Here is a 144,179-nt window from a genome sequence, read left to right as displayed (position 1 = left end):
ATCAAAGGTTAGCCATTTTCATAAACATGTGGCAGCCTTTTTATTGCTAGAAACTCGAGTTTTTCATCACACATAATGCACACTTCGAAGTCTCAGTTGCCTTCGGCCGTAATTACAAAGAAATGAAATAAAATGATTCGTATGATATGGATTCCAGAAAATGATTCGTATGATATGGATTCCAGAAAATGATTCCTCGCCATTCACAGTACGTAATAGAATTTCATCAGAGACGTAAGAAGTACTCGTTCACTGATTGACCTAAACATGTTAATTACTATATGAACGTGTTCTTGCATAAATAGTTGGTAAGTCACTATTTCAACAGTACCAGTTACACATTATTGGCTTCAAACATTAAACGAAAGTGTAAGCAGTTGGAAAATACTATACGGTAGCCATGAAATATTGCGTAATGACCTATCATCTGATAAAAATTAAATTGCATATGATTTAAAAACTATAAATACCATGAAGACCGTAAAACGATTTCTGAATTCAGCGTAGAAAATACACTGATTATGGCGATATTATTCAGGAAAAAACAATGATATTCGCCAGCAAATAAAGCACTGCTTGTGTTAAAATAAAACATGGCATGCATAAAGCCAGCAGCTTCGCTTTCATGTCGCTCGGTATAATTTACTTTGCATAGAGATCGTCCCTTCGTAAGAATATAAGATCGGGGAGGGAATAGAGCACTGCACTACGTCATAATGTAGTGGTGTATCATGCCTCATAATATAAAGAATGCAAAAATGTCGTAAAATCTGCCGTATCTCACGTGGTAATGACGTGAATCATATGGCCCATTTAGAATTTTTCACGCAACATTTTGTGCACGCCGCCGTGTCTGAGATAACGGACGTAATCTGGGTTGCCTTTCTAGGGAAGGAAGAGGAAGCGATATCGATATAGGTATTGGGAGTCCTCCATCTGGAATTGCCCTCGTATTTTATAAAAGACTTTATAATTCTCGATTTATTTTCTCGTCTCTAAAGAAGGAGCCTTAAAAAAGACTTTAATCGTTAAATCTATATTAAAGAAATAATAAAATTATTCTTGTAAGCTGCCTCTCTTCACCGGATGCCGCAGATTATTCGTGATGGTCTCGGACCAGCTATTTCTCTGATTGGCTACTGGTGTAGATTGAACTCACCCCCCCCCCTCAGTCTCCAAAAGATAGATAGAGCTCAAACGGCTTCGCCTCTTCCCTATAGGCGAATATAAGACATTAGCTGATTTTGTTTAATTATTTATTCTTATGCTACATAGGCGTTAGCTGATTTTTTTTTTTTTTTTTTTGGATGCATGCATGCATTGCTGATGCTTGAAAACAAGTTTTGAAAATAAAAGAACTCAAGTAATCTTCGGAAAGTTCTCTTGGCACTGAAGTGCTTAATTGACATGATCTCCATCGAGTCGGTACCTTTGTTTTTTATTAGTTCTTCGAATTCTCTGAAGAATCACCACTCTTTCAAATTTTTTGTTCTCCCCAAACCCATGTCGAAACCCAGAATACCTGTGCAATGTTTGTGCGCTGTATCCAAAGGAGGATGGCAACGTACAAGCTATAGACATGCATATCGCCTCTTGCTCTCCAGCTTACAGGCTCTGGATTTGAATCTCACTGTGGCAGGAATTCTAGTGAAAACGGATACTCGACTTACTAAAGGCAAGCAGTGGCTTTTAGTTTCTGAAGGTGGTTTTCTGGATACTAACTCTTTGCCCATCGGCAGCGCTACTATAATCATATATTTTATAGACGAGTCTATCCACACACACACACGCGCGCGCGCGCAGGGCCGACTCTACCGACGGTGCAAGACGTGCATTTGCACAAGGCGGAAAGTTTTTTTGGGGCAGCAAAGTTAGCATAAACTATATGAAAAGCATGGGTCAACTATACGTAAAATAAGGGAGAAGGGCGGCAAAAGTAGAATGGTAGCCACTTCTGACCAGATCAAGATCAAGATAAGATAAGGAATCGTGACGTGATTGGTTGTTCATTGATGACGTCATTGTGTGTGACGTCATGAGTTTGTAATGTTTGGAATTTTCCTGGGGGCATATGTGTCAACGACGTCGTTTCTTGTGTTTTGATATGCGTATGGAATTATGGGTGGTGTTAGAGATAAGGATTCATGATGTGATTGGTGGGGCACTTCTGACCAGATCAAGATAAGATAAGGAATCATGACGTGAATGTTTGTTGTTATCAGATGAAGATAAGTGATGTCATTTGTTAGTTGTAAATAAGAGACGTTATTGTTTTGAATTTCGTGTCGTGATTGGTGAGATACTATGAACAAAATAGGGATAGGGTGAATGGGGGAAGCAATGTTGGTGTCTTGGATGTGTATTGTTATGAGTTACAGATAAATAAATGGTTTGCACATGGCATTATGGGAGATGGATAGTGATAAGATAAATTTTTAAATATTTGCAATTTTGCTGAAGGCCCTCATCTGTCAGGGACATCACGTGTGTTTGGTTCGCTTAAGCATTGTGTGTAATGTTTAGAGATAAGGAATCGTGACGTTTTGTGTTTGGAAATTTCTGTATGTAGTCTAGAAATTCTAATGATAATTTAAATTTACTTACAGTCTTTCCCGAATGATTCTTCTTAATGCAAGTAGATATTCCAAAATAGTTGAATTTTTATCCACACCACAACACACAAAAACATAAACTTGAAAGAACGAAATTTCTGTAATAACCTGAAAAACTATTTGACTTTTGTTCATTAGATTTTCTGTCCGTTTGGTACATTGTTAATTCCTTAGCATTGTGTCATACTATGTTTTTATTCCCAAGATGGTGAGTGTAATCTCAAACTGTCTTTTGCTGACTAATATATCTGCCAGCGATCGGTAAACGCTCACACAGAACAATATTTCTGTAAATAACCAGAAAATATAATTGACTACATCGTTTAGATTTCCACCGGTTTGGTTCTGTTGGAGATGACTCATTAATTTCTGTCTTAGTTTTTGACCTATATCACACTATGGAACTGTTTGTATTAATCACATCCATTGTTCAAAAGGTATCATTTCCCTACGGTTGGATGTTTCTCAAATACTTACATATCACTAAGGGATTAGCATTCACATGATTGTGATGACACATATCCTAAAATTGTTCATTCCTGATTAAGGATTTTATACACTTATTGTTTTCAAGTAGATGGCTTGTTTGTTTGTTTATATTTTGTGTAGCTAGGTAACTGGAATTTATTTCAAATGAATATTAGCTATGTAATATACATACTTTGTTAATTTCCATGTTACGTTTTATTTGACTGTAATATTATTAACAAATTGTATTTACTGAATCTAACATACAGAAATTAAATAAAGTGAAAAAGACACTATTTTTTTTCTTATTCTTCTGATTTTACATTTGCGCTGATTCATAGTGTATGATTTCCCACTATTGCTTACATATAATTCACATGCATTTTCTCAATGTGACATTTCAAAACAAGTTGAACTATGGTTTTTTAGATAGCTCAACTATGTAAAACTCATTTCCGTTAGTCCCGATTGACTGTTGTCCCTCAGCACAGCATTTATTTCACAGTAGGGATTTATATATATATTTTAACACAATTATTATATTAGATATTCTTTCCAATACAAATAAATAATTATTTATTCTTATTTCAAATGAAAATTAGCTCCGAAAGAAAGAAAGAAAAAAAAATGTTTACCCTCAAATAAATATATATGATCACAGCAAACAAGAAATTCATCAGCTTTTTCAAAGTTTTGAAATTCATGCAAATATTGTTTTCATCATTTGGTATCATTTAAATGAAGAACAGGTCTGGCTATTAAGTTCATTAATGTTTATTTTATTTTCTCTTCCAATGACGACTATTATTTGATATATGCATGTTGATTCACTTTTTATCTGCATACTATGATACCTTTTTTTTGTCATTTTCAGGTGAAATATTCTCTACTAAAATTCTGCCTATTAATTTAATATCCATTTTCTTTTGCTTCCAAGAGTTGACACAGTTTCACTGAGTGGATTTTCATTAAAAAAAGTCTCTCGTTAGTTTGTGGCATGAAATTTCAGAAGGAAAAAAAATGTTATGGTCTTACTTAAATTTGTATAACACATCAACGACACCCAATTGTTCATTTAAATTTACACATTTTATTTAAATGAAATATTATTTACAAATTGTATTTACTGAATCTAACATATAGAAAATAAAATGAAAAATACAATATATTTTTTTGTTCCTTAATCTTCTTATTGTTAAATTTGCACTGTTGTTCAGAGGTTCTTCCCATCCTTGTGGAATTGCCACCATGTAGTTTTTGACAATGTGACTCTCATCTAAAAGTTAATTTTTCATTTGGTGATCGTTGGGAATTTATTACTGTAGTAAAATTAAGGGTTGCATATTTATATTTTTGAATCCAATACATATACTTCTGAGAATTATTAAAAGCACAGAATCTTTCATTATGTTTCCAAAAGCATTTAAAAGTACAAGTTATGTTTTCACGTTTTGGGCATCCAATTTCATTTAAATTAAGAACAGGCCTCCCTATTAACCTTGTTAATGTTTTTGATTTTTCTCTTCCTTTGGCGAGTAATAGAATCAACATGATATTTGCATGTTGATTCTATCATCCAATTTCTTAGTTTGTCCAGAAATAGTGAACCAATTTCCCACTTCAGCTGATGGTTATATTTTATTAACCAAGAATTCTGTTTTTTAACTCTTTCAGGTAATTCTTTCCAACTACAAGGTGATTTTGTCAATGCATATCTTAGAATAATTCCATCAGAAATACAAATTTCTTTATGAAATAAATTTGAAGTCTTATTCAAATGAAATTGACAATCAATTATTCCAATGATAACTGAAAATCCGTATTTTTCACCCACTGTCGATTTTTCACATTCGTTTTCCTTCATTCTTCTTCTTCTTCTTAGATTACTTCATATGACACCACAAATAAATAGTTATTTATTATTATTATTATTTCACTGATTATTAGCTCTGATCTTATATTTTATGTTAACTTTCTGTTACAAAATTCGAAACAATGAGAACTTTTCACAAAGAAACTTTCCAAGAATTTTGTGGCTCACCCATTATTTTTACATTACCAAACACAAAACAGCAGCTGCAGTGGATGAACGATTACCTTAAGTCCAAAGTCACTCGACTCTATGGTTTTTTCTTATAGTACTGTTTACCCGTACTATGCACTACCCTGACTGTTCCTTCAAAAATGAACCTTTTGCACAGATGACTCAACGACATGTTTTCGCATGCTGTTGGATATACTGTTAGTGTGTTTTTATCTTACTTTGTGTGGGAAAGGTAAAATTTGTATATGTGTTATCTGGAGAGTACAAATATTTTTTCTATACCAAACTTTAAGAGTTTAAGTCACGTTTTTGGATTAATTATCTGCTGTCTCTCTGTAAAACAACCAAATTCTAACAGTTCGGATTTTCAGTTATGTGATGAATTGTTTTCGGATAACTCAAACAATGTCAATAGGTAGCATTAGACAATTTCTAAAATAATCAATTACATGGATATCAGTTTTCAACACTCTTTTTCCCATTCCTAGCATTAATTTGACAGTAGTGATTTTTTATAATAATTAAACAGAATGCATTAAGGTATAAAGTAATGGATTTAAATATCAAATTCTAATCAGAATAACTGATTAAAAATGCACTGTGGAAAAACACAACAACAAAAGCACATATCTTTGTTCATTTAAGTTTACAAATGCATATTTTATTTTGCTGAAATACTATTTACAAGTATATTCACTGAGAAAAAAATCGAAAATGTAATTACCTAAAAATATTTCACAATATTTAGTTTACACTCTTAACATTTTCCAAAGAGTTCAATGAATAAAATTTTTGTTACTCACTGTTTCTTGGTTAGATCACATCAAAATAGCTGGTCATGCAACAGAGTTTTTAAATCAGATACCATGGTAAGCACTCCTTCATACATTTGATATTGTGTCAGTCTGGAAATGACACCATGCCTCCCTAAATATTCATTTAAATCGATCAATTTAAATGATTAGCAATCATTTTCCCCATGATATGAATAGCTGGTAATTGAATTTCCAAAAATAGTAAATTATTATCAATGTCGTACATTTTTGGTGAAAATCTCCCAGCTTCTTCACAACTAATAGAAAAAACTTTACTTTCATCAGCTCCTCTATCATCAAGTATTAGTTCCCCATCTTGGCATTTCAGAATATAAAACTCATGAGGTCCATTTCATAGTCAACTCTTCTTTGCAAGTAGCCAAGGATATCAGACCACTTCCTGCATAACTTTTCCCAAGTGGTCCTGGATAAATACGTCACAATGTATGTGTCTTCTAAAATAATAATTGATTTCCAACCTTTTAGAGCTATGTGAACAGTTTTGTCTCATGCTATTTTCCTGAAGAAAGAAAATTTCAATGACTTTTGTGGCTCATCCATTATTTTACTTTACTTTCCTGGATACAAAACACCACAACACAATATAATACCTGCACTGGATGAACGAATTGCTGCAACTGCAAAGACACTTGACTCGTTTGTTTTTCCTTATAGTACTGTTTACCTGACCCTTAACCCTGACCGTTCCTTCCAAAATGAAACTTTCATGCAGATGATTCATGGAGATGTTTCTACATGCTGTTGGATATGATGTTGATGTGAGATTATCTTACTTTGAGACATCATAGGGCAGATCTTATCTCTGTGGCTTGAAAGGTATTCTATATTATTTGTCCTTATTATGTTAAGTATTTTATCCTCAAAAAGTGTTTTTGATTTTAGTGCATGTGACTAGTTCTCTCACTCATATGTCCAAAATTGTTGGGATGGGAAAAAAATAGCATTAGGTGGTGGAAGGTGAAAAGGTCATCAAGAGGGCAACAGAGCTCTTCCCCCTGCAATACTTCCTCACTCCCCCTAACCCCATCATCCCCCTATTCTCCCCCTCTCCTTTAGAAGATGTCTGCTCAGGCTAGTGGAGATGAGCGAGCTCATAATTTGTGGACCTCTTTTTGTGATGTCACCTCCAACTGATACTGATAACTTTGGAGGGGAAAAAACCTCCAACTGATATTGATAAAAGCAGAGCAAAAAAAACAAAGAAACGTTTCACTACAATGCTTCCCCACCCCATACTCTAACCCTTCATATCTCTCTCCTCCAGAAAATGTCTGCTAAGCCTAGTGGAGATGAGCAAGCTCATCACTTGCAGATATCTTTTAGTAATGTCACCTCCAACTGATACTGATAACTTTTGAGGGGAAAAAATGCGTTTTTTTTCATGGAGAAAAAATGTCACATTGAGAAAATGCACATGAATTATATGTAAGCACCAGTGGGAAATCATACACTATGAACATCAGCTCAAATGTGAAATCAGAAGAATAAGAAAAAAATAGTGTCTTTTTCACTTTATTTAATCTGTATGTTAGATTCAGTAAACACAATTTGTTAATAATATTACAGTCAAATAAAATGTAACATAGAAATTAGCAAAGAATATATATTACATAGCTAATATTCATTTGAAATAAATTCCAGTTACCTAGCTACACAAAATATAAACAAACAAGCCATCTATTTGAAAACAATAAGTGTATAAAATCCTTAATCAGGAATGAATAATTTTAGGATATGTGACATCACAATCATGTGAATGCTAATCCCTTAGTGATATGTAAGTATTTGAGAAACATCCAACCGTAGGGAAATGATACCTTTTGAACAATGGATGTGATTAATACAAACAGTTCCATAGTATGATATAGGTCGAAAACTAAGATGGAAATTAATGAGTCATCTCCAACGGAACCAAACCGGTGGAAATCTAAACGATGTAGTCAATTATATTTTCTGGTTATTTACAGAAATATTGTTCTGTGTGAGCATTTACCAATCGCTGGTGGATATATTAGTCTGCAAAAGACAGTTTTAGGTTACACTCACCACCTTGGGAATAAAAACATAGTATGACCCAATGCTAAGGAATTAACAATGTACCAAACGGACAGAAAATATAATGAACAAAAGTCAAATAGTTTTTCAGGTTATTACAGAAATTTCGTTCTTTCAAGATTGTGTTTTTGTGTGTTGTGGTGTGGATAAAAATTCAACTATTTTGGAATATCTACTTGCATTAAGAAGAATCATTCGGGAAAGACTGTAAGTAAATTTAAATTATCATTAGAATTTCTAGACTATATATAAAAAGATATTGTAAGCTTTTAAGTCTCCATTTATTTTTAATTTATTTTTTAAAATACAGTTTAGTTTTTTTCTTTTCATGTAAACTAAAAAAACACCATTACCCAAACATTTGTAAACAAGATAACGTTAATTCGAAAAAGAGGTTGTCATTTGCCAATAATCTTTTAGTGATAACCTCAGAGCAAAAAAAGTGTATGTTTGAGGGACACCAGCATATAATTAAATTATTCAGAAAAGCCTAAACACTGCCACCATCATGAATCTACTCTAAGAATTCCCACCCTTTAACAGGAAAGAAATACCCCAAAATGTATTGGAAAATTAGTACAGCCATCTATAGACAACCAAAGACAAAACATGACGAATGTGTGTCACCCTGGGAAAATTCCAAGATATCTTATCTCAAAAACAATGCCCACAATTGCTAGGCAAACCAAAACACCATGTGATATCACAGAGAGTCATATGTTCCCCAGAAATTTCCAAACACAAAACGTCACGATTCCTTATCTCTAAACATCACACACTTTGCTATAAGCGAACCAAACACAACATCTGATGTCCCTGACAGCTGATGGCGCCAGCGAAATTCCAAAATTTTGAAAGTTTATTTTTCACTTGGTTAGACTATAATAAATTTAGTTCAATCCTTTATCCAAGTGTGAGCAAACAAAGTTTGTGCCTGAAAGTATCTTCAGGACTGGGTGAAGGTAGTACAACACCGGGAAACTCGTTTCAAAGGTGGAGCAAGCTAACATCACTCCTATCTAAGTATCTCCCATAATGCAAAACACATCTCCTTGCAGATATGTATAATATTATGCATTAAGGGAAGGGCCACTACCCAGACTAGTTTCGACCTTTATTGAGATCTCTTCAGTGGGAGCCAGGCCCAAGTGGAGATACCAGGCAGAAGCATTAGCAAGGTCATCTCTACCTATAGGAGTTGACAAACGGTGTGCCACCTATTCAGAAATTAATCTGGGTAGTGAGCCATCCCTTAATGCATAACATTATACATATCCGCAAGGAGATGTGTTTTGCATTATGGGAGATACTGAGAAAGGAGTGATGTTAGCTTGCTCCACCTTTGTAACGAGTTTCCCGGTGTTGTACTACCTTACGCCAGTCTTGAAGATGCTTTCAGGTGTAAACTTTCTTTGCTCACACTTGGATAAAGGATTCAACTAAATTTATTATTCTAAAATTTATCTTATCACTATCCATCACCCATAATGCCATACGCAAACCATTTACTTATCTACAACTCATAACAATACACATCAAAGACACTGACGTCGCTTCCCTCATTCACTCTACCCCTATTTTGTTCATAGTATCGCACTAATCACGACACGAAAATAATGCCTTTTTCATTCAAAACAATAACGTCACTTATTTACAAAAAACAATAATATTTACAACTAACAAATGACGTCAATTATCTTCATCTGATAACTACAAACATTCACGTCACGATTCCTTATCTTATCTTAATCTGGTCTGAAGTACCTGCACCAATCACAACATGAATCCTTATCTCTAACATCACCCATAATTCCATACGCGAATCAAAACACAAGAAACGACGTCACTGACACATATGCCCCCAGGGAAATTCCAAACATTGCAAACTCATGACGTCACACACAATGACGTCATCAATGAACAGCCAATCATGTCACGATTCCTTATCTTATCTTGCTCTTGATCTGGTCAGAAGTGGCTACCATTCTACTGGCAAAATATGCTACTGCACGGGGCGACAAAATTCCAAGGAGCAGCCCTGCACACAGAGAGAGAGAGAGCTCTAGCCTGTAAATTACACAGCGTTCCCGTACATGAGCTATCAATCCATTGCAAATAAATCTTTTTAGCGATTCTTTCTTTAGAACTATGCGTGGAAACCTAAATTAACGAACTAATAAAAGGCAAAAAAAGGTTCTTCAGAGAACATATCTTTTTACGTAATAGTAGAATCCTAAATTAGCGAACTAATACGTTTAGGGAACGTATCTTTTAAGTAATTCAGTGGAAAACTTGTGCGATGTACCCGAGGTCCAAACGCAATCGATTAATTTTCAAAATTATTTTTTTAGGATTTACTAGTCAAACATCAGTTTCCTGTTTGTCTATAATGTTAACGTAATTTTTATCAATTATTTAATAATTTATTATTATTAAAATACACCTCTCCGACACTTTAAGTTTGAAAGACAGTTTTTGGTCTCCTAAGGCCTGGTCTCCGAAGAGAGTCAACCAGTTCGAAACAGCTGTCAGGCCAGTAAAACCTTTTCGAATGGACCAATAAAAGGCGAATTGATGCTTGGGCAAGCGCTCATGTCTTCTATATGATCCGCGCTAGAGAAACTCGTAAATGCCAGCGAGTGTATTCCCGTAAGCTCTCTGGTGAACTTTCTTACGAAACTTTCATAGTTTCTACATTCGGTTTTGAAATAATGCTGGATTTAGTATCCACTTGATTTATATAAAATTATTTAATAAATTTCTTTCTTATATTTTAAACTACTCTATAAACGTATCCGATGAACAGTGAAAGTGTATTTCGCTTACAGAAAACTAGTAACGCAGCTTCGAATTTAAAGCCCAAATCCAAAAAGAAAGGGGAAAATCCTATCCGCCATTTTTGCTTATGTTTTCCGTCCCTCCTCACTGTGGGATCCATTAAACAATAATGTAGTACTAATTACCGTATTTTTCCGGCCATAAGACGCACCTTTTTACATAGAAAAATCGACTTAAAATTGGGGTGCGTCTTATGGTCCGAAGGTAACATTAAAATACGAATATTTACACTGTACCGAAGCTGTTAGTGAAGTTCAATTACTGCGTAATATGTTAATAAAATCAGTAAGTACGCCACTGAAGGTGAAACGAGATAACATTAGTTATCTCGCTGCATGTGGGTAAATCACCGATTTAGAGCGTCAATAGTCATTAGTGTGTAAACATTATGCGCTTCATTTGAATTATTTTTTATAAGTCGTTAAAATTTTTATCTTAAAATTAGAAAAAATGAGTGTAAAACAAAAAATAATTTCATATAACGTAAGTTATAAATTAAATGTGATAAATTATGCAAAATAATATGGAAACAGCAGCAGAAAGACATTTTGGTCCACCACCAACAGAAAAAATGGTTCGCGAGTGGAGAAAACAAGAGGAACAATTAAAACTGCTATATAAGCACAAGAAAACATTCCGTTCGCATCTAGAAAAATGGCCAGAATTAGAAGTACAGATGAAAAATTGGGTAACAAATCATCGAAACATGGGAATATCTGTTTCTACGAAAATGATAATTTTTGAAGCGAAACGATGGGCAACTGCTAATGGAATTTTAGATTTTACAGGATCACCGTCTTGACGCTTAGATTTATGAAAAGACACGGTTATGCATGCGTACAAAAAACCACTCTAGCCCAAAAAATGGCGGCTGACTATGAAGCTAAAATTATAGAATTCCATAGATTTGTCATATCAGCGAGAAGGAAATTTAAATTTGAGCTTAATCAAATTGCGAACATGGATGAAGTGTCTCTAACTTTTGATGTTCCTTCAAATCGGACAGTAAATTCAAAAGGCACCAAATCAATAGTGATCAAAACAACAGGTCACGAAAAAAAAAAACTCACTACACTGTAGTTTTAGTTTATTGCGCGGACGGATGTTAATCTTCAAGAGAAAAACATTACAGAGAGATGAAATCCCTCGTGGCATTATTATCCACGTTCAAGATAAAGGCTGGATGAACGAAACAGGAATGAAATTATGGATACAAAAGATATGGGCAAAACGTCCAGGTGCGTTGTTTAAAACGCCTGCGATGTTAGTGTGGGATCCATTCAGAGCATATAAAACAGAATCAACCAAGAAGCTTCTAAAAGAAATGAATATAGAATTAGCTGTCATTCTTGAAGGCCTTAGAAGTCAATTGCAACCCTTGGATGGATCTATTAATAAACCATTCAAAAATTTTATGCGGAAGAGTGGAACAAATGGATGGCAAAGCCAAATCACGATGTTACAGCAGGACGTATGAAACGGCCAACAATTTCAGAAGTATGTACCTGGGTGAAAAATTCATAGGAAGCTGTGAAAGAGAGACGATTATAAAGTCATTAAGAAATGCGGGATAAGTAATGCGATGGATGGCACCGAAGATGACGCAGTTTTTGAAGGGAGTGACAACAATAGTTCAGACGATAATACGAACGCTGACATTAACGAGACCAGTGATAGTACCGAGAGTGAAGATGAACTGAATATTGCTAATACAAATGATTGTAACAATAAATAAAAATTAAGTAAAAAATTGTAAATATCTTTATATAATAAAATATTTTTTTCTAAAAATCGTCTCATAAATTTGGGGTGCGTCTTATCGTCCGAAAAAACGGTAATTAACAGTAGTTTAAAGAGAGGAGAGATTGAACTTAGCGAATTAACAGATTGACTTGCACAATTTAATGTGCAAAAGGAAAGTATTTTTACTTTTTTTTTTATATCAACTGAAAAATAGTGTACAATATTTAGCTGGCTTTCCTTTATATTATCAGGTCTAACACTCGGTGGTAAAGTATCCGACTTTCATAAACACGATTCCGTTATGGATATGGATGTTTGTAATTGTTTTTAGGTGGAGATGAATTTCATCACCCGGTGTGCGAACCTTACCCAGCTTCTAGGAAGCCTGAAGTGGCCTCAAAAGGTTGAAGGTATAGAGTAGGCTTTCCAGATTAAGTAAAAAATAAATAAAAATACAAAAATATGCAAAATTAATTAAAACAGAAATCTCATCCACGATACTAATGTACTATTGGTTTACAAACTTTCCTGAACCAGAGTGACATAAAAATATATATATAATTATATGATCGTAGCCTAAGTTCAACTTGGCCCTTCTTAGAAAAGGCCCATAAAATTCCTGTGAGCGATATCAATACAAAAGAAATTAAACAAATAACAAAAGTTGATTTGTCTAATTGTAAAATAATAATGGGGTTAGCGAAGAAGCCGAGATCCTGAGAATCCAATTAGTTTTACATCAGTTCAGCTCTGGAACCGAGAGGCATTGGTTCGTTTGCTTGTACCAAGTTATGTCACTGTCTGAAGCTGTTCTAAATAACACTTAAATTTACAGATAAAATTTTCCGTTATAGAAATTTAGGTCGCTTTTCTAGTTTTTCGTAATTAACGGAACAAGACAGACAGACAGATAGAAAGAGAGAGAGAATGAGATATGAAGAAATATTTTTATCTAGAGTTAGGAAGGAAAGTGATATTTCATCATAAAAACATGAGAAAACAGAGCAACTGTTCTAGATGAAGTGAAAAATATATACTAAATGATGATCGAATTGGCTGCTAAGCTAATAATTTTATTTTGTAACGTGCAATAATGTCAACTGCAAGGTTTACATGAAATAAGGAACAGCTATACTATTCTGAACATAATTTTTTAATCTAATTATGTTGATATTTATATTATTTTTTACTCAGTAAAATCAGTAAATCAAAATTCGATGCTGAAACAAGACAAGACATAACAAGTTGCAGTATTTTTTTTAAACTCTATGGACAGATTGCTACATACTGCAATAATAAAATAAGGAATCTAGAAGTTCCTTTATGAACAAAACTCGATTTCATTTTATCTGTAACAAATAAGTCTGCATGTGCTTTTTTTTTTTTTTTTTCCAGTCGTACCAGCCAAAGGTTGATAATCTCTAGTTGCTGGAGATAAGGGGGAAGGGAGGTTGAATAATCCGGAAATCCTGCTCTGGAGACCAAAGATGGTACTTTCGTACCAAACAAGCCACTTCGGTCCTCCAATAAACAGCGGGTAAAGAAATTCGTCTACACCAAAACATATTCTTAAAAATATACAACATAGTGAGAATGGAATCCGAAGCCCCTTACTTGGACAGCGGAGAAGATATCAACTCGGTCATTTAGGCGGGGCAGGCGATTATATATTACCAATATGCATGCAGTGGTGAGCTATGGAAATTTTAACAAATGGCTCGCATCGTCGAGCTTTTATTAATACAGCTTGTGTACAAATTCCAATCAAAAAGTGTAAGAGGGCAATCAACCTCTAAAGGCTATCATTTTTAAACAAATATTTCATGATCTAAACATGAAATATTTGCACACAATCAACTGTGTTCATTTATCTTACATAAGAAAAACATTTTTTAACTTTCAAATTTTTTTTTAACTATACCAGTAGCCAATCAAATGTTTTATCTTTTATAAAACATTTGATTGGCTACTGGTTTTACCATACGATTAGCTACCAAAAGGGAGAAGGGTAAAGAAAGCGCATGCGCTTATTTTATTTTCAAACTTGGGCGCATTCGTTGTAGAGGAGTTGAAACAATAATTCCAAATAATCTATACATTGCCGAATAGACTAATTTTTGTTAGGTTACCGCATGAGTTTGTCGCTTAATATGTTTCAAAAAAAAAAAATTTTTTTTTTTGAAAAAATAAAAAAGTAAACAAGAACGACAAGGGGCTCGCAAATTTGAGAAAAATTTAACAAAGGGCTCGCACGAGCCCCGCGAGCCCCTTATAGCTCTCACCACTCTTAATGCACGTGTCTAATAAATATGTAATAAAGAAAGAAAAAGTATATATCGTTTAATTATAATTACTCAATACTGTCTATTTTATAATGAATATTTTTTTTTTTTTTTATAGATTTCGGAGTTTTCAGCTATAAAATGTGTATAATATTCTGGTAGTTTGCATTTCCTTTCACAATCACTCTTTATTTAGCTTTTTTTTTCCCTTTTTTGTTCACTAAAAATAGAGTTAGCTAGCTAGTTGGATAAGAGAACCTACATAGATGAATAATTTCTTTAAAAAAAAATAATCGATAAAATATACACCGATACGGGATATGAACCAGCAGCTTTCTGCATAAAAAGCGGACAGCCTAACCACGCACCAACCAGACGCCACTCTACCGCCCTTCAACTTTTTTTTTTCAATTAAGGCCACATTAAAAAAATAATTTTGGTGCATAAATTCCCAGGTTACTTTACTTAAGTTCATAAATCTCCACCAATCCATCCATTTTGAAGCCTTTAAAAATTAACTGCAGCAACTGCTTGCCATAAATAAAATTTCTTGGTGTCTTTAACCTATATAAGGCATAGTATACGCAAGTTAAAAAGCTTTCTACATATATATATATATATATATATATATATGTGTGTAGAAAACACGCTACTGTCTTTTTATACTTGTTCTGTTATTACAATTTTAAGTCTCTGTAATTTTTTATATACTTCTTTGATTGTGATACCTGAGGATGTTGATCTATTCAACGAAATTAGTAAACTAGTAGTATCTTTTTAAATATATCTTGTCATCTTTTTATCTCTTGGTATTAGTCATTAAAGGTTTTTCATAATATTCCAACCGAGTAAAAATGAATTCTGAAAAAAAAAAAGAAAAAAAAAATATATATATATATATAAATATGAACATATCCCAATTCCGAGTTAATATTACAGATCGTCATATATATATATATAATATACACTGACTTTGATCCGAGAACTAGAAAAAACAATTAAATTTATTCAAAACGCAACATGTTTCATCGGATTGTCAGACTTCTTCAGGCGTGGGAACATAGAAAGCAAATAAAAAAACACTATAAGAAACATCGTATCACAATAAAAACGACTATTATAAAATTCAGTTAGCTTTGAACTGTAGCTACAGTCCGTGTTGAAATTCTATTATTGGGCATCTGCATGCGTTTGACTTCACGAGTGTGCCAATATCGGATAGCAGAGCTGAAAGAGTCCGGTAGATTATAACTAAGGCTATTATTTATATGATGAGGGTCCATAACAATTTCCTTAGACTCGACTATGCGGCGTTCTACCTCGTCATCGCATATATGAAGGTTTGAGGTTGTTGTCCAGTTTATCTCATGTTGACGGCCTTCATCATTTGTGTTTACTGAAAACATTACATGGCTTCACAGGGACACACACACACACACACACACACACACACACACACATATATGTATATATATATATATATATATATACCAAGAAATTTTATACTTGGTTTTAATCCTTTTCCCAAGTAAGCAAACAAAGTTTTCCGCGTGAAATACATTCACGTCTGAGCTACTTGTATATAGAGGCTAATGACTTCATATCACTTGTCTTAGTATGTATCCCATAATGCAAAACACTCACCCCCCCCCCCATTTCAGGCGTGTATAATGCAATGCATAATGGGAAGGGCCACTACCCACACCGGTTTCGATTCATTGAGGTCTCTTCAGTGGGAGCCAGACCCGGGAGAGATACCAAAGTTGTATATATATACATCTTCCTATCCCTTTATCTCATATTTTAGTAAAGCCTCCCTACATTTGGTCTCACAAATAATATGAAAAGTTGAGGAGAAAAAAGAAAACGAAAATGAGGTGTAAAAAATTTGTACATGAAAACGTTTCTGAAGATAGCAGATGGACAGAAATATTCCGAATGGATGATTTATTTATTCATATGGAGTTTCCTCCCTTTTCTCCCCGGTCCCAATTGGGGCAAGTTGAGTCCCCTCATTGGGGGTTAAGTATTTATGGCTGTAGATCCATGTGTGTTCACGGGGCCGGTTTGCCTGCTTGCGGGATGAAAAACCCCAGGTAAACTGGGGGAAAAAACCCTGCTGTCCACGTCCGGCTAACTTGGCTATGACTGAGGAAGATCCTTCAGCTCCTCGCATCACCGGCGGGAATCGAACCCAGGACACTCCTTCTTCAGGCATATGGTTGCGAAGCGTAAAGCCACTAGGCTAACCGAGCGTCCCTAACTGATGATGTGTTTCCACAACGATCACGCGTAATTTTCTGCTTTACTATGCAACTGTTATGTGGTAAATTTAATAAAGTACCGCTCATCGATTAATAAATAATCTTGAAGGACGAATAAGTTAACAAGAAACTTATCAGTTTTAGAAAACATGATCTGATAAAGCACAGTTTAATGTCATCCTCGAGCGAGGCGAAAACATCACCTTCAATGTACGCAACATGCATTCCGCTTTTGTTTCTTGTAAAAAATAAAATAAAAATAAATAAATTAAATAAAAATAAAAATAAAATTAATAATATACAGCGAATTTAAGTTGTATTATAGAGTTTTCTAGTTATTCCAATGAATACTAATTTTACGAATATGATCGTGACTAGATCGTAACGGAAATACCAAATAAAAAGTCACAGTCGTATGGAATGAAAATACTTGTGGACATTGTGGTGTTTAACAACAGCACTGCTATTAAGTATGATGCATCTTATGTCTGACGTTTAACAGAAATTCAAACCGTGATTAAGTACCAAGAAGTAAGCTCCCTGGATTCGAGAATTGTGCAGACTGAATCGTCGACGTATTTCATAATGCGCACAAGATGATATGATGGTGGTAATTAAATCATTTTGTGATGTTCAAGACTTGAGTATATGCTATTCTTCACGAGATTATCACTGTTATCATTACTCAATCCTATGCACTATTTTCTTGCCATTTCTCTTAGTATTCTTTTCTAATAAAAACTTGCATTAGATGCAGCTGCAGTAATTAATGTGGTTGTTAATTATACCAGAATTTTCTTTCTGTAGTGGTTGAACTGCTGGAGATACACGAAACCATTGCTATGAATGGAATAGTCCACCTCAGTCAACGGATAAGCAAAAAGAGGTGTGACGTCAAGAATCATTTTAAGAACTACTGACGAAAGACTAATTTCTGGTACATTTCATAATTCGAAGCAGAAACTTTTTAAATCCTCGGTAATCCACACTCAGATTATTGTATACTCGACGAAGGATATAAAGAACCTTTCCGATTCAAGCAGAATATAAATTTGATACTATGGAGAATATGTGCCAAGATTGCATCTTGTCAATATGCATCTTAGTATAGGATTCTGCAGCATTAAATACACAATGAAAAACTGCATTGGTTTTTTATCTCATTGTGTTCTTATCTCATGACAGGTCCATTTGGTTTATAGGTTAAACGACATGGAGGTATCACTAAATAATTTATAAAGGCAGAACTAAGGAACAACACCGCACAACAGCAAGAAATTACTAGACAGAATTATTCACTGTCGCTTACTTCTGATTTAAACTGCAATAGTGTGGATGAGTGAACAAGACTGTAAATATACAGTCTTGTTCACTCATCAGGATTAGTAAAATTGGACAATCAGGATTAGTAAAAACTTTGGATTTTATTAAAACATGCAATCGCATCAAATCGCTGCACTTAATTAGATCACTGCATCAAACAAGTAATAATTAATATAAGCAATAAAGCAAAAAAAGTCTTTAAACTAGTTAAGATTTATTTGACATGATTTGTAGCATAACATGTGTTGCCAATCAAATAAATTTACAAGACAATAGCAGTCTCTAGAGCACCAATTAATAATGAACTGCCATCACACATTATGCTGTGTATCTCTATAGAACGTATTCTGCATCGTCGAGATTGGATGTGGATTAGTTCGTAACTTTACTTCATAACGGTTGGTTGATTTGTAATTAGGCTGAAACCAACGACGCCTGTGAAATCGGTATATTATACTTGTCAAATGAAATTAGGCAGAAACATGTACGACTTTAAGAGGCAGTATATTATATCTCTGTTAACTGCGGTTGTTCTACGCTTAGTCTGTTTTGTAGGAGAGGAGAAAATCCAAGTTTTTAAGAGTGTAGATTGTGAATGAAACGCTGAAGTCATTTACGATACGCTATATTCATTTCTTGGTCGTTTTGGCAAACCACATTAGGATAAAGGGACAAGAATTTTGAACAGAGTGAGGAATGAAGATCCTCATTCCAAAACAGATAATTTTTATAATTCCAAGATCATAAAAAATGTCTAGATAACAAAAATAGTGGTCTGATAACGGAAAGGAAGAGTATATCTCGGAGATCATTCCAAATGGAGTTACTGTAGTGGCAAATGATACTACATTGTGAATAGCTGAGTGGAGGAGGACATTGCACTACAGATGAAACTGTGTGATATTTTGATATGAATTGCAACCAGGAACGGGACTTCAACAGTTTGCATACCTAGAAGGAGAACTAGTCAAAAAAAAGATTCGGAGTGTTGAGTGAGTAGAGAGGATTGTCAGGAATTCTGGTTGGGAAAAATGTATATACCTCTGCTTCTCTTTCAGCTTGGTCACTGAAACTGAAAATCATTCTCCCCGAGTCTGAAAATCAGAATGATTTTCAGACTCGGGGAGCGATAGAAACGGAACATGAATGATACATAATGAGACAAAAAAAATCTTCACACAAAATATCACAAAGAGGAGATTCAAGGTTTGGCAAGAAATATCGCGCACAAAAGCACAAGTACCATTCTTATGGTGGAAGGAATCATATGTGTAGTTTTGGACAGTTAAGGTAGGCTGTAGTTGTTGTTGTAGCAGATATGTGAGGTTCGATCAAATCCGATCAGCTTAGGATGTCTGCATGTTCTGATATTGGTGAAGTGAATGTGGAAGAAATTTTTGTATATATTTTTTCAGCAAAGTTATATATTAGTTTATTTCAAGAGAGAAATAAAGCAACTGCGGACGGATTCTTAGGCATGTCACCATTTCTCGCCATGCCATTACAGTTATGTCTATAGTGCAGTTAAAAATGAAAAAAGAGCAAACGCAGGAGTAATAATTCTTATTCAGAAATCAATTAAGAAAAATATGACACATTATATGCTGGATCCAGATAATTCTAGAACAATGATTACAAATTAGGCGTGGCTTCCTGGCTATATCCGTTGTCTGAGCCCTAGACACCGCTAATAGCCAGGAAGCCTCGACTTATTTGTAATCATTATTATTAACAGCATGATAGATAAAGTAAACCAGAATCAGTAACTTTTAATTATGGGAGATTTCAATGCCAGAGCATGGAAAATTCTACTTTCCACAAATATAGGAACGAATGGTGAAACAACATGCAATAGAAGTGGATACAGAGTTAGATATTTCTCAACGTATAATGACTTAAAAATTACTTATGATTGAACAAAGTATTGGAAAGGGAGAAACAAGAAATATAAAATTATAACTAGTACAAGAAAAATTGCGGACATTAGAAGTGTATTGGGGTAAGGAAAGTGTCGTAAAAATGTTTGTAAATTTCTATTCGAAGTAATATGGACAAGAAAACTTAATGTCTTTAGATACAGTACCAAGAAGAATGTATGAAATGAACACTGAGTAGATAATCCAACAGGTGGAGAAACCAGATACGATTTAGGAAAAAAAAATTGAAGTGTAATAGCTTCATGAAGAAAAATATGAAGAGCAGAAAGAGATGGAGAGTTTGATTCATCTGATCTGACAGTTTCTGTTGCAGCAGTTGCCGTTAATAGTGATGAAACCAACATGAACATCCTGTATTAAAATAAAGTCAGAGTTAAGGTGTATGCTAACCAAATAGGGTGAAAACGTTAACAAAATATTATGGTCTGCTGTTTATGTTTGTCATATGACTGTGATCATAAGTTTGTTTTCATAATTTTATATTTACGATTTTTCCTATTACATATATTTTCTGCACTTCTATTTGAGAATATAATCACGATCTATACAACAACGACTACCGGTTTACTTTTAAAATATTCCGCATCACGACGTTCCAGGAACACGCTAACTCGGAACTACTTCTACTATTGGTGTGGGATTCCCTCAAATAGGTGCAGCACAGATGATGCAATTTGATCGCATACATCATGATTACAAAGTCTTCTCTCGATGTCCCCTCCGCTCATGTTTCACAAGACCACACCTGCTCTCTCTCTCTCTCTCTCTCTTCACACTTTCGTTTCTTCTTTTCTTTCGTAAAAGGCAATTTTTACAACTTACACATGATTATTTCTAAGAATTCAGATCTTGTTTATAATCTGCAAGGCCAAATGCACTCCCTTCTCCTATGCGTCACAAACATTTCGCTACTGCCAGCAACACGCATTCAGTGGGGGAAGTTTATAAATTAAATAACTATCACATTTTTTGTAGGAATACTGAGAAATTTGTAGGAATACTGAAAGAATACTAAGAATAAAAATTGTAAAACAAACTCTAAAATATAATCAGTGCCTATAGTTGCTGAAGAAGGAAAATCTAAAACAGAAATAGAAGAATTCTATGAAATGTTACAGAAAAATGCAAACAAAAAAAATCATCAGCTGAATTAATATACTGGCAGGAGACTTAAATGCAAGGATTGGAAACAGTAAAAAGGCACAGGCACATGTCAACGATTCAATAAAACAACTCAATACTCAAATAGAATAAGATTGCTTCAGTTTTGTACAGATAACGAATTTAGAATAAATAATACTTTCTTTAATCACGAGAGTCAACACAAAATAATGTGGAGAATTAACAGAGGACAAATGTCTACCACTATATAATAAGAAATAGAATAGTAAAATCAAATGCAATATTGGATATAAGAGTTCTAACATCTGCAGACATTGTAGTAAGTGATCATAGACTATTGACAGGAAATTTTAGATTCCAACAAAACATAAACTAAAAAAAAAGACAAAATAAAAAATACAAGAAAACAAATTTAAGGTTTAAAAAAAAAAGAGTATGTACAATAATACTTTATCAAAATAGAAAAGAGCAATTTCAAAAAAAAAAAAAAATGTATCAGTAATGACGAAGATATAGGTTTTCATTGGGAAAATTAACATTAAACAAGCAGAATATAAAGCCCTGGGACAGAAACAAACCGGAAAATACAAAACAAGACGAATTCCTGAGTATACTGAAGAAATAAAAGCACCATCAGACAAAAATGCTGCATTTAGTAAACATTTATAAGACAAAACTAATGTAGTCAAATATGAAGAACATAAAATAATAAAAAATGAAAAAATAAAACTCATAAGGTAAACATACTGGGAAGGTTATTCTGAACAACTAGAATGTGACTTTTACGGAGCCCAGAAACAAGTATTGAGAATGATTCGCAATTAAAGAAAAAAAATGTGTGAATATATATAAACATGCCAAATTATAGAAATAGAACAATGGAAAACTATTTTACCAAATAACATGAAGACGACGAAGAAATAAAACTTCTGAAATACCACAGCCAGAAAACACAAACGAAACTGAAATAAATAAAAAATAATTTAATAGAATGAGTCATCTTAAAATTGGGAAATTGGAAAACATCTGGAACTGGTGGAATTTATAATTCAACTACAATATGGAGGTAAAGAAATAATTTAAAACATGAGAAATTTAATTAAACATATATTTGATAAAAGACAGATTCCCAATGAATGGAGAATGAATATTGCAATACCAATATTTATAAAGAGAACAAAATCTGCACCCGAAAACTATCGAGGAATAAATATATTCTGCACTACACTAAAATATGTACAAGAATTATCAAAGAAGAATTAGAATCAAGACTAAATTATATATGATGATGAATATTGTGGAAGATCATGTCTTCTTCTTGAGTATTCTGCAATTGAGCAGGTTCTTCTCTTTAGTAGCAAAAACTTTTCTTCCACTCTCTTCTGTTCTGAGCCTTCTCTCAAGGTTGTGTACCTGTCTCCATTCAGCATGTCATCTAGCATTGTTTTTCCTTACCCTTCCTCTGGGTCTTTTTCCGTCTATTTTTTCTTCGATGGCATCTCTGATGATTCCATTCCCTCTCAGAATATGTCCGATCCAGTTTCCCTTTCTTCTTTTTATCCTCTTTAACACTTCTTTCTTTTAAGATCTCTTCATTAGTTATTTTATCTGTCCATTTAATTTTTTCCATCCTTCTCCAAATCCACATCTCAAAGCTTTCCAAAATCTTAACTTCTTCTTTCTTCAATGTCCAAGTTTCAGCTGCATAGAGGGCAACACTCCACACATAACATTTTATTATTTTTTTTTTTTTAGGTTTCTGTCCATTTTACTTCTGAATCAATTCCATTTTCTATTAAAGGCATCTCTTCCCATCGCTATTCTTGCTTTTATGTCACTTTTCCATCTTCCATCACTGCTAATAACACTTCCTAGATATTTAAATGTCTTTACTTGATTCAATTTCCCCCCACTTATTCTGATATCCATATTTGCCTCTTTCCTTGCTATTTTCATTACCTTTGTTTTTCTGATGTTAATTTTCATTCCATAATTGATACAGGATTCCAGTCTCTTGCCAGACCGGTTTCCCTGTTTAAGTGCGGGAATACCTCTCCAAAAACTCGTGAGATCCCCCGTATCACCCAATAATGAGCGACCTGCAGGATCAAAAATTCAGAAACTCAGTGTTGTTCCCCTCAGTAACAGGCTCACCCTGCCACTGAGAGGAACTCTGAGAACCGGTTGGCTCCACACTGTGGCAGGCTCACCCCACCACCGAGCAGAGCTGCTCATTTGCTCATATTTCGAGGGGTAACAGCAACAGCCATGTCTCAATTAACTTCACAGGCTACAGCATTGATTTTCATTACCCCCCCCCATCCAGGACCTGGGTGACAGCAACAGCCAAGCCTCGGTTAAAACTTCATGGCTACAGCATTGCCATTCATCACCCAAGCTTCCAACCTGTTTCTACCTTTGTATAGGTGAAGCGGGATCTAAAAATAAGACGATCCCGAAAGATCGTCCACCTCAGCGTTCTTCGACTCAGTGACAGGCTCACCCCGTCACCGAGAAGAACTTCTCAGCATTGGCTCTACCCAGTGGCAGGCTTACCCCACCACCCTGCAGATCCATAATCTCAGCGGTGACAAGCAGAGCATCTCGGAGCCAGACCCGAACCAGTTTCAACCCTCATTGAGGTCTCATTAGTGGGAGCGAGACCAAGAATACTCAGATTGAAGTGATGCAGAAGTTATACTTTACCATACGAGTTGCTAAAAAAGGTGTCACATCACAAAAGGCACCAAGAATTACTGAAAAAGAGAGCCAAAAGGCTTCACTTCGGCGATGCAAAATTATTCAAATTAAGTGGATATTGAATCCAACATTATTTCAAAGCTGAATAGAGAAACTACAAGAGTTTCGTGCCGAATATAGAAACTATAAAGTTTCGGCGATCCAAGCATAAGCAAACCTTTCAAGGTCGAAACCGGTCTGGGTAGTGATCCCCTCCCCCATAATGTATAACATCAACATCTCCTAGGATATGTGTTTTACATTATGGGTAATGCTAAGGATAGTGATCGGAGCTTACCCACCTTTCCTATGAGTTGCCCTGTCATGAAAGGTTGCTTACACTTGGATCCGCTGAAACTTTATAGTTTCTTAGTTTCTATCAGTGGTGTCGAGTGACCATTTCGGTTGGGTGTGCTGTCATGTGGGTTATGCAAGGTGCTACAATTTTCACGTCAATTTGACTGTATGCATGGGTACGCATACACAGAAAATTTTCCGGGGGGGGGGGAGCTTGGAGACAAATAATTACATCAATAAATTTTTATAATTATTGATTTAATTAAATAATTGCATCAATAAACGCCGTTTAGCTTTTTTTATGTAATTATTTGTCGATGTAAAGTATAAATACATTATTTTCATTTTGCATCGATTTTAATGATCTTTAATTCTTGGGGGGGGGGGAAGGTATTCAGAATTAATATTTTTTAGCATAATTTCATATATTAAAAAATTGACTGGCATATTTAATTAAAATTCAACTAATTAATTAATTCCTAAATTAAATTATTTCAGTTTAAAAGCAAAAAAATCATAAAACTAACAAGTAAAATAATATTAAATTACATACACTTACCTTTAAAAATGTATTTTTTTTTGTTTAAATTTGTTTCACTATAAATTTACAATCCGCACTTCACTCTGTAACTCACTAGACACTAACCGGTCACTGTTCACAAATCAGAAAAAGATGAACCAAAAACAGGAACACGTTTTATTGCTGCAATAAAACACATGTTCTATGGCTACCCGTCTTGAGAGGAAACAAACCGATCCATAATTTTACGATTATAATTTTACGATTATAATTAAAATTTTACAATTTTACGATTATAATGTGTGGAATTTTTTAATCGATCCCGGCGGGAAGTGCCCTGTCCCCTCCTGTGGATGCCCACGACTGCGTGATTGCATTTTATCGATGCATGAAACTACGTTCTAGGACTACTTGCATTCAGCTCACGTCAGTATTCGCGGATACTTTTATAGTTTTTTTATACTACATTCGTCATGAAACTCTCTGATTCCAATCTTGAGTTTCTTATTCGGTTTTAAAACAATGTGGGATTTAATATCCCCTTAATTTAATTAATGTTTATATCGCCGAAATGAAGTCTGTTGGCTCTTTATATTTAAGTAACTTAATGGGTGCACCTTTTTGGACAACTCATATAGCAGAGTGATATAGTATATAAGTTATATACATATAAGTTATATACATTATATAAGTTATATACATAGTATATAAGTTATATACAACTCATATAGTATATAGGTTCTTTTCGCTATACCCTTTGGTATTAATAATTTGCTCTAGCTACTCATTGATGAAGCCTCAATAAAGGCTGAAACCGGTCTGGATAGTGACCTCCCTACCATAATGTAATAGCATACATTTCCTAGGAAATGTGTTTTTACATTAGGGTAAATACCAAAGAATAGTGATCAGAACTTTCCCCACCTTTGCAACGAGTTGCCCGTGTTTGTACTACGTTTTAGGACTACTCGCATTCAGCTAACGCTAGTATTCGCCGATACTTTTATAGTTTAGTATATTCGGCATGAAACTCTCTGATTCCAATCTTTGAGTTTCTTATTCGGTTTTAAAACAATGTGGGATTTAATATCCCCTTAATTTAAATGATGCATGAAAGTTTTGAGAGGGTATAGCGGATCAGCACTCATCTTACTTGGTCCAATGCAATTAATTGCAGGATAACTTTGAATACTTCTGCATAGAGTGGGGGAACAATCTGTTTTAGGATTGATTAGAAAACAACAACAATGAAGGAGAATGCTATATTTGGTATATTTGAAATACTCAAAGATGAAAATATGTGAACCATCATTCATAAGACATGTGAGAATAGGAGAGAATAAGTGTGAGTAGAAACACTTACATTCATGGTAAAAAATAATTAATAATTATCATTTGTGATATGTGTGTCCTATAAGTTGATGGGTAGAGAGAGTAGCACGAACCTATAAATTCTAAACATGAATAAGTGAATTTATGATGGCATAATTAAAAAAAAATCTTATGAGAGAGAGAGAGAGAGAGAGAGAGAGAGAGAGTATTACAGGAATAAATATGGTTTGATGGAGCAGCAAATCATCTCCTAAAATTTGTTGCACATGTTATGTGTATTTCTCTGGTTTGTGTATATTTCGCTCTGTTTTCCAAGAATTTTATTTTGTTTACTGAGACTCAGTATACATAACATCTGATCATTATCGGAATTATCCACACTTTCTGGAATCCTAAAAAGCTTTGCAACCTCAACAGATGCTATACTGCACAAGCAAAAGAAAAAAACAATTAGCATTTTTCTCCTAACATCCACTTTCAAATTTTCAGTTCCAGAAAACATGTGTAACGGCTGTTTGTAATAAAGCCATCGGATATAGTAATCTCTCAACTCATGACAACATTCAATTGGATTGGTTGACACAATAACCAATCACAGCAGCTAGGTGCTGAGTGAGCTCAAAATTTAAGCTCACCTAGTCACGCCTTCTCAGCGGTTTAAAAATAATACACCGCTAAGATTTAGACACGCTGCGCCCTCTTTACATCTTATCGAATGGCTCAAAGGTGTATGCATTTTGAAAGCACACCCGGGCTATTAACGCGAATGTGTCGCAATGTTTACTCAGCGAAAAGCGCCTTTTTCATGCTTTATTATCCTCGTGAAGAGGAATGAAGAATTAGTACAGTATATTGTGTTCAATTTTAGAAATCATGAGAAGTCTGCAAACAATCGGGGGAGTCTTTAACATAAATAAATGCAAAAATATAATATCGGCGATACCGATATATCGTGGATGAGCACACTCGGAATATTTGACCCTGGTTTCTATATTTGGCATGAAACTCTTGTAGTTTCTCTATTCGGCTTTGAAATAATGTTGGATTCGATTTCACTTAATTTGAATAATTTTGCATCGCCCAAGTGAAGCCTTTTGGCTCTCTTTTTCAGTAATTAAATGAATGTAATATTAAATGAAGAACAAGGTTTTACATCTGACTATTTGCAGCGAAACAACTAACAGAAAAATCAATAGAATATAAAAATTTAGTTTCAGGTGTTTTATAGATCTACATAAAATATTCGATAGTATAAAGTTACAAGACATTTTAAATTAATAATGAAAAGTAAAATAAAAACAATAGTAAAGAATATTTTTTCGGCAGTTACTGGTCTGGCTGGCCAAGTGGTTAGTGTATCTGCTCCAAAGCCAAAAGACTGTGTGTTAGTAGTTCGTCTTGGTCATGGATGCTTCTAGAGTCCTTCATTCACGACCAAGATGGATGAGGTCACCATAGGAGAAGGAGCCCCAGCCTTCCCCAAGTAGGGATGGAAGGCCTCAACAATGAGAGAGATAAGAGCCTGAATACAGTTGAATACAATTCCTTCTACAAGTAGGAAACAAAAGAAAGTGAAAAGAAGAAAGGAATTCGGCAGTGTGATTCGTTTAAATCCGCCAATATTGGATATTTCAATGGACGAAACAATAACATAACTAAACTATAAGTTAAATGGAATAAAAACTGATAATAATACAGTGAATATAAGCTGCTATCAGATGACGTGGTAATGGTAGCAGACACAAAAGTCATTTACAAAATAAAGTACCGTAGAATAAAAGCCAAAAGGCTATTTTTCTGGCAACCTTAATAATAATGAAGGGGATACGACCTGATGAGACCTCAAAAAAGGTTGAAACCGGTCTGGGTAGTGACCTCTCCTCATAATGTAATTACAGTATTACATCCCCTACGGGCTGTGTTTTTACATTATGAGAAATATCAAGGATACTGAGGGATCTTGCTCCACCTTTGATACGAGTTGCATTGGTGTTGTACTACCAAGTGGTTACTTACACTTGGATTTGCTGATAGTTTTTCGGTATGAAACTCATAGATCTTAGTCCTAGTTCTTAGAGTTTCGCTTACTGGCAGATAAACATCAAATGATTTGTATCCCCTTCATTATTATAAAGTACTGTATTCCATTTGCAACAGATCTTCTGATGTCCTTCATTCAATCAGATGCATACAAATATATATTCTCTCCCAAGATGAACTCGGTCAGAATAGGAGAAATAGACCCACCCTTCCCCAGTGAGGGGCTTCGTCAAACAATTCTGCTAAAAACATATTTTTTATATAATTCCCATCCATGAAAGGTTATAAACCTATAGTACATTAGAGTACATTTGTTACCGCGAATAAGCTAAGGTTATTTTTTCGAGTTTAATTTTATACTTTTTGTATTTATCATTTTTTTTCATAATCCGGAAGCTTTGCTCTAGAGAAGACCAAACATGGAATCTTTTCGAGCCACTTAAGGTGTCCAATATGCGGGCAGTGGTCTCATAACAGAAGATGAAATTCATTTTCAACCTAAAGACAATTAAAAACATCAATGTTTTTAACTGCCTGGATTCGAACCTATACTTTTTTTTTTTTCAAGAGAAAAAAACAACAACTAAAATATTCATGAGAGGGATGTCCCCTCTCAGCAACTCTTTTTAATATCTACTTAAATGAAATAATAATAAAATGGAATAAAAATTTACATCAAGGAATTAAACTTTCTTAAACACTCTCCTTTTTGCCGACGACCAAATAATAATTACAAATTCAGAAGATAACTTACAGAAAGCTATTTTAGATCTAAATGAGATATCCAAAGATTATGGTATGATAATATCAAAAGAAAAATCAAAAACGGACAAGATCCAGCAAAAACTAGATAGTAATAGATGACAAGATCTTAGAACAGGTGAATTCATTTAACTACCTAGGATGTATGATCACATATGAAAATGAAAAAGATATAAACGTAAAAATTGCAAAATATTTAAAAATAACTGGTGTAATTAACTCTATATTTAAACCAAACCTAGTTCAAAAACAAACCAGACTAAAAGTATACAATATATTAGCCCTACCAGTCTTAATGTATGGAAGCGAAATCTGGACAATAAAACAAAAAGACAAACAAAGATTAACAACAGCAGAAATGAAGTTTATGAGAAAAACTGCAAAGTATACCCTAGTTGATCACAAAAGAAACGAAGAAATTATGAAAGAATTAAACCAAGAACCAGTAAATAGAAAAATTAAAAAATATAAACATAAATGGATGGAACACGTTCAAAGGATGGAAACAGAAAGATTACCAAAAGAAGCTTAAAGTACAAGCCATTAGGAAAAAGAAAACCAGGACGTCCTCTTAAACGATTCAACGATAACTTCTAAGGCCTAAATCCTTGTTACGCATGATGATGATGATGATGAAATATTCATGCTTGGTAGGGAACCAATCAGATGTAAGTTAGAAATAAACTGGAAAAACTAATAGAATAAGCGATGAAATTTAAATTTAGGAATTCAGAATAACTCAGAAGGGGGAGGAGTATAGAAACTAAAGAAAATGAAGTAAAAAAACAGTCGCTTAAGGAAAACAAGATTTCTTGAGGTTTAAACAAAACAATATGAAAAATAAAAATTAAAAAATTTCAACTAAGACAAGTATTTAAAAATACGAGTATGATGACCAGTTTTAAATTACATCTGAAACAAGAGCTGAAACAATTAAGATCAAGTAGTTGACCACTACTACAAAAAAGAAAAGTCTAAGAAAAACTGTGGAAGGAAACAAAATTTGATAACATCAATAATAAAGAATCATACAAACGTATGCCTTACAATAACCAGTATATGAATGAATAACGAACAGGCAAAAGCAAGTTTGTTAACAGAATGCAATAATATAGACTAATCGGAAGAAGGAAACCAAATACCGTACTAGACGACCAGTCGGAAAACCACGGAATGGTAGATGACGGATAGCAGTGAACATCAGGAAATCTAAGGCAGAAGAGGAAGTAAAGCTATAACTGTGATGAATAACGCTGGATAGAGTGAAACCGAGAGATTTTCAAAAGTTTAAAAATGATACAACACATTGAGCTCAGCGGAAAATTTTAACAAAACTTTCCATAAATTTCCTATCCTATTATGTTGGGAAATGTATTGATTGTACCCGTGCTATTGATTAAAATAATCAATACTACTGGTTATAAGATGGCAGAAAACTCCCCACCCCCGACTGGAATGTTTGCATTTGTTATCATTGAGGCAATTTAATAATAATAATAATCAGCCTCGGGTTTTTCATTCCTGTATGCGGAATGAAAAACCAGAGTTTCTGGGAGAAAAACTCTGCTACCTCCGTATGAAATAGGCTAACTCACCTTCGATTGAAATCGTCCAGATAAAGATTCCTCCCGTCGCGACGAGAATCGAACTTAGACATATTCCAAACGAAGGGTGCAATGTACCGTCGTTCTTCCAATTGCGCCACGGAGGCGCTGTTTTCTTTTATTTTTATTTTCTTTTATAAATACTGAATACGATATTTTGTTTTATAAATACTGTATATGTTACCGGCAAAGTGTGAAAAGCAGGCATTCTATAGAATGCCTAGGCATTCTATACAATGCCTAGGCGTTTTTTGGCAAAGTACGAAATGTATGTTTTTTTAATATTTTACATACTTTCCCTAGGTATTGCATAGAATGACAAATATTATTTCGGATATATTTTCATTTTGAAGTTTTAAATTTTGCCGCCATGGGAGGTTAGGTTAGGTTAGGGTAGGTTAGGGTAGGGTAGGTTAGGGTAGGTGCTGGCGATTGTTATGAGTGTGACAGACGATGGTTTTTACCGACTTGGAACTGATTATGTTAGGTTTTGAAGTTTTAAATTTTGCCGCCATGGGAAGGTTAGGTGCAGGCGGTTGTTGTGAATGTGACACACAATGGGTTTTATCGACTTGGAACTGCTGAAGGAATTTTAAACCAACTTTATGCCAGATCACAATTCACTTTATGTCTCAAGGACTTAATGATAATTGGAGACGTTTTGGAATGGCATTTTTAATTGAACTTAACTGCCTTTTTCATACAAAAGCACTTCAAATTTTGGCACTTGGTCTTGCAAGTACACCTCACGAACCCTTGGCCGCTACTCGTGGACTGAGCGGAAGCGGATGACCGGAGAGCTATTTCGTGTTAAATAACGTCTCCAACTCTCAGTAAGTTATTGAGACATAAAGTGAATTGTGATCTGGCATAAAGTTGGCTTAAAATTCCTTCAGCAGTTCCAAGTCGGTAAAACCCATCGTCTGTCACATTCACAACAACCGCTTGCACATAACCTAACCTACCCTAACCTAACCTTCAAATGGCGGCAAAATTTAAAAATTCAAAACCTTACCTAATAAGTTCGAAGTCGATCAAAACCATCGTCTGTCACACTCATAACAACCGCCAGCACCTACCCTAACCTAACCTAACCATCCCATGGCAGCAAATTTTAAAACTTCAAAATGAAAACATATCCGAAATAGTATTTGTCATTCTATACAATACCTAGGGAAAGTATGTATAATATTAAAAAAACAGACATTTCATACTTTGCCAAAAAACGCCTAGGCATTGTATAGAATGCCTGCTTTTCACAATTTGCTGGTAATATATACATATCACAGAGAGACTTTTATTATCATTCCGGCTATTTACAGTTATACGGTTAACATGTTGAAGTCTATTCGAAGAGTTCAGTGTTCAGTGCTAAGTGAAAAATAGCAATATTACTAACAACTATGGTAATTGTGATTATAAGGATTACTTGATTAAGCTATGCTGAGGCAAGCTAATCTCACCGACTTCGAAGCTACGGTTAGCTTTTATGAAGAGAGTGGGGAAAATCATACTATTACTAATAATAATTTTGATAAGATATATATATCAAATAAGTTTATTATTATACAGCATATTTACATATATACAATTAAAACCTATTACATTTTTTGATCACTACAATAATTCAGTACATCAAATACTGAGAACATTTGTTTTTGATAAGATATCGACGATTATTTTTGTCACCGCTGCACAGAAGTTTTTTCCCGCGGTCTGTTCTCATGGCGTTTCTGCTGCCTTTCTAATTTTACTCTTCTGAGTAAAAGTAAACAAAAAAAAAAAAAAAAAAAACCATATGTGTTTGTGGATAGTTTTGTTCAGTAAACAATCAACAATGTACCATCGAAAACAAAAACAACTCCCTCAGTTACATCCTGTTATAATAAAACTTAATAATAGAAATTTTTCACTCAATAAACTTCATGCATGCTCTCATGTATAAAATTTACAGATAACTCACCTTAACATGCCATATGAATCAAAACTTCATATTATATCCAATCACTAAACTTCAGATGAAATTCAGATGAAACGAGCGATGGTTAAACCTGCTTTTTTAAACGCAGTAGAATGGACTAGCGTTTAATAAAAGTCATGAAATGCTTCTCTATGCAATTATAATTATATTCATATTATTACAAATACTTAACAAAATAAGACTGACTTCAACCCACCATTCAGTTTAATTCTCCTGTATTCAAGGACACAACTTTTTGGCTAAATAACTAAAAACCATCACACAAAAAAGTATGAAACCACCGAACACATATAACGCTCACAACAAACGCAAGAAAAAAGTTTCGTTTCTTTCTTTTTTCAAAGATAACAGCGACATCTCAGTTATTTCTCTTAAATATTATTTTAATGTTTCAACAATATAAATATTAATGAAATAAGCTCAAACAAAAATGACTTCTACAGATGAAACCAGACTATGAATTTTAATTTATTTTATCTTACAACTTCCAGTAAATAATATATTTTAAAATTAACATTCCACTTTGGAACGTTGTATCTAGTCATTATTAATATATTCATACATATATTAAAAGTGGAGTACGAATGTAGTCTTATGACAACATTTCTGTTATAATGCTGGACTAACAGAAGAACCATTATTATTATTATTATTATTATTATTATTATTATTATTATTATTATTATTATTATTATTATTATTATTATTATTATTATTATTATTATTATTATTATTATTATTATTATTGCTTTATTCACATAACTGATACACAGCCAAAGCAAGATATCTTTCAAATAACAATTTGAATGATGGTGATACAGAGCAATTCAGATTCTATCCAAGAATCTAAGAGTAGTTTGTCAGGTAGCGTCATAAAATATGGACTGTTCCAAGTAATGCTGTTTTTTTTTTTTTTTTTTTTGTAAATCATATGGAGTCACTTCGTTGATGTTTAATTACTGTAATTGGATAGCTTCTTTGAAATTTTACCAAGCGCACCGATAACTATTGGAATGACCAGGGGTGTAGGCCTAAAAGAATTGTGGCAGGGCTCTCTACCTTGGAAACAAAAATCCAGAGCACGAAATGTGGCATTATTATTATTATTATTATTATTATTTTTTTTTTTTTTTATTTTTTATTTTTTTTTTTTTTTTTTTAGTTTAGCAAAAAATATTTTTTAGCAATTATTATTATTATTATTATTATTGCGACGGCTATATGGCAGAGAGAGAGAGTGATTGCCTTGTTTTCTGAAACAAAAATGACAAGAGCAGCAAGCTGTATTTTTTGACCGAAAGCTGGAAATGCATTATAAGTCTCATTATTATAATTTATTATAATTTATTATAATGAATTTAAAACTTTTGATAGTTTTAAAAATGTACCAGGGCGTCGCCTGCCGCGCCCTGGTCCGACTATACCCCTGGGCATGACTTTGGTATGTTTAAGTCACAGTCGACCAAATTCGATTGTGGATATCCATTCGAGACCGGCATTCACATCTACTAAAGAAGCACCCTGGCTTTCTCTTTCCTTCCATCTACCTCAGCACTCTGAAATAATCATCCTAACACCGTTACACACAAAAACTGCAGCAACCTCCAACTGTTCCTTATTCCTTCTTAATCACTTACCACTACACGTTTTGCAACAACTGTATATAAGATGGAAGTATCAAAATAGATACGTGCAATCACTATCCTGTTGGATAGTGATTGTTCTGTGTTATTTATTATTTCCGCAGAAATAATAAATAACACAGAACTTGTTCTCACAGAAGGATTCTGGTAATAGAGGTATCAGCAGTGTAACCACTACATCTGCATGAAAATAAAGCTTGTACATAAAATGATTATCTATATATCAATTATCCGAATGATAAATGCTATTATTTCTCCAGAAATGTTAATTTAGAGTAACCTCTTAATACAATTTCCGCAGAAATACAAAACTGTAATTACATGCGTCTATTTTGGTAATTTCTCTTTATGTATAGTCCTCTGTTCATTATTTTCTATGTTTCGACTCCTCTGAGACATATTGCAATATACAAAGCACTAAGAATGGTGAAGAGTAATATCGTGAAGTCCACAACTTCATAGTATAAAACATATAACCTCTTCTACCTAAATACCAACATCGGCTTCTGGTGGTAGAACTTTTCTCACAGAAGAGATCTGGTAATAGAGGTATCAGCAATATAGTTGCTATATTTGCATGAAAACAAAACTTGTACATAAACTGAATATCTAAATGCTTTCTAAAAAAAGGAAACAGCCAGAATTGGAACTCTACAAGCTAAATCTATACGTTTCCGAATATATATTTATGCATATTTCCAGCCAAAGGGCTGCGGGTTCGAATCCTGCTGTGGGCATAGATGTTTGTGATTGTCTCTGGAGATAGTAGTGGTGATGGCGGACAGCAGATGGCGTTGGTGTAGATGAGGCGGTTTGTGGATGAGGTTGAATGGTGGAGACGGAGAGTTGTAGAATAGGTGTCCTCCTCGATGAGTCTTTGGACTCCCTGAAGGTGTCTAATAATATATATATATTTTATTGATTGCTAAAATATTCATACATACAATAAACATCTTGTGTGACATTGCACCTTATAATTTTACAGAGTTCAGCACTAAGTGCTGCAATTCCTACATTGGATTTCATTTAAAAAATTTTAATAATAGTTTTTTGCCTTTATATTATGTATTTACAACACATGTTCTTCTAATATTAACAATGGAGATTATACAGAATTTTTTGTATAATTTTTTTATTTTTTTATTTTATTTTTATTATTTTTTTAAAAGTTTGAGAAAGAGTGATTATACATACAAATTTCTGCATTTGCTTATAAGGATTACTTGTAGATGAGTGAGGCAAGTTAATCCCACCTACTTCGAAGCTTGGGTTAGCTTTTATGAAGAGAGTGGGATTTAGCCTTCACTATTTGTGTTGTTGCTACTGTTTATGTATGGGATGTAGGCATTGGATGCTAGTGATTTGTGATGTGTATATTAGTGTTAATGGTTTCTTAACTTTGTTGGTATATTTTCCAGAGTTCGTTTTTTAATGTTCTGTAGTTATCTACGTGTTTTAACTTTCTAGGTAGGTTGTTGAGTTGCGTGGTATCTGATGTGATCTCACAAAAGAACCGTATGAGTTGTTGAAGGGTGTGGGGATGTAAAGAGTTGTTGTAGGTCTTGTTATACGATATGTGTCTCTGTTGTTTCGATAGGTGATGTTGAAGTAATTCCATATGTTGTGATTTCGTTTAGGTCTAGTTTTGCTTTGCAGAGAGCTGTGTTAATATCTGTTTTTTTTATTGTTAATAATAATAATGATATTTTTTATATGATGATATTTTTATTGATCTGCTAAAATATTTACACATACAATAAACATCTTGAGGTGACATTGCAACTTATAGTTTTTCAGAATTCAACACAAAGTGCTACATTTTCTACATTGGATTTCAATTAAAATTTTTTAAAATACTTTTTTGCCTCTATTATGTATTTACAACACATGTTCTTTTAATATTTACAATAAAGATTATACAGAATTTATAATAATAAATTCTGTATAATCTGAAACAATAATAATAATAATAATTAGAAAGTTAAGAGTTGCTTAGTGTTGTACTTCAAATGAACTGCAGCATGTTTTAGAATATGGTAAAAGAAAGAAACATGCTATCAATGTAAATTGGAAATCAGTTGATGAAAAAAAAAATCAAAACAGAAATTATGTTCAAGAAATCTCTTCAAGAAGAAATCTAATATTAAATCGAAAAGTTAAAAAGATGCTAGAAAAAGCAAGCATCAGTTGTTTGAAGAAATGGTATCGATTGCAGCAGAAATACATTTTTTAATTAATTTTTTTATAATGACCTACACGTGAAAAGTGTAGGTTAAGACCTATAACACAACAGTGCTATGTGTGGGAATATAATTAATAAAAAATTTACAGGATGAAGAAGAATGTCACTAAAAGATTCAGTTGGTTTTAGTATCAACAAAAGAATACCTGAAAACTTAGGTACAATCTTAGAACAAATCTGAAACAGACATTGCACCTCCCAGGTTAGAACCACATGATGGGTGTCACGAAATTTAGACATTTCGTTCACACCACTTTCTGCGATAATTATCGATTGATTAAAAAGTCGGATTTTCTCGTTAGCTGCACTATATTTGGTGCTACGTACTTCTCCATTAGCAGCTCAAGAAATCGTCTTCGTTATGCCTGTTTGTCATTTCTTGCCTCTAATTAATGTTTCTATAATTAATGCCCGAGCGACAGTTATCCCCATTTTTTTTTTATTTTCAGCAGAAGAATAACTAGAAAGGTGGTGATAAGCAATGCTTTATAAAACAGCTTCTTAAAACAACAGTAGTGGCAGAATACATTCAGCAATTAAAAAAGTAGATGAACCGAAAATTGATAATAGTCTCCCAAATAAATCAAGGATAAGAAATTCACAATTTCCACAATCTATCCACAATCAAAAGATATTTTTTGGAAAAAGGAATATATCCTAATTACTTCAGCACAGGAACAACAGTAAAAATATATGAAAAAAAGAGATTCAGGAAATTGAAGTAGCTGGAGGGCATCAACTTACTAAGTATTATTAACAAACGTTTTTCACTATTATCTTTCAAGAATATCTAGAATTTTAATGAGACATGAGAATACAACAGTACTTTTTCGAGCAAATGGTACTTATATGACTACACTGATATCTTAAGAATAATAATTCAACATACTTATGAATTTAATTCATCTACATATTTATGCTTCGTCGATAGAGAATATATGTATTCCACATCAAATAAAGGATTGCCACAGAAAATAATAAACCTCGTAAAACTAGATTGTAATAAATTCCAATGACAGTTAGTGCGATGAACATTGACTTAGCCTTTCCAAACTACATCTGTAATATAACTGCATGTCTGTTATTCTCTCTCTCTCTCTCTCTCTCTTTCGTTATTCATACTGGTGTTAGAGATCGTGTTTTAAAACATGAAAAAATGATTGAGAACATATAATTGAAATATCATGTAAATAAATAAACCTATATGTGACCAGGATTGCACAAATGATGTATGTCTGCTTGCCACTGACCTGTATATATATTCACACACGGATTGATCCACGAATATGAAATTATCGAATGAATGATCAAATCAGTTGTTTTATATGGTAGTGAGAGGTGATTGCTTTCAAATGATGTAAAAAAGAAACCTATTTAACCAAAGTCTACGGATGGAGTATGCTTCGAATGTGGAATGAAGCCCTCTGGGAATTAACTTACACCATAATAATTCACATGAAACGTATCATAGTCATGGAATGTAATCCACAAGAGAAAAAAAAAAAAAAAAAAAGTAAAATCAGTATGTTTTTCCGGCACGATACACAAAATATTCATTGAATGATTCCACCCTGTTTTCCGACTTTACCGACATACTAACTCTAAAGTCATTCTTTTGTAAGCATTCAACTGGTCACATGGCCAAATACCAATCAGTATTTTGTTTGGCTTGTTCTTTTCTTCCACTTTCCTTTCATATTCTAATTTCTTTTTTCTTTTTTTTTCCTTATTACATCCAACACTTTCCTAACCTGAAACTATATATTCATCATACAACTGCTGATCACATATCAATTCATAGCATTCATAATGACATTTTCAGTAATTCCTGCTAAATTTTTGCTTTCCATCTAACTGTCGAAACGCAGTGTGATATTCCTCCTTTTCAAAGTTATCTATTTCTCGCTTCCCGGCATTATTAATCTCTGATAAAACAAATTTCTCGTGCTAGGTAAGGTTCCAATCTTTCATCTAAAATGGTTTGTACTTAATACCACCCACGCTGGAAACACCCAATTTTTTCGCTATCTTCAAACACTTGGGACACTTGTCATTTTTTTTAATGTTATCACTAGACCCATGTGTTATTTCCTGCGTCCTGCTAATATTTCTATAATTAAAGATGCTCTTGACAGTTACCTCCTTCTTACTTATCAGTCTTATTTACAGTAACATTTTGTAATCCTCTCTCTCTCTCTCTGTGTACATTTCCGGCTTTAAAAATAACCTACTAATATATTCTGTTCTGTTTCCTCCTAATACCAACTTACTTCATTACCACTTACTCCCTAAATCCGAACTATACGTTAGTCATCATACTATACTCATATAAAAAAGTTTTGTCAACTTATACTGAATGCAATAATTCCTTTTTTTTTTTTTTTTTAATCCTATGGTTCATAGAGGCCAAATTCATGTATTGTAGAGGTCAAATTCATGTGCTGTATAATACAGCACCTTTTCTGGGTTGTTATAAAGTTCACATTTGGAAATATTCATACAATTTAGTAAATGCATTGGCGATGCTTCCTCTATGTTACTGATTTTGCAGGTGGGGAAGACTTTTATGCCATTGCTAAACTTGGTTGGTCTTGTATGGCCGGTCTGGAGGCGAGAGATCATGGTAGTGCGCAACGATTAAACTTGGAGTTGATGGTAGCTCCTGGTTTTTCTGCTGAATAGCAGTGGTGAGTCATGTCCTGGAGGGTCGTTCTTTTTATGTGTTAAAAAGAACGAAATCTGTGGTATCACTTGATGTTGCAGCCATTTTTGCTACTTCAACTGCAATTTCATTTCCCTTTAATCCCACATGGGATGGGATCCATTAAAAATTATTTCGAAATCCTTGTGTAGTTTGTTTATGTTTTTGCTATGTCTCCAAGTATTTCTTGATGGCTAGTGTAACAGTTCTTAATAGCTTGAAGGGCTGCTAAGGAATCTGTAAAAAATATAAACTCCATTGGGTTATGTTTATTGAAATGTTGCAGCGCTGTTTTAATGGCTATTAATTCAATAATTCTCGAATGAATTAAGTTAAGTAATGCTACAGTTTTCTCTCCTTTGTTCCTGTTATTTCACAGAGCATACATAAGAATGAGGAAGATTGCGTGTCACTTGAATGTACTAATCTACGAGTGATGAAAAAAAAAAGTGAATACCCACTGCCTACTAATTTTGAAGAAATTTACTGGTAAAAGAGTGCCACGTTCTTAAATATGTTTGTGTAAAATAAGAAAATAAAACCCCTCTAACTTTTGAAGATCAATTGGCAGCCAATCTCTGCCTTTAGCAATCGCTGAAAGCTGCGTCCAAGGTTATCAATGATTCCAAGATTGCTGGAGACAAGTGCTGCATTTCGTAGTTCGGTACTACAGTATAACATGTATATCGGTATGGCTATATCTGGAATGTGGAAGCTTCGAGTGCCCTTTCCGTAGCGATTATTATATATATAAAAAAAAATCAGCTAACGCCTTTTATTCCCCTTATAGGGAGTAGGCGAGACCTTTAGACCCTATTTAGCTTTTGGAGACTGAGTGGCCAATTCAATCTCCACCGGTAGCCAATCAGAGATAGCTGGCCCATGTCTATCAATAATTACAGCAGCCACCAATGACGAGGCTGGCAGACAAGTGCTGCCATCTCTTGGTACCTAACCCTAACATGATATGTCACTGTCTGAAATAATGTGGGTACTACGGTCGATTTTCTTGAGTTTACGGGACGAAAAACCCGAGTTTCCGGGAGGAAAAACCTGCTCGCTCATGCCAGAGCTTGACTAACTCGGGAATCGGCCGAAGAAAGGCTTAGAAAAAGTTCCTCCAGTCGGCGACTAGACTTGAACTTGTCTAATTTCGAGCGACCAAGCACAGAGGACGCAAGCACCACTTCCACTGAACTACACAGGCTTTTATATGTGTGATATAATTAGTTAACTGAAAACTTATTATGCATTTCTGGCTATCCTGTAGTTGGCATTAAAGTAATATTTCAGCATAGCTGCACTGCGACATAAGTGTATTTTTTTCTGTTATTATTTTATGTAGCTTGTATAAAGACGGTATCGTCTCTTTATTTCGAAAAGATCAGCTTTATTATTTTGTACTGTAATGATATTAATCTATTTAGCCTGTAGTGTGCACAAAATGCGTACGTTGTTATAGCGTATCTTAATGTATTTTGGCATAGTGTCTTATATACTAGTGTTTCTTTGCGTGTGGGAACTATGTAGAGCTTGCTAATAATTGTCCAGGGTTTGTTTTACAGATTACTTATTTGGCTATACCAGTTTATAACTGCATCAAGGTAAATTCCAAAGTAGTGTATTGTTTCAACCTGAGGGATGATAGTGATTTTCTAGTTCTGTGTATTTTGTATATCTGGTGGTTTTATATATATATACACTGATGTCCAAAAACTAAGGACGAACTACAGTCTTACCTGCATATGAAAAATGTTTCATGAGTATAGTCCAATGTTGATAAATTTATTGCCAGCATACTAATAAATTATATTACACAAAAAATGTGTTATAAATTTCGTACATGTTAAATTTCAATACGTTTTTGCCAAAATTTACAAATTTCCTAAGGGCGTAGTTAAGGAATTTATGTCCAGTGCATACAGAAAACCACGCGGAGAGACATTTCAGTATGGAATATATCCACCCTAGTATGGAATATGCAGCTCTCACGTGGTACCATGCTTGACACCAAATGGCTCAGGAGTTCTTGAAGCCAACTGGCCCACTCCTCTTCCGTAAGAGCAAATATATGGCTTTGTTTGTTATATGGAGGGATTTCGAGCAGCAGTACGTCTCCCTATTGTTTCCCAAATGTGTTCCATGGGAAAGAGATCTTGGGGACCGTGCTGGTCACTTGATTCGATTAATATCCTCGGTCTCCAAAAGTATCTTCACTGCTCATGTACTATGTGGTATGGCAATGTCATCCATAAAACTTAATTCTTCCCCTACAGCAGCATGGAACAATCGAATGTGACGATGAAGAACTTCGTTGCAATATCGTTCACCAATCATAGTCCCTTTTTCCATCACTTGTAGCTCGGTGCGTCCATTAAGCACAATGTCCTTCCACATTATAACCCCCCATCACCACCTTATCTATCCCTTTCAAGAACATTCTCGCGATGGAAAGCAGTACTACTTTTACACCAGATCAAGTGTCGTCTAGAATCAGAGGAAAGACTAAAATGATTCTCATTTGTAAAGAGTACATTAGCCCATCGGTGTCTTGTCCAATTTTATGGATACCGCACCACTGAAAACGTGCTTTACGATGAGCTGTGGATAAAGGGAGGGCGCAGAATCAGACCTTAGGACGTATATGACTACTTATCGCAGACGTCTTGCCAGAGTTTGTCGAGATATCCGCGTAAACGTGTGTGAATGGAGTCGACTTGCATGCTGACCTGTGGTGGTGCATCGATTACGTTTTGCTCTTATAACCAAAAATCTGTCTTCATGCTCCATGGTAGAGCTAAGGCGACCTCTTAGCAAAATTTTCTGGAATACATTCCATTGGTTTGAAACGCTGCCAACAGCCTGGATACAACGCTTTGTTAGATTCCAAACTCTCTGGCAATATCAGTAATTCTGTAGTCTTCGTCAATCTTTCCAATAATTCTTTCTAGCGTGAAATCGTCTAGATGATGTCTTTGAGACATTACAAGATATCCAAGTTGCAACTTTATTCCTTGAGGAAACGAGCTTCCTTCAAACACAATTCGCTTATTCGCTTAGTGGAGCTTTTTGTCTTTTATCCACTTGAGTACTACCTCGTTACCATTTTGCGCGCTATTCGAAAATATGAATCTATACTTACTTTCTACTCGAAGTCGTTAGTTATACAAATAATCACAAGCTAATTTATCGGTGTTTGCCGTTGTAGTCTTCAGAAATAATGTTCGTCCTTAGTTTTTGGACACCAGTGTATATTATCAACTGATTGACTCAGTGGATTTCTGAATATAATTAATTGTGTTAAATTAATTCTAATGTCTAAATTAATTAAATGTCTGATTAGAGTTTGGATGTATGGAGTTTTTGGTGAGCCAGTCAGTGAGCAGATTTATGTCATGTTGCATATTTGTTTGAGCTACCTTTCCATTATTATGGAGGATACTAAAGCTTTATCTTCTGAGTACTGGAAGATCTTGCCTTTGAGAGGCAGCTGGTTAATATCCTGCATATAGTTATTGAATAGAATTGTAGAGAGAACAGCTTCTTGTGGCACTCCACAGGTTACTGGTAATTCTCTACTAAGGATTGGTCCAATGCATTTTTTTAATTTGAAGGTATGTCCTAAGGCCCGCCTAAAACATATCTTAGCTTTCCTAATAAGGTTTCGCGTGTGAGTGTGTCAAATGCTTTATCAAGTAGATAAAGACTACCATGACAATTTTGTTTTTATCTAAGGCAGAATTAATTACGTTCGTAAAATCCTCCAAGAAAGATGTTATTCTCTTATTCTTCTGAAAACCATACTGTATCTTGGGGATGATATGAAAGCTCTGTATATGTTGCGAGTTTGCTAATTTGATTGGGCGGGTCTGTAATTATTGATTAAATTTCTTTTTCCATGTTTTTTGTATATAAGTGTGATTTTGGTAGTCTTTAACATACTGGGTATTTGTCCAGTTTTAAATATTTTATTTATTAATTTTAGTAAGATAGGGCCTAGGCTAGCTCCGTGTTGCTTAATATATTTAGGTCTGATGCCGCCGATTCCTGGGCCATTGTTTGGTTTTTGATGGATTACAGAGAGTAATTTGCTTCTATTATGGATGGGAACTATAATATCTGTTTTGCTTTGTGGTCCAAGTAGAGGATCGCGTTTTGTGAGTGGAGTTTTTTTCCCCTGTATTTCTTTGATTCAGTCTGCAAAGTATTGGTTAAAGTCATCTACTCGTTGTTGGAAGGATTTGGCTTCTTTCATGAAGCTGTGTTTTATGGTTTCAGAAGAGGTGACATTAGGAGCACAATCTAGAATCTCGTTGATCATATTCCAAGTTTGTTTCACGTCATTTTGTGCAGAGGTTAATTTGCCTCTGTAGTAGTTTCTTTCTTTTTTTTTTTTTTTTTTTTGTATTTCTCATCTGAGTTGTAAGGCGGTTCCTTGTTATCTTACATTCGGTTTTTCAAGCTGCGTTATTTGGATATCGCTTTAACTGTTTCCATAGAATATCCTTTCTGTTTATATCTAGGATTATGTTTTGTGTTATCCAAGGATTTTGGCTTATATTTGAACGAATTCTGATTTTTAATACATCTTTCTTATAGTATACATGGATAGCATATGGTATTGTACAGTGTCGTTATGGTTTGAATTTGCAATATTTATGTATATGTTACCGATTATCATTAGGTATTCAGTTCAGCATAATTCTTGGCATGAAAGCAAACAATTTAATTCGCGCAAGAATTTTATCAAGTTTAAGTTTGATGGCATACTTCTTCTTCCGCAGCTTTTCCCACTTAAGTAGGGTCGCTGTTTGTGGTGGGTCCTCTCCACAACTTACTGTCTTGGGCTGTAGCCACATCCAAGTTCTTCATCCTCAAGTCCTCTTCCACCATCTCTCTCCATCTCTTCTTTGGCCGTCCACGCTTCCTCTTCCTTGCACATCCATCTGCATGACCTTTCTTCCCACATACTCTTCCTCCTTCCTCATCATATGACCAAACCGTCTCAACCTTGCATCCTGTATCTTTGCTCCCAAGTTCGTAACTTTCACCGTTCCCCTTATATAGTCATTTCTCAGATGATCCTTTCTGGTCACACCGCATATCCACCTAAGCATTCTCATCTCCGCTACCTCCATCCTGCTGATGTTTTTTTCCTCAGGACCACAGTTTCCAAAGCATACGTCATATCTGGTCTCACTACTGTCCTGTAGATTTTGCCTTTTAGATTGATCGGCACCCTCTTATCACGTAGCACTCCAGCCATCTCTCTCCAGTTCCTCCATCCTGCTTGTATCCTGCATCCCACTTCCTTCTCAGCCTCACCATCCTCTTTCATTGTCGAACATGTGTATCTAAAGTCTAAACTTTCCTGATGACATTTCCTTCCAGCTCCAGATCTGTTTTCTGGCTGCCATCCACTTTGCAACACATATACTCGGTCTTACTTCTGTTCAGTCTCATACCTTACCTCTCTCTTCCAGTGCTTTCCTTCCAACTGTCCAGTTTGGCTGCCACTTCTTCTCTTGATTCTGCACACAGCATGATATCATCTGCATACAACATAGTTCAAGGCACGTCTTCTCTCACTTCCTCTGTCACCACCTCCATCACAATATTAAACAGGTGTTAATATTGTGATTGGAAAGTTTTCCAGTGACAGTAGGCTTGCATCAAGGGTCAAGCCAATTGTCACTGGAAAACTTTCTGTCTCTCCCAGGTAGGTTTAAACTCTTGTCTTCACATTTCTGTACATCTCCTGCACTAACCTGCACTGTCCTAATGGAAAACAATTGTTTCATCCTTAGTAACGGATACTTCCATTAGGACTAATATATCAATAACAACGGTGTAATCCTTCAGATAAACCTGCAGCATTAGTCAATGTTTTCTGGTATTATTACGTCTGTTTGATGGCCCACTTTCATTTTTTATTGTTGTTGTTGTGTTGAAGTCTTCTTTTTGATGTCATTGGGAATCTTTTATTTTCACTGTAGCAGTCTATCTATGTCTTCTGAACTTTTGATTTGTGTAGACTTTGAAGTTTGTGACTTCCTAAAGAACATCCTAGCATCTTTGATACACAAGAATTGGTATTTTTTTCCTTGTTTTTTGCTTTTCTTGCTTGGTTCAACAGATTCTGGTTAAAGACTCAGATAGGAAGATTGGAATATTATTTTGCGATGCGTTCAAGACCTTGACAGTTTTTTTTTTTTTTTTTTTTCAGTCTGCTGGCTTTTATGAGATTATCTCTTGTGGACTTGCTGGTAAAAGAACTCAAACAGTACCAGGTCGCGACACACCTTGTCTTTTGATTTCCTGGAAAATCCGATTTACTGTCTGATTCGACTGTAGAGAAAGAGACGTCATGTCAATAGCATGGTCTAACTGTAAAACTATGTCTCTTAGATTTTCTGTAGGTGCAGTTTCAGGGAGATCATCTTTATATTGTTGATGATTTAAAAGTTCATATTGTTGTTTTATAGAAGTTCTTGACGGAGTTTGGATGTCTCTTTCATCAGATTATATTACTTCAGTTAGTACATTAACATTAATTTTGATATATTTTACAGTTTGAAAGATTTCTTCCACAGCTAAATTATTATATTTATCGAAATCCTCATATTCCCTATTTTTTTTTTTTGTTATTTATTCGTTTTGCTTATCGAAGAGTTCTGGGAAAAGAGCTAGGCAAGCTTTTGTAGTTTCGAAACCATTTTCTAGCAGTATATTTAAAGAATTCAAAGTATAGGATTGACCTGTATTTTTTTTTCTGTTCAGCTCCTCGTCTCATTCTGCCTATGATAAAATAAAATGGGACACGTTGTTAATTTATATCCTGTTGTGGGTGTTTGTATTTCTTTATTCTTCCTGCAATATAGGCACTTCCATTCCTCGCATTTTGCATTGGATTTCCATTTTTTTGGCAGGTTGTTTCTGAGAGGCAGGCACGTGTAAAGTGGAGATTCCTACATCATTTTCTACACGTTATATGATTTCCTTCTGACGATAGATCATTCAGGCATTTGTTACACTTCATGATGATGATGATGATGATGATAATCCTTTTAAATTCTCTGATATAAAATAAATATATAAATATTTTACTAATTATATGAAGAGCCAAAGGCTTCAATTCGGCGACGTGAAATTATTTAAGTTAAGGGATATTACATCCCATATTGTTGATCGACAATATAGTCCATCTGGTAGTGCAACACATAGTCCACTACCAGATGGACTATGTGTTGCATTATCCAGGTATTTACTTACGCTTGGACTCGCCGAACTTTATATAGTTTCTATATTTGGCATGAAACTCTTTGAGTTTCTTATTCGGCTATGAAACAATATGGGATGTAATATCGCTTAACTTATATAAATATTTGTTCTCTACGTGCCGAAATAAATATAAATATTAATTCATTTCGAAATAATATTTGTTTATTAATTTAACAAAATAAAATGAAAAAATAAAATAATAAAGTAAATAATTGGGGGAAAAAAAGAAATTTTCTATTACCTTTAGTTCTGCATAACAATTTTTGAAATGCTATTTTTAGAATAAAATTGTTATTCCAATATTTATCATAGGTGGCTCCAAATCGGTCGATCAAACATATCTATCTCAACGTACTTTTTAACCCGGAAAGAAGGAGAAAAAGTCCTTTTTAGGATTTCCAGGGTAACAAATGGCAATGCTGTAGCCAATGAAGTTTTAACTGAGGCTCGGCTATTGCCGTTACCCAGCCATGACTGCAGCTTTTTAGCTCAATAACACTCCATCCACACAGATTTACTTCATTCAGATGACGGGATAAAGAGTCAAGGACTCAGTCCATCGCCCAGTTCTTATAAGAACTATAAGAACTTTTTAACCCTCAAGAATAACGAATGTAAATTTGACTGCAGAAGATCAGTTGCGGCCTTGGACCCTGCCCTGCACACAGGGATTTGGCTTGGATTTTATTCACATATGCAGATGAATTCAGGGTATCCAACCGCATTTTAAATAATAAAACATTAAAGTAAATACGGGAATTCTCTTCAAAATCTCTAAATATTGAAGTTCTTGAATACAAGAAAAAAGATTGAAAATTTCGAATTTAATAAGGTAAGTAGAAAGAATAATATGTTAATAATCATATGACCGTGTGTGTGTGTGTGTGTGTGTTCCATATATTATTATATTATATAATGTGTAACAGAATTATCGATGCCTGTAATTATATTTTTTTCTGGTAGTCTGTTTAATTTAATTTAATTACTAGATATTACTAATGACTGAGACATGTAAAAGCTTTCTTTTTGACCTCGAAATTATGCGATTTGTGATGCAAAACGAGAGTTTTCTGGAAGAAATGCCCTGCCACCATTCCATATAATACCAGCTAACTGGCATTCAGTTGAAATCGGACTGATAAAGTTATTTGCGTCCTAGACTGGATTCAAATCCAGATTTTCCTACCTAAGAGTATCGCTACCTCACCGACCTGCAAAAGCTCTTGGTTATAAATATATAATTATAATTTCAGTTTTATCATTAAAATCAATATTTATCTTCGTCTAATGTTGACGTAGAAGTGATTCCTGAAAGTGACAGACGAGTATAAGTTCTTACATGTCCCTTTACTAACAGGCCCTACGAAAAAAAAGAAATAATACTCGGTTTTGTGTGCGGCATTATTTTCTGATGGAATTTGTCAAGCAGATTGGCTCATGATATCATTAACTTAAAAATCCGATTGGTTTACAGACCGCTGTACGTCCCAGCGGTTTAGAAGTCCAATTCGTTATTTTATTTTTTCTTGTAAGGACTACGCTCGCGGACTCACACCGTACTCATTTGAGGATGCAAAACTCTACTGATATATAAAACTGTTATCTGTGAATGTCTTTATTATAGGCATAAAGAAAAATGTCTTAATAAAAAAAAATTCTCAAAAAGTCTGAGATGGGATATTGTGTAAAAAACGTATTTCACGGAACGATCGTTTGTACTTTGGATTTCACTGTCCTGGCAACCATTTTGAATTGTTGTTTCTTATCATAATTCAAAATACATAAGTACAGAAGCTCATATCTAAAAGTTATCTTCCTTAAAGACATTGCAGTGCGCAGAGCATTATGAGGATCGACAACTGTTATCCTATTTGAACATCACTTATTTAATCAGAATGCCAGTATTGCATCAGCGACATTTGGCTGAAAATGGTGCTCTGGTCAGAATTCCGCTTTATACTCTTTCGCAAAGGACATATTATGTTTGGATGACATGAGATGACAGATCTTTCATTCTTTGTTGTGGCTCTACTGCAAGAGACTGTTCACAGTGTTCGAAATATTCACATGATATGCATTGGATTGGATGATACATCTGCAAAGCTGCCATGTATTTAAACAATATTTCAGGTCACTTCCGTCTAACAGTTGAAATTATATTCTAAAAGCGATTGAGATTTCATCCACTTCCCTAACTACCTCAAAAGCCTTTTAATAGAGGAATTAGGGAAGGGGACAGAATGTGGTATTGCATCCACTACGCGTTCACTCTCCTCACTGTCGAGGTGTGCTCATGGATATTGTTGTCGAGATGGCTTTAAATATCCCGCTGAACATTTTTATGTGACTGGAAATAAAATTGTTTTCAAGCCACCTCACGACTCCGCATAAGCAAAGCTATGGTTAAATACCTACGAATCAACACGGTCTTCCTTGGAACTTCCAAAATTATTTTAACCTTCGGGCTCAGATCACCGGAAAGCTGAACTCCAGAAATTTTAAGCCACTATTTTTCCAACTGAGTGATGCGTCATTCCGACTACATTACGAAAGTTTCTTTAAATAATGCCTTGTTCGAGGAATCTTTTTTGTCTTTCCCATATATTCAGAGACTTTTATAAAGATGCTTCTCTTTAAATAATACTCTATTTTTCGTTTAAACATCAGATTCTTGTTTCAAATGAATATAAAACTGTCCAGATATTATATATTATGGCTTTGAAAATAGAGCAAAACGTTGGCCTGCAAGTGCAAAATTATTGTATTTTGGATACAAGCTGAGACAAGACACTAAAATAACCTCCCAACACAGTGTTTATATAACCACCATAGGTAGTCAAGTCAGTTAAGATCACAGACCCGAAGCTACGTGGATGATGAAAGCACGTGTTCATCTTTTTTTTTTTTTTTTTTCCCGACTTGTTTTCACTAATGGCCCTCAGCCAGCTGGCAACTTAATAATACCGCTTTCACACCCACTATCACTGTAGAAGGTCTAGTACATACATTCAAATTTTTCACTTTAAAAAAGAAGAAAAACAACTTCTTTCTCAATGACAGTTCTTTCAAAAGGTCACAGTGTTAAGTATTTTACACCTTTTATGTGGTTTTCGTTATTTGTGTTAGCCTAGCAACAGAATACAATGACAGTCATAGGCTGTGTGAAGGGATGTCACGTACGCTGCTGTTGTATATCACCCCCACATGTCCTTGTCAGTAATTGAATTACCGTGTTTTTTTTTATTATTATTTTAAAAAATAATAATCTTATTGCATTACACTATAGTGCTTAAACAGTATGCCACTTCGTACCTGTATATCACGCTTTAAAACATCGGAATAGGAATGAATGAACAGTTTGGCCATATCATAGATTTAGGTGCTTCGTTTTCTCATTTAAAAATATAATAATTGTATGCGATTTAGACTTCAATACTTAATTAAATCTTTGTTTTATTATAATGCACTGATTTTAAATTATTCAAAATTTAAAAGTAGTTAAAATTATCATGAGTATAATAGGTTTACAATTGGTAGAATTTTCGTAAAAATGGTATATTAAATTAAAATTATTAATTTCAAAGTTATAATACTGCCAAACTTTTTCTAACTGTTATTGGACTGAGAGGGTCACGATAATACCAATACAGACGAATCTAGCATGCGAGGACAGATTATTCTTACGAAAATCCTCCCTTCTGGTTTAGCTAAACACTTTTTAGCTAAACGAGATTCCAATCGCGGAAGCCGTTTTATTAGGACTTGTCTAGAAGAACAAAAACAAAATGACAATATAACAAAATTTTCCTTCGTTTAATTGGGACATAATGCCGTTTAATTGGACCAGTCAGTAACATCTACTACATGAAGTGTTGGGAAAATTACCCAATCTTGATTCGAAAACTTAATGCCAATGACATCTGAAATAATACTGACGAAACAGGGCTATTTCATCGTGTCACATCGGATGGTTCCCTTTGTTATAAACGCTACACTGTTTGGATCAGTGAAAGCAATAAATCGTGTAACAGTGTTATGTTGTTCAAAAATGTCAGAAACTAGTAAATAATAATGTTTTCTAGTTTCTGATGTTAGTTATTGGGAAAAAAGGCCAGGCCTGGATGCTTTAAAGAGATTACAGAAGACAGAGTTTAGCAGTTCAATACCATACAAGCAAAACTGTGTGGATGATATCTGATTATTTTAAAGAATTGCCTTTTGAGTTAGGACATAACATTACAACGGAAATCAAGAAAAATTCTACTGCTTCTTAACAATTTCTAAGAAGGTCAGCGCAAAAGTTAATCTTTTACGAGCAATACGGTTTATGGCTGATAGTTGGCGAGGAATAAGAAACAAGACCTACAGCAATAAGAAGAGAACACATATATGTAGAGATAAGGAGGTTATAGTTCAGTGGCAGCCGGTGAAAATTTTAAGTGGGGATGCTGCATAAATATATATATATATATATATAAAACTTTTTTTTCCTAATCAGTAACGAATTTATTAATAAATAAATTTACATATTAACAATTGCTTTATTAAAAATATTCCATCCTTACCACGAACAAAAACCAATAATAAAAGTTTCGTATCAATAGCAATGACAAGTGCAAAGAATATTGGCGTTAGATCGCAGTGTATTTGTTTCGTGTAACGATAATTGAAAAAATAAAATTCTTTTCATATTTTTCAACAGTGACACTCGTCATAATTCAGCCTTGTATCTATAATAAATAAATAATTATATGTTATTTTAACAAAATAAAATAAGATTTACAAAAAAAAAGTTCACCACGAACACACGCCAATAATAAACGTTTCATATCTCACAGAAATAACGAGCGCAGGCATAAGATACACTGCCCAAGCGGCAGTATATCTAATGACGTAACGTGCAACGACAGCAAACGAATATCGGTGTTAGATCGCAGCAGTGGCGCACCCAGGGAGGAGGGCCAAGGAGCCCTGACACTCCCCAAAAGAAAAAGGGAAAAAACACTAGAAAATTTTCCAAAAATCTTTTCCTAATTAAAATCAATTTTTTTTTATTTATGTTGTGTCGTGTCTTCTATTTCTGTACTACTTATGAATTAGCGGTCACATAAGGTGAGAATACCCTATAGCTCTCTGGACTGCGCCGGTCAAAGGAGATCAGGAGTATCATGTATTGGCGATCACTGCAGATACTCAGTCATAAGTAGTATGCAATGCGTAGTGTGTAATCTCAAATCGTCTACTTAACATGACCCCCCCACACACACCCAAATTAAATCCTGAGTGTGCCACTGGATCGCAATGCATTTGTTTCGTGTAACGATAATTGAAAAAATATTATTCTTTTCATATTTTCAACAGTGACACTCGTCATAATTCAGCCTTGTATATATAATAAATAATTATATGTTATTTTAACAAAAACAAAATAAGATTTACAAAAAATAGTGCCAATAATAAACGTTTCATATCTCACAGAAATAAGGCGCGTAAGCATACTAAAAATACACTGCCGCGTGAGCAGTTACAGTTGGGAATGACGTAACGTGCAATGACAAGGGCAAACGAATATCAGCGTTAGATCGCAGTGCATTTGTTTCGTAATTTAAAGCGTTAATCGAACAATTCCAATTATTAACTATTCAATCAATGTCAAAACATAAGCTGTAACCTTTAACACGTTGTACTGCATTTATATAATGTAAGCATTGTTATTATTTATAAACATAAACAAAGTTTAATTTTTTTCATTTCTTCCTTGGGGGTGCTGCAGTGTCGCAGTGCTTATGTACGGGCCGCCACTGTTATAGTTCCACTGTATAAAGCATTGATTTTGCTGCCATTTGGACTGTCGTCTGCATATTTGGTTTTAAAAAGAGTCCATAGAAGAGCCAGTCTCTGGAATCTTTAGTATAAGGACGGACTAAGAGGAGATGGTACATCAGCAGAATTTGGGGAATAGGGGAGGGTATCATGATTTTAAGTTAGCTAGAAGGTTGTACTGGATTAATTGGTAGAGTAGGGCGGATGGAGAAAGGGAAAAGAAGAGGTTATCGCCATCTCCAAAAATATAACACTGAAGAGCAGAATTTTTGATGGTAGATGAATGGAATTGACTCTTTGAAAGTGTGGTAAATAGAACCTTCCTATTATGTTGGACGCTAGTGACTTCCCATAATGAGTCTTTTTACCTTTGTAGTAGTCTGATAGTAATATAAAAGTTACGAGATTTTTTTTATGGTCCCGCTCACAAAAGATCTGGAAAATTATAACACATTTAGTACTGCAATCAAGAGTTAGATAATCTAGAACTGTGTGTTCTGAGATCAAACATAGTCTTTTTCATGTCACATCAATGTACTACACAGGACGATCAAATCCCTTCCATCTTACTTTGGTTTATACAAAATGGAAATGTGAAAATCTAAAATATAAATACAGCGAATTTAATAACTCCAGACTTTTTTTTTTATCTTTATGTGAAAATGCAGAGGATATTCGGTTTAAAATAAAGAGTAGTCTTGTAGTAGCTCTAGATGGTTAGAAGAAAAACAGTTTCTTTCTTTCTTCCTTTTCTTCTTTTTTTTCAGTTATTTTTCTCGATCTTTGCCGCAAGCAAGTAGGGTTCCTCCCCACCCCTTCCCGGAAACTCGTATTTTTGAAAAATCTTCCTTAGAACTCACATTGTTTCAGACAAATTAGGGTTAGGCACGAGAGAGAGAGAGAGAGAGAGAGATGGGGCATTTGTCTGCCGTAATCTCGCCACCCGAAAGACACACAGAGTCGCTTAAATATACATCTTATATTTGATAGTTGGACTGCATAAAGTTTGCATTTCGTTATACTTACTCCAATGCACCACGATAGGAAGTTGCAAAAGTCTGAAATTTCCGATTGACTTGTACTACTTTTCAGTGTTGACTGTTTTGAAAACCAGTACGAGTCAATCGGAAATTTCAGACTTTTGCAACTTCCTATAGTGGCGCATTGGAGCAAGTATAACGAAATGCAAACTTTATGCAGTCCAACTATCAAATGTTATATAGAGCAAATCATTTACGTAAAAAACAACGGATATTTTCAGCTTTCTCAGATTACTGAGAAAGCTGAAAATATCCGTTGTTTTTTACGTAAATGATTTGCATCAAAGAATTATGCACATATAGTTTCATTGGCTTTATCTAAGCACGTGTCTCCACAAACAAATCGAACAAATTAGAAGCAAACTGGCATATTTAAATTCCGCGAAAGATGAAAAATGACTTGTACTATTAATTTATTATCGCCAGACTTTCTATTATCGTTTATAAATTTGGGACACTAACCTTTCAGCCTGGTAACCTCCCATTTCAACATGATAAAGTAAACATATAATAGTTGAACTGAAAAATAAATTCATATTAACACATAAACCCATTTGACGAACTTTGGCCCACTAGAATGGCGACCTTGGACAGTAGTATCTGAATAGTTTAACTTATGAACTTAACCTCTAGTGACATGTTTTCAAAATTTTTTTAAGACAAGTAACTTATCAGCTCAGTGGCCTAAAGATTGGAAATTTTCATGTTAATGAACTTTGGCCTTGTGCTAATAGACCTAATCACAAATCTCTGGCTGCTTGTAGTATCATTTGACAATTTGATGTCAACGAACTTTATTTTTAATTAATTTAATATTTTTAGTAATACTATGTGCTATTGTTAATACTATTGTTTACTAAGAGGTACTAGGAGCTACACATCACCAAGCTCATGGCTGTGCAACTTATGTACGCAATAATATAGAGAATGCCCACTTAATATCAGCAAATATTAATCAGAATATACACACTATCATAGCCAAAATTGAAGATCTCACAGTGATTAACATCTATAATCCTCCCCTGGTAGAATGGCCATCTGAAGTAATTTCCATATTTCCACATCCTACTATTTACATAGGAGATTTTAACAGCCATCACCATTACAATTACAATAATAAGGATGAAAATGGTGAAGCATTAATAAACTGGACTGAGCAAAACAATCTTAGCTTAATATTTGATGCAAAAGACAAAGGAACCTTTAAGGCTGCAGCATGGAAGAGGGAATACAACCCAGACCTCTGCTTTGTTACCCAGATTTTGCAAAATCAACCGATAAACAACACAACAAGACAAGTCCTTGAAGATTTTCACACAGCCAACATCGCCCAGTATTGGTAGAAGTAGGAATACAAATACCAATAATACGGTCTATTCCACGACCAAGATGGAATTTTAGAAAAGCAAACTGGCAGGATTTTTCAAAAGAACTGGATAAAATAGTAAGATGGATACCTCCTGTGAGTGAAAACTACAACAGATTTATTGGAGCAGTCATATCAACAGCGAAGAAGTATACTCCAAGGGGTTTCCGAAAGGAATATATACCTAGCTGGAATAAAGACTGCGAAGAGCTGTACCAAGTCTACTTAGAATCTTGTGACTGTGACATAGCTGACAAATTACTCCAGAAGCTTGATAATGAGCACAGAGAAAAAAATGGATAAAAACTACAGACTTTAAAAAATCAAGTAGAAAAGCATGAAGCTTATTAAAGAAGTTAGGTGGAAGTAACCCAATTACTCGTAAAGATCCTTTGGTGACTTCAGATCAAATTGTCTATCGAATAACCTCGCTGTCTAGAGTTCCTCGAGATCATCAACATACACGGGAAGTTAAACAAACACTCAAAAACCTACGACAAAGTGCAGATGGCAGTTCCCAATTTTCAAGAGAATTTAACATAGACGAAATAACTGAGGCCTTGAACGAGGTAAAAACTGGAAAATCACCAGGCTTTGATGGTATTCACCCTGAATTCTTGGTAAACTGTGGAAAAATGCTCGTCAATGGCTATGAAGATTCTTTTCTCACATTTTAAGGACCGGAAATCTTCCAACAGCCTTTAAGAGAACCAAAATAATAGTCATATTAAAATCCAACAAGCCTCAGAATCAAGTAGAGCGCTATCGCCCAATTGCGCTCTCAGTTGCTGTTAAAAGCTCCTCGAGAGACTCCTCCTTAACAGAATTGGGCCAAAAATATCTGAAGTTATCCCTGTTGAGCAAGCAGGCTTTAAGACTCAACGTAGTTGTACGGACCAAGTACTAAGCCTTACTACCCATATCCCATATCGAAGCAGGCTTCCAGAGATGTTTGAAAACCTCTGTTATGTTTGTTGACCTTCTGTATATGACACGGTATGGAAAGAGGGGATGCTATATAAGCTGATACAAGTCATACCATGCGAATCCATCATAAGACGTATTGGTAATATGCTTTCTGACAGGTTCTTCCATGTGGTACTGGGAAACAAAATGAGCAAACTGAGAAAGTTGAACAATGGGCTCCCACAGGGCTCAGTATTAGTACCAATTTTATTCAACTTATATACATCTGATCTACCGACAAGTAGGTCAAAAAAATTTGCTTATGCTGATGATATAGCCCTCGCCATCCAACACAAGAGCATTGAAGTAACAGAAGATATTCTCACAAATTACCTTAGAACCATTGGGGAATACTTTCATAAATGGAGACTAACACCAAACCTCAATAAGACCGAGGTTAGCTCTTTTCACCTAAACACCAAATTGGCAAATAGGAAACTTCAAGTCAGCTTTAACAACATAATGCTGCAGCACCAAGATTTTCCTAACTATCTGGGTTACCCTGGACAGAACACTATCTTTCAAAAGACATCTGGAGAATCTCTCTTTAAAGATCAGAACCCGTAATAACATCATACAAAAACTGTGCGGTTTTACGTGGGGTTCTTCTGTTATTACACTGCGATACTCCACGTTGGCCTTAGTCTACTCTGCGGGAATATTATTCACCAGTATGGCTAAACAGTCCTCATATCAAGAAAACTGACACACAAATAAATGCAGCGATGAGGACAATAACAGGTTGTGTCAAATCCCCCCCCCCTCTACTGGCTTGCAATATTGCACCACCGAACATACGCAGACAAAATGCTCTAGTAAAAGAATAGAAAAAAATAAACAGCAATCCTCTGTTGCCGATACATGAAGACCTCCGATATATAAACATGAATCGCCTTAAATCCCGAGGGTCTCCACTAATACTGGCTGAAGAATTAGTCAATAGCAATTTCAATGTTAATTCAAAATGGCTAGAAACTTGGAAAGAGAAATCGCCACCAGACTTAAAACAAGTATATCCTTCAAAACCAAAATCCGAAAGGGATTGAGCTTCCACGTCATCTATGGAAAAGCCTAAATAGGATACGCACAGGACATGGTATCTGTGCAGACAGCTTATACAATTGGGGAAGATCACCTACACCCCAATGTGACTGTGGGGCCATAAATCAAACAATCCGGCACATTGTGGAGAACTGCAGCATAAGAGGTGACCTGAGAGACTTTTTTGAGGCAGATCCTTCAGCTCTTCATTGGCCATCTGAACTAGACTTAAAATTTTAGACTTTTTTTTTCTACCTGATATTTGTATATGTGCATTACTTGTTTCATTTTTATTGTCTGCACAAATATGTATTTATATATTCTGATGTCATGTGTCTTTATTATGCCATACGCTAAATAAATAAAATAACTAAGAGGTACAGAATATCCAAGCATTGCTGTTTCTGATATTAGGTAATTCGATAGTCTTACTTCGATAGAATTACTGATTCGGAATCGTTTCGGAGTAAATAGTTTCATCTCCAAGATAATAAGTCACGTGCATTAAAAACATTAAATATTAATTTTTGTGATACCAGCTTCCTATGAATAAAAACAATGTATTAATTCATTCACAGAAGCAGAATTTATTTATTTTTCCATAAAATGATTATGATAGCTCCATTAAAACATGAAATAGGATTATGTAAATAACTATTCCACGTAAATTTGATGAATAGCTTGTTTAAACATTACATACCAAAAGGAGTTAAATATCTTATTATTAATATAAAAAAAGCCACGTAAACTCAAGGGCCTATACAAGCTCTTCCACAACAGGCTTTTATTAACATCCATGCTAACTGTAGGATTCAAACGCGCAATGACTGTTTGGAAATCGGTATGCTGACCACTCAGGCAACCACGCTGGCTTTGTGATTTCTTTTAAAGTGTATAATTTTACTTTGAAATCAATGTAATAAGTTCAATTTCCCCCCTTTTTTTTATTTTAAAGTATTATAATATGAAATACACGTTGCATTTCATGTATTTAATTTTTTTTTAAATTTTATTTTTATATCTCTAAAGCACTACTTTTTAATAGCCTTCGAAATTCTTTGGCATTTCTTTTAAAATCACGAACTTAAATTGATGGTTTCCAGTTTATTTGAAACGAATTTTTTCTAACATTTTCAAAACTTACCTGTTTATCTGACGTCCGATGGAGATTACAAGACAAAAGCTGTTGCAAATGCGCCTAAGAAATGTTATTAGGCATTCAAAAATTATTCATTTTTAAAATATGAGACTTTAAGACTGTTGATATTTCGAATCAACTGTCTCCTTCCCCCCCCCCGGACTTCGTTCATCCGTAATGCCTTTTGTAGTCTAGGTTTTGCATCTTTCTTGGTTGGACGTATCAAAGAAAAACAACAACAACAACTATTAACTGTCTTCCTGTCCCTTCTTTTTAATTAGCGTTAATATTTCCTTTTAATAATTCTAGTTTATTTGTTTGTTTTTATAGTCATTTACGTAATTTATTAATTCTCTCATTTATGTAATGAGAGCATCATAAAAACTGGGATAATTTGGACCGCAAATTTTTATTCTGGATATCCAATCTATTTTATACAATTTGAACATATCCGGGGAAACTGGAAGGTCTATCGACATCCAATTTCCGAAGAAATTAATCGTAGAATCAGAGAAAATAGTGGATTAAATGCTCTTGTTTTAATAACTCATTCAATATGGAAAACCACCGAAGTCTGCAAGTGATAAGCGTCTCCCAATATTATTATAAATACCACATAATATGGATTATTAATAATAACAGCTAGCTTCAACATATTTATAAATGTGGAAATTTAATTAATATAATACAAGTTGCAGGATATGGTGTTCTGGATGCGTTTTCGCAATAAGAGTGGAGTGTTCGTTTTGTCAGTCCACACTAAGCAGATCTACCCCCCCCCTCCCTTTCTCAGTGGACGGATGTTAATATAGTTGGTTATTTGGGATCTTTAACACAATTTTTAGTCATCTAATGTGAGGTTTAATTCACAACATTTTGGTGACAAAGTTAGCCAAAAAAGACATGAAATTATTTATTGCAAATTAAAATAAACTGACAATAACAGCGGTATCCAGTGCGGTTGCCGTTGGTCACATGTTACTGCCAATTACCGTTATTTTTTGGGGTCATTATTTCCTGTCGTTCTGCCGCTCTGGACATATTAACAGCCTTCGCTGTTAAAATATTAATGTATTAAAATATTAACAGCGCATTATTAAAATGTGAATATTGTATTAATGAATGTTAATATTACATATCAATTGACGAATACGGTGACTTGTTTGTCAAAATGTGGCAAATATAGAGATCCTATTGTACTACCACTACTGGTCTACAGTACATAAGCAAACACTGCCCTAATTTCAATTACTGTGCTAATGGATTTTTACCATTTGCTCGGATCGCTTTCATACTTCGTTCTTCTGGAAACTGTTTACTGAATATAAGCATTGGAAAGGACAGTTTACGTTACAGTCGGGCCTTATTTATGTAACAAGTATTTACGTTCTCATTTTAAAATGGTACGTAACAAGAAAACACGTAATGTATTATTATTATTATTAATGTTGTTATTATTATATGATTCCAATTTACATGGAGTCGGAATATTCATCATGGGAGGCCATTTCACAGTACACAATCCACCGTCTGCACTTCGCATTCCACTATCTGCCTTACATCATCGGCTATACAATAAACTCTATTTTCTGTCTATTAATTGCATGTACTTTCGAGCTAGTTTGTGTTTATGAAGAATTAATAACCCTGCTCCTTGCATATGAAACCATCTAATTCACTTTCAGTTATAATAAAAAAAAAAAATTTTTTTTCCTCATGATCTCATGGTGAGAATAGAACTGATGGCCTTTCGAGTCAAAGGTCGCATGTCCAATTCCAATTCTAATTAGACAGGCGTGGTGATTAAGTTATTAGAGAAGTTGGTTAAGGACAGAATTCGGAAATGGATGGATAAAAACAGTCTATGAAGGAATAGCATGACTGTGAAAGGGAGTTTAGAAATTTATTCACTTTTGTAAAATGACAGTAGAATTGGATAAGAGAAGTTTGCTAAAACATTTATAGAATACCGCGTAACCTTTTTATAATCTGTAACAAATAGGGATACACTTGAGCCTGTGACATGGATAAGAGGGTGGCCGAAGGCCGAAGAGAGTGGTATATGGTGGCGTTGAATCACAAAGAAGGTAGGCGATTAGTGGTGTGCTTCGAGGCTCTCTACTTGAGCTGCTGCGTTCAACTTGATGATATTGGGAATGATTTGAGAATTAATATCCATCTTCTGGCAGATGATAATCAGTTAGGGACAGCAACAGTTATTAAAGATGATTCAAAGATCCTGCTGGATGATTTAAATAATGTAGTAGCTTTTGGGGGCAGGGGATAATGGTGAGTGTCCAGTTCAATGTGTAAAGTGTAGTTTGGGTTCAAAAAAATGCATCCCGTGTAATGCATACACATGAAACTGTACTGCAAGAAATGGCGAGGCTAGGGATGAGGCTTCAACTTTGAGAGTTGAAGTTTAGAGAACACTATATAAGTGGGCAAAATATCTTAAAGGATGTTGAAGAACAACTAACAAGTGGAGATAAGAATATTATTATTCCTTTTTTTATATATAAGGCCATGTACTGTTCACAGATTTGGTCCTCGAGCCTTAAGAGATAGGGGTAGAAGATCCAGAAGTGAGTGACTAAATAGTGCCTAGTCTGCGGACTGCTGCCATTCGGGATAGCCGAAAGGTTTGTAGGCTACCGAGCATAGTTAGATAGATAAATAGGAGATACGATTAGGAACATAAAAATTACTTTTATAGAGCAGATAATGAAGATATGTCCCAGTACAAAACAGGGCAGAAGAGAAGAAAGGATCATCTTACCCTTGGAAGTTTCGTAATAGTGTAGTTAAGAGGGGTGTGTGGACTAGATTTTTTTGCGTAGAGATAGTGAATGAGTGATTGGAATGGATTTATCAAAGGCAGTCATGAGTACTTTGTCATTAAATATGTTTAAAAGAGATACGTAGGGGTGACGTGAGTAAGAGTTAGTGTGGGCCTCGTGCGAAAGATCTTCGGGCAACTTGGCGATTCCCACGTAATAATAAGGATAATAATGATCATATATTCAACATGGTCAAATGAACCGTCAAAATAACCGATCATTTGATTGTACTCAAGATATTATCAAAATGCGTAATTTAGTGCAAAATGTATTTTAGGAACACTGAAAACTTTGGTCCTCATTTTTGTTCATACAAAAGTGGCAGGATTTTTTCTCCCAGATACTTAAAAGTTTTTACTAAGCAAAATAGCCAAAGCGGCTGCAGAACACTCCTAATTAGCAGATATAATATGCCAGCTTAGAGACTTAGTTACCTGTAGTATTTCCACCTGCCTGAACCTCAGTAATTTACTGCAACTGTGTGTTACAGCAGCTGTGCTAAATATACCACAGAGTGGTGGTTTTCAAAAGGAGAGGAATGCGAAGCAAAGGAGAAGGTGAAGGATGCTTTGCTAGGAAACTGCCGGTTGTCAATGATGGGACTATTTTATGACCGTTAAAAAGAAAGAGGCCATGTGGTTATTATACCGAGAGATAACCGATGAGAAGAATACGTATTTCTGATCACACTTGCCCCACTTATGATAATTTGTAATTTATTTTTTATGAATGCAATTAAAATTGCATGCCCTGAATTAATTTAAATTTCATTTGTACTAAGAAATTTCAGAATGCTTAAAAAAACTTGCATTAATAATAATCTGTACTACAATGGGTACTGATAGCCAGAACCCAGAATGCCTATGCCAGCTGGCACTAATGTATAGTTTAATCTTTGTTGACCGGCGCTCACTGGCAACCTCTGTTTTGCATTTTTCTTTTTTAGTAGTAGTCTGTTGTTTGTTAAGCGGTAGCAGTAGCAAAAGCAGCACGAAGTATATCATTTTGCGAATTACAACACAGTTCATTGAATGGTGTTTTCGCAGTGCTTTTAAATACAAACTAACAGAAACAGATTGAGAAAGAAGCGACTAGACCAGATGCAGTTCAGCGATGCATGCCGTATGAACACAAAGCACGAAAGCACGAAAGCGCGCGCGCGCGCGCACACACACACACACAGCACACACACACACACACACACACACACACACACACACACACACACACACACACACACAATGCATTCTAAAATCTGATATTGGAACTGATTTTATATGTCAGTAGCAATATGTTATAAGGATTGCTTCTATCATCCACAATCATATGTGATTTTCATGTATCTATATCTCCATTTTCTTTTCTTTCTTTTTATTTTGTTTTATCGAGGCGAGGTATCTCTCTTTCTCTCTCTGTGTGTTATAATCCTAGCCTTTTGACGCACTACCAATGTTATAATATCAATTTTTTTGTTTTTATGATTATTATTATTAGATAAAAAAAATAACGTTTGTGAAGTAAATTGCACTCGAAGACAAAATGTATATGTTGCCATTTCTGTAAACATCACCAGTTGATTAGCTATGAACAACTTCGCTACGTATGCAGAAACATGAAAGCATTACGTCACATTCGTCTGAAACAAATATTTTTTATTATATAATAATAATAATAATAATAATAATAATAATAATAATAATAATAATAATAATAATAATAATAAACACTTTATTATCTGACAAAGAAATTACATATACAATATAATTAGGAATTAATATCACAATTTCTCACATGTGGTTCAGCTCAGATTCCAATTCATATACTTTGTACAGTGTGCAATACATGTAGTAGAACATTTCATGAAATTGTTATTATAATGATCACAGTAATAGTTTACATTATAGTTCACAGTTCCACAGATTAGATTACATGATTACCTGTTTTTGTTTATATATAAGGGAACGAGGATACATACTTTCAACTGGATTTCATGGTTCAACAGCTGGCGAATCTAGATTCGAGAACTTTGAATAATTTGTAAACTTAGTTATGTCTATAAGATATAGATATAACTTCTACATCTACACTGTTTTTAGCTAGGACAGAACGGTTAGGATAGTCCTCCATCGCAACCATGAAAAAACACTAAGTCCTTATATCATATCTCACTTTTTCTTTGTCTACTTTGTAGTATATGTTCTGTGGTGATTCCTGGCTCAACTCAGTGTACTGGAACCTAATTATCGATTTATATAGGCCATGAAATAACTCGAATAATTCGTCTCTTTACTCCTTCTGCCTAGTAACGGCTTATCATCAGAATTATCAATAATCCCGCTGACCAAAATCTTTTCATCAAAGAAATTGGAAGTCAAAAACTTTGGTTCTCCCCTGCAGTTGATTCTACACAACTGAAATTTTTCCCCAAGCGAGAGAGCTCTGAAGAAAATAAAATTAATTACAGTTGAACTGCATGTGGGCTGACCAGTCACTAAATTCAAAAGATTGCTAATAAACGTATGTTCAGATTATTTAGTGACTCCATACTGACGTTTAGTGGCATCATAGTTACGTCGTATATGACGTATGTGACAATTCTCCCACAACTTAAATCACCACACTGCACTATTTTTATATTTGTAGAACTCCTAATCAGTTTACCCCCAAACTAGGACTTCTAAGGTTGACCATATTTCCTTGAGACAAAAACGGGACATTGGGATGGCAAAACCAGGAGGGGGATTATGTAATATTCTGTATTCATGAAAAAGCAAGACGATAAAAAAGTTTTATTACATAAACACATTGAGCTTACCATTATTCTTCAGTGACAGAACCCATACAAAAATTTAGGTAGACGTAGAGGGGGGGACTGTATTTCACCACGATCGTGTCATGAATATTTCTCCGATGAAGTGATCTTACGCGGCAAATTTCGGTCTTTTAACACCTTATCATAAAACTTCTCACACTCCATGACACAATTTTGTCTTACAACTAACATAGCCCTCATTGTCTCAACACTTAATCTAGATTTCTCCTTTGACCACATACTGTTCATAACAAAAAATATTCTCTCAACGGGTACTGTATTTCCTGGAAAACAAAGAATAAACTCTACAATATTACAAAAGTCTTGAAAGTCTAGGCGTTTTTTGCTCATTTCAGAAAAAATCTGTACCCATCTATCAGATATAGGAATGTTTTATTTATTCCATGTATCCAACTGCTTCAACTATAGATTTTATGAGGGTCCACTGATGGAATACACGAGTTTCTTCTGTTTCTGTGTTTGTGATGAGTTCTTTGTTTAGGCTATCCTGTATTTCTTTCCATTCAGGTGTCATCCTTAGCAGCACCCACTTGAACTTCTCAGTGTTTCCTAAACTGCACTTCCACTTGTTGACACATTCTAGCTAGTTTCATAGAAATTCTCAACTACCTCAAAAAACTTAGCCTCATTAATTTCTTCTGAATCTGCTAACATTTTCAGTTATTTTTTTGCCATCAGTAGTTACAAATACTTCACTTTTTTCTGGACTCTAAATTGTTTACAATATTTATGTTCATGGCTACTTCTGTAGCTGAAATATTATATTTTTCAATTAATCTTACGTATGTTTGAAACGCAGACATTTGATCTCTTGCAAATGACAACCGTAATTTCAAACAGGGATCTTCAAACAATTTTTGCAATATAACAGAGCATTTTTATTGAGAAAGAAAATAAGAACGAAGCCCATCAAACATGCTTAAAATTCTGCCAATTGATGGACCCAAGGACAAAAATCTAGTATTTCCATGCTCTAACAATTTAGCGTAATTGGTTCCTGCAAAGTCACAAAAGTTTTTCAGTTCTTCAACTCTGACTGTGTATATTGAAGTATTTGTATACTTTCACTGCAAAACATTCAATATCAATTGGTAAACACTCGACATCACACTGAAGACAATTGTGTATAACGTGTGCCCCACAATCAATACCAATAATCTGCCTCTTCAGTTCATTTTCAAGTTTTTGCCACACATTATTTTTGCCAAGTCTTTTGCGACCACCAAAAATGGTGTTCATGTTATCTGTAACAAAGCAACAGTTTTGTTTTATAAGGCAAATTTGTCACTTACTTCCTTCAACATAGCATGCTGTAGATCGGATGTTTCACCAGGTAAGGTAAAATCTATAATTTCGTCTTGAACACCGCAATTTGTCAAAAAGGACCGCACAACGATTGGAAAAAGTTTGATATCTTGATTGTTTGATGCATCCAGACTGACTATAATGCTTTTTGTTTTATTCAAATCCTATATTACTTCGCCCAATATGTATGATAAAACGTTGGTAATTATTGCTTCTGATTTTGTACGTGCTGCTGAAGAAAATTTTGGTTCATTAATTTTATTTATCAGTGTCGACAAGCGGTCATTTGCACGAAAACTTTGGCCGTGACGCACAGTGTGATAAGCAACAAGAGCTTCACTTGCTGCAATTTTATCCCTTTATCTATCACCATCACGTCTCAGGCTATCCTGTATTTCAGGATAGCCTGAGACGTGATGTTTTTAACTGAAGCCAGAGTCTTTCCAGCATTCTTCTGTTTCTGGCTACGTAGATGTCGGTTGCTGTTGCTTCTGCCTCCATGAACAACAGAAAAATGGACATTACAATGTTGGCATACCAATTTTGTTCCATCACTACACAGCTTGTCCAGTTTAATAAATTTGAAGTCTTTCTGGAGATCGTCATTAAAACTGCAGTTTCGCCTCTTTGACATTGCAAGGATAGACTTAGAGCTTTAAAAAATAAGACTTAAAACTTTAAAAAATATGAAATGTAAACCACCGGCATTGAATAACAAAGCAACCGGTTAGCATACAGACAAAACAAAAACTAACGCTACAGCAGAACAGACACCACGTCTGAGAAGGGCAAGTGTTGTACACGTATTTTTTTTTTAATTTAATTTATTTTTTTTATTTTCTCTGAATCACTACATATATTAATATTTAGTATCGCACAATTCGACTCCATGATTATACAAATTACTGGTATCCCTGATATCGATATACGATTATCTTCTTCTTCTTCTTCAAGTGTCATCCCCTAGAAGGATGTTGGCAACCATGTCAGGAACCTTTTTCTTTCTTTTGCTGCTCTGGAACATTTATGGTACTTCAAGCCAGTCCAGTCCTTAATATCTTCAAACCCCATTCTCCTGGGTCTACCTCTCCCACTTTTTCCATCCAATTTCCCTTCTAATATTAATTTCTGAATGCCTTCTTGTCTAGTTAGATGTCCAAAATATTTAAGTTTCCGCTCTTTAATTAATGTTCTTTTCATTTTTGCTTTCTTTAAAACATCGTTTTTCATTTTCTCTGTCCATGGTATTTTCAACATTCTTCTGATGGTCCACATTTCGAAAGCTTCTAATTTTAGCTTATAATACGATTCTTCTAGCTTCTAATACGATTATAGGTCATGAATAATAATTAATGATTGACCAATATTAAAATATATTTATGGTTTTAATAAAAACAGGACAAATTTGACATTTTTATTAAAGCGACGGGACGGTACTGAAATATGAAAAAAAAAAAAAACGGTACGTATGGTCAGCCTATGACTTCTGTACCTTAAAAATTGCAGTATGATTTATGTTTCAGGATTAATTACAGGGCTACAACTGAAATCGTGAACGAATATATATATAATCATGCCTCTTAAACGAGTACACCTTCTAGCTGAGTTGTAAGGAAGGTGGGGGGGGGGGGGGAGGGGACACGAGTTACTCAGTGGAATCCTGCTATCCCTATATTAAACCGGCTAACTCTCCTTCAGCAGAAAACTTCAAGTCCATAAAGAATGCATGCATTGACAAATTGAGAGACACCTACATGATTCGGTGTTTTTCTTTTAGTAATTTTAATTTATGTTTTTGTGTCATTTGTGCTTAATTTTTATTAAGTTCATTTCTATTTATTGACTTCAGTTAATATTTTTCTATTAGGGAGGAGAGGAGATAATTGAACAGGCGAACCAGTAGTTAAGATTGTGAGAGAACATATGTGAAACCACAGGATTTGTAGTATAAAAAAATGTCTACTTCAGCTTTCGTGGCGACTTCATTTTGAAAAGCATCATTACGAAATATCCATTATATTGCAATACTAGTAGTAGTAGTAGTACAAAAAAAAAAAAAAAAAAAAAGATAAAAAAAAGAAACCGATTACTTTTCGGTTTTGCAAATCAGAATGTAAACAAATTCCAGAATTGATAAAGTAAATGGCAGGACCACGCATCAGTACTTGGCTCATTTCACGATACGAGAGGAGAGAGTAGATAACAGACATAAACCATTGACGTAGGATCGCGTTGTGTTGGTATACAATTGCCAGTGGTGACGAACGCTGGCATCGGTTGGGTATGTCAGTGTTTTCAGCCTTCGCCGTCGCTTTATCAGCGAAGTCATAGAAATTGGTGTCACGGTCAGTTGTATGTAGTTGCGCGTTTCCAAATACGTAATACTTTTTTTTTTTCTTATATATATATATAGTGCTACTATAACTTCTTCCTGTCACCTAAACATGTGAGGGGGGGGGGGTACTCTTACGTCTGCCTTCCTTTCTTCAACTTCTTTCATGCTTCCGTTTTGGTTCCAAAGTGGAATATAGAAGTGATAACAGAAATTTGCCATGATTCATTATCTATTCCACAAACAGTCGTACGTAATCGGGTTTTGTGAATCATTTGTCTTGGACGGAAGCCAAGTATTTATTAGAACAACGAAGTGTGGGCAGAAGTAAATTAAAACCTGAAACTGAACAAGCGCATAGAAGTGCGTTAGTGATATTTCTCAACAAACGTTCACATATAATTCATATGTAATATATTCCCTTCCCTTTTTTTTGTGTATTGTATGCGCTTTAGATCTGAACATAATATGATGTTATATTATGCAAAGTCATCATGTGAGTAAACTACTTTCTGTTATCATAAATTCTTTTTTATATTTTTTCTCCGGAGTTAACTTTATTTGAATGTCTGCTACTTTTTATCATGACACATTGTATTATGATAAAAACTAGGACGAAGTATTTGTCTGTGGAAGGCAGCCACTTCGAATTGTACTCCTAATGTACGAGTACATTATTAAGAGCCGATGTTAATCTCCGATTCAGCGTAAGGCCTTATTCGATCATATCGGCTCTTGTTTGCAAGACAATTTATATTACAAGAATGTTACGTCCGTGAATATAAATAATGCAACCGAAAACAAGGATGCGCCACGAACATATAGTTGAAAGCAATTTCGCAATACATCAAGATTTTTAAGTCGCAAGAACATTTTAAAATGCAAGAACGTTTTTATTGTTAAAAACGATAAAATATACTGCCTATTTTTTTTTTTTTCATGTCAAAATAATTTTGAAGAAATTCGAAGAGAGAGCTGCTAAAAATGAAACTATTATTGTTATGAAACCATTACATGTTATCCGTGTATGGCAGTGCCAAAAAAAAAAAAAAAAAAAAAAAAAACTGGAACCCATGGTACTAAATATTAAATAATCAGGTACAGTATAGTAAGCACGTGTTACGTAGTATGCTTATTGTATCAACCACTTAAGGGAAGATCACACTATACCTTGATCCCCATTTCCCTTAAAATAGCACGAAGTGTACCAAATTAGTTGTTTATGAACAACAGCTATAGATCTCGGTTTACCTCCGTGCGAAAACTATTTCTGAGGACTCTCTTTTAATAATTAATTTTGATTAATACTTGGTCAAACTATTTTAATTATAATTAAAATATCAATTGTTTTCTCCAAAATTATAACAACTTACAAAAATGTAATAATTTTATTTTGAATTTATCTGATTGGCAATACTGTTGCAAATCAGTTTATTTGAATAAAGATTAGTAAGTTTAAGGTAATAAAATGTAAATCTCGATCATTATTTTCAAGTTGATATTCTGAGTATGTTCAATGTTTTAATATTATTTGGTCCTTTATATTACGTATGTATTTCATTTAATCCACTTCTGTTACGAATATATGTTACGTATCTATTTTATTTAACCAACCCTTGTTTTTTTAATGTTAACTTTTGGTTTTATTTATAACTTATCGTTATGACTTTTCATGTTGCCTCCAATCTCCTAGTAAATAATAAGTTCGAATAAATCGTTTAGAATATAATAAGTTCGACAGAATCATCCCCATTGTAGGTAGATATCAAAGTACGTTTCTATTGCATTATTTTCTTTACAAATTCGTGATTAATTATATTTTTTTAAGGCTCGAGGGTAGGAGCATAGCAGTTTTCTATAATTATCATTACATGACATCTCCATGGAATCCGAGAACCGATCACGATCTACATCACACAACACTTCTCGATCAACCGTCTATATTACACCATCTTCACAACTACCATCCACCACATTTCCCGTATGCGGGATGAAAAACCCAAGTTTGCAGATAAAGAAAAAAAAAAAAAAACTACTACATATTTCAATATGATATCTACTAATTCAGGTCATTTTTAATCGAAGGGTGTCGTGTTCCGTCGTCCTTCCAACCTGCTATAGAGGAGCTTTTTGCCTGCTAATTCCTTACATTACGAAGTTTTAAAATTGTAATTTGTAGTTTGCTGTAATTTGGAAAGTCTCATCATAATATATTAAGCTCAACTAATCTATATTAATAATAAATGTATTCGTATTATTCATATTACACCATTAAAATAAAAATATACTAAAATTAAAACACTGTAAACAGAAGATTTTGAATTTCCTCGGATGTTAATTACGTATACTGTATATCATAATTGATCACAATTAATGCATTATATGATTTAACAAATTAATATATATTAATTTTCTCTCTCTCGTTAATATATTCCTAGCTCCTCTATATATACCGGGTGATTATAAAATAACTTCAAGAGCCCTCTAGCGAGTAATGTATCGGACGAAACACACCAATATTCGGTAGACGTACACAGTGGAATATGGGGATTCGGTTTAACGAAAAAAAAAGTACCAAAAGTCGCCAACAGGGGAAATTTTGGCGCTGCCAAATAATTTTAGTAGGTGTGACTAATGAATGACTAAACGGCAAAAGAGAGACAGCACACATCAATTTCATGACGTTTATTGTTAATTACAAATGAGGTTCAATATGACCACCATTCTGATGTTCCAGGAACTGCATACGGTGCACGACATTTTCCACAGTGGCTCGCAACATATCGGAATTGATTTGTCTCAGGTGTAACGTTATTCGATCTTTCAAAGTTGGAATATCGAGTACATGTCCTTGATACACAATGCTTTTAAGAAATCCCCACAGCCAAAAGTCACAAGGATTGAGATCAGGCGATCTTGGTAGCCATGGCGTGGGAAATGCACGACTAATGATTCTTCTATCAGAGAAATGTTGTCGCAAAACCGATGTGGGGTGGTGTTCCATCCTGCATGAAGATGGTCGAATCGAGACATCCTCTTTGCTGCAGTTGTGGAACCACAAAGTTCTGTAGCATATTGGCATACCTGTTAGCATTGATGGAACAGGTCACTGGTCCATTTTGGCGATTTTCCTCGTAAAAGTATGGACCGATGATAAAATATGCCGTAAATCCGCATCACACTGTGACTTTGGGCGAGTGGATTGGCATCTGCAGACACATGTGCGGATTAGTTGCAGCCCAAATGCGACAGTTGCATGTGTTAATATCGCCGTTCAAATAAGTGCGCTTCATCACTCCATAAAATCTGCCACGGCCATGCATCGTCCACTTCCATGCGCGCTAAGAATCTCAAAGATAAGTCGATTCGTGTGGTCGCATCACCAGGGCGCAATTCTTGAACATGACTGATTTTATAATGGTAAAACTTCAACATCTGATGTAGGATTTTCCACACTGTTGTGTATGCGATATCCGTTTGCCAGGATATTGCTCGTGTACTGCTGGTACTCTGCACATTCGTCATCTCCTGTTCCACAATAGCAGTTGCAACTTGTTCAACTTGTTGGTGATTGATTGGTTTGCGTCCCTTGCCTACCTGCACTGCTAGAGTTCCAGTAGTTTCAAATCGCCGAATCAGTTTTCGTAAGTTTGTTACGCTAATCGGCCCTTTTCGTAAATTTTTCATACGCCGAAAATCACGAAGACAAGCACTGGCATTATTGTTCAGCTGATAATAGTTTGACTAACAAAGCACGCTCACGTAAGTTAAGAGGCATCGAAAAGAAGTTCGTCTACAAATGATAAGAAATCTCACAGGCTTTCCTTTTATTGCATGATCGCTCACAAGAAACGCGATAATGCAAATTAATGCATTTTACTCGGTAAACAGCGCCAAAATTTCCCCTCTTGGCGACTTTTGGTACTATTTTTTTTCGTTAAATCGAATCCCTATGTTCCACTGTGTACGTCTACCGAATATTTGTGTGTTTCGTCCAATACATTACTCGCTAGAGGCTCTGAACACTTGACGTTATTTTATAATCACCCGGTATATATACACTTAATAATTTATTTTATTTTTAATTTTAAATTTAAAATTTAATTAATTTATTTATTTTATTTTATATTTTATTTATTTTTAAATTAATAAAATTATTATCTATGGAGGAGCGATATCCCAGAAGTTACTATTAGTGTATTATTGGGTCTGTTTTGCTGTTTAATTTGTATGTGAATGATATTGGGAGAGGTCTGAATGGTGATATGTAGTTGTTTGCAGATAATGCAAAGCTGGGGAGAGCTACCAGGAGTAGAGCAGATGCTATGGCTTTACAAGAAGACTTGAATACACTGGATGAATAGGTAAATGAGTGGGGGATATCAATTCAATGTTGTAAAGTGAAATTTGGGAAACAGAGATGGGATGTTGAGTACACAATCGGCGGAAATATCTTGAAAGGTAGAGAAGATGAGAGACCTGGGAGTGATTGTGGACAACGACCAAAAATTTCAGGGACATGTTGCTAAAATTATGAGGACAGCATAGCGGATAATGGGAATGATGTGGAGGGCACTGACTTGTAGAAGTTAGGATTAGAGATAAGTTGATGGAAGTTTTTTCACTTGGCTATGCTACCAATTATATATTTAGTTTAATCCTTTATCCAAGTGTAAGCAAACAAAGTTTGCACTTGAAATATTTTCAGGACTGGGGCAACTCGTGGCAAAGGTGCTGTAACTTCTCATCACTTGCCTTAGTATCCCATAATGCAAAGCATATCTCCTTGCGGACATGTATAATACTATGCATTAAGGGAAGGGTCACTACCCAGGCTGGTTTCGACCTTTATTGAGGACTCATCAGTGGGACCCAGAGGTGGCGATACTAAGGTGGAAGTAATGGAGAAGTCATATTTCCATATACCAGTTGCCAAAAGGTGTCACACCTTATTATTAAAATTCTCTGGATTAGAGATAAGAACCAAATATTAGAGATGAAACCAAATAAATATATAATTATCTTATCTCTAATCCAGAGAATTTTAATAATAAGGTGTGACACCTTTTGGCAACTGGTATATGGAAATATGACTTCTCCATTACTTCCACCTTGCAGAGATGTGATTTGCATTATGTATAAGATCATAGGATCAAATAAGATTTGCATTTGCATAAGATCAGACCACATATGGATTATTGTGCACAGATTTGGTCTCCTGGCTTTCCAAAAGATGAGGATGTATTGGAAAAGGTAGATCTAGAGACGATTGACTAAGGTGGTTTGTGGTCTCTGGAAGTTGAGTAAGAAGACAGATTGACAAAATGCAATTTGCAGAAATTGGTGGATAGAAGGAGGAAAGAGAGATATGATCGAGACAAATAAGCTGTTAAGAGGTTATTAGCAGATTAATGTCGGGGAGGTTTTGCACAGAATGGGTGAAGATAGGAAGCAGTGGCGGCCAGTGAAAATTTTAAGTGGGGATGCTGCATATACAAAAAAAAAAAAAAAATTCTAATCAGTAACGAATTTATTAATAAATAAATTTACATATTAACAATTGCTTTATTAAAAATATTCCATCCTTACCACGAACAAACACCAATTATAAAAGTTTCGTATCAGTAGCAATGACAACTGCAAACGAATATCGGCGTTAGATCGCAGTGCATTTGTTTCGTGTAACGATAATTGAAAAAATATAATTCTTTTCATATTTTCAACAGTGACACTCATCATAATTCAGCCTTGTATCTATAATAAATAAATAATTATATGTTATTTAAACAAAATAAAATAAGATTTACAAAAAAAATAGTTCACCACGCACATGCACCAATAATAAACGTTTCATATCTCACAGAAATAACTTGCGTAAGGATACTAAAAATACACTGCCGTTTGGGCAGTGTGGGAATGACGTAACGTGCAATGACAAGAACAAACGAATATCGGCGTTAGATCGCAGTGCATTTGTTTCGTAATCTAAAGCGTTAATCGAACAATTCCAATTATTAACTATTCAGTCAATGTCAAAACATAAGCTGCAACCTTTACCATGTTGTACTGCATTTATATAATGTTGTAAGCATTGTTATTATTTATAAACGCAAACAAAATTTAAATTTTTCGTTTTTTCCATGGGGGTGCTGCAGTGTCGCAGTGCATATGTACGGGCCACCACTGATAGTAAGAGAACAAGAGGTCATCCTTGAAAGCTGTATAAGGAGGGTGTGATTAAGGGGATGAGAAGCAGGTTGTTTTTTGCATGGAGAGTAGTAAGTAATTGGAATGCATTTCCCGAGAGTGTGGTGAGCGCAGTTACAGTGAATATATTTAAGGCGCGCTATGATAAACTGTGTGTGTAACAGTGGGACCTCTGACGATGATTCTGACTTTATGGAGGTTTTTTTTAATAATAATAACGATACAAATAACGTTTTATGTTTATTACTAATGTTTATTATTATTCCGTCTACAGTTTGTTATCAAGATTATGTATTTTGTTTATGAAAATACAAAACTATGTACTGCAACTGTTTGTTTGTATTTAGTGGTAGGTTTATTATTTTGTTTACAGTTTCGTTGTTAAGATTTTTTTTTGCTTATAAAAAGCAGGCAACCGAAGTTTTCAACTTGATTTTCTTATGAAACTTATAGAACTATATTAGGAACATTCATGTTGATCACAATGGAGAAGTTCACAATGGAATTTAATGAAATTTGCTATTAAAGATTGCTATTATAATTTAGTTGTTACAAATAGACTATCTTAATGGTAAAAATTAGGCTAAACGAAATTATGTCTAGTGCATATACCAAAAATAACTGGTTCTCGATTAGATATTTTTATTTTTTATTAATGAATGTTATCATTTATCAAGAAGACCATGAAATACATCTTTTTTATGATTATCGGCAAATAATATTCGGACTTTTGCATGATGAATGAATAACGTGTTGCTTTTTGCTGTATCCAAATAGCAGCAATTAATAGCATCAACTTTCTGTTTACTCTGTCTGTGTGATCACTTAGGACCAAGCACTAATTTCTGTTTTGCTCTGATGGCACGAAGCAAGTTGTTTGGGTTTAGTTCAACGTATGAGGCAATACACATACTTTCATGTCTGGCGAAGAAGTAGAAAGAAAGTTGGAGGAACAATATTGACCTGAACGCACTGTTTTGCTTATTTAAAACTTTCTTTCATTCTTCCTTAAAAAGTCGTTTGTTTTTGTAGCGGATATTGCATCACTCAAGTAACTTGTTCATATGGTTAAGGACTGTGTCATTGGGTCAGTGATTAATGATACAACGTGAATGGAAATGAAAAGAAAAGAAAAGAGTAATTTTCACGTTCAATACTGACATGCAGTTGAAGGAAAGAAAGGTTGTGAGCTTAGAAAACAAAAAGGGAAGTCTTGCCTTTTCACCGAGATCAGTTATAAACATATTCGGCAATTTCCGGCCACAGTTCTTCAAGACACAAGGCGTTCCGTTGAGTGTTTATTTTATTCTGAAACATTTCGGTATCACACAAGGCCGTCTACTAAAGCTTACTTTGCGTATTATAAATGATCACAGGACTGGCCATAAGGATGTGATATCTCTGCGAAGGTCGATATATTCATTATGGGAATGAAAGAATAGCCACAATATGGCTACTGCTTATAAAGGGAAGTCTGGCTTCCCTTTATAAGCAGTAGCGAATAAACATGTCCTATTACATATTCATACGCGTGATGAATAATAGCAGGTCTAAATTTTAGTTTCTGAAGAGATCGATAGAAATACTGCTAGGATTATTAAAATTTCTTGTTTAGTTAACAAGTTTATTTCAACATTTAATTAATATTATAATTTAAAAAATTGAAATATTTGGGGTTTTTTCCCAATTAAATTTCATAAATAATTTGTAAATAAAACTTCAATTTTCTCTTTCCTTTTAATCCATATATTTTATTTATTACATCCGAAACTTTTAATAAGTTTCAATAAATAGGCTGAATAACATCATAGTATAAGAAATGGAGCGAACATTACACTGAAGTGCGTGGTATTAATATTTTAGACAAGTTTACTGTGGGGAAATAAAAGTGTTCGAGAGGTGGGCTGAAGTGATAGGAATTCTGATGACAGTCATTACTAATAGCGAATGGTTCGATACCATTTTCAGCCGAATCGGTAAAATTGTCCCAGTTAGAATTGTGCTCACTGAAGTCGTCGTGGCAAAAAATTTTAAGTCCCCCAAAAAAAATTTAAAAAAGGAGGGGGGGGGGGGAAATATTCCATGTTGCAATGTCTGACATGTTCTATCGGAAACGGTAACCCACAAATTCCTCCTTTTAAACGAAAATAAGTGTGGAGGAAGTAGCTGGGATAGGTGAGCGGAAGCAAGAGAATTTTGCTTCCGTTCACACACACATATACACAATGAAACATTCACACATGCTTTTAGAACAGTGAAAGAAAACCACAAATAACACACAAAATTAGATTATTGAAATTAGGTGAATAAATATGAAGAAGTCTGGACATGTCCTAAAACGAATAAGCAACTGAATCTTACAAAAAAACGAGTGGAAACAGCGGCGTATTATCCTGGTCAATCAGTCACCGAGAGGGAAAGTATCCATTTTGAGAAAGTCTAAATTTGCAAGCGAAGTTAGAAGTCCGATTTTAACAAAAGCCGGATTTATTTTCAGAATCATACATATAAACTTGTTCGCTTAAGAACTTCTGTTCAGTTAAATTAAAACATGATTGATGAGCGTCAATTATAAATAAAGCAAGTTAGCAAATGAACAAACAGCGCAACATTCAATGCAGGCGCGTTCTGGATATTAAGATTTTTGCTCAACGACTGTTAATAAACAAAAGGCAAAATTGCAAGTGACCTTCAGCAGGAGTACATCGTCGATACCAACTGATGTACGTCAGCTGTGAACATTACGCTGTCTCCAAAAACGATGAATACGCTATTATTTCTGAAAATTGTTTGTTTATTTTGTTTATTCAGCTGTTATTGATTGTTTACATAAAATTTCATTTAGGAGTTCTTGAACGATAGTTTTAATTTAAAAATAAATTACTCGCTGATATCTATTAGACAGCCAATCTCCAATCCAGCGAACTAATTTAGTGTGTTAATGTGTTAATATGAAATTCGCTCGTTTTTATTTTAAATACTATCCAGACATGAGATCGAATTATTTGTAATTCAATTGGAAACCTACCCCCCCCCCAAAAAAAAATAAAATAAAGAATTCCTGGAGATTAATTGGATTGTCGTCGACTCAGGACATGGTGGCGATAAGCTGATGGAATCTGAAAATAGCAGCAGATGACTTTTAGCCACACTTTTACACCCTGTTGTTTACAAGGAGTTAATTTTGGAGATGAGGTCAAAATTGTGTAAGAGTATCATTGTACTTATAGACGTATCTTGGTGTAAGCAAAGAACGCATTTCTTTTAGTTAGAGAGACTTTGATTTGTCCCTTCGGTGATACGAGAAATATTTTCTAAATCTGACCCCTTGTCAGATTGTCGTTAAGGATTTTTCTTCCCGCATAAGAGGCAAACCAACCGGTGAACACGCGCAGATAAATATAATATGCACGTGGCTTCAGCATTTATTGTAGCCCATCCACCGCATAATAATATTCCTTTATGATGTTCTTTACGTGTCGGCTAGAATTGTTATATGATGTTCGGGAAGGCATATATAAGGGAATATTGGCATCGGTAGATTCTTCTGTCCATTAAGAACCTGTTATATATAGGGAGCGAACGAGAAAATACTTCAAGAAAAGTTGTCTCTTTCTATTCCTGTTGTGAAATCGATGTACCTGCTGCTGACATTTCCGAGGTGTGCGAAAGGGAAATAAATCACCAGTTGTGATTTTTGGAACATTATTCTTTCTGTTTTTAATTCATCTTGCACTTTAAGGTTTTATTTTTATTCTCTTTTTGTTTTTGTCTTAACAAACTTATCTTACCTAATATTTTTTATAGAGATGTAGGAGATATATACATATTAGTTGTATATGTATATACACATATATATGTATACAGGGTTACATCTATATACATAGCTAATATGTGTATATTAGTTACCTGTTCTGCGTGAGTTCACAACCAAGCAATGGGATCACCGCTGTAAATCAATACCGACAATTCTGAGACTGCTGTGAATGTTTTGGAGTGATGAAAAGAGCGTAATCACGTGCACAACGTCATTTGAGATTATGAAAAGCGTTTATGAGTGGTTATTTCGTAGTTTAGAACAACGCTTATGTGATCTGCGTACCGTTCCCCCGAGGGTTTATGACGCCTACTTCTTAGTAAAATTGAGAAAAATAATTAAATTAATTAATTTATTATTATTGTCTGAGACCTCCGGGGAGTCAAGGACTCGTCGAGGGAGACTATAAATCACCCAAACTAACTGTCATACTTCTCTTAAATTCATTCACCCTAGATACACTTATTACCCCTAAAGCCAAACTGTTTCTCTCACTCACTGCTCTGCGAGAGAAAAACGTAACTCTGTTCCTTTCTTGACTGTGAACAAACTTATCTTCCATAGATGCCACCGTATTCACTCCCACCTTCCACAGAATAAAAAATTTCATCAGTTGATATCCTATAACACCCATTCAAAAGTTTATAGACCTCTATCATATCACCCCTCTTTCTCCCGTTAACCAGAGTCTGTAATCCACATACTCGCAATCTGTCCTCATAACCTAATCCTATAATCCGGATATAATCTTTGTAACTCTTCTTTCACCCTTTCCACAGCTTCTTTATCCCTTTGGAATCCAGGAGACCAAATCTGTGCACAGTAATGTAGGTATGGTCGTATCAAGACCTTATAAAGAGGCAAAATGACTTCCATATCTTACATGTCAAGGTTCGCGTCATCATCGCAATTTGTATCTCTGAGTTGCATTTGCACTTTAAATTCCTATCCACTATTAGTCAAGATCCCTAGTCTCATCAGTTTCTTGTAGCATAATCCCGCTAATATAACATGCCGCTGGAAACCTCATCACTCCAATTTGCATAACTTCTTACTTGCTAACATTAAGCTGATAGCCATTTTCGTTTGCCCAAATTTCCAGCCTAAATCATATTCTCCAGAATATTAACAATTTACGTAAAAAGTACGGAATGTTTTAAATAACATTTCCTACCACTCATTTGTGTGAAAAAGTTTCTTAGGCGTAACGAATAATTATATATGTAAGTGTAAGGAAACAAAGTTTCAGAATGAAGTATCTTCACGACTATGCTACTTGTATATCGAGGCTATTGACTTCATATCAATTGCCTTAGTATTTCATAATGCAAAGCACACTTTCTTTCGGACGTATCAATTGCTATTCATAAAGGGAGGGTCACTTATGCAAAGCTTCGACCTTTACTGAGGTCTCATCAGTAGGAGCGACACTTTGGCAACTATCAAGGTTGAATTAATGTATGTCATATATTTCTCATCTACAAGTAGTAGACAGTGTCACACCTTGTTATTAAAATACTCTAGATCAGATATAGTTGGAGAGAGGGTTTTATTTCCCGACTTCGTTACAAATAAAGGTCCAAACCGGTCTGGACAGTGTCCCATCCCATAATGTTTTTGCCTTACGGGATGCTGAAGCAATTAGTCATACAGTTGGATAAAAGGCTAAACAAGAATATAATTTCTTGGCAAGTATTATTTTTCTTTGTAACTAAGTGAAAACACTTAAGAAATATGGAATCTGACCTCATAATTCAACAGGCAGGAATAAAAAAAAATATTTAAAGCTAGTGGCTGAGATGGACCATCAATTTTTCTATTTTTTAGTTTGTGAATTAAATAAAATACCTCGTTTATTTGTTCATCGTTGAATTGTTTGTGTATATTTTGTGCATTTTTTTAAGGTTCAGATCGTAGAATTGGCTTAGGAGTCCTCAGTTTCCAGTAATGATTCATTAGTGGTTCGCAGAAATCAGAAGGTCAAAAACCTCTGGTCTATAACATGTTCAAAATATGGAACAGCACTTGGTAATCGAATGAGGTTGCGCAGGACCGCAAACGCTGGTGATTGTACGCGCAGTTTACTTATAATACGAGAAGGGCAGTATATTGTCATAAGAAAGACTAGATCGATACGTAGTGATATTACGCAAAGACATACTCGTATGGATCGTCGATGGAGACGTGAAACTTCTACATATCCTGTTCTACGATGTAATAAAGGGAAGGGCTGTGTTTATTCGTTCCTCACAGCTTGCGATCTAAACTGTGTGCAGATGGAAACATCTGTTGGCTACTTGACAGGGCACATGCCAATGTCTGATCAAACTAGGAAACAGACGCATTATCTCCCTCTCTCTCTCTCTCGCTCTCTCTCTCTGTCTGTTCTGTTCTGAATTGCCATTTAGCTGATTTGATTAAGAAGTCGAAGTCGCTGGAATGAATGTCAGAATATATATATATATATATATATATATATATATATATCCCTACAATTCGGTTAAGTATTGGTCACTTATGTAGTATTTATTGCTGTTAAATTGATTGATTGATGTCATCCATCCCTTTAGGACGAGTAAAGTCCCCTAATGAAGGGTTCACGGCGAAATTAATGCGGCCGGTTCGTCACTCCTTGTCCCCTAAGGGTAGTATTCCTGACTGTAATCCGTGTGTGCTCTTAAGACCGGTTTGTCTGCTTGCGGGATGAAAAACCCCAGATAAACTGGGGGAGGGGGGGGGGATCCTGCTGTCCATGCCCAAAACCGGCTAACTTGGCTATGGTTGAGGAAGCTCCTTAAGCTTCTCACGTCTGTTAAATTGGTGCGACATTCGGTAGCTGACATTTCGGGGTTGTAGTAGCGTGTCACGTTAATGTAGTTGAGCGTAAGGTTTAGGATCCACAAGTGAAAGACTGTGTATCCTGATGATGGGTGGGAATTTTCACATTGCAAGGATGTTTAAAGACATCCTTGCAATGTGAAAATTCCCACCCATCATCAGAATACTATGCACCTATCCAGATGATAGGTGCAATAGTAAGAAGAAAGGGGGGGGGGATATTTTCAGGTGATATTTATTGAGCGACAGAGACAGGGATGTAGTAGTTCCTTATTATACTGCCCTGAACTGACCGCACAGCCCGATTAGGTCTGGCCACCAGGATTTCGAGGGGATGAAAAAAACTTTGAAAAAGAAAACCGCAGGTAACATATTTGTTATCTTAACTGTGGAATGCTTGCTAACTATGGGGATAGATAAGATCGTGTCTTCAGAATTCGGTACCAGAAGAAGGGTGGATTATGCTCGACGCATGAGCTGTTGAGGAATATTTACCGGATGGATGTTGGGAAATTTTTCCAAAGATTAGAAAAGAGGTCATTCCTGGAAGTTGCGCAAGGGAGCGAGGATAGGTTTTTGGGAGTGATTGGTGTGTAGAATGGATTACTCGAATGACGTAGGGTGGACTACCCGCGACTAGTCTCTTGACTTTGTAGACATCCTACAAATAATTTTCACTGTGGTTTATACGTGTGTTTCTTTTAATAATGTTATATATATTTTTTATTCCTGTATGGCGGTGCCATATCTGAATTTCACTTTTTAGAGATAAGGGCGACTGGCAAACTGTAGGAAAGAATTGAATAGTACATAATAGGATTCTTAACATTTCTTCTTTTGATTAATATATTTATCTAAATAAATATATTAATGAAATAATAAATAAAATACATGAATATATTTTATTAATATATTTTACTTCAAAGTTAACAAAATAAAATTTATTTCAGATATTTAAGTATTATTTCAAATACACGGAGTATTCATAAACACATGACCGATTACAAATGCCTGTATCTTCATTCTACTTTCGAAGTAATAACAAATCAAATGTAATAGTACCGGAAAGAAAACCATTAAGTTTCCCTGAAACAGAGATTCTCCTTCCCGCAGCAGATAGTTTGCATCCACGAGCGTTTGTCTCATGAGTGCTTCTTAGAAATTGGTGCCATCTTCAAAAAAGGAACCAATTCCGTGGCTTCTGACCCTACCACCAGTAGACTTCGAGCGGAAGTATCTGAGAAAACATTCCAACACCACTAAGATCACTTAATACCTTCTCCCGCAAACAAAAATGCATCCGGCAAGCCATCGCATTACTGAATGCGGATGTGTTTGTGTAGGACCTGGAAAGGGTTTGGATGCAGGAGGTATTAGTCGTGTTTCTAGAAGCACGTAAATGAAATTCTTGTAACGTGCAATACTCGGAATAAATCCTGGCACTGTCCCAACCAAATGATGGTTTATTCTTCACTATTACAAAAGTACTTTATGTATAAAACCTACTTTTATTTTTTGAGGTAGTGTCCATATATAATACTTATTAACGAGAGAAAAAAGTGATTTTTTTTTTAAATACGAAGCCAAATTTATACGTAATATTTGTAGCAAATTTCAAACGTGTTTGTTGTTATTGTTGTTGTTGCTGCTGCTGCTGCTGCTAACTGGGCTGCGTGACGTCGTCATGGAGCCCAGTCATCATCGCGGGAGACGACTTCATCACTCTTATCCAAAATCGAAACTTCTTTTTATAAAATTCATTTTCTTTGATTCACGTCGTGCACATTTAGACACAAAATAAGTCTCCTTGGCTTTCTCAAATAACATAAGACTTGGGTGCAGCTATCCCAAAAAATCATTTTAAAACGTTCCCTGGATTTTACCACATACGACTTAAGGATACAAAAATGAACTACTGCGTCCTTTTGCTAATCGCTCTTAAGCTTCTAGAACTTAATTTTCTGGGATTTTTTTCTCCCGGAAACTTTGGTTTTTCGACCCTCAAAACAGACAAACCGGCCAGTAGAACACACACAATTTACAGACAAGAATACTTAGAGGCATAGGGGTAACCGCCTTATCCTCGTATTACGGTTGGGAAGTCCAAGGACACTTGGAAGGCTATGAACGCTTAAGTGCCTGTTAATGCCACAGATGGATGGAAAATACCACTAAACCTAAAAATTGCAGAGATGATTCCATTACACAGAAATGTAGAGTTATTACCGTGAAAGTAATAATTTCAGGCCTCTGTCTTCACTGTCACTAATAGCAAAGTTTTGGATACAATTTTGTCAGTGACAAATTATCCACAGCTCTAGAGATATTCAATATAATGTCCAACACAATATGAATTTTAGTTAAATTAAAGTGATCATTATCTTGTGATTGATCTGTCTGAACACAATTACCTCAGATCTGAAAAACGCTTTGTCTTTGCAGTAGCTCTACTTTGCTTTACCAAAGCTTTCGATACAATTAAACATACCGTTTCCGTAAATAAACTGGAAGCAGTTGGCTACAAAAAGAAACAACATAACTGGTTCGAAGACTTCCTTAAAAGTGGAACTTATATTACAAAAATAAAAGGAACAAGTAGCAACAAAACTGAACCTTCGACATTCCACAAGAATCAATTTTATCACCATGCGTTAACATTTTCGTAAATGATCTTACCAGCCTACAGTTATGCAGTTATGTCTAACCTCAAATATTAGGTTGCACTTTGATTACGGCATATAGTGGCATACCCATTAAATATATATGCACAACCACAAGATATATTATCCAAAAATACTAGGAAAACTATCTCCAGGTCTCTAGGTGAGGTCTATAGCAGATATGGTATTGCTTGCTGTGGTTCTACACCATAAGATTTAATGAAGAAACCAAACTTATTACAGACACAGACTGATGGAAATAAGAACTGTGGATCTTCCAAACAGCACTTCTTCCCAACGATCATTCTTACTATAGCCAATCTTAAACACTGCACTATCATAATAAGACTACTTTTATAGAAAATGCTGAAAGACAATTACTGTCCTGTACTATCAACAACATGTACATTTGCCTTTCGATTGGAAAGACGGGAGTTTGAATTGTTTTGTATTCTCTGAATTAGTAGATTTCATATAGCGGTATTAGGATATTTACTTCCCCAAAGGAAAAGATGAAAAACGAATTCAAACAGCATGAAATTTCTCAGAAAAAACAGCTGGATATACCAAGTGAGATCATAAAACAAATGAAGAAATTTTACAATCCCTGAAAATAAAACCAATTAATTACTACATAAGACAGTATAAACAAAAATGGATAGAACATTAAAATCGAATGGACAACAGCAGACTACCGAAAATACTATGCAGATATAAAATAAGTGGAAAAAGAAGAATCGGAAGAAAGAGATGACATGAAGGCCGAAACAAGCTACCTGGCCTAAAATCCATGTTAGGAAGAAGAAGACTTCCGCAAAGCTGTGAACACACTCAGTTAACAAAGATAATATACTACTGGCTGAAGGAACTAAAGCGCCTTAGTTACTTAGCTAAGGCGCTTTAGTAACTAAGGCGCTTTAGTTGAAAAACGAAACAACTCACTGCAACCAAAGTTGTGAGTTGTTTCGTTTTTCATTTTTCGACCACTTGAATAACTCGGAAAGGTTTTAACTTCTTTCTGGAATTTATTATCAAATTTCTCCACTTATCTGAATATCTCCATCTTAATTTTGAAGTTGATTGACGAATCCCACGTTTTAATTACCCTCAGATTAACTTCAGCCACTGACGCGAAAGAGCCACGTGAGGTAATCAAAAAATGGCGTGTCCTCACTTACGAAGCCACAGTTCTTTGAAACGTCATGGCTATAGTTGATAGTCAATTTCTTTTGTACTTCTCCAAATATCGTATTTCATGAGAATTTTGTAAGTTCATAAAACTTAGAACTTTAATTTCGGGTGCCTTTTGTTCAGTTTTATTATTTTTTTTTTCCAAATGTCTTCTTCGTCCATGATCGATTCACGGAAGGAAATATTGAATTCCTTATTTAAAGACTCTGTATGTATGTATGTGTGTGTGTGTGTGTGTGTGTGTGTGTGTGTGTGTGTGTGTGTGTGTGTGTGTGTGTGTGTGTGTGTGTGTGTGTTTGATACTCATACTTTAAGGTAATGCTATGTCAGAACAGTTACCCTCTCACCCTATATACTAAAGGAATCGTCTGCATATCTGTCAAAAGTTTTATTATTATTATTATATTATTATTATTTTAGGTAACCCTACTAATCCCATAGAAGATTGGCTCGATCATCTGAATTTAAATGTCTTTATAAAGATTCCTTCCGTCCTACCCTACACAAAATTCGAAACTATGTCTTTTCAGCTGAAGAGCATCATTGCTACCCATTGAACTATGGAAGCTTGCTTAAAAGATGCATTGTTGGTTCTAATTTGTCTCCTGGAGAAGTTCCTGTATTTGAAAACCGTATTTTTAATATTCTAAGTTTCTTTTTCCAGTAAGTGCTGTCATAAGCCGAACTGTATTACAGAATCGCAGCGTATACAGTCTTTCTTTGCTTCAGGAAAAAGAGTAATTATTAGTAATTAGTAATTCACAAAGATAAGCATTTCGTTCATCGTGGGAGTTTGAGAGTTGCATGGTTAGCCTTCTTTACGGCTTTATATGTTCATTTCAGCCTAGGCATACGCTTTCCTAACCACCACCTCCCACGACCTTTTTCGCTGAGTAGATTGTATCTTCGCTCTCCAGTCAACAGGATAAAAGTTTGAATCCTCCGTTGCACAAAATCTTGTAGGAATTTCGCCATCCGGTGTTTGACCACCACTTTATTTATCATTCGGATTACACGCTATTACGAAAACGTAAAGCAAATACTTAATGTCATATTGAAATGAGAAACAGAACTGCCCAAATACGGTCAAAGGCCTCATGCGTGTTTACCTTTTTCATTGGAACGTGTTTATCGACGACCTTTTTCGCTGAGTAGATTGTATCTTCGCTCTCCAGTCAACAGGATAAAAGTTTGAATCCGCTGTGGCACAAAATCTTGTAAGAATTTCGTCATCCGATGTTTGACCACCACTTTACTTATCATTCGGATTATACGCTATTACGAAAACGTAAAGCAAATACTTAATGTCATATTGAAATGAGAAACAGAACTGCCCAAATACGGTCAAAGGCCTCATGCGTGTTTACATTTTTCATTGGAACGTGTTTATCGATATCAAACTTAGAGAGAAGAAACGAATTCAAACCGAAGTTGAATGAGAAACGTTTTGTGCCGATAATAGTGATCTGCTCCTTATTCCCAATTGCATAATAATATCTCATATTGTAGCCCAAAATGACTTAATTTATCCATAAAGGGAAGATAATAACACGTATCTTTGATTGTAAATTTAATACCGTAATTAGTAATTGTATTATTGTATTTAAATTTTTTATATTATTTTGTTGTCTTCGCTCTCCCCTCTCCCCACATGTTCCCTATACGTATATGAATGGCTTGCGTTTTATGGGTCGATGTGGGTATATAAGCAACTTTGAATATCAACTGCTATAATTTTCTGAGATTGTTTTGGAACCTCAGGTTCTAAATTTATAATCTGTTATCTTCAAAAAAAAAAAAAAAAAAAATAGTATTCTTTTAAAGGCAAGACATTATCTACAACTTCCCTGATAACTACATTTATGTGCAAGTTTGCATGAGCGAACTAATCAGTCGACTCTCCTTCCAGCCAGCGTAGAACAATACATAATTTCATTGAATACTTTTTTTTTCAATAAATCATAAACCAGATTGTTACTTTTTGTAGAAAAATTATCAACGGTTTAGCTTAATGATAAGTCGAAACATAGCTCATTTAAATATCCATTTCAGTCAGAAATAGATTTTCAGAATATTAAAACTTATACTGATGAATATCAGTATAAGTTTTAATATTCTTATACAGTAAATATATTAAAATTTCGAAATTGGAACGTTGGGGCTATTACAAGAACAAACATGTGACTGACGTCAGAGAAGTGATGTTGCATATCTCTGATGTCACAGTGTTTTCAAGAACAACAACAAAGAAAAGAGTATAGTACAAAATACCCATGTCAAAATCGCCCAGATATAACGAGTCATGAAAAACCAACGGAAGAAATAAGCATATCGGCATAAGGCCTACTGTTATCGTTGGGGGGAAAAATATCTCAAGTCGTTTGTTTCAGTTTCACTATAATGGCGTAATTACCATTCCACGAAATTCTTATTGCGGTGGTTCCTGAGATCTTGCATTGGGCCAATGAAATGCACTAAGTGGATGCAACTGAAAAATGCATGCTCCACTTGCCGAGAAATGTATTTCTCAATATTCTTGTTAAATACAAAACCTGTGTGCTCCATACTATATCCAACACGGGAAGAACCAACATGCAGCTCATCAGTTTCTCGTTACATGTTCCACAGCCATACTAATCAAAGGCCGAGTAATTCATCTAAAAATGCGAAATAATAATAATAATAATAAAATCATATAGCAATATAAAATAAAACAATAACACACTTTTGCTGCCTGTATGCTGTATTGTGTTCTATTTTTATGCGTAAAAGTGGAACAGAAGTTGGAAAGTGGGACGTTTTCCATATTGAAGAGGTAATGAGACAGATTATTATAAAACCGGGGACGTCTAGCTAGTCACAATAGAATTACGGTAATTTACACACACACACACACACACATTAATTTAATTTAAAATATAAATTTAATTAGATGAAAATTAACTTAAAATACTGAAACATGCATTTAAAAAAATTGCTACACGAGGCTGAAATATGAATAAAAAAAAAAACATGATACGAGAATCGAGTGCATTTAAATATGGAAGAATAAGTTTTCCTAAGTGATAAACTTCGTAATAAACACAGCATATATATTAATGGCTTACAGATGAACTTATAGTATTCACGTTGTGTACGCATTTCTACGTCTCGTTAAAAAATATATATTTTAACGAGACGTTTGGATTACTGTATATAAAAAGATAAGCCGAAATTTGAAACGTTTTTATGTCACTTTTTTGTCTTACCGGGTTACCAGCCCGGAACTCGGGGGGGGGAGGGGTTGAGCGCCGTAGGCGCCAGGGGGTTGGAGCCCCCTCTAGCGTATATATAATGTCTCTCGTCTCGTTATATATGGAGGCTGCGGGTTCGAATCCCGCGTAGGCATGGATGTTTGTGATTGTCTTCCACCTTCATGCATTCATTCACCCAAGTATAGATACACTCTCCCAATATGAAGTGGGTCACCATGGGAGTAGTAGACCCCAAACCTCCCAAAATGTAAGGTTTGGGGTCTACTTTGGCGCCTGCACGTAGTACAGGTCTGATGCAACTCGTGGTAAAGGTGGATTAAGCTCTGATCCCTTTCCTTAGTATTTTTCCCTTATTGTAAAGCACATCCCCTTGCGGAGATGTCTGATTAATCCACCTTTACCACGAGTTGCATCAGACTTGTACTACGTGCAGGCGCAAACTTGACTTACTTGTCTGTTTGCTTACTTGGGAGATAGGATTAAAAACCAAGTTTATATAAAATTACTTGGTATCTTCAATATATATATATATTTTTTTTTTCTCAAGTATTTACTACAGCTGATTGGCCTACAAAGAGCCCTGACCTCAACCCTATTGAACATCCGTGGGATGAACTGGAGCGTCGGGTGAAGTAAAAGGACGGCCGCCTCACAACAGTCCACGACCTCATTACATGCCTACAGGAAGAATGGCCTAAAATTCCCATTGATCGCTATCGTACGCTTGTGGAAAGTATGCCCGTAGGATTGCTGCAGGTCATCGTATCGAAAGAAATTACTACATCTTATTAAGGTGGGTGCCATGGCTTGTTGTTGCTGACACCATGAAGTCCGTTGATTTCTTTCCAAGCAGTGTGTGTGTGTGTAAACTCTGGTATAAAGACCAAACACGAAACTTTTTCAACCACTTCAGGCCTTCAACAAGCAGGGCGATGGTCTCACATCGGGAGTAGATGAAATTCATCTACTCCCTAAAAACAATCACATACATCCCTACCGACGCGGGATTCGAACCCATAGCCTGTTGGTTGGGAGAGTGATCGGATACATTAAACCACTCGGCCAACTAGGCAGACAAATTTTAGTACAAAATAAAAGTGCAAAATAGTTTAGCACAAAATGAAACTCCAAAGCAGTAATTTGAGCAATAGAAAAGTTTTGGAGAAACTCGTTTAGTTGCCCTTGGATCTGGTCTGCCATTGAGATAGAAAGAAAGACTGTTTATTAAAGTGTCATCTTATATATCAATATATCCTTTGCAGCTGAATTTCCAGTTCCCTCTCTGACTGTTCATTTGAATAGATTAGATTTCTTCAGCACTTACTTTTGGGCTCTGACTTTGGTACATGCACTTCTTCCTTTGCCACATGAAGTGATCTTAACCTATCTCCATAGTTTTTGCTAATGGCGGTACACTCCGTTCTTCCTCTTCATTTACCAACCTCATAGTGCTGAAACATTCCGATCTTCGAGATCTTTCATAACCAATGCATTAAACATTGATCTCTTTGCCATTTTCTGTTGAAGTGAGGACAACCTAATAAACTTCAGCCCCCACCAAACGCAACTTCATCTCTTATTTCTCTCAAGGAAGATTCCACTTCACCTTTCACATTACGAATTTATCAAGAAAAGACCGAATTTCTCTCATGGAACTATAGAACTAAAGTATAAATAAAAACATTTGATAAAAACGTCCTTGACTCTCGAAACATTCGGTGTCCTTTTTCACTTAAGCTCGCCTCACTTGTACAGCTATTAATCCTTTGCAAATCCCAATCTGTTTTTAGAAAATTGTTATCTCATTTGGGTTGATGCACCAGGAACCTCTCCACGATCTTGGTGCTGTCCTAGTTAATAGCTAACCCTCTTAAAACAGCCAGTAGTTACTCATAAATCACCTGCTTTTTTTTTTTAATAGGTTTCATGGTCGCAATTCTACTGTGTAGGTTTCAGTCATTCCTCTATTTTCCCCCTCAGCATATGACAACACGAGCAGCAGCTGGTTAACATCCATAGTCCAGCTTCAGATCTATACGAATCTGTCCTCTGGAATAGTTTTCCTCACATTGTTCTGCAAACTACGACTTCAAGCTGTTCAAGAAACGCATCACAAGTTTCTTTTTTCTTAACTATTTGTTTATGTACGGTAGGCTTTGCAATATATTCTGTTGGGTTAATACAAAAAGAAATTAGTCCCGATTTTTAGAAATAATAAATGTGCAGTTTGACGCACCATGATTGGTAACCTACAAACTGGAGAAGCTACTTAAGAAGAAGAAAAAGAAATGTGTATCTTTATATACTGCACATTAATGACAAATGAACATGTCATTATTATGTACAAGTGTTCTTTTTTCTTTTTTTTTTTTTTTGAAATATATATATATATATATACTATTCCTATTTTCATCGTAGGGTACAGTTACAGAAGGATGAAACCAACTTAGTCCTCAATAAGCTTTGCTTTATTTGTTTTAAAAAATTCAACAACATTTGCCAACTGTGTTTTTTTGCTTGTTTGTTTTGTGTTTGACGTCACGTGTCTTCCGGTATATATAAAAAAAGTGACAGCTTGCCGACCTTGACAGCGTTCTAAAGTTGAAAGTGCTGACTGAATTCAGTGAAGGTCTCATCGTCTGTAGTTTATGTATTTTTGCCTAGTGCCGGAAGAGCAATTTCGCTAAACCGAATTTAAATAAATTAATAAAGCACGAATACTTTTAATTAGTGTGTTCTCAAGTGTGTTAAACGGGATATGAATTGGATTTTTCCAGTTCAGGCTTTGCTACGATCTGCATAGACACTGAATAGTTATACGATTTGCCTAAGCTTACAAGACTAATAAAGTTCTTACCACGGTTGAATAATACCCGTTCCCCCCCCTCCCTTACAGGGAACGTTTCAAATACCATAGACTTATTTATGCACACTATTATACAATCCATTCCATTAATAACTTAATATTTAAGCAATACAGTTATTTGTAATAGGTACTGCTGTTTCTTAAAAATGCAATTATCGCATGCTCTTTGTGAGTGCTTCAATACGTTAACAATTCTTTACATCTTTCACGCACTTGCTTTCTTTGTTCATTATTGCTCAAACATTTCACAGTTGTTATTTATAACAACTGTGAAATGATAGAAGCTATTCACATGTTCGGAAAACCGCCAAATAGCTAGAAGCACAACTAGATCAATGCCTGCACTTCAGGATGCACACAGATTTCCTCACCATGAAAGTCAATCAAACTATTGCACAACTCCATTCCCCTACCCTCTTAAACGGATCGATTAACTTAAAGAGTGGATAATCTGGAAATCATGCTTGAAGACCAAACAAGAACATTTTCAAGCTATTTAGTAGGGTAGTAGGTAGTCTCACACTGGGCAAAAATAGGAGGGGGAAGGGAGGACTATCTTGAGTTTACTATTGTACCGTAAAAGAGATAGGCCGAAGAGAAGAGATTTGGATAGAGCAAGTCGAGAGAATTCAGGAGATCAGAATTAAGCGGATAAGGATAAGTGAGAGTTATTTGAGAACATTTTATTAATATAAGAATAAGATATATGTATTGCAGATGCCAAAATTTCAGGTAAGCAGGTAAGGTAAAGGTAAAGATTGAGACAGGTGATCACAAAGTATAGTGATTCTGAATATTGTACAGCAAACTGCAGACGAGTCTTAATCATCATGAACAGTCCGTACGATGAACTAGACTTTAAGCAGCTGCTTGCAGTTTTCCGACATGTAGGAAACCTGCTACATACAAAATGGCCGGGTAAAGTAGAGATCCATCAAATCGCGGAAGTGGAATCTGAGGACTATCAACCTTCAGAACCTCTCCCCACGACTTCTCAAGATGACACAAGAGACAACAACCCAGCCACAGATACTCAGACCCCGGAAGAACCAGACGACTACCAAACGGTGAGCAGAAAAAAGCGACACCACCCGAAGAACCGGAACACCAGCCAATGGACACAGCGGCACATATCAAAGAACGAGTCCCGCTGGTAATCTTAAGAGACAAAAAAACAATGGTCGACAATTTCGGAGGCCATGAGAAACTCCGAGATCAAATTTAAAACAGCCGAAAACTCCGACGGAGTCCGCATCCAGCCCGAAGGGAAATCAGACTACCGTCGGCTAACAAAGTTAATGGACGAGCTAAAGACGCCATACCACACTTTCGAACTGAAAAGCGAAAAAAAAGCTTAAAGTTGTCATCAGAGGACTGGTAGAAGAAATCACGTCCGAAGAAATAGCCATCGACCTTAGATCTCAAGGACTGGAGCCCATAAAAATATCAAGAATGCACCGGGCAGACAAACGCCCCATGCCGCCAGTTCTTGTGGAAATTAGTAAGGAACAAAGAGAGATTTATGATCTCAAAACAGTTTGCAATCTCAGGATTAAAACCGAACCACTCAGAAAGAAAGCAACAGCAGGACAATGCCATCGCTGCCAGAGATATGGGCATGCACAGAAACTGTGCAGAGCGGAGTACAAATGTGTGAAGTGCGGGGACAGTCACCCTACTCACACATGCTCCAAACCACGCACAACTCCAGCCACATGTGCAAACTACGGCGGTCACACCCAGCCAACTATAGAGGCTGCACTCTCCACCCAGATAACCTGGCAAGAAACAGAAAAGCAGGCGCTCCACCAGCTCAAAAACCCCTTGAAGAAGGAAGCTATCAGCGAACATCACACAGCTCATATGCTGCAGCAGTCACCTCAAAGGCTGAATCAGCAGAACCTATGCCCAACAGTCAGAACACAGTTGCTATCCTAGCTGCCACCCTAGGGGAGATGCTAACGGCTTTCAGCAAGACCAACCCCAATCAGAGTGATACAAACAAGTTCTTAAAAAACACTCAAGTCATCTTCACAATGATAAGCAATGAATAATACACCTGGTTCGAACAACTTCATAGAGATCGCATTTTGGAATGCCAACGGCCTAAACAACAAACTACTGGAACTACAAGAATTTACAGCAAGACATAGAATAGACATCCTCTTAATCAACGAGACGCACCTTCGGCCCTGCGACAACCCCAAACTAAGGAACCACGCACTACTTGGAATGATAGACTCAATGTCAGAGGAGGTGGAACGGCCATCTTTGTCAAAAAAGACAAGATACAATGAGATCAAGAAGACAACGACTACACACCTGGAAAAAACTGGAATTGAGATACACACCGACAATGCAGGTAATCTAAAGCTATATTCAGTCTACAACCCTCCAGGCAAACCACTACTAGCCTCGGATCTCTCCCAGCTCCTCGACACAAACGAAGCAACAATTGTGGCGGGAGACCTAAACGCCAAACATCCTGCATGGAACAGTAGGAACTCCAACAACAACGGGAAGAGCCTACACACGTTCGCTATGACAAGAAACATCATCATAGCAGGTCCCGCCGAACCAACACACTACGGACCGCTGGGAAGACCTGATGTGCTGGATATAGCCGTTTTTAGGAACACCTCGCACCAATTCCAGTTACAGGTAGTCAATTACTTTAGCTCCGACCACAATCTGGTACTACTAAGCCTAGGCCGGGAAACAGAAATCATCCCCATGCAGTCCTCCACAAATTTCAAAAAGCTTAACGCTACTCTCCGCAACCTCACAGGTTTCAGAAATGGACGATAGATGTCAACGCCGACAAGAGTACGGCCATACTCTTTAGAAGAAGGAAAGCAACCCACCACGGAGCAGTCATGATGTTCAACACTGATATCCCATGGCAAAAAAAAGTAAAATACCTGGGAATCAAACTGGATAACCGACTCAGCTTCAACTCCCACATCTCACATGCCTGCAACAAAGCCAACTCAGCAATAGCTCAACTCTACCCGCTACTCAACCGAAGAAGCAAAGTCAGTACAGAAAACAAACTAACAATATACAAAACAATCATCAGACCCATACTAACGTGCGGATCGCCGGCATGGAGCCACACCTCCCCCAGCAACATCAGAAGACTACTGGTACTACAATATAAATGCCTCCGAATGATCTTCGATGCCCCGTGGTTTGTTAGGAATGCTCTCCTCCACCAAGACGGAAACATGCCAGACATACCTTCGTATCTCAACCAGACTGCTGCCAAGTACTTCGCCCAGGCATCACTCCACCCCAACCAACTCATTCGTGATGCATCAAATTATGATGAAAACGACAGATGGAGACACAAACGCCCGAAGGCAGCGCTGATCATCGCTTCAAACGATTCTACACAGCCCTAATTCGGGCGAGCCACGCGCTCAAAAATTTCTCATTATCAATAATCACAATCTAGCGATGAAGGGATAAAAGTCCAAGGGATTGACGTCCATCTCGCCATTTAAGTTAACAGTCAGCAGTCACACTGGGCAACGTCTACTGCGTAGAGCACGTGGTGACGCAGTGACCACGTGTGCAAACGTCACTTATGCATCGTAAATATTGTATATATACGATGCATAAGTGACTTTTAATACATCTGCGCTTAAAGGTTTTTAATTCACTGGTGAGTATGTATATGTATCGATAGAATTAGGCAAATAATTTACATATATATATATATATATATATATATAAATTTAGTGGAAAACGGGCTAGTTTGATATAAAATGTGATCCGGAATATTTAGTGTAACTTGAATTACTTAAAATATTTTTATAATCTGTATTCTATTTATTCAAGTTATAAGTGCATGTAGATAGCTATAATCAAATAATAGCTGGTTGGTCTTGAAATTCACGCTTACTCTTGTTATCATTCAAGGAGTGAGGGCTGTGACTGAAGTCTGATTAGCGGAATAATGAATTACTGACCATTTAAAACTATATATTTAGAAATTTATGTACATTTAATCATACAAATACAACATTTATTTTACAAATGATATTCTATCATTTTCAATTTAGCCACTTGAATACAAATTCTACCCTACGGTTCTTCTTTATGAACTGGTCAATAACATCGTCATAAAAAGTTGCTTGTAACTTAATTTTCCCAAGCAACACACACACACACACACACACACACACACACACACACACACACACACACACACACACACACACACACACACACACACACACTTGAAGGTTGACTGAAGCTCACTGGCTAGAGCTACATTGACTGCGTATGGCCTGTGTTTAAGCAACAGAGTGAGACGACGTGAAATGGCTATACGTGCGCATGAAATCACAGTGCTGCTGCGAGGACCTGGAAGCTCCTACAACCGAGCAAGCCAAGGTAGCTTTGACTAGACGAGCAAGCATCGGCCTTCGATACACAACGCAAAGCTCAATTATTGCTGGGCAAGCTTAAGACGTCTTCTGTCTACAAAAATAAAAGCCTAAATGGAATGCTTATAAATGCATGCATTTATTAACAAATAAATATTACTTCTTTCTCAATAAATGAGTTTGCACAGCAAGCATAGCAATCATGGAGAATTCGCCACTGGTCTACACTCAAAGATTTTCACTGCCATTGATGTCACAGTGAAATTGAAAACCACAGCCTGTAGGCCGGAGAACACAGATGCTGTCTACTCGGCCAACCAAGCCGAGTGGATAGCATCTCTGTTCCTCTCGTATTCCTACTGCCCTCTCACATTCCAGTCCTACTTAGTATTCTTGTGTGAATATTGAGTGAGTTCTGCCATTGGTTATATGCTAGTTAGCTGCAGAATTGCTCAGAAGGATGGGTCTCTGTATGGCAGAAAGTGACCAAGTGGGAAACCAGCTGTTAAAACGCCTATACAAAGTACCACTAGTCATCGAGATTACCACGAGGCTACACAGAGGGAAACATTTTATGATTCTTACATTGTTAAATAAGAAGATATACTTTGTCGTTTATTTTTTCCAAGCTCAGTTCCATTTTTGAAACTGTATTTTCTGATACTCTATATATAAAAGCAACACTTGTTTATAGACAAATATATCGATTAAATATGACTATTATTTTCCGAATTATCAAAATTCAGAAACAATTTTATATATATTAATATTTTGTGAAAACCGGCTATTTTTTCTTAACTGCAATTTAAAGTGGCAGTAAAGTATATTACTAACCTGCGTATCGCACATATGAAATAGAAATGATTCCAACTTTATTTATGTATCTTCTATGCCTTTGCAATTCTGTTTTTTGCTGTCGAAGTACTTCGTAAAATTCATTTTTTTTTTTTGCTATTTCTTTGATTTCCTTTTGTTGTTGTTGTTGTTGAGGTACCTTTCTTGCAAACTATCTAACACTGAAACTTCAAAGATGAAAAAGAAGTCAAATATACTTATAATCAAAATGAAAAGCCAAACGGCTAGTTTTCTGGCAACTTAATAGTTATTAAAGGGATAAAAATCCTATGTTTTTATATAGCCAGTAAGTGAAACTCAAGATCGAGAACTACGATCTATGAGTTTCAATGCCGAAAAACTATCGGCGAAGGCAATTCGAAGCAAAGGTGGAGCAAGCTCCCTCACTATTCTTGATATTCTCTCATAATGTAAAATACAGCTCCTAGGAGATGTAATACTGTCATTACATTATGAGGAGAAATATAGCGAAGGTATGTAAGTTCTTTTCACTAAGCTTTGATATCTTCCAGGTCTACCTACTCACTGATGAGACCTCAAAAAAGGTTGGAACCGGTCTGAGTAGTGACCTCTCCTCATAATGTAATGATAGTATTACATCTCCTAGGAGCTGTGTTTTACATTATGAGAGAATATCAAGAATAGTGAGGGAGCTTGCTCCACCTTTGCTTGGAATCGCCTTCGCGATAGTTTTTCGGCATTGAAACTCATAGATCGTAGTTCTCGATCTTGAGTTTCACTTACTGGCTATATAAAAACATAGGATTTTTATCCCTTTAATACTTATAATCAGTTTCATTTATTTTCGTTATTTATTTTGTCTTCAAGTCTTTCTTCCCTTCAGTGCCAGCTTGATTTCTGATAATAAAAAACTCTCGGGTGTCCATCTTGAAGAATGAGAAGGGTGTGGAATTTTGCTATTTTAGCAAGTGTAAGGAGCATCGATGTGATGGAGAAACCAGTGTCCACTGCATTGCTTCTCCTGTCGTTTTCACCACAACTCATGGAACGAAATTTTAAAAATGGCAATAGTACTGAATAATTTTAATAATAAAGTCCCGCTTGTGATATGTTCCAATCTTCCCTCTGAAAATTGAATCTGTCATTTTTTGTATATTGTACTTGTCAGTGATGCAATATTATTGAGCAGCCGTTTTTTTTTTAACGAATATTTTCGTTGTTAATTCATTTACAAGAATGAATTTAAACTGGTTCCTCTATTTGTATATAGGATGTGCATTCTATTCAAGGCCCCCTTAAATGTTACTTCAGCTGAAAGGAGTTTCTGCATACTGACAAGTCGAAGAATTTTTAGTATGCAAAATGTCTCTTTTCGATGTCTGTTTCATATACGAGGATATTTCAGAAAATGAGATAACATACCAGACGCGAAAACGCATCGCTCGCAGGGGAAGAGATTTGATTTCAATCAAATCTCTTCCCCTGCACAGTTTGATTTCTCATATTGATCACAAGATTGCATCTCATGGACGGTCCTGCAGTTACATTTTTACCACTGATGTTTATCGTGCAGATGTGATTTTTTTAAATGACAAATATGCAACCTTTATATCCTCAAAAAAGGTATAGTAGTTCGTTCATAACAGGTTTTTACAAAAGTCCATTCCTTACGCAGGATTTGGATCGTAGCCTTTGACAAAAGCCACAAACCATGGCGTTTACCAGCTGATCTACCGAGCAGGTTTAATAGAAAAGAAAGATGCACTGAATTGGGTGGCGCTGCCCAAAAGCTAATCATCTGCAGGTATTGTGCACAGAATTGTTCATGTTCATCTTGATAGCAGAAATGATTGTGCATGTTGAGTACCAAAGAAAAATGCTCTTCTGATAGGATGGGACCTTCTCGAGTATTTGATTCTTTACTATGAGTTCATAACACTGTGCCACACACGCCAGTGGTTACCGTTTGTGGGGGCTACAACCATTCGATTCTAGATTACCCGCTTCATAGTCCAATCTATATCCAGTGCTTTCCATCTCTTTGGATCGCCAAAGAACTTGGCTGTAAACGAGTTTGAAACCAACGTTGCAAACAAACAATTGCAACATGTTGTCGTTAAAGACACGTGACACCGATTTTTTTTCTAACCCTTGGTTCAACGTTGACAAAATTACATCAACTACATTGATAACTGTATAGAAAAGGATGTTTATACCAAAGTTGACTTATATATTCTTTCTTTGTTGACTTATATATCATACGTTCATATATATGACAAGTGAGTACTTGTCTTATTTTTCGAAACCAAAAACAGTTATTACTAGAAGAATAGTTCACAACATTTTTGAAAACTTTGGTGTCCCGGTTTCTTTTCCCGCCGGTTGTACACCGAAAGCTACCATCTTATAAAATTCTACACAGTAAACATTGAGATCTGTAAGTCGTTTGGTTAGCCCGTGACTAACTCAGAAGCACTAGGCGAACAAGAAAGACAGGCTAGCTGCAAAAGAGATTACGTTTGTTTATCATACAATTAAACATAATAATAGCTTTCAGTCCTGGATTGTACTTCGTCCGATCAGTAGCTTCTCCTTCAGACGTAACTCTGTTTTGCCTAATTTTGTCACAACAAACTAACTCGATTGAAACTAAAGTTGAAATGGCACTACGACTTTTAATAAGAATTATTAATATCACTTCGGATTATTTAGCCTTTTTTTTGGTGGGAGAGAGGGGGGGGAGGGGATACTGTTCTGAATTATGGCGACGATACTCGCTAGCGTATTATGCCCGTTTAGCTGTGTTTTGCGGAAGGAAAAATCAGTTTCCCGGTGTTAAACTCTTCCACCTCTGTATGAACTTTTGGGTTAGTTTTGTCTCCTTTGCCCTTGGGGTTGAGAGACCTGGTTCGAATCCCGTCTTGGGTTCGGTGAACGTTCAGTAAGAGGTCAGCCGGCAGGTTTTTTCCTTCCTGCAAACTCAGTTTTTCATCCGGCAAAAATCTTCCACTGGATTCATATGTGAACCGCAGTTACTTCGGTTTGATATTAATAACCAAAGACGCGAGATTTTCTCTTTAAAATGCGCCGATCGAAATCACAATCAAAAACCACACTGGCATTTCTTTGTGTATATCTTAAATGTTATATCTTATTTCATTTTTTCAAGCCAGATTATAGTTCTTGCGGTATATAATTCCCACGCATTTTATCCGCTTTTTTAACTTTATAAATGGCCCCATTAAACAATAGGACCATTTACAAAATATCAAATTAGATATTTTGAATTCAAAGATTTCAAAATATTTGAAATGATTCAAAATATCAGATTTGAGTAAAATCAATCAATTTGAGTCAGAAGAACTTACGTATGGACAAAATGATTGTTTGGATGCATTACGCACTTGCGAAACGCCCTAAAAACGTTTCTGTTCTCAAAATGGCTGACATACTAAACAATAATGCAATTGCGAAATGCACCTTTTCATATACATACATGTTCCTATATTGAGAAAGATAACTGATTGCAAATACTGATTAGTGTTTAGATTTTTTTTTTTTTTTTTTTTGAAATGAGGGGATTCTTTTGTAAAATCTCTGGAAGTTTCTTATAAAATTTTTGCATGAATCCGTACAATTTTCTCTAAAATAAACGGCGAAATACGAACTAAATTTTAATATTTTTATAATAAAATAATTATTATTTATTAATTTTTTATAACTGTACAATGAGAAAGCATTTGGTATCCAACAAATTCAATATCTCAGCTTACTATCTGTAGTGTACTCTTGTGGGGAAAAGACATTTTTCCCATTTCTAATAGTACTTACTGCGTGCAATATTAGGCCGGTTGGTCAAGTGAATAACTTCTCCCATTTCCGGCCAACAGGCCGTAGGTTCGAATCCAACTATGGCATGGATGTTTGTGAATCCTTAGGTGGTAGATGATTTCGATTGTCTGGTGTGAAACCGACCACTACACTGTTTGTTGACGACATGAACTGTAGTTCCATGTTTAGAGCAGGATTTTCGGATTATAATCTTTAGTTTATAGTACTAAAATATGCAATAAGGTTCCAACCTCTCATGGGTGGGACTGACATTTAAGAAATCTAGATAGCGTTTCGATTCTTTCAGATCGCTGCATACTACTCTACTCAGTGGCGCACCCGGGGGGGAGTAAAGGGGCCCTGTCCCCTCAAAGAAAAAGGATAAAAACACTAGATACATTTCCAAAAATCTTTTCTTAATTAAAATCATTTTTTTTTTAAAATTTCTGTTGTGTGTCTTCTATTTCTATACTACTTATGAATTAGCGATCATTGCAGGTGTTTAGTCATAGGTCGTATGCGATGCGTAGTGCGTATTCTCAAGTCGTCTACTCAACTCGCCCCCCCCCCCCTCCAGGATTAAATCCTGAGTGCGCTACTGCATCTACTTCCAGAAGACTCAAATGCGATCGATCTGCTTACTTTGTGGCAAGTGTTCGTTCAATCAAGTATTGCTAATATTTTTCTAGGCGACTATCATACTGAAATTTTTGATTTGTAGCAGTACAAAAATATTGTATACCTAGTCTTTGTTTATGATTTAATCAAAGGTTTCGTGTGTTTATAGCTTTGTTATCCACATCACTTATATTTCCACTTTCTGGTTGCTACCTTTCCATGTCAATTTCACAGTAAATCGCCGAACTTCTCTTCCTGGGAGACCTTGGTTTCAGCTGTCGTATAGTTACTCTTGACAGCTGTGAGCTTTTACGTGCCGTTGCTAGGTTGCTCCGATTGGTCATATTTCTCATCACGTGGCACGACTGCAGTTTCGGCTCCTTCTTGTTTTATCAAGCTTGGGCATTGCATCGCCATTGAATGTAGCAATTACCTTGATCCTTGTTTACTTCTGTTGTGCTGTGATCTTTCATCGTTCGTTCTTACGTCTAATAAACCTCTCATTTCTGCATTTTGTAAATATTGACATTTTATTGAAAGATATCACGACCTTTGACCGTAAATATTTGCTTTTTGTTTCTTATGCCGATGTTGGTTTGAAGACCAAAATGTATATAAATCTGTGGGTCAGCAAGCCATTCGATCGCTGGTCTGAGATTTAAGTGCAGTTTTCTTCTCTCTCATCAGTGATCTGATATTGCTTAGGTAAATATAAATATTAGTGTGTATATATATATATATATATATATATACATACATATATGATAATAAAATATATGTTCAATTTCTACGATTGTTAGATGTATTTAGCAGTCGAATCGAAATATCTTTAAATTATATCGATCAACTTGAATGATCGATAAAAATATGAGATTTTAATATTTAACGATAACTGATTTTTTTACATCTTTATTTGAAGTTATTTGTAACATACATAAAAATTATTAATTCAGTAAATGTGTTGTCATGAAATATTTTAATCCAATATGCGATTACCGTTAAAAAATTGTTTAAAATATCGTCCACAAAAATTTTTATGAAGTGACATTTCCATTTAAAAATAGCAGCCGAATAATTGTGTTGTGAATTGCCGACAGCGTCTTTCTTGGTGAAAATATATTTGCAAAATTATCAAATATAAATTTAAAAAAATGGAATCAACCTAAAACAAGTAGAGGAAAATTAAAATTCAATTGCAGTTGGATGCATTTTGTTTGACTTTTCGTGTACTCATTTCGTAATAGATATATGAAATGAGTAATTCATAGTGTATGTAACTCAGAATTGTACGCCTCGTTCTGCTATGGATTAAGTTTGTAAGTTTTGTAATTAACAGAGAAATTCTTTATGCAGTTGAGCACATAGTGTAGAAGATTGTTATTCGGAAGAAGTTACCAGTTTTGGTTATTCTGAAGTGTCAATTTAGTCATCGCAATAAAAAAAAAAATAAATAAAGACCAGAGCTGTGCTCTAGTATTCTGTGATCGGTTGTTTCCGTCATCTCACAGAGACTGTATGTTGCTGTTCATTCTTTAATTTAATATACACTGCATAATGTTTAGAGCAGAGAAGCTTAGAAAAGAGTTCGGAGCAACGAAACAGTTGACATCAGCTTTAAAAATATAAAATAATAACAAAATAAGAGCAGCAGCTAATAAGGAAAACGACAAAAATAAGATAACGATTAGATTGACATGAAATAATATAAATACGTCCAGGTAGACTTTGAAGAAGTGCATAAATAATCAAATAGGAATCTATCTTCCTCTTATCCGATCAAATAGGAATTTTAGTAAAAATTAAATAAAAATAGCCAGTGTAGATAGGATCATTGATGAATTCTGTAAGGAGAATTTAAGCAGAGGCCTCGTAATTTTTTTTTTTTTTTCACATTTCAAGTTAATAGAATTTTGAATTTTTTAATATTTTCGAAGAAAAGGAAATAAAAAAAAGGCATAATGTTGAATGTGACAACTAAAATGAATAGACATCTAGAATTAAGAGTACTAATACAAATTATTAAAAAAATAGGAATAAAATTATTCGTGACAAAAAATAATAACAATTTTAATAATAATAACAAACAGATAGGACTTAATACAGGGAATATATATTCAAATGATACAAGAATTGAAAAAGGAAATAATTAGAAGAAATAAATATAGCCACCAAAATTAAAACACTTACTTAATTGGAAGATAATCTTTGCTTAATCAGAAGATCTATAAAAAATGCTTATGCCCTCTGCAGGATAGAATAAATCTGTGTGAAAATTTTTGAGGATAAAACAAACTATGACCTTGTGTGTGTGTGGGGGGGGAATATCATGACTGCTGTGAACTAATCATAAACCAGAAACAAATAAAACAATTAATTGAGATTAGCTACTCAGGAAATACAATCAGTAGTGAAAAGATTGCAAAAATAAAAATGGACATTTTTATGATAAATGGAACTTTATACCAGAAGTTTTATGAAAAAAGATTAAATTTGGTACCGAGAGATGGACAGGGAGAAAGTGAAGATGCAGCAGAAATGGTATATTTTTAGGAAGGAGAACAAACCTGATTTTGTTCTCTTCTTGTTTTTTTATTTCTTATAGGATGGTCCAGAATAGCAGCAGTGCATTTCAGATGTTGGGGAAGGCCTCAGTAATTTCTCTAAAGGAGAGGGTAATAGCTGAGTTTCATTGCTAGATGCAAAACCTTTTCACCCGCTACTGGAGAAATGAAATGGCTTGAAAAAGTGCCATATTTGATCTCTGAATGAGGGATCTATGGATTATCTAATCCATAACCCATCCATAGCATCATGTATGAAAGGCTTATAATCTTTAATGATGGGATTTCACATAAAAAATAAGATGGGAATAGAATTGAATAATTTTAAGAATAATATAAGAAGGAAATTGCATAATATGTTAGGCTAAGATAGAGGAAAAGGTCTTCATGAGAAATCTATTCCAAGTTTTCCTTATTTATATTTTTATTTTTTCATTATGTTAACAGAAGTGTCAGTCCTCTAAAAGCTGTTGTTATCATTCATGACAAAATATTTTGATATATCTTGTCTGTGAACAACAAATCTTTTGGTATAAAGATATTATTATTACTATTATATTCTTGACCTCTATGGAGTCACAAGACTTGTGAATTTTGTTGTGTATATCTAGGTTATTTTTCCCTTTTCATATAGCAGCAATTCCAAACATCGGAAGTAATTCAGAGATTAGATTTAATTATTTTTTATGTAAATTCCATTTGTGAAAGATGTACTTATTTATTTATTTATTTATTTTTTATTTATTTATTATTATTTTTTTTCCTGTATGTGGTTCTGTCATAGAATTATTCTAAAAAAAACATGGTTGTCCTGAATGAAATGCCCATGGGTTCACTAACCTTTCAAGGACTGTTGAAACCTACTGATGCAGGGAATTGTTAAGTACTAAATAAAGAACAAGGTCATCACACTTTGTTTCTGTTTCCAGCTACTTCAGCTGGAATTAAATTATGGATTCACATATAATGCTGAAATTCTTCATTTAATTACTTCACTGTGTACTCATGGAGCTGTCTCTTCAGAGGGTTTACTTGTTGATAATTCTCTTATTTTCGTCACTTAATTATTTATTTTGTTTTAGGTATTATATGCATTGGTATGTTAATTGGTATTTGGAACTTGGCTAGTCCTGTTTTAATTGAAGTAGAAAGATCTCATGATGATTTGTGTACTAGTAGTTATTTAAAACTAGTAAAACCTTTAAAACATGGTTAATTAAAAATCTTCATATTGTATGAAGCCATTTATACATCTTGATTTTCATTATAGACTTATAATATAAACTGGACTCAATAATGGGATTTTGAGTTTTAAGTAGTCAGCAAGAATGAAAATGATGAGAGACAATTATATATTTTTTATGTGGCTCCAACTCATGAAAGGCTTCTGTAAAACCTCTAGAACATTTGTACTATGTGTGGGCTAAGGATTTTTTTTTTCCAGTTTTTATTAATTTATATTTCTTTTGTATTTTTATTATTATTATTATTTTCATAGCTATAAATCCTGTTCTAGACCAAACACAGAACTTTTTCAAGCACTTCAGGCCCTTAATAAGCAGGGAGGTGGTCCTACACTAGGCAGTGAAACAATTAGACATTCATGCCCATGGTGAGATATGAACCCACAGTTGGTTGGAGATCAGATATACTAACCACTCAGCCAAGGCCAGCACATAAACATGCACACTGTAATTTTTATGATAATTTATTTTCAACAATTGAATGTAGAACTGTTTTTTAGTTATGTTGTACATAGTTTATTTTATTATCACTTGTTAATATATCATTTAGTATTGCTTTTATCATATTAGATAATCTTGCTATAAAAATAATTCTCAATTTAAACCAAAAAATTATATAACTCACTGAAATAGAGAGCCGAAAGGCTTCACTTCGGCAATGCAAAATTATTCAAATTAAGTGGATATTGAATCCAACATTATTTCAAAGCCGAATAGAGAAACTACAAGAGTTTCAGAGAAACTGCAAGAGTTTCATGCCAAATATAGATAGAAACTAATAGTTTCGGCAGATCCAAGCATAAGCAAACCTTTCATGACAGGGGCAACTCATAGTAAAGTAGGGGTAGGCTCTGATCACTATTCTTAGTATTTCCCATAATGTAAAACACATCTCTCTTGGGGGTTGTATGATGTTATGCATTATGAGGGGGGGGGGTCACTACACAGACTGGTTTTACCCTTTGTTGTGAGGTCTCATCAGTTAGTAAGCAGACCCAAATTGTAAATATTGTGTATGTAAATATTATATAACTCAAATTTTAGTAGTGATAACAAATTTTATTCCCATCCACCCTGTTACATCTGTATGTATGGATGACAAAATGAATCTTTAAAGAAGTGTTAAAAGGGAATTCAGCACTGGGTGGAGAGGAATATGATCCTCTGTAGTGTGTGTGTGTGGGGGGGAGGATTGGGCATTAGTAACCCTTGTTTGCTAATTTGCTCACCTTTTATAATAAAGTGACAGTTGAGTTGCATAAAGGAAATGGCTATACCTGGTACTGGACTTAGCAAAAGCATTTAACAGGATATTACATGGAATTCTGTTGCATAAATTGGAGCAAATGGGGATAGATTATGATGCTGATGCTATTGAATAAGAGGATGGTTGATGGACAAATATCAAATATGGCAGAGCAGAATTCAGGAGAAGGCAGTGACTAATGGTGTACCACAAGGCTCAGTACTTGTTCTGCTGCTGTTTTTGGACATCACTGATATAGAAAATGATCTAAGGAGAAATATTCAGTTGCTGGCCAATGACAGACAGCTATGAAGAACAATAGCCAATGAAGATTATGTAAAGATCCTGCAGGATGACATAAATAGACTGGCAATATATCAGCAAAGGATAACAGCTTCCAGTTCAATATAGCCAAGTATAAGGTCATGCACTTTGGGATGAAGTGATATGATGTTTACCATGTTGATGGAGCTGGACCGGAAGTTGAAGTTTAGAGGGAATATTGCAAAGGTGACCAAATAGCACATCAGACTACTTAGTTGTTAGAACACACTGACAGACAGGGATAGGGCAATTATTATTCCCTTTTGTAAGGCTTTAATAAGGCCACATCTGGACTACTGCACACATATCTGATCACCGGGATTCCATGGAGATGAAGTGGAGAGGATCCAGAGGCAAGTCACGAAGATTTTAGCAGGCCTATGTAATGCTCTCTGTGAGACTAGATTGAAGGTCTGCAAATTTTGAATTAGTTACAAAAGACTAGTTGATAGGAAATTGAGGACACATGATAGAATCATATAAATTATTCAAGGGGTTTTAGAGGATTGACACTGAAGACTTCTTTTTTTTTTTCAGTACATAGCAGAAAGGCAGAGAAACAGGAAATTTTAAGAAAATGTGCTTAGTGGGGGTATTAGGATTTTATATATATATATATATATATATATATATATATATTTTTTTTTTTTTTTTTTTTTTTTCCCCCCCGTAGAGGGTGGAATGGGTTGCCAGATTTGGTTGTGAATGACTTCAAGGAGAAGTATAGTGAGTATTGTTTAAATACTGGTTAGTGTTGGCCTCCTATAATAATAATAGGTGTTTTTTTTTTTAGTGAAAAATAAAAATGTAAAAAATGAATATTATGCAAATAAGCAATTTTTTTTTTAAATGGAAAACTCATCTTCTACAGGATCTTAGTTTAAATGAAAATGTAGATGACTCAATAAATTTCAGTATAGATAGAACAGGATATTAAAAGTTCATTCAAATCTATTCACTCAGAATAGAGTTGTTCAAATGGCTTACATATTTTCCACAAGGTCAAAACATGTGCTATTCAAATAAGTGTTTTTTTTTTGTTCTTTTTTTTTTAATTGAAAAATTGAAATCTAAAAATGTTAAATGCTGTTAGGTTGGCTGCAGATGAAGTAAGCTTGGAATCTTATTTTGGAGACCACAATGCTTCCCACTCTATTTTTTAAATAAATGGTTGCCAAAGACTTACTGATAGAAAAAAAATGACAATAAAATTTTTTTAAAAAATTGTGACAACTTTCAGTTTAGTTACAATGGAACAAATTTTTCTTAATGAATCATTTTATTTAGTTAATAATTATTCTGCTTTTTATTTCTCTTTGTATTTTACTTTTCAGTTATTATTTCATGGGAAACCTATATAAATTTGCACTTTTTTTAAGGTATTATTAATGATAATGAACATTTATACATTATACATAGATTAAGTTCTCTTTTATTGAATATGAAAAATTGATATTAGAAATTCCTGCCGAAAAAAGAAGGCACAGCCATGGACTTACTGTTATCTCCCCCTCCTCCCGAATTGCTAAATTTTATATGGAACCTTTTGTTGAGCAATGTGCTCTAGTAGATTTCTTTACTTTAAAAGCCAGAGTCTGCACAATTGAAATTGAAAGTCAGAACACACTTCCATTTCTTGATACACTTGTCACATGTTGATCACTGGCCAATATATACACATGCTCTAACCACTACCCAACACAAAAATTAGATGTCATTAATACACTAATAAAAGGCTTTAAAGATTTGTTCTGATAAGCAAGCACTTAAGCACAAATTAAAAGTTATCAGCAATACCATTCTTAAAAAATGGCTTATTGCCAAAACACTATTAACAAAATTCTTCACAAGACTGCACCTAATAAAAAAAAAATAAAATAAAAAAAAAAACTATATTACATTAAAGGGAGAGCAGATAAAATAAACAGAATACTACAGAAATATAACCTTGACACCACCTTTAAACCTCCTACAAAATTAAAGAACTTATTCAATTCCTCCAAGGATTTACTTCCTTCCGTGACCCACCCTGGAGTATTCATTGCGCCTGTAATTTGTATTATGTAGGCAACATATAGGAGACAGTTCCTATCTGGAAAAAAAATTATATAAATGACACATTAAATTTAATAACTCTGGCACATCTGCCTTTTTGATCATGCCTGAATACTCTACATAGAATTGACTGGAAAAGCATTTGTTCATTATAATACCATAGAGAAATATTGCAATATTAATTAACTTGTGTTATTCATATTCTCTCCTTCAGGTATCTGTTGTATAATTAGTACTGTGTAATTCTAATAGTTTATATACATTTCTGTACAATTAAATATAAATAGTAAATTATGTCAGCTTTCTTTCCATTCTATGCTTATAATATAAATGCTGCGAGCTACCTACTTAGCATATTACTGTTGTTTAGGTGGATGGAGGGAGAGATCTGCAATTTCTTTCAAAGAAAGAAATTGCAGGGGAGGATGAAAGTTGGAAAGTGGAAGAGTTTCTCTCAAGTCTTTGTTTCCAGTGTGTGTGTGAGAGGTGGGAGAGTTACGCAAGGTGTTGAAAATCATCTTTTCTGTTCTTATTGATAATATAAAAAAATTTCTAAAACTGTGAGCATACCCAAAGTTTCACAAGCATTCATTTTTTTTGGGGGGGGGCTACAGCCTGTCAGAGGTATAGCAGAGTTGATCCTTGTAAATCATCTTCAGGAATGTTTTTACACATTTAAAAAGGAGTAATACAAAATAATATGAAGACTGTTGAATGAACTCTTCAAGTATATGCACACAATTGTTCATTGTGTGCATATACTTGAAGACCTGTATCTAATGTTTCTTCCTAGCATCTTGTTATAGGAAGGTAATCTGAAACATTGTTGTGTTCATGCATATACTTGTATTCAATAAATGTTGCTGAATTAAAGTTTCTGCCAATTCCTTTAAAATTCTTGATAACTTTCACTTTGGTTTTTATGAATAATTTCAGTCTGCTTTCAATACTGCAATTGCTGTCAGTGTCATTGTCAACTAAGTCAAGTTTGCTGTAGAAATTTGATGTACTTGTTCTTGATTTGTTTGATAGTTTCATTGAAAGTAATTTTCCCATATTTATATAATTAATATTCTGATCCTAAAGTTTGGCTGACTTACCTCTATGTTGTGCAGTATTAGATATATTTATTTACAATTTTCCATATTAAGTCAAAAATTCATTGCAAGCAATAATAAATGCCTAGCAAAGGATGACAGAAAGATATTAATTATTATCCAGGAGATGAATAGGAGAAAATTGTTAGACCACAGAATATGGTGAATGTGACATCAGGATGACATCAGCAACTGTGCATGAGCAATGAAATATAGCCATTCCGGATTCACTACTCATGTTCATTGATGGCATGATTGTGTGCACACGGGTGCACTGGCACAGATATAATCTTTCCCTCTTTGTTATAAATAGTGTTAATGTGCATAAATTAAATTACTATTTAAAAATTTATTTTTTTATAGAAAACTCATATAGAACATAATATGCACTGTTACTGTAGGTGGGTAAAGGTTTAGGAAAACAATTTATTTTTATTGTTTTGGAATGTCACATGTGGTTCTGCACCTACATCTACAGAATGGTTGTCTGACTGCAGTAGGGTGGTTTAGCCTTATTTATATAATATTAATTTTTTAATAAGAGTAGTTAAAAGCCCCAAATCCTGTCTACATAACAATGGTAACCAACCATCATCTAAGTTTGAGTTTATCAAAAAAAAAAAAAAAACTGATTTGTTGAATAACACCATATACTTTTTAGATTGATAGATTTCTTGAATAATACTGTCCTGTATTTATTTATTTTTTTAATTTTCATTTATTTTTTTGCAGAGCTCATCCAGTCACTCAAAGTGGCTCATTTCCTCCTACAGCCTGACAAGCTGAGGAGGTTGAGTGGAAAGTGTTTCCCTCCCAAGGATAGAGGAGGACTGTTGTCATGGTGTATTCAGACATCACAGCTGAGGAAAGTCGGATGGAAAACAGAGAAGCAGAAATGGCACCGGCACCGATGGAAGGAGTAGAGGAGGTGACTGCTGACCCAGTAACTGTGCTGTATCCGTTTACTCACCAAGTGGGAGGACATACACAGATAATGTTGCTGGATCCCAGCACCATTTGTAAGCCTCTCATCCAAAGAGAGCTTCATTTCTACCTCAACATTCCTCGTGATATGAAACATTTCACACCCCGTTATAAAGGTGAGGCACTGTTTAATATTGTTTTGTTAAAATGTGATGCCATTTGGTGAGGTTGTTGCTGTGTTCTTAAACCATACTGACATTTACATGGCTATCCGATTAATGATATTGGAATTAAAATGCATTTGTGAAACTATCTTATATCCTTTTTCCATTCGAAATTAGTTTATTTTTGAATTGTTTGTATATCTGTAAATGCTTGTCTTCAGTTTGAAAGTAGTAAAATCACTACTTTATTTCTAAGTTTTTAAATACCATGTGATTTCATGGTGGAAGCGAGGCTCTTTTAATTTCTTTCATATTTAACTACTACTGCCGTTCATATTGTCAGTATGGTATGTTTTTGTATGTAAATGTATGCAAGTTGTGCGCGTGTGTGTGCCTATGCTAGTTTATATGCATGCGTGCAATTAGTTGCTGTTATTCATCAATTATTCAGATATATTTCTCCAATTTTGGGCTTATTGCATGATTCCTAGGGCACTACAGGGGGTCCATGGCAGCACAAAGGTTCTACTCTGGTTGGGCCAGTGAAGTGTAGGTCATGCCATAGTGGCGGAGGAGCTACTGCCACTGCTGTTTCAGAACCTTTTGCAAATTACATAATGGCCCATGGAGAGGTGTTATATACATTGGTGAGGTTGTAAGTGAGATTTCTTTACACTACACAGGTGATAGGGCATTTTATTCTTCCTTTCTCTTTCACCCACCTTCTTTACTTCCCTTTTTCTCTCTGTCTCTTTTCCCTCCCTCTCTGGTTTATATCTCTTCCCTTTACTTTCTTTTAAAACCTGCCTGTTACTTAGTTTTCAGTAGATATGTTTTTGTTGTAGAAAAATAAGACTAATCAAGTACAGTAATAACCATTTCTTAATGAGCATGCAGAATTACAGGATTCACAAATTATTATATTGAACTAATCATGTTTTCTTTTTATAATCTTATTCATTTTGATATTTTAATATTGCTTATATACATTTACATACCCACACACGAGTTACAGAATGGCATATTTGTATATATTTATAAATTGTAGTTAACTTTTGAATATATTCATGTATACTTCAGTATTTGAAGTTGATCAATGTATACTCAGTTATAAAAATTGTATATATGTTTATTAGTTTCATAATTATTATTTCAAGTTAAATGAACCATAGTCTTATATTTTTTTAGTTTTGATATTTATATTTCATTTCCAGAGTTATCTAAAGAACAAATATTTGTCCTGTTTCATACCCATTTAATCGAAAGGAATCTTTGTCTAATTATCTTTTGTAAGTTATGAAAAATTAATGAGCTTAATATTTTATAATCACCATTTCAGCTATTAAATATGTTTTAAACAGATTTTTGGAGGAACTTGTAGATATCAAGTGTTTTTTTAAACTATTTAGTTATATTAGATAATTAAAAGAAGTCATGGTTTTTACATGGCAATATTAAACTTTAATGCAAATCTCCACTGTGATATTATAGCAGTACAGTAGTTTTTGAAAATATAATTTGAAATTACCTTAATTTTAGAAATTTTGGACCATTCTAAGACTGATTAGTTGCTTAGTCCTGTATGTTTGTAATTATATTGTCATTTATTACAGTTCTAAGTTTTACCATTTTGTTTTGCAGACATAACATGGATAACAAGGATTTGTATTCAATATGTACATTTTTGAATTAAAAAAAATATTGAGAAATAATTGTACTTTGTTTTGTGTCTGTGAGAGAGATGTTTGACATTTCATATGAGATTTTAATTCAGCTTAATTTTTTTTTCATTTTTGTCAAATACTCATTTTGTCATTGAAATAGCTTTTTATCTCATCACAGTGGATTAAAAATTGTGTTATATGAAACTGAGTAACATTGCATGCGTTTATTTAATTTTTTTATATTTATTTTTGTATATGTGCATTTGTTTGTATTGTGGGGAGCTTGTGTTGGTTGTTGACACATACTACATAGAAAAATAATCCATATTTAAATAAATAAATAAAACAATGAAGAAAGAAATACCGAGATTTTCTCATCTTGTGCTTCAGGCACTTTAGGTTACTTAATTAAATCGTTGTTGCTCCACATATGCATTGTTATCACCATAAATTTGACTGTTCCAGGAGTCATCCAGGTGCACTGGGTAGATGATAGCCCTATCTTGTATCATCCACTGAAAAGTTCCAAAGACCAGAGTATTGTAGAAGAAAAGCATAAAGAACGATGTAGAAGACGATATGGCAGCAAACAGCAATTGAAGTATGTATTATATTACAAATTAATTGCTTATAAAATAGTTACTTTTGTTGATGTTTGCCTGAGATTATCAAAAATTCCTATAATTGAATATAATATAATTATACTATAATATGTTATACTTATTATGATATTATATTATACTATAATGCCACCTTCCATTTCATTGACAGTTTTGTCCTATAACCATAGCATTAACTCCAGTTAAATTCAATTTTCTTTCTATAAAACACTTTAGTAGAGATTCCAAAAATACTCTTTAAACATGAAAATGAAAACTAAAGTAAAATCATATCAGGCCACTAATAGGTCTCCTGTCCAGATGGTTCCCTCTCCAGTCATTTATAATATTTGCATTCTAGAATTACTCTAAGAGAATGTGCATCATTTATATATGCAGTCATATTTTTCTAACATTTAACTACACAAAAGCAAGCCTATATATAGCTTATCCAAAAAAAAAAAAAAAAAAAAAATGAGTCAGTCATCAAATACTTTCTCATTATTCTTACTTCAGTCCTCTTGAAGACAGTGGAGGAGGTCATCAGCAGACAACTCCTTTATTACCTGAGGTCCATCAATTAATTAGTAATCATCAACATTTGAACTTTCTGTCGTATAGTTACACAATAAAAGTATTGAGCTACTTTTGCACCACAGCAGATCTTAACCACCTTTATCAACTTTTGGATACAAGCCATGAAGGTGTTTGGACACTCGCATTGTAGTGCTTAACATTTCCAGAGTATTTGATCAAGTCTGGAATAAAGACCTACTTACTAAGGTACCATTTTATGGTTTACTTTCTTCCCTGTGGAATGGTTTTACCAATTTCTCTGGTTATTCACAGTCTTGTAGTGACTGGTTGTTTTCTCTCTTCAGATTTCCCCACCAATGCTGGAGTATACCACTAGTGATTACCCATGCCACTCTCCTTCCTTCTTTTGCCTATCTCATATCCTCTTTGTGGTTTTGCTGGTGGTAATACACTCCTTTTTCATTTGACAAATGGCATAGTACTCATGATCCCAGTTTCAAGATATTCCATATGGAAGATCTTGAAACTTGAAGATCTTACTGTCTTAAAAGTATTCTTATCATGCTCCAGTGGGATGAAGACAGGCTAGCAAACTTCATTGCTACAAGAACATTGTTTTTACTTGTAAGAAAGATTTCGCTCTGCTTCTTCTTACCCTTCATAATAGTTATATCATGTCAAGACCATGCAGACAGTTGTTAGCAGATTTCCATCTTCTCTTTGTTTGGTGTTAAACAAAACCACGAGAACAAAAGAAATAAGATATTTTTTAAGTAGGTGATATTTTCTTTATTTTCAACCAACATTTTCTGAGTTCAAAAAAAAAAAAAAAAAAAACTTTGCAAAACACATCACACAGTCACAAACATTTAGAAATAATTTGGATTGTAATGGGCAATTGAAACTAGAGACCTGATTTGATGCCTTCTGAAGTTAGATAATGATGACAAGTTAACAGTTGTTGATGTGATCCTCCAGCAGCATCACTGTAAACCCATTTCCCTTATCCAGTTCAGCCGTCACCTTGTTATAAAACTTGAGCAAGTTACTGAAGCATGATCTACCTTTTACACAGCCATGCTGTCCCCTGTACAGTATCTCATTTTCATCAATCATTCCTGTATTTTTCCCTTGACTACTTTCTCCAAGACCTTGACAACGACTCCTGATATGCTGATCGGTCGGTAATTTGCAACCGTAGTCTTGGATCCTCCTTTGTGCAGTGAAACTATTTTCCCCTCTTTCCACACCTTCGGGACTAAACCAGACCTGAGACTCAGATTAAACAACATGGTCAAGGGCACTGATAATTCCTTACCCACTTCACGCAAGACCCGTGCCGGTATACCATCCAATTCCACAGATGTGTTCACATGAAGGTTCTGTAATAGACTAGTCACCTCCACTTCATTCATCACTATTCCCATATAAACTAATGGTTCCTTCATTTTTTTCAATGTCACCACCTGGATGATATGCTTTTGCAAAGTGCGCGCTCAGTAACTCCACTATATCAACTGATTCAGTGACCTCCTTACCATCGTCATTCCTTAAAATCATTTTGCCGTGTACAGTTTTTTTCTTGCTTGTAGCATATTGAAAGAACTGTTTGGGATTCTCTTTTGCTTGCATATCTAGTTTCCTTTCATTATCCACTTTTGCTTTTTTTACCACACTCGTTACCTTTCTGGCCTACACTTTATACTGTTCGTGTGCCTGCAGGTTACCCTTTTCTTTAAATTCCCCTCCACAGTTGTTTCTTTTTTTGCAGCTCAAGCTTAATGGTGTTATTCATACATTTGACCCCTACTTGTTTTACTATTCGGACTCTAGGTATACAATCAGCCATAACCTCCTGTAAATGCTCCTTGACCACTTCCCATGCTCTATCGACGTCCAGCCCTTGCAGTTGTACATGCCATGGCACTGATCCAAGCAATCTCCTAAGCTTGTCATACTTGCCAGCATGGTAATTCCACATATACCCTGTCTTAATCGAAAATTCCACACCTTTAGCCACCTCTCAGGTCAAGACCTTATGATCACTCTCACCAATAGGTGGCAACATGTTACAGTTGTCTTTAAAATGACTGTCTCCCAGACTTTTTCTAAATTAACACAGCTACATTGTTGAGGTTAGGAGGGGGTTTCTTTATTGCTGCTGACCCCAAAAATAGTCTCTCTCAGATTGTATCAGCTATGTAATTTTTTTTCTGTTTTCCTGTATGAAGGAATGTCTATAAACCATTTAGAGAACAAAACACTCAAAGCTACTTTCAAACATTTAATCTGACTATGCTGTATAGATGTGTTTATTTAGAATCATTTTTAATGCTTTTAAACAGCTAATATCCTAAAATACATTGCACTATAGAAAAATAATCAAATAACTGTCTTCCCTTTCAAGACATCACATCACTTCACCTGCAAATGATGCATCATTAACTTCCTGCTTATTAAAAAGAGATAATGCGCACCACGCATACACACAGGAAAGTACTAACATAAACAATCTTACCATCATCCATCCCAACAATATATCATCCTTAAAAATGCTAACTTATAAAGCCAATTCTGTTTGTTCTGATGATCCAGCTCTTACCACAGAAATCAACTACCTTTTGTCATCCTTTTTTTTTTTTTTTTAGCCAGTGGCTAAACCCTATAGAAAACTATTAAAGGGCTGTCAATGCACAATATATAGGCTCCTGCAGTCGTCATCCCCACCTTCTCATGGACTGCCTGCTTCTACAAATGGGGCTTTGGAAAGCATTGCCGAAGTATATATTTCCTAGTCAGAAAATGCCGACCAGACCTGTTGGTGGTAGATGTCTTTCATCACCAGTGAAATACCATCACTTTGCTTTATTAAAGACCTGAAGTGGCTGCAACCATGTTTGGTCACTAGAGCAAGGGTTCCAGTTTCTGTCTCTCCTTTTCCTCCCACATGTCATCCTTCTCCCATTCAAGGATACAGCAGTAAAATGGTTCTGCAGGTTGGCCACTGGTTAGTGCACAGGATTGAACCAATTAGTAATGAATCTGGAGGCTTCCTGATCAGCTAGTGTCAAATCCTGCAGCCACTAATTTTGCCAGTTCGTAAGTGGAGGACGACCAAGTACTGTGGCTGTAGGGGGAACTGTTGAGGCCATGTATGAACAGGAGACTGGGTTTGTTCTGTGCAGGCATGTTTGCGAGTCTTTCACCACATGCCCCAATTCCTTTTAATCTCTTCTGCATCACATACAATGGATCGCAACCCAAAGGAATGTGGCTTTACTGTGGATCACAAAAATAGTTTAAAAAATTATAAACAACAACAACAAAAAAAAACCCATAAAAACACTAAACATCCATCCAAAAAAAAAAAAAATACCAAATAACCAACTAACATTAATTCTTACCAAAAAAAAAAAGTTTCTGCATTCACTTCACCAACATTCGTGGCCTAAACGTCAGTATAAACAGTGTGCAGTCATCTAAACCAGAATTACTATTCTTATCAGAATCCCAACTAGAAACTTCAACAACCACTGTCCATCTCAACTGCTCAAACTACACATTACACAGTTCTTTTCACCATGAGGGTACCACTTATGCAGTCATCAGAACTGGCATACCATGCCAGAGATTGCAAACCCTGAATCCCTCCTGTTTGATCTGCTTTGGCTCAAAATATTTTCTTACCCAGACCAGACAGAAGGAGCATGAAGAACCTAGAAGCATTGAAATGTGAATAGATATGAAGCTGCAGAAAAAATACTAGGAGTAAATAGAAGAAAAGGCAAAGAATGAATATCTTTACACACAAAAATTTCAGTTGAATAAAGAAATAAATTTTAAAAAAATGCAAGATAAGAATAACATTGGATGATTATAAGAATAATATAAAGAAATACGTAAAGAGATTAAGCAAAATGCAAGTAAATATAAGAGAAAGCACTTATAGAAACCTAAATGAGGCAGAAACTACAGCTAATACAGGTGATACTGAAACATAAAATATTAAGAGAATAATGACAGGCAAGAAAAGAAGAAATGATACTAAAATACAAAAACAAGGAAATAAAATAAGCAGTAAAATAAATAGAAAGATGGGTAGAATATATCAAATAATTAATGAGTAGAGAAACACCTGAAAAAGAAATTCAAATGCCAGAAAAAAAAGTTAAAATTGAAAAATATCTGGTATATCAAATGAACTATTCAAATGAGATAAAGATGTAACAATGGATATACTCTACCCATTGCTTGAATGTAATATTGGATTAGTAATCAAAATACCCCCCAAAAAAGGGGATTCAACTGATTGCAGTAACTGGTGAGGAATATAATTAATTACAACATATAAAATACTAACAAGAATAATAGTATTATTCTTTCATATTTATGAATTTAGGGACACAAAACACACATGTTGAAAAGATTATTTTACTGATTAATAATAAAATGATAACTTTATGTTTCAACCCCTGTATTGAGGTCATCTTCAGAAGGATACATGTGTATAAGAACCAAGCTATATGCTGTTGCACTCAATACAGGTAAATTACATCTACATTGTTAATTAATCTTTTTTCTTAGCCTGCCCTCTAGTGTTTAAAAAAAATAAAAGATAAAGTAAAATAAAATAAAAACTACAATAAACTCTGCTAAAGTCCTCACGTGCTAGGATTCTTCTGGAATTATACAGTTTATCTTGTTATATTGCAATTATCTTCTGGAGTTGTACAGTACAGGTTGCTATTGAAAGTTCAGGAAAAAAAAAAACACTTCACCAAGTCTTCTTGTATTGAGATTTTTCTTCATGGTTGCTATGAAGGTTGTAGATGGGTCCTCCACATTCTTGGAATGGTTAGACCATCATTGATGGTCTAACCATCATCATGGTGTCCCTAAATTCATAAATATGAATGCTGATCACCATGTAACCTTAAAAGAAATAGTAGTATTCTTATTAGAGAATAGAAATAGACAAAAACCTGAGAGAAACACAAAGCTGGATTTAGAGCCAACAGGTCATATGTACATCAAATAGCAACATTCAATAATAACAGAACACACAATGAAATGTCATTCAAATCTTTATATCAAATTTATCATCATCATCATCAAATTCCTGCCATGTACCCTCGAAGGGTGTACAGGATATGATAGTACTACATGAAAAAAATTACATCATTATTAATTTCCTATCTACAATTTTCCTCCAAATCAGTCTGTTACTTGTCAACACTCCAATATTATCAGATCTTATATTTCTATTGTCTAAAGCACTTTGTACCGTATCAATCCACCTATATCTTGGTCTTCCTCTCGGTCGTTTTCCTGCCAACCTGGCAGAGAACACTTGTTTTGCTAATCTTTCCTCTCCCATTCTGTTTAAGTGACCATACCACCTGAGATTAGCTCTGCTAACGCATTCCTGGATGCTGACAATGTTCTTTCCTAATATCCTCGTTTTTAATATGATACTGCCATTGATGCCATCTGTTCATGCCTATAATCTTTCTCAGGACTCTCATATCTGCAGTCTCTAGTCTTTGGTCAAGTGTTTTACTTCTGACCCAGCTCTCAGATCCATAAGTTAAAACTGGTTTGAACACTGTTTTGTATACAGCTAATTTAGTGTTCTGACTAATTTCTCTCTTATTCCATATGAATTTATTCAATTGACTTCCCACCATACCAGCTTTGCTGATTCTGTTGTCTATTTCTATATTTAATTTATCTTCAGTAAAAATTGTGCCTAAATAGCTGAAATGTTTTACTTGTTCCACAGGTTTTCCATTCACAACACAGTTGACATTTTCAATGATTCTGCCTATTTTCATTGTCTTTGTCTTTTTATTGCTGACCTTCATACCATATCTATTACAAGAGCTATTCAATTTAGTCAGAGAATCTTGCAGACTTGTAGCAGATTTATTTAGAAGTATAACGTCATCCGCATAAAGCAAAGAGCTGACATTAACATCTCCAATTTTGATATCATGTTTAATACCACTTTCCTTCATAATGTGATCCATATAGATAATGAATAACAGAGGGGATAATGTACATCCTTGTCTCACACCAGATTTAACATTACACCATCTTCCTGTACTTCCTTCAATTCAAACTGCTGACTTACAACTCAAATAAAGACTAAGTATTGCTTGATATAATGTCCCATTGACACCATATAACTGCAGCGTATTGAATAGCTTCTCTCTTGGCACCTTGTCATGTGCCTTTTCCAGATCGATAAAACTTAAATACAGATCTTTGTTATATTCCCATGCTTTCTCGACTATTTGTTGTAAAGTGAAGATCTGATCCTGACAGCCTCTATTTGGCCTGAATCCAGCTTGTTCTTCACCAAGCTTTTCTTCCACAATTCTTCTCAACCGTTTCTCAAGTATACTTGCATAGATCTTGCCAGGAACACTAAGTAGGGAAATACCTCTGTAATTCTCACATGCAGTTTTATTTCCCTTTTTATATATGGGTACTATGAGAGCTCTACTCCAATCATCGGGAATTCGTCCCTCTGTCCAGACTTTCTAAACTATGCATTGCAGCCACTGTAAGACTCTTATACCACCATACTTCAGCATTTCTGGTTGAATATCATCTACTCCTGCTGCCTTTCCACATTTCAAGCCTTTGGTGGCTTTTTCTACTTCAAGTATGGATATGTATTCCTGACTGCATGCCTGGTCAGTGTTTTTTACCACTGTGCTGTTATCACTGCTTGTTTCATTTAGCAGTTTTTCAAAATAATTACTCCATACTTCAAGGATATCTTTTTCTCCCATTTTCATGTCACCTTTATCATCTCTAATTCCTTTTATAGCACTCTTTCCTCCATTCTTAAGCTTCTTCAACAACCTCCAGAATATTTTGCCACCTTCTTGATATTTATTTTCTATATTCTTGCCAAAGTCCTCCCATGACTTTTGTTTAGCTAGTTTTACAGAGTGTTTAGCATTCTTGCATTTGTCTCTATATTCTCTAAGAGCACAAGCTGGCTTATTTGACAGGAACTTTTGGTATGCTTTCTTCTTTTCCTTCACTGCCTCTTTAACCTCCTGTGTCCACCAAGGAGTTCTGATTTTTTTATCCTTACAAACAACCTCACCACATGCCTCTCTGGCAGAATCAATCGATGTTTTCTTCAGAGTTTGCCACTGAATCTCCAAGGTTTGATTCCTGTTCTCAAACTCTTTCATTTTTCCTTCAATAATCTTTGTGTATTTTAGTCTACAGCTCACATCTGAGAGCTGCTCAACTTTTATTCGCTTTAAAACTTTCTTACATGTTATTCTTTTCAATATGAAATTCAATTTTATCCTGCTCAAGACTAAATAGTGATCACTTCCAATTTCAAATCCTCTGTACACTCTGGTGTCCTGCACCAGGGAGAAAACATCACTATCAACAATAACATAGTCAATGAGACTTTTCTTATTCCTAGCCTCTTCTCTCCATGTGAATTTGTGCACATTTTTATGTTGGAACATGGTGTTAGTAATAACCAGTCCATGTCCTGAGCAGAAATCCAACAGATATTTGCCATTATTATTAGTTTCGATTTTATTATTATATTATTATTATTATTATTATATTATTTTATTTATTTTTATATTGTTATATTTATATTTTATATTATTATTTTTATATTTATTTTTATTTATATTTATTTATTATTGATTTCAAAAATAAAACTTTTGGCTGCATTGACAGAGAAGCCATATGAAAATTAATGTATTATGACATACTATGTAAAACTGTCATCTAAATTAAATATCAGCAATTTAATTAATATTTTTTTCTTAAAAAGTTGATCAACTTAAGAAAATTTATGAAAAATATAAAATGTAGATTGCACACAGTGAAGAACTTTCAGAAAAGTTTGAAATTAAAGCAGGAGCAACATTCACTCCTCAGCAATATTTCTTATTGTTGTAGACTTTGTTATGAGAAATGCCATGAAAGACAAAAAAATTAAAAAGGAATACAGTGGAATATAATAGAACAGCTATGTGACTTGCATTTTGCAGACTGCACAGTTTTTATGCCCACAAAATTCTGCGAGCCCAGTTCTGTTAGTGGCGGTCTGCACAGTGGAGAGATTATGAGAACCATGTAGTAGATGTAATAGCACTTCACAGGGTTTGAATGCAGCTACTCAGGGCCGGTGGAAGCGAGCATGCAGGCACCGCTGCCTCACCTTTCATAAGTTCATTTTTAAGAAACAAAATTTTTATCATGAAAACAAAAAATTCTTAGAATGATCAATATTAAAATAAATAAGGTCGGATACACCGAATAAAAATTAAAAAAAATTGTATATTGCCGGCTGTTTACAATTTTGCAGCTAGAGCAGGCTAAATGCTTGCCTGCAGAATGTTGTGTCCATTGCAGTCTATCTATCAACGGTTTTTATGTGCAGAAACAAATTTTCGTACAAAACATTTGTTGCTAGTTAACCAGTCATATGGTATGCATCTCAGTAGGCAACTGACAGTAGCGCAGTGCGGACTATTATTTCGTCTCTGTGTCATGTGTAATAATATCTTGTGGGTATAAAATAGAAATGGAATCAAAAATTAAAAAAAAAGTTATCCAGTGCACAAAATCGTAAGCATCTGCTGTGAAAGAAGCAGATGTTGAGAAACAAACTGGGACTCAATAAATTTGTTAAAATATTAAAATATTCTGATGCAGATTGTAACCAACTCGATACATCAGAAATCAGAGTTGAAGAACCGTGCACATCATCCAGTTTGCATGAAAGTACTATTGCAACTATTCAACAAGATAACAAGACGCAGGATTTAAGTGAAAAACAGTTAGGAGAAGACTTAGTTGTAGTTCACCATGAAACTAACACATTGTTAGTCTCTGTAAATTTAGAAGATCCAGGTGAATGGGGAAATATTGATGAAAAATTACGAGTTGTTTTAATTGAAATGGGGCCTGTTTAAAAGAAAAATATAATATATCCCAGAGGCACATATGGCGACACGTATTATAATAGAAAAATGAAAAACGGGGAGCTCGTGCCAAGAACATGGCTCATTTATTCCGAAACTTGAAATTCTGTTTTTTGCTTTTGTTGCAAACTTTTCACACCTACTCAATCAAGTAGTCTTGTAGAAGGTTATAACGATTGGAGAAATGTAAGTACAACTTTGCACAGACATGAGACTAGTTTAACTCACATGAAAAATTTCTTAAAATGGAAGGAAGTTGATAAAAATTTAAAAAACAAAACTACTATTGATTTAGAGACTCAAAGGAAAAGAAACATTGGATGAGTGTTTTAGAACGCTTGATTGAAATTATAAAATTCCTTGGTAGCCAAAATTTAGTTTTTCGCAGATCATCTGATAAATTATATGAAAGGAATAACAGCAATTTTTTAAAATTAGTCGAACTGTTTGCAAAGTTTGATCACGTTATGGAAAATCATGTTGAAAGGACCCTACAACAAAACAATAGAGTACACTATTTGAGTAAAGACAATCAAAATGAAATATTGGAAACTTTAAGTAACGCAATCAGGGATACAATTTTATTATCAATTTGAAAATCTAAATATTCCATAATTTTAGACTGCACACCTGATGTAAGTAAAACAGAACAAATGACTATTATTATTATTCGCTTTGTTTCCTGTGACAATGGAATTGTCAAGATCAGGGAAAACTTTTTACGTTTTGCAGATATATCAGATTCCACAGGGCGTGGTTCATGTGCAACAACAATGGAACAACTGGAAAAATGGAACATTCCCATTGAAGACATGCGAGGTCAAGGGTATGACAATGAGACAAATATGAAAGGGAAAAAATATGGGCTCCAAAATTTGCTTTTGAACAAAAATCCTCGAGCTTTTTACGTGCCATGTGCTGCTGCTCATACTCTAAATTTAATCATTAATGATGCAGCCAAATTGAATGCAGATACAATTAGTTTCTTTGCAATTATTCAAGAAATATACAATTTCTTTTCATTCTCTTACAAATGTTAGGCAATCCTTTTAAAGTTTTTTAAAAAAATTAACATTGAAACAGCCATCAGATACGCAATGTGAAAGTAAAATTAATGCAATCTGCCCTCTACGATATCAGTTACGAGAAATTTATGATGCACTGTTTGAAATTTTAAATAATGAAAATTTTAATAAAGAAACTCGGCATGAAGCACAAACATTATTTTCTAAAATAAAGGACTACAAATTTATTTGCTCTCTTATAACTTGGTGAGTAAAATGTTTCAAGACAAAAATATGAATTACATTTGCTAAAAATTATATTTGAAATATAATTTTTACAATATGTAATTCATATTTTTACAAAAATATGAATTACATTTGAAAAATATGAAATATGAATTACAATTGCTTTAGAATCTATCGAAAACTTAAAAATATTCTTACAAGAGTATCGGTCAGATACAAATTTTAAAGAAGTTCTAAAAACGGCAAAATAACTGAGTGAAGAGGTGGATGGAGAACAAGAATTTAAAACTGGTATGGAAGTTTGACGACGAAAGAAGACATGCCAATTGGACTACGAGCTTCATGACGAAACGCCACAATCGCCAGAAGATAAATTTAGAGTGAATGTGTTTTATACACTACTAGACGTTGCAATGTGTTCGTTAATAGAACGTTTTGAACAACTAAACACATATTATGATAATTTCAATTTCTTGTATAGATTACTACAAATTAATAACGAAGATTTACGAAACAATTGTGACGATTTAGAGATTCTCTTGAATGACGTCGACAATAAAGACGTAAATGCAATAGAACTGAACTATATGACGAATCATGTGCTTTCCGGGATATTTTTCGGAAGGATAATTTAAATATTCAAAACCCTTTCGATATTCTTAATTTTATTGTGTCCAATAATTTATCTTTCCCTAACTTTTCAATTGCTTTAAGAATACTATTAACCTTACCTGTTAGTGTAGCGAGCGGTGAATGTTCCTTTTCCAAGTTGAAATTGATTAAAAGTAGGTTTTAATTTAAAACCTACTTAAGAACAAGTATGTCACAAAAAAGCTTGTTGTTAGTTTGGCGTTAATAGCTATTGAAAATGATGTATATGCGGAATTAGACGTTAAGACCATTATTTCTAATTTTATGAATATGAAATCAAAAATCCTAAAATTTTAATTTAAAAAAATTTCAAGTATATTTATGTAATTTAATTTATTTTCTGTTATTCTGTAAAGATGTTATTTTTTGAATACTTATATTAAATGTTCTAATTATTTCTGGATTCTTTTCTTATTTTCTCATCTATCTGAGTTTCTTTTATTTTCCTAAAAGATAGTTCCTCTTATAAAAAATTATTAAAAAATTTCACAAGTCGCTAAGAATTTAGTAACTTGTAAAATGCAAGAATTTTTTAAACTTTAGTTCAAATAAATTTTAACTTTAATTAAAATTCATTTTAATTTTGTTAGCAATTCAGGTTGGTGAGAAGGCTATAATCTCACTGATTAAAGTAAAGTGGCTTTATCAAAATTTGCTTTAACTTTTGAGAATTTTTTGAATATTCGGATTTTTAACGATTATCCTGCCTAGTCAACATCCCTGGTTCGTTGCATTTAGCGAACCAACGTGTGGTTGTTCTGTCAAAATTTATTTAAGAAATTTCAAATAATTTAAATTTTTATTATTGTAAAAGAACCACACACACACGGATCATTACAGGAGGTGCTTAGATAGACATTGCATTCAGGTGGTAAAGACCCTAGCGCCGGCTCTGCTGCTGCTTGTTATTTTCAACATGCTAAAAATACTCGGGATCAGTAGATGTTTGTGTATTGGACTATTAATCATTATAGCAATACAGAAGACATATCTGACCACCAAAGAACAGATCGACCATGCTGCATTAGTCAACAACCTAGTTAGAATGCAGAAAGTGATGTTACGAGAGATGAATGTTTTGCATAGAACGATGCCATGTGTACTAACTGATGACCTGGGGATGAGACACTTCCTAACACCACAACGTATGCAGTAGAGGGTGATAAAATCAAAGGCACTTCTCTAGTGGTACAAAAACAACAGACACAGACGAGAAGACCAAGGATTCAGAGAGGTCATCACCTTGCATCAGTGATGGTTTATTGGGGGAGTGACATATCAGAGGTATCGAAATTGCATTTCTGCAAGAAAATGGTCCAAACCTCCACCAAAGTGTATCAAGATATCAAGCTGGAACCTATGGTACGAACCCTGAATAATACTTTGTTTTACACTAAGCAGTGGACTTTCCAATGGGACTTGCCAATACTCATGAGGCGAGGACCACACAAAAGTAGTTGGAAGCAAATGCACCCGACCACATATCATCTGATTGACTGTCTGAAGTCCTGATTTGAATTTGTTGGACTTCAATTTTTAAGCAGGACTTCAAAGTAGCCTTCAGGAAATGACACACCATTTGGAGCAAAATAGCAGTGACGTAGTGTTTCCGTTTTATGTTGTGTGTACAGCCATCGATATGTGACCTCACAGACTTCAAGCATGCATGAAGGCAAAGGGGGGGGACATTTTGAATATTGAGCACTGCTATATGCACATTATACATCTGGTTTGTATGTGCTGAAAGCTGTAAATGATTTACTGATTGATTAAAGGTTTATGTGCTGTTCAAGTTATAAGTTATACTGGCACATACACAACACATGAAGGGGAAAAAATGATAAAGCTAAATGAAGAAGCCTTGCCTGTCAGATTAAGAGTAAATAAAATGAAAATAAAACACAGAGAAGAAGACATTACTGAATGGTCAAATTTAGAAACAGTGGAGAACTTTGATTAACTTGGATCAGTAATAATAATAATAAGCAGAGATGAGCAGAGGAAGATATAAAATCTAAGATATCAGAGAGCATAGAAGATTTTTGCATGTTAGGAAAAATATGGGGATCAAATGAAATATGTTTAAGAAACAAAATTAGATTATTTGATACAAATATTAAATCACTTGTACTTATTGAATCAGAAACATGGATAACAAAAAAAGGTAATTAAGAAAAAACTTCAAAGCTTTTATAAATAAAATATTTTTCAAGTCATTAGAGAAGGCTGCTAACATTTGAGGAGAATTCTGCATGTAAAATGGTTGGAAAAGATATTCAATAAAGAATTATGACAAAAAAACTAAACAAAAAGCAATTAAGTATGATATCGATCAGAAAAAATGGAGATGGATAGGACATGCCTGAAAAAAACCTCTAAAACACTAAGCTAAATAAGCATTAGGGTAGAATCTGCAAGAAAGAGAAAAACAGGTAGTCCAAAGGTAAGCTGGTGGAGAGACATAGAACAAGAGCATGGAACGAACTGGACTCAGATGAAGGTCAAGGCCCTATGTTCCCAGTGGAGTAAAGAGGAATAAGTAAGATATAATCCTTTATTTACATTATTTAGAAAAGGGAATATTTGTTTTTGTATTCATATATCTGGAATTATGTTATTCTTGAAAAAGAATAGTTAATTTTGTAGAGAAAAAAATTAACATTTATGTCTCCTATAATAATATTGTACTTATGGAACCATATGTTTACTTAGTCATCTTTTAATCTTTTACAGGGTACAGATATGCACTTGTAATGATAAAGGTTTGTTACAAAAAGAGTGGCAGCAATTAAGAACAGATGGTTACACTCATCCTAGTCAGAAATGTATCCTTGACTTATTTTTTTCTTATTTATCAGGATGTGGTTATATAATTATGTAGCAAAAATGAGAGCTTGAATAATAGCATAGTACTTGGCAAAACCTACTTCTTCACTGTTGCACAGTGCAGTTAGCCTTCTGAAGATGTATATTTACAATGCTCTTAGTAAGCTGATATGTAGGATTTATTTTTATTTTTTTTTTAATATGGCAAATTCATTCACCAAAAGCTTTCCATCCATTTGTTAGTCTGACTACTACAGTACATGGGTACTTGGATGAGCAAATAATTAGATAACCCAGGAATTAGATTATCTATTTCTGCTCTAAACACCAGACATGATCTTTATCTTGATTCCACTTAAATCCTATGGTAGTCTCACATTGGGCAGTGAAACTTATCTAACACTTAATAATTTTTATTTTAAAGAAAAGTTCCATATTATGTATTATGCTCTAGATATTATTCATTATTTGTTACTCATCATAGTAGAAATGAATAGTTTAATATTATTTTTTTAATTGGCTGATGTTCATTTCTAATCCTAATATTGAAACATAGTTTGGTTTTTTTTATAGTAATTAGCATCATTATAAAAATGTTTGTCAGTTAGTTAATAAAAAAAAAAAATTAAAATACTAAGAGCTTCATTTTTCAAACAATTGAAGATTTTTCTGACCTGACCATTTGGTTAGCCCATCATCATCATCATCAAATTCCTGATATGTACCCCTCAAGGGGTCTACAGGATATGATAGTACTACATGAAAAATTTACATCATTACTAACTTCCTATCTACAATTTTCCTCCAAATCAGTCTGTTACTTGTCAAGCCTCCAATATTATCATTATCAGATCTTATATTTCTGTCATCTAAGGCACGTTGTACCGTATCAATCCACCTATATCTTGGTCTTCCTCTGGGTCATTTTCCTGCCAACCTGGCAGAGAACATTTGTTTTGCTAATCTTTCCTTGCCCATTCTATTTAAGTGACCATACCACCTAAGATTAGCTCTGCTAACGCATTCCTGGATGCCGACAATGTCAAGTTCTTTCTTAATATCCTCGTTTTTAATATGATATTTCCATTGATGCCATCTGTTCAGGCCTCTAATCTTTCTTAGGACTCTCATATCTGTGGTCTCTAGTCTTTGGTCAAGTGTTTTACTTCTGACCCAGCTCTCGGATCCATAAGTTAAAACTGGTTTGAAAACTGTCTTGTATACAGCTAATTTAGTGTTCTGACTAATTTCTCTCTTATTCCATATGAATTTATTCAGTTGACTGCCTACCATACTGGCTTTGTTGATTCTGCTGTCTATTTCCATATTTAATTTACCATCTTCAGTAAAAATCGTGCCTAAGTGGCTGAAATGTTTTACTTGTTCCACAGGTTTCCCATTCACAACACAGTTGACATTTTCAACAATTCTACCTATTTTCATTGTCTTTGTCTTTTTAATGCTTACCTTCATACCATATCTATTACAACAGTTATTCACTTTAGTCAGGGAATCTTGCAAACTTGTAGCCGATTTATTTAGAAGTACAACATCGTCCGCATAAAGCAGTGAGCTGACATTAACATCTCCAATTCTGATATCATGTTTAATACCACTTTCCTTCATAATTTGATCCATATAGATAATGAATAACAGAGGGGATAATGTACATCCTTGTCTCACACCAGATTTAACATTGAACCATCTTCCTGTACTTTCATCAATTCTAACTGCTGACGTACAACTCAAATAAAGACTAAGTATTGCTTGATATAATGCCCCATTGACACCATATAACTGCAGCGTATTGAATAGCTTCTCTCTTGGCACCTTGTCATATGCCTTTTCCAAATCGGCAAAACTTAAATACAGATCTTTGTTATATTCCCATGCTTTCTCAACTTTTTGTCGTAAAGTGAAGATCTGATCCTGACAGCCTCTATTTGGCCTGAATCCAGATTGTTCTTCACCAAGCTTTTCTTCCACAATTCTTCTCAATCGTTTCTCAAGTATACTTGCATAGATAAAAAAACTTCTTTCAAAGTTAATGGATATTCCAAGAGAATTATTGAAAAATTTCTTCTTAATCCTCCTAGACATCACTCAGAAGAAACAAATAGATTCGAAGGCAATATATCTATTCCTTACATAAATACTGTTTCACATAAATTAGCAGAAGTTCTAAGAAAATACAATATCAGAACCTTGTTCACTCCACTTCCAAAGATCCGTTTCTTAATAAGCCGCCCAAAACCTTGTCATCATCAACTCAAATACCCTGGTGTATATAAAATATTGTGTGATTGTGATATTCCTTATTTTGGGCAGACAGACAAATCTGTCGAATTGCGTATGGAAGAACACATGAGGGACATTACTTGCAAGAGACAGTTAGCCAGTGCATTATCTAGTCATAATCTTTTCTCGGCTAATCCTAATGATGAAAACCAAAGTCACAAAGTCTGCTGGGAAAAATCCACTAACATCTTCCGTTGCAATGAAAAACTAGAGAGAAAAATTGTGGAATCTAGAGAAATCATCTTCAATCCTGTTCATCTAAATAATAACTTGAGCTACAACCTCCTAGATTGTCATTCAGCTGTAATCATGTACTGGCGTTCACTAGATGCTACTAGCATGCACTTTCCATAGAATACAATACAGTTAACGAAAGAACAGCTTTAAATACAACCACAATGATTTAGTGTCAATTATGTGTAGAGACTTTCTATGATGTTCATAGTTTATTTAAGTTTCAGTGTTTTAGTGTTTTTTCTTTCTTTTATAATGTAACCTGATGAAGGCTGTTAAGCCGAAACTAGTTGTGTTTTTATATTAAAACCTTTTTACTTAAATCTCGGTTCTAGTCATTCAATTCTTTATATATGAAAAAAAAAAAAAAAAAATATATATATATATATATATTTTTTTTTCGATTTAAAATTTAACAAATCGTTTCAATTTTGGTTTCAATCAGAGCATTTGAGTTGCTTAATTGTCAAAGCTAGATAACTAGGTAGAGAACTTCACATAATCGCTAAGGAATAAAATTGTACTTACTGGGATATCTGTCCAATTTACCGTCACATTATGCACCCATTAGTAATCTAGGATACTGAACAAATGAGGATGGGCTGGTAATTTGGGATTTAGCTGACTAAATGGTACCTATATTGGTTTAATAAAAACCAAAAACAGAACAATATGATGTAATGTCATGCTGAATGGGACATTGCCCAGTTTAACAAGCTACTTGAAAAGTGCTTCTGGAACAAATTCAAATTTACTATCAGCAGAATTGAAGAACAGTTCCATCATCATAAGAAGTATCAATGGAAAAGGTGATCTTATTGATGTTATTTGTGTTCCTGAGACAAAGGAGACTAAAATATGGTGAAAAATAGGTACATAAGATATATTCTATTCAGGCAATAGTGATTAAGGAAAGAAAGGAGTAGTTATAGAATTTAGCACTGAACATGAAGATAAAATTCTAGACTGGCAAGCAGTTTCAAGTAATGTGATCTGGGCAGAATTTGGAATTGGACAGTGAAACATTTATTTGTGCCTGTGGTCTCATAAAAAGGTTCTACTAAGAAAGAAGTGGAAGAATTTTTCAAGTCATTAGAGAAAGCTGCTAACATTAAAAAAAAAAGGCAAAGCTAGTCCTTATTGAAAATCTAAACAGCTGAGAAGTAAATGAATGTCAGACATACAGAAATGTTTTGGGAAATTTTGAAGATAAGGAGTAAGTGAATGATAATGGTAAATATCTACTGGATTTCTGTTCAGTACATAGACTAGTCATCCTAACACCACGGTCCACATAAACCTTGCACAAATTCACATGATAGAAGACTAATAGGGAAGATAATATAAGAATAGGAAACAAGATGGCAAATATTGGAAATAAACAGAATTAGCAAAGCTGGTATGGTAGGAAGTCAAGTGAATAAATTTACATGGAATAAGAGAGAAATTAGTCAAAATACTAAACTAGCCATATACATAGTGCTAAAACCAATTTCAACTTATGGATCTGAGCTCTGTCTGAGATAAAACACTTGATCAAAGACTGGAGACCACAGATATGAAGTCCTGAAAAATATTAGAAGACTGAAAAGATGGCAGTATCACATTAAAAATCAGGATATTAGGAAGGAACTTGACATTGTTACATTCAGGAATGCGTTAGCAGGCTAATCTCAGGTGGTATGGGCCACAAGTGTTCTTTGCCAGGATGTCAGGAAAAAGAACCAGATCTAGGTAAATTAATACAGTAAAAGTGCCTTAGAAGAAAGAAATATAATATCTGATGATAATGGAATGCTGACAGATAACGGATTAATATGAATGAAAATTGTCAATAGGAAGTTAGTAATGATGTAACTTTTTCATGTGGTATTATCATAATATCCTGTGTGTCCCTGAGGGTATATGCCCTGCTGAAAGGTTTGAGCAGTTTTTGGCGGTAAACAAATATTATTGGAGAAAAAAAAATGAAAGAATTTGTAAACAAGAATTAAACCTTTAAGTCTATGTGGCAAACTCTAATTATGTGCCAGGAAAGCATGTGATATGGTTGTTTGGAAGGATAAGAAAAATGTGAGCTTTATGGTGGACTTAGAAGTTAGAGATAGTTCAGGAAAGAAAGTTCCTAGAAGTAAGTTAGCATGTGCCAGAGAAAAATGTAAGAAAGCTAATCTATGTGTAAAGATAGCTAAACAAGTTATGGAAAAACTTTGGTAAGAATATAGAAGTTATATCACACAAATAAGAGTGAGCATGCATTATGAAATGCATGCTAGAAAAGTTAAGTGTTGAACAGAGTTAAAATTAGAGTATGAAAAGAAATTGGATGAAGAGATATAGGTGTGTGAGAATAAGGTTGAAGATCTGTTGTATAACCTGGATATGAATTTTGAAATAAGGACAGATGGGTTATCAGCATGTATGCTAAAGGAATGTTCAAGCTGAACTGGATTGGGCATTGACATGCTTGTATATATATTGAGTCCCAGCTCCAGAAAGATCTGGGTAGGAATGGAAATAATGTATGATAATTCCATTGTATAAGGATGGTGCAAAAGCTGATGCATCTACCAACCTATCCATAACTCTGGAGTGGTAGTGAAACTTTTAATGACATTATTAAGAACTCGCGTACAGAAATGGATAGACTAACTATACTTTGCAAGGAAAAGCATGGGTTCACTGAAGAGAGGTCATGTTTTATCATTTCACTCATATTTTATAATAAGGTTATGACTGAGTTAGATAAAGGTATGCTACAATACTGTTGGACTTTGCTAAGACATTTATAGGATACCACATGAAAGGTTGTTGAATAAACTGGAAAATATGTACTATCAACCTGGATAAGTGGGTGGCTGACGGACAGGTATTAGAAACTGGTATATGAGGTGGTGTAAAGCTACCAGATTTAAGGTGACCAGTGGTATGCTCCAGGGACCATTCCTTGGACAAATGTTGTTTAACTATATATTAATGATATTGGAAAGGGCCTGGCAGGGGATCTTTAGTTGTTTGCTGATGTTCCAAAGATAGATAGTGCAATGAGATGCTACTGATATATAGCATTACAGGATAATTTGAATAGGCTGGTAGTGGCAAATGATAATGGCTTTTAATTCAATGTTAGTAAGTGTAAGTTATATACTTTGACATAATGAAATATCCACTGGCATATTCTATTGGTGTGATTATGTTCGGAGTAACTGACAAGGCTACAGATCTTTGGAGTTATGGTGGATAGAAAGTTGAAGTTCAAGGGTCACATAGCAAAAATTGCAAATATGACTATAGTTGCAGTTGTGGTCAAGGTGTTGGAAAGATTGGTAAAGAATAGAATACAGAATTAGGTTGATGGACATGGCATTCTTTATGATGGTTAGCATGGATTTGTAAAGGGCCTGTGAGTGCTTACTTGAATTAAGTTTGTAACGATCTGCAATTTTGTGTGAAGTGAATCCCAACTAAAAAAACCATTTTTTTTTCACACTTTGATGAATATATGAAGTATAAATGGAGTGAAAAGCATTAGGATTCCAGTATGTATGTGTTGGTTAGATTATTTTAAAATAAACTAATGTTGACTCACGATACAGTTGACTGCATGGAAGTTTAAGTAAATTTATTTATTTGTATAGGGTTCCCCTCTGTCTCTTCAACCATCCCTCTGACTCTTCAAACATCACCTTATCATAAGATAGCATCTTATGATAAGGTGATGAGTGTGTTAGATAAGGAAGAATCGTATACAGTGATATTCTTAGACTTTGCAAAAACGGTTGATAGATTACCACATGCTAAGTTGGTGTACAAGCTGCAGAGGATGGGAATATGTAGTATATTGGTTAGATGGATCCAAGATTGGCTCTTTGAACTATACTAGCAGGCTGTGTATGATGGAGCAGTGTCTCAAAAAAGAAGGGTAACCAGTGGCATGCCCCAGGGTTCTGTTCTTGGGTCCCTGCTGTTTAACTTGTTTGTAAAAGTCATGTGGACTGACTGGGGATCTTCAGTTATTTGCTGATGATGCAAAGTTGGGAAGAATTATAAGTAGCACTACTGATGTAAATTCCCTTCAGGAAGATTTGAATAGACTTTTTACTTGGACAATGGAATGGGGTTGTAGTTTTAATATCAATAAGTGCAAGGTGTTGCATTTTGGAGTGCAGAAATATAAGGCTGTGTACTATGTCGATGGTGCTGTAATGCAGGAAGTGGATGAGATTAGAGATTTGGGAGTGATGGTTGACAGTAGACTGAAGTATAGAGGGCATATAGCTAGTGTTGCAAAGGTTGCACATCGTAGTACTGCTATGATAAGAAGTACTCTAACATGCAAGGATAAGGAAGTGGTTGTGCCACTGTATAAGGCACTGGTCAGACTACACTTGGACTATTGTGCTCAGATCTGGTTGCCTGGTTTTCAATGTGATGTGGAGACATTGGAGAGGGGCTAGTGACTAAAACAATATCAGGACTTTGGAATGCTGGCTATGGAGAGGTTGAAGTTTGGATAGGAGGAAGTGAGGTGATATGATAGAGACGTTTAAGTTAGTGAGAGGATTTTATCAGATTAATTCAGAGAGGATTATAAAAAGAGTAGAAGGTGAGAGGGGAAGAACCAGAAGTCATTCCTGGAAGTTATGTAAAAGTGTGGTGAAAAAGGGTGTGAGGAGTAGATTTTTTACATGGAGAATTGTCAGTGAATGGAATGCATTACCAGAATGTGTTGTTGTTAATGCAAGGAGTGTTAAGGATTTTCAGATTCTATATGATAAATATGTTGTCAGTTGAATGAAGTTGAATTATCATTATTATTACACCCCCCATGGAGTGACTCATTGTGGGAGGTTCATTCAACCTCCCACAATGGGTCACTCCATGGGGGGGGGGGGGGTTAATAATGATGATAATAATTATCAAATGTCAAGTCTGTAACACACTTCTACCACCAGAGTTCAGAGTTGAGATTTATTTGAGTGTAAGGTGTTCCTCAACAATCATCCTTCCTATCCACACTTATCCATCCAATCAAAATGGATGCTGCATGATTTTTTGCTCTGTAGGCCAGTTAACAATATTTTGCACTCTTGATTCCATTGGTTAATATTTAGCATATGTGCATCTGCCTTTCCTTTGCAGCTGAGGTTTTGTGTTCATGTGTTAAGGTTAAAATGTTAGAGGACATCATATTGTAAGTATAATGCAGTATAAATAGCACTGGGAAAGGATTAAAAACAATTTTAATTCTTCCAATATTTCACTCAGTCAGAGATATCTTCAGGGAATGCAAACTAACACTTATAACACACGTAAAAGCAACACCATGCTAAATGAAACACATGGATTTAGTATTGTATTGTGTTGTGTTGCTATTTCATTTAGTGTTGTAATTATTCCTTTATCTCTCTGATAAATCTCTGTTAATGTTTCTCTAATCTCATATTTAACATTCTTAGTAAATATTTCAGGAATGATTTCTTTCCTATAATAATTAGATTTTATACTACTGGAAAATGTGGCATCTCGATTTCATCGCCCTTGTATATTAGATTTGAAAATGGGAACTCGTCAGCATGGAGATGATGCATCTGATGAAAAAAGACATCGGCAGATGGCAAAATGTGCTGCTAGTACTTCAGCAACATTAGGAGTAAGACTCTGTGGAATGCAGGTAAATTCTCGTGATTGTTAGAATAGAATTCTTCATATTTCCAGTTTTGATGTCTCTATCAAATATCTTTGGAAATTTGTAGACTAAAGGTTAGGAATACTTGTTCCAGAGTTTATTGGATATTGAACTTGGATAACTTAAATCCAAGTTTGCAGTAAATACAAATATAAAGTATATGCAGAAATAAGGAATTCACTGTAATAGTATTTGCTATAATGAGAACTAAGTATTAATGATTTCTACTGGTAACTGTTAGAGTTTTGTATTGCTGTTTATCATTTTTATTCTGTTATTCTGCATACAGGAATACTGTTACCTTTGTAATTATGAAAGTTCAGCATATCTGTTTACTACCTGTGTTGATATACAGTGAATATTGCCTAATTGATGATGGAATAGGTTATCAATTTGTACTTTAAGCACTCTTTGCTGAAAGGTATTTCCCTTTCTGGTCAAAAGGAGAATTCTTTTTCCCTCCAAATTGAAAGATATCTTGTAGTTTTTTCACTAATAGTGTCAACTTGACTCTGTTAAGCCTACACTAATTTGAGTTTAAAAAAAAAAAAAGGGAAAAGAACATTGTTAAAGTCTGCTACAGTGAATTTGGAAAAAAAGTATTTCCCCTTTACCAGACTGGTCCTCATGAATAAATGCCTTCAGAAGTATCGGTTTTCAGCGACTACCATGATTGGTTCCTTTCCTGAAACAAACTTCTTTCATAGGACTCTTGAGAACTTCAGATGTCTCCTTGAACTTAGTGAGCTAGGCCCAGCATTGCAAGGAATTGGCACGTGACATTACACCTGAAGGTATTAGTGTATAGGATAAATTAACATTGTTTAAGTATCTTCAGTATTTTTTGATTAAAAGTAATAAATACATTTTGAATATAAACTCTGGGACTAAGATTGATTTAAACCATTAGTTTGTATTATCTCAATATGGAATTATTAATCTTATTATTTCAACCTTCCACTAGAAGATATGTTCATGTAGGGTTACAGTGGTGTGAATTACTCAGTTCCTCTTATGTACTGAATGAATGAGGTTTTTATAACTCTTAAAAAAAGTGTATGAAGCAGTTTGTTTTTGAAGAGAAAACCAGAGTACCCAGAGATAAACCAAGATTTGATTACTGGAATAGAAAAAGAAACTTGCAGATGTGGAGTATACTGAAATTGATATACTTCAGATTTCCCACTACTTTGTATAAGTTGGATTGTGCTTATTCAGATTATTCCAGTTCTTCCTTTTATCCTCTTTTGATTTTTAAAAAATTTTCCTGTTTATATTTACATATGCACAAAAACAATTTTAAAATGTTTAATAATGTCAATTACCTATTACTCAATCTCTTAACAGCTAATAAATTGATATTACATAACAGTAATCAACAAAAATAAAAATAATTAATACTACCAACATTCAACAGTGATAATTGCATATTCATCATGCCATTAAATTTTAATAATAAGATGAAATGTGTTGCTTAATCATTAATCACTTTACTCTATTATTAACAGCATTTTAAATTTAAAGTAAACCAACTCTGGAAATTCATAATAGTTAACAATTCCAAAACATCCAACATGTTAATTACTAATAATAATGATTCTTAATAAATATATTTATTTAATCTGTTCTCAGCTTACGACATTCATGTAATATATTTTTAAAACTCTAAATATCAGAATCCAGAAAGATCCCTTTGTTAAAGGTCATTCATATATTTGACATTCTTAACTGCAGAAAACAAACTTCTTTTATTAGTTGACTGCAGTTAAGAATGGAGAATATATGAATATGTCTACTGTATTTTGATATACCAAATACCATTATAACAAACTACAGTTGACGTATGTTACAATGAACAGGCTATAACAATGTGTGGTAAAGTCTTGGCCTTAGTTCAGTAGAACCAATGCTATTTTAAACTCGCTGTTTAAAGAAGTGCGTTGCAAACAGTGACAACCGGAAAACCTTTATGAAATTAAAAATGAATTTTCAAGTAAATGACATCAATCCATGCCTGTAAATTTTCAAGTAAATGACATCAATCCATGCCTGTAAATTTTCATTTGCTAACACAAATGTGTGTATATTTTTAACTTTATCTACCCAGATCAACAGCTACATTTACATCTGTATTGGTATGGCAATAGTTGTGAAAAGGAGGTTGCTGGGGAAGGTAGTCCTGCATAATGTTTACACAGATTGGCTGCTGAAAACCATCAGCTCAAAATACAACTGTTAAGAATGACTGTAGGAAGTACTGCATAAAATTTATTAGCATTTTGTTTAAAACTAGAAACTTAAAGAACAGAGAACTTTTTTTTTTAGAAAACCTTATGCAGTAATTTCCTATTTGATATTGCATCTTCCATAACAAAAAATCAAAATTAAGAAAATAATTGATATTGTGAATCAGCTGTGAAGGAAAGGATGAAAAAAAAAAAAAAAAACCATTAGCTGTAGCAGAATGAGGGGAAAAATTTATAAAGGGTAGGGAGGATAAGTCAAGGTAAACCAGCATGTAGTAACATACAGAAGTTTGACTACCCGTTTTTACAATGCACAGTGCCATTTTTTATTTAAAATTTAAATAACAAATGAGATATGAGATTATTAATTAAATAAGAATTTTAAATACCCAATATTTTATAGCCAAGACAACAAACACGACCTTCTAAAGAGTGATAAATTTAGAGATAAAATTGCAGATAAGGTCAGTGAAGAAATTTAATTAGGAAAGTTGGAAGGGGGGAATAGAAACAATGCAGAGGAAATAGTGGAAAATCATATAGGACAACAGAACACAAATGAAATGGCAGAAAATCATATACTGAAAACAGAATATAAAGGATCAGCCGGAACCATACATAAAAGCAGACAGAACAGCAGTCGGGGAAAAAAAAGTACAAATTAGAACAATAATGGGACATAAAGAAGAGCATGAAGTTATAAAATGAAAATCCAGAATTAATGTTTCAATTTCAAAATATTACAATAACTTAATGTCATTTACCGCAAATCTTTGTAACTACTTTTACAATCAAAAATAACCTAAAAACTTCAATTTGATAATTGATTACCTCCAGAATAAAAAAAATTACGTTTTTTTTTGTTTGTTTTTTTTAAAAAAAGAAAACATGATTAAAAGCAAAGACATCTAGCCTGCATTAGTCAGAAGAAGTCAGTGATGCCCAAACTGGGTTCTGTGAATTTTCTTCAAGAATTATTGTAGGAACAAAAATTGCAATAAAATATTTTATGTTATGTCAAGCACAAACAAATTTGATAATTGTGGGAAAAATCAGTCAGTTTTGCAAATTTTTTGGCTATTATAACTCTGATTTATGGGCAGAGCATCATAATCACTCCATTACCACCTTCTTGAGTGATAAATCACAGCCTGACAGCTGCATCCATAAGTATCACATATGCATTGTGCATTTTTTAACTGGGAGTGTGGGTGGACTACTTGTGTATTTTTCCATTGAAATACAAACTTATAAAACAAGCAAACATTGTTCTTGGCACTATTTGTGATCATAAGTGAAGAAATTGTACATACAGTTTTAGAAATCTATCTGTGGTAAAATAGCTGTTTGGTAGTGACCAATGGAGAAGTTTTTGAAAAGAAAGATGTCAGTGAAGCAGATAATGAACATAAAGACAATACCAAATATCACAGCCAAATTATTATTATTATTATTAAGAGAGACCTCCAGGGAGTCTGAAGCTCATCGAGGGAGGCCACATACTACACAAACCAGCTATCATACTTATTCTTGAATTCATTCACACTGCTTGCACTCACAACATCCAGTGGCAATCCATTCCAATCATGCACCACCCTCCGAGAGAAAAATCTAGCCCTTACACCCTTCTTGGTGGCCTTCATTCGCAGCTTCCAAGGATGCCCTCTTGTCCTTTCCCCACCCTCCATAAATTGAAAAATCCCATCAATTGAAATCCTGTGTGACCCTTTCAACAGTTTGTAAGTCTCAATCATATTGTAAATGAAGGCTGTGCCATTGTAATCATATGCTGTTAATTTCTCTTTATTTTAAGTGTCGTTATTTATTTTATCCCTTATATATTATCTATATCTTTATATGCCGTTATTCTAATTTAGCTGTGTGCCCTTTCTCTTTCTGAATCTTTCTTGTTTATGTTATTATGTACTACAAGTCTTATGCCTGAGATACTAGAAAATTTATTTAACTGAGACTGCACCATTGATATCATTAATTAGCATAAAACTCAATAATATGATCAGTAGATTTCTCTCTCTCTCTTTCTCTAACACAAATTCCTTCAATAAAACTTGACACAAACAGCCGTGGTCTATTCTTTTACTTAACTTTACACTTCAGCTATCTCACTTAGTTTCCATTTACAAGTCCGATTTATTTAGGAACACTGCAGTTGTAAAAATAAACAAACAGGCAGCACTCTTTTAACAAAAAGAACAAAACAATTTATTTATATTACTATACAATACTGTATACATGAATTTAAACATTAGGGAGATTTCTTTTTCTATCCATTTATAAAATCTTTAGCATAAATTATAACCTATTTACTTTAACACTAATTAACTTCCTTAACTCACAATCTTATTTACTCTCCACTTACAAATCCAACTTATTAAACTTCTAGTTTACTTGCAAAGAGGTTAGCTAACTCTCTGTTAAGTTATCTTTACAAATTTTATATCACTACTATTGAACAATCTCTTAAAAGTCCATCTACAACCTACTATGAGAGGGAATATACAAAAGGTTTTAACTTACAAAAGACTCTGCATCACACATTGTCAAAAGTCTTTCACTACAGTCTTATGGCATTTCTTTCATTCTCAGATCTTGAGCTTCCTCAGGAATGTCTGGCTTCAATGATATATCTCAACGGGAAAATAGTGGGCTGTGAACTATGACCAGCTAAAGGTTGTTCTCCCACGGCGAAAGAAAAAACTTCCAAGCAAAGCGGCTTCAGGTAATTTACATCGCCTTTTCTCCTCTGCTTTGGCTCACCGAAAATGCCCTGAACGACTGCCGTCTCATGTAGCTTGAACTCCTGCCTCTAAGAAACTGTAATTGCTGCCAACTGTCTCTTTTGATTCTCAAATGGGATCCCTTTCTCTTCTCGGCAACTGGAAGCTCTTCCAAAAACTGAAACTGCTGCCATCTCTCTGCTTCAGGAATTTACATTTGCTTTTCTCCTGTGGCTTGGGATCGCCGAAATGCCTGGACGACTAGAAGCTCTCTGGCGACTGGAAACCTTCTGGCAAAACTTCACCAGAAACTTCATCTCTGGTGCGACTGGAACTGGGCAGCCTACTCTCTCTAGCGATTTCTGGATCCGGAAAGTAACATAATGGCTGTCATAAAAACTTATGAGTACTGCAGTATTGCCCTATTCTATAACTTTAATAAATTGCAATGGCTCTTTGACTAACCCATATAGCATACTGGATGACTACACATGATGTAAGCACTTACAAAAAATTTTTTCAGAAAAAAAAAAAAAAATTTTAAACCACTGTAAAGCACAACTCGGTTTTTTTTTTTCATGTCTTATGAAAATTTGGTATGTGCCCTGTTTGTTGTCTTTCTTGGTATTTAAGATGATATTTAAATTATGCCACATATTTTGCAATAGATAATGATCAATTGTGGGAATTACTGTCCATATACAGTCTTTCAGGTTTATTCATCATTGGAGGTATTGGTAGATAGTAAACTTTCTTTCACAAATCCCCACAGGAAAAAAAGTCAAGTGAGGTCATATCTGGAGATAGTGAAAGTGCACAAAACACATTCTGGCTGAATTACCATTTTAAGTTAATGCATTACTCTGGTGGCAGAAATGAAAATAATCTCTTTACAGTGGTATGGGCATGACTTTTTATAGTTGCACTCTTATTGAGAACACTTACATTATTTAAGGTAAAGATCAAAGGGTACCTTTGCTCAGATAAAATACTTAGTTCATAAGGAATCTTTCTTTGTTTTCAGGCAAGGACATTAAAATATTGCCAACATTTTGTGATATAGTTGTAAAGGCTTTTCTGTAATAGTAGTACTTCTTATTTGGATTAGGGCATTTCACTGTTATTTTGTTTTATGTGATGTGATATCCACTTGGCAGAGAATGGTGTGGGAGAGGAAAACAAATCCAGAAAATCAACAAAACAACATCCAGTCCAACATGTGGATACAAAAAGATGTTTACATTTGCCCAGACTATTTCATTGTTTGTAGCCCACTGTACCTCGCTAAGAATGTTATGTCATATGCAGATTTTCAACACATTCTGCCTAAACCATCTGATCTGCTTGTTTTCTTCATTTGTCACATTAGGAATGCTAGTCAGCAATTATCTGAATGAATATCACATTTTCATTGCACACAAATATTACCTATTCCTGCTTTTTTTCTGTTTAATTTTGCTCTACTCAGGATTTTATCTTGAATAATTATTTTACTCAGCATATGTAATTACATCTATATTATTTCTAAAATTAAATGCAATTTTTATAATATTTTCTTAGTTTGCATTTTCACATTTTTGCTATTTATAACATTGCAGGTATACCAGGCTGATGTGGGAGCATATATATGTAAAGATAAATACTATGGTCGTTCACTAGATGAAGATGGATTTAAGAATGCCTTATTCCAGTTCTTCCATAATGGTTTCCATTTGAGAGTTTGTCTTGTGGAAAAAGTTTTGGAAAAGCTGAGTGAGTTGCATAAAGCTGTTGAAAAACAGAATTCTTTCCGCTTTTATTCTAGTTCTCTACTTATAGTATATGAAGGATGTGAAAAAGATGAAGATGACAGTTTAACAGATGAAGATGACTCTCTTGCAGACTGTGATAATCTTTCTAAGGATGAGGAATGTTATAGAGGTGCAAGTGGATTCCAAGGACATGGTAATAGTAGTAATGAAGATTCTTTTGAAAGTAGTTCAGAGTCTGCATCTTTTGAATGGCCTGCAACAAAGCATAAAAAGCATAAAGCTTATGGACCACTTGTGGATGTAAGAATGATAGACTTTGCCCACACTACTCATGAAGGATATGATGGAGATAAAACAGTTCACCGAGGTCCAGATAATGGGTTTTTGTTAGGTTTAGATAGCTTAATGAGACTTCTTATGGAGGTGCAGGCAATAGGTGATAATGATGACAAATGAACATTCATTGTATACAGTATTCTAATTTATGTTTGAAATTTTGCAACTGCGGCTTAAATTATGTAATAAAATAAAACCTTATTCATTCAGATTACCAAAACTTAAATAATTTTTCTTATGTATTTGCTCATATATATAAAAAAAAAAAAAAATCTGTTGGATGGATGTAATAGGTTATACGACATTCCTGTGGTTCTTTTGTCTGTTTTCATTGATAATAGAGAAATGTTGTTCTTGGTGACTTTCATGTGTTTGATGAACAATTTTAATATTTCTTTGTTCAAAGATGTGTTTCATTTTGTAGTAACTGTACAATTAGGTGAATCTTCAGACAACTTGATTTAAAAAAATTGGGGGAAAATTTAGTCTCTCATAAAACGTATAAACTTTTTACAAGAGTTTAAGTTTTGTAATCTGTGCAAGCTGAAAAATTATGCAATGATTTCTGACTTGGAAATCGTATTAGTATTTTAAGTTTCTTTCCAAACCTACTTTGTTTTCTTTCTTTGCAGCTCATTAATATAACTATCTTAGAAAGTACTATTTAACTTAGAGTTTGCAGTCTTTTACTGTAAAAATTTAAGTTATTGATTTTATTATAAATTTGTCGTTTCATTCAGCATGATTTCTGAATAGACTATTCATATTAAACACATCATTTATAATTTTTATGATATATTCATTACTGAAGATACTGATTATTTCAGTATACTTTTCAAATGTAATAATGTTGTATGCTAATTATTATGTGCATTTGATATACATCATTTCTGCAATAGAAATATGTGTTGCTATTTACAGCTAAAATATCATTGAATTTAACTGTAAAAATTCTAAACTACTTTTTATTTATATATTTTTATCAATTAATATTAGTCAGTGGTTTGCAACATTCTTGTTTATCGGTTTTAAATTCATATTCTGATTTTTGATTGTTTTTTCCCCCACCTAGTTTTTAATTTGTTCTTGACTATTAAACTACTGGTAAATTTATCTTTGAGAGATATTTATAAATTACAAACTAAAAAACTGATTAATACTTTGTAAGATAATCGTAAATGTACCAGGTTCTTACTTAAGTATAAAATGAGTTATTGTAGCACAATTAATTTACTTTAAAATAATATTTATATATGAGTTATAAGTTAAATTGGTCTCATTTTATCTTGTGAAGCTAAATATGCACAGCAAATGACCTTTTACATGTCTATGGAAAAGATATTGCATTACTTTTTTTATTTGTTTTTTGTATTACACAGTCATGTGATATGTATTTTTCACAAAATATATAACCAGTTATATAGGTAAATTAATTTATGCTTTATTTTGAAAGTTTTATATAAATAGGGCATACGTTTATTATGCGGTGTAATTAAAAACAAGCTATAGCTTGTTTTTAATAAATGCTATTATAACTCTCTAGATAAGAAACAGTTAATTTAAACTGTCAGGATTAACATAAAATGTGATATGTGTGTTGTCTGTATAACAGACACTTTTTTTTTTTTTAAACTAAACTTTCTTTGGAAATGCTCTATTTTCATTTCAAGTTTCATCTTAAGATAATCTATTAACTTTGGAACCTTTTTAAGATAGCTTAACTAAGTATAAAAAAAGAAAAATAAGTATACTCACTTTCTTTTAAACATTCTCATTGGTAAACATCATTGGAAGATAAATAATTCAGATTCTTCTGTAGTTTAATGCTAGATTTTTTTATTGAAATATGAACCAGGTCAAGTTCTACAGTAAAAGGTATTATTTACAATGAAATTATCATTCAGAATGAGGGATTCTTCTCCAAAATGAGAAAGAGGGGGGGGACCCTCTTTCTCATTTTAGACTTCGTATTTTAACAAGTATGTCAAACTGTTTTGAGCAGATTCTGAATCCAAGTTCTTCTGTGAAAACATTTTTTCATTTGAAAAAAAAAAAAAAGTTTTGTGCACAATAATTTTAATTCTAAGAGATTAAAAAGTTATTCAAAAAAGAAAAGGACTACTTTGATTTAATACTTAAAGTTTAATAGTTGCACAGGACATTTTTGTGAGTGCTAAGACTTCCAGGAGAGGGGGCATTTGAGGATTATAATCAAATTTATGCTAATGTAGTATTTTGGCAAACTGTGGGAACAGATTTGTCTTTAGTTCTTGTTCCCCTCAACACATATGTATTCAGTGAATGACAAGGGAATAGAATTTAAATATACTACAGGAGAGGATATGGATTACTAGCTATATTTATACTGTGGAGTTAATTAGTGGATGTTAGTGTTATTGGCTTGTTATTTAGTGCACCAAGTAGGTAAAAGATAATAAATTTAGCCACTTTTATCACTTGAGCATCTTATGCAGTTTATGAATAATTCAAGGAAATTTTCTTAAAATAGATATCCCAGCTTTTAAAAAATGTTAGAGAACTTTAGTAAGGTATAGCATTCTTTACCCTGTTATTAGCAATAGTCAAAATACCTTTGAAATGCATTTGGATTATTCTGCAATTTATTTTGTTCTGTTGACTGTTATGATCTGGCACTTATTTCACCCATATGAAAATAATCATTTTCTTGTGCTCTGTAATTCACTTAGGAATCACACAGTGAAAGTTTGTTCCATTATTAAATTTTTTTGTATTTCTGTATATAGCTCTGTTATTAATTTCTCTACTGGTAGCGTCATCTGTTATTATCCGGTGACATTGTTTTTTTAATATTGTGGCTGGTCAAATAGAGTAGGTCTGAAATATTTTGATCATAAGAAATTACTTGCGATGTCCTATGTATATTTTGACCATAGTTGCAGG

The 144,179-nt window shown here is 34.5% G+C and overlaps 1 protein-coding gene across 2 annotated transcripts; it reads left to right on the top strand.

The window, feature by feature from the left end:
* The first annotated feature begins 67,731 nt into the window (after positions 1–67,731).
* Positions 67,732–141,561, top strand: LOC150094566 (inositol hexakisphosphate kinase 3-like). 2 transcript variants are annotated; one of them, XM_090411855.1, is made up of 6 exons: positions 67,732–67,846; positions 109,102–109,469; positions 111,587–111,722; positions 125,873–125,964; positions 133,996–134,171; positions 140,769–141,561. In XM_090411855.1, the coding sequence occupies exons 2-6, from the start codon at positions 109,208–109,210 to the stop codon at positions 141,375–141,377; spliced, it is 1,275 nt and encodes a 424-aa protein (XP_090267981.1). In that variant the 5' UTR covers positions 67,732–67,846; positions 109,102–109,207; the 3' UTR covers positions 141,378–141,561. The 2 variants fall into 2 exon arrangements, with proteins under 2 accessions (XP_090267981.1, XP_090267980.1); XM_090411854.1 differs by lacking the exon at positions 67,732–67,846 and adding an exon at positions 100,274–100,547.
* The last annotated feature ends 2,618 nt before the right edge of the window (positions 141,562–144,179 follow it).

This window comes from Typopeltis vanoorti, chromosome 22 (genome assembly GCF_054136105.1).
Source record: "Typopeltis vanoorti isolate ZY-2024b chromosome 22, IOZ_Tvanoo_1.0, whole genome shotgun sequence".
Taxonomy (NCBI): domain Eukaryota; kingdom Metazoa; phylum Arthropoda; class Arachnida; order Uropygi; family Thelyphonidae; genus Typopeltis; species Typopeltis vanoorti.
This window is presented reverse-complemented; position numbering and strand designations above follow the sequence as displayed.

Excerpts from the sequence above, each read along its gene's own strand:
- LOC150094566 (XM_090411855.1), top strand. The coding sequence starts at position 109,208 with ATGGTGTATTCAGACATCACAGCTGAGGAAAGTCGGATGGAAAACAGA. Across the intron at positions 111,723-125,872 it reads GGCAGCAAACAGCAATTGAA|GGTACAGATATGCACTTGTA; the intron begins GTATGTATTATA and ends AATCTTTTACAG. Across the intron at positions 134,172-140,768 it reads TAAGACTCTGTGGAATGCAG|GTATACCAGGCTGATGTGGG; the intron begins GTAAATTCTCGT and ends ATAACATTGCAG.